We start from the raw sequence: 144,179 nt of genomic DNA on the forward strand, positions 1-144,179 counted from the left end.
ATAGAAACTTAGCTAATTGAGAACATAAGTGCAAATTTATGCTAAAGAGATAAGCTATATATAAAGGGATGGCCAAGATCAAATGGAAAAAAAGTGCTGTTTAGAGGCCTTTGCATAAAATATCCCAATGAAGTCCTAAAGAAGGAAGGGCCACCTATGTCTGAATGCCATGGAGTGAATTAAATGCTTGAAAAATAAGAGAATAATAAAACATAGAAGCACACAAAAATCATATGCTACCAAGCTGTCAGTTGTTACGAATTTTATCCTTTTTAAATTGAGGCTTTTCCATTATAAGGATGCCAAAAAAAATGGTGATGAAGTCATCCTTATTTGTATTCCATCCTTGTGCAATTTGATTCAGGGAAGAGTTTTAATATTTCAGTGAATTATAGATAGAAATTGATACCTTTTCATTTAGAAAGTTGTCTGCTATCTCTGTGGCTGAATATGGACGGGAAATATGTGCCAGTGTAACAGCATTTTTATGATCTCAGCTATAATCCTGATTTAACAGCAATAGCTTAATAGAAATTGCTGATAGCAAGAAAAAGGGTTTCAATGAGACACTAATTATTTTGCCTAGTGGATGTAGCACATTATCTCCCAGATGTAACTCTGATCTGAACAGTCTATCAAACCTTGTATTTAGTTCAGTTTAGAGCTCTTGGAGGTCAAGCCCTGCTCTTCATTGACCTAGAAGTCAAGGACAATGCTGTGGATGAGCCAAACCATTATTAATCATGTCATGTAGTTTAAGAGATTCTGTTGGTGTTGCCTGCTTACCCTAACTATATTTCATAAGCAATCACATAGGATATGCCTTGGGGGAAAGGCAAAAAGAAGGCTGAGGCAGTAAAAGGAAGTATGCAGCTCACTAAGTGAGCCAGAGATTTAAAACCTGTGCAACTCCATCTGCCACAAGACTGTGACCTTATCCAGAGGATTCAGCGTATATGTGAGAAGGGGTGACTTGACTGGTTGGGGTATTTGAACCTCTCTGTAGATAGGTAGGTTGTAGAAGACACCAGGAAAGCAGAGATATAAAAATAACCAAGACTACAGCCAGTCTGGCAGCATAGTTCTGAAAAAATGCCTATGGGAAATATCTTGGTTTGAACTGGGGGAAAAGAAAGGACTTTCTGTGAGCCAGAAAAACTGCTTCCTCCTGAGTGGAGGCAGTGTCCCTGTCTTTTGCATGTCTTGTAGGTGAAAGAGGAGGACACTGAAGTAATTGAATTCTTTATTGATTTCTTCTGCCAACAGAAATGACTGCAACCTCCAAAATTTGGAGAATTGCCAGGAAGGGAAAAAAAATAATTAAAGCTCTAAAAATAGATCTACTTCTCTCAGTTTCTATTAATCTTTTTGTTGGCTGGTGCTATACATTACACATGTAGGAAGGGAGTGAGTTTTCCCTTTTCTTCAGAGTTGTAGTTTTACTAATGTTCTGGGAGGTGCAGCCTCCTTTGGAGAAGCTCTCTTTAAAGATGCACTCTGAGAAAATGACGACTGTGAACTTCCAGACAGTTTTTGAGAGATACTTGCAAGAATATTTGAAAGAAAATGCCATGTGGCTCTGAAACTCCCTATTCTGAAAATGCGGGAGCCTGGAGAGGTTTTCTAGTATAGCAGTACTGTGTTGCCACAGGTGCAACTGAGTAGTCCTAAGGAAGCAGATGCTTAGCAGTGTTTTAAAGAGTTTTGTTCAAAACTGTTTCTGCTGACCTATGCTGATACTATTACCTTCATTTTTTTTTTCTTTATTCCTTTAAGCTGACACAAGAAAGCATTGGCTTCCAAAAAATCTCATTATTTGACACAGAAGGGACTAAATAAGTCAGGTAAAATTTGAGGTGGTACACACACACTCAAGGCATTCTGTTTTGTCAACTAGTTAACACAGACTGTGATCTTTACAGTAAAACAGAACAGAGGCAGAGAGATATGGGCCATATTTACTCTATCTGTAGACAGAAGAAATATGAGCCTGATGTATATGATCAGTCATATGTCGTAAGCTTAAAATTTACAGTTGTAGCTACTCAATCAATCTTTGACATTATTTCCTCGGCAAAAAAACAGATAAAAATTTTCAAGTCTGTCTGAAAATCTGGTAAAACAGCCTCCAGCATCACATGAACTGAAAAGAAGGCACTTCAACAAATTCTGATTTGCTCTGAGTTATTTCCTTAACTTTATCATCTGTATCCAGAAACATTTAGTCTTCTAACAAGAAGTCAAGAAGAAATGGCAGCATGGTTATGATATGAATGCTTCTTTGCATTGCTATATTTCATTTTCAGCTTTATAATTTTTTTTCCTCAACCAAGAAAAAAGCAAATCCCATTTGCAGCTGGTCTTTATTGCTGCCTTAGAAGGAATTAAATATCCAGCTACTTACAGTTCAATAAACCCCTCAAATCCTGCATGAACAAAGTGAATCATAGAATCATAGAATCACAGAATAGTTAGGGTTGGAAAGGACCTTAAGATCATCTAGTTCCAACCCCCCTGCCATGGGCAGGGACACCTCACACTAAACCATGGCACCCAAGGCTTCCTCCAAACTGGCCTTGAACACCGCCAGGGATAGAGTATTCAGAACTTCCCTGGGCAACCCATTCCAGTGCCTCACCACCCTAACAGGAAAGAATTTCTTCCTTATATCCAATCTAAACTTCCCCTGTTTAAGTTTGAACCCGTTGCCCCTTGTTCTGTCACTACAGTGAACAAAGGTTATAATAAGCACATGCTTCTCTCCCCCAGATGCCAGTGAGATGTGAGTCTGTGCTTGAAAGATATGAGCAAAAGTGGGAATATTTACGCTTGTAAAGTTACAGGTTAGAGATACCAGTGTTATTTCTAGAGGATCTGTATAAAATTACTAGTTTGGTTTTGAAAATGGCATAGTTGTATTATGTTACACACATGATAGCCTTATTTCTGAGTAGGAGCTATGAGCACCAGCACAGTGCCATACTGACTCAGCTTTGCATCTATACTTGCAAAGCTGCCTTGTCTTCTCATCATTGCAGCCCCCGCTGCAGTATTCAGTGTAGAAAGACTTTCTGCAAGACTATAAGTTTGCACAGATTTGAATTCAGTAAATATATTCCCTTGCACACTGTAGGATGTTTCTAAGTAAACTATGCTTGTATTAATCAGTGATATTTCTTCTACTTCATGCCCTGATTAGGCTATTTCCAGCCTTGTCAAACTTGGATTGAAGGCCAAGTGGTTACAGTTGAAGCGATGAGTAGCAAACTTATTGGCCATGCAGCAAAGAGGATGTTTCAGGACCTTGGTGTCAAGTTTTGAGAACTATTAAGAGTTACTCCAGGGAAGCATCAGTGCTGGCATGCTCCTAAGAGTAACTGCAGGAGCTTTTGCAGATCACAAGGGAAAAGCTGCTGTAAGCTGTAATACAGCACTAATTGCAAGGAGCAATGACTGTATTGCAGACTGAGCTCCTTTACTTGCCCTTTTGGCTCAAGGGGAGTGAAGACTTTCTACATTGTATCAGTGATTAAGCTCTTAGAATGCCATGGATTTGGAAATGAAGTAGCAAACTGAGAAGAATATGTTGCCTTGGGTTCTTCCTTCTGTCCCTCAGTACTCTGGTATCCACTTCTCCCAAACCACACAAAGCAAGAGCATCTATAGGATGAAAGTAAAGAGCTTGTGCCCTTGATTTTGAACTCAGTATTTTTGTGTTCTTCTGTCAAGAATGAGTTGGATTTCCAGTCTCTTCAGTTGAAGAGATTGTAATGGTTCTGAATGAAGATGTAGTAGGTGCCCAGTATCAGCACAAATTTGTGCAGTGGGTGTCATCCAGAATAGAGATGACCTTGTCTATCGCAGCTCAAAAGGCAATATGGGATTCTAATTTTATGTGATAAAATGTCGTCACAAACATGAAATTCTAAAACCATCACTCAGTGATTATAATTAGCCCATGGCAAAGTGCTCTGAATACTAAAGCAAATAGAACAGGTGAAAATACTCTTAATTAACAAAGGTGGAGGAAGAGTGTGAGACTGACTCATGGCTGTGAAGGCTTCCATTAACCCGGCCCAGACTGAGATAATTATGAGGGCAGCTCCAATTGTGTAAAGGATGTAAAACTGCTAGTGTGGTATTAGGTCTTGTATTTTTCCATCCCTGGGCCTTTTTTTCAGTGCTACCTTCAGGCACAGCATCTGTCAACATAAAACAGTTTCCCAACTGGCTGCTGAAAGCCAGACCTAAATCCAGCAAACCTTTTTAGATATTAACCCTTTCAGTGAGCACGATCTGCACAGCAATTTTTCTGCCTGTATGTCACACAGTCCTGTTCAAGTTCTTCAAAACTATTGCAGGGAAGTCTAGACCATACAGATTGGTAAAAGTACCATCCCAGAATAATAAAAAGTAAGAAACCACGTTTTTCCATATAGTGGCATCTTGTGAACATAATCTCACACTGGGTCTCCAGTCATTGAATTGAAGTTGAAAAACTGCTTAGCCTTGACTGATCTGATGCCTTTAGTGACATGGTTTAGAAATGGACTTTGGAGTCCCCAAGATAAAGGTTGGACATGATGATCTCAAAGGTCTTTTCCAACCTAGCTGATTTTATGATTCTATGATCTGGCACCTAACACATTCAGTACCTTCTTCTCATTGATTCAAGAAAGATAATATTACACCACCACCTTCAGATCCAGACCACAAGAGTACTGACCTGTCCTGTCTTGACAGTCTGTCCTGACTGCACAAAACCAGAGTGCTGCAATGTGTGGGAGTCACAGTTTAATTTAGTTTCAACAGCAATAGAAGAGTTACTACTGATAATCAGATCAACAGGGATTTCTGCCCAAGCCAATCACTCAGGCACTTACTTAGCTTGTCAGAAATGTTTTATTTGCATCCTGTACTCTAAAACTCAGGTGTATTTGTATGAGCTGCAGTCATATCTCTGCAATGCATCTTGGGGAAAAAGTACTTAGTAGTTGTATTCCTTTAAATGAGAAAGGGAGAAACAGCCATCAGTACAACTGCAGCATTCCCAAGTACAATGTACATTGCAGCTATTAATCCATGATTCTATGATTCTATAAGTGAACATGAATGAGACGGACAGAGTAAAATATGCTATTTTTTTTTCCCAGTCTCTAATGCTTCCACATGCTCCCACAATCAGGATCAGTTCACTACAGATGATGGGTTCTTATAGCAGCAACATCAATAATGTTTCTGAAACATTTCAGTCACTGTTAAGAAACTATGCCAAACCTTTTTGTTGCAGGACAAGATACAGGTTTTTGTTGCCTGATGCTATGAGCTCATAGAACTTTCAGATGCTAACAATCACTGTTTTATTTCTTTGCATGCTGCAGTAAAGATGCTATCTTTCACACTATATCTTTCACACTATACACTGATTTCTGAGGTGTGTGGGAAAGAACCAATGGCTCATAACAGATCTTAGGTCCATCAATCAACACACCACCTAAATTCATATGGATCCAATGTTGAGAGTATGATTGCTGTTGTAAAGGAAGCTCTAATTTTTCCATTTGCAACATGCACAGAAAGCTGTGTCAAACTTTTTTACATCCTTCACAATGATGAGGGGAATTTCATGCCACAGGTCTGGACTATCTTTTCTTCATCACAGCAACCTATGAAGTTTCTGGACAAGCTATTCCTTAGAAAACAGTGAAGAAAGCACTTTAATTCTCTAGGGCATCTCTGTTACTTTGGGTCAAATCTGCATCCTCCCTCATGAAAGTGAAACAATCACAGAATAAATACAAATAGAAATGGCAGCACCTGGCTCCAGCCAGGCGAAACTGTTAATTTTTATTTTCAGGCAAAGCCAGAGAGTCTGAGGCAACAGTAGCTCTCTACTTCATTCATTTTGGCTGGTGTGAACATCTAGTCCCAAGAAAGACTGTATAAGTAGCTATGATATAATCAAGGAAAATTCTTTTATGTTTCCCCTTGAAATAAATCTGTCAGAAGAAGAAGGATGGAGAAAATTGTGTACTTTACGCTAAATTAGTTAAATTAAATATGAAGAGGAAATGGCAGAAAAAGAAAGAAACTCTTATGGCAATGCTATAAATTGGTTGGTTAAACATTTATGATATGACAGCCTTAAATCAGACTCAGACACTTGAGGACTAAGGCCTCAGCAGGTAAAGAAGTTTGCTTCATTTGCAACTATACAATTCAGGCTGACTTAGATCAGCTGAGATTTCCAGCTGTACATACAGGAACCATTCTAATAATCTAATTAGTCTGATTTTCAGAAAAGCTTGTGCAATAGATTGACAAGAGGGCACTTGGCACAGGACCAGTGCAGATATGTTGTTATAGCTGAGTGTCTATTGTGTAGGTTGCACTATTCAGTAGTCCTGAATTTCTAGGCATAAAATTGCTAAATTACTTTAATATGACTATTGGTTTGCAACATGAATGAATCAATTTCAATGACAAAAATGTTTCAGCTGAATAATTTCATGCAATTCAGCTGAACGTCCTCAGTATTATTTTACTAGCATCTGAATTTTGCACTTGACGTTACCAGTGTTTGGCAGTGGAGATGTTTTGCAGCTCAAATAATACACAATAGAGTTGTTACTTCACCACATGAGATGTCAACTACCCACTTTCACCAAGAAGGGATCTGCAGCAACAATAAGGAGAGGCAGGTTTTGAGCAGTGCCCTTTTTTTCAGTTCCTTTTGGGGCCATTAGGTGGTAATGAAGATTGATTTAGAAACAGAAAATAAGTGTATATGTGAAAAATAGCCTGACAAAGATGGACAGGCCTACAGCCTGGGTCAGGTGCTCTCTCCAACATGACTGACAAGGCCATGTCCTCTGCTCCTGCACCATCCCCTCCTTTTCATCTGAAACAAAACCAGGTCCATGGGTAAGGACTGAGTGTTAGTCCAGTAGGTTCCCTCTAGACAGGGTACTGAGAACCAGGACTTCAGGATACAGGCAGAAACTTCGAGGCAAAACCAAAAGGTTACCATTTGCATTTTATGGGGACATGTGAATAAATGTGAAATGCACAGTTTAATATGTCTTTCTAAGCTCACTATTTACCCAAGAGCCAGAGGTACTTATTCTGGTAGCTCCATTATCAGGAGCAACAGAAGTGATAGCACAGAGGTAGGGGCAGATCTCATAGCTATGAGGCAGTGCTGAGCACAATGTGGGCAGGCTACCTTCTGCTTCCCAGAGATGGGCAGAGAACACATGAGTAAACCATGTCCCGTGCCTTTCACTGTTAGGGCTTGAACTCACAACTCTGCCACTATGGGAAGAGGTGCTAAGAGCTACCAGGGCTTAGGAGGAGAGGGGAGAAGCCTGAATGTGAAAGCAAGAGAGACCTTGGCAAGAAAGAAGCTGTTGGTATGAACGGTTGGAGAAGAAAGGAACTGGATTATGCCCTGTAGAGACTATTATCTGGTCAGCTCCATCTGGAAAATTTAAACATTTGGTTGCACTTAGCACAGCTTCAGGGCACTTGTAGCTGGTTTATCTTTTGATAGTCTGTGAGGGACCATATGCTAGCACAGGGTTGCCAGTTCCCGACTCTGACCCACTCTTCCCAAGCCCTGAAATGCCTTGTACTTTTCGTGAGGAAGGAGGTGCCAGTCTCTGGTGCTGTCCAAGGTCTCAGCTACATTTGCTCTTGAAAAACTCCCTGTTCATTTCATTTAAAACTAAATGGAAGGGGAAAGGCAGCTGACAAAATGGTCCTGTAATATACATTAATACTGAATATCTTTCTAGTAAAGAAAAGGAAAATTCTAGCATTTAAGAATAACATTTTATTGTAGATTCTAGTCTTTAAAAGACATAACTATTCGATATAGAATTTCAAGATCAGCAAAGATTGTTATACAAATATGGTCATGGTATAATCTTGAAAATTATTAACAGTTTTCAGCAACAAGGGAGTTTTACAAGGGAAGAAAATCAACATTGACCTACTGTGTTTATCTGTAGCATATTAAAGTTGCCTGCACCTGAGAAATCCCAGTAATTAAACACCTAATGCTAAATTAATACAGAAAAAGGTTAAGCAAATTCTGTAGTTTCAAGGGAGCTAAAAAAGCTGATTATGGGCTAAGAAAAATACTCAAACCAAACAACAAAACAAGCATTAGATTGAAATTGGGTGCAAATGGACCTTCGTCTTCCCTACAGTACTTGATTAATTCAGTCTTTTTTGTACTGACTCAACTGCACTGTTTGCAGTGCTCCAAGCCACTCAGCTGTCAGGCTGGATCCCTAATGACCCAACTTAACCCCCAACAAACAAAGTGAACAGTCAAACTGATTGTTGCCCATCACTCCAAAATTATTTCTCAACATTTTCATTGCAGTTGCAATGACCAGAGATACCTCAGAAGCATTAGTCTGACACCACTTTAGACATGTGCTCTCAGGCATATGAACCAGTTATCTTAGACTGTTCTCCAGCTGTGGTAGCTGCCATAAGATGTATTCAAGGGCCCTCATCCTACAGTAGCTGTCTGAGCTAGATGAATTGCAATACCTATTTCTCTTGTTCGACTATAGCCTAGGAAGGGAAATCTTTGATATGTGATTTTTACATGTCCCTCTCTATCTGGTCATGTGCTCCAATAAAGTATTGGCTACAGACATTTAAGAAGACATTTAATGAAAAGTCACTTTTTCATTAAACTCTCTTAAATGCTTATGGTGCCTATGTCTCCATCCAGCTTATGTTTTAGGGCAATGTTTTTTAAAAAAACACTTTTCTAGTAAGAAGCAGGGATCAATTGCACTGAATCTCTTTAAGGATGCTGAGGGAATACCTAAGACTCTGTATCCTTTTCAGATTAAAATATCTGCTTACCCCAGTCCTCAGACTGGCAAAGTTTTATAGGCATATTTTTATATACATCTTGATGGCTCCAGTGAAGACAATGGGATTATTCAGTGCTTATGGCTTGTTAGTTGCTTTTGTTTTTGCAGGATCTGGGACTTGATGTTGTTTTCCTACATATTCTGTTCCTCACCAGATGTAGCAGAAGGATATGTATAACGGAATTCTTCACTTCTGCCCCATTCATGCCACCATTGACATTTAATTTAGTAAAGAAGCAATAGCTGATGCCATGGCAAGTTTTATACTAGGCACAAAGCCATCTTTCAATTTTTATTTTTGTTCTTTTTTTTTGTAATTGGCAAAGCTGAATTCAACTTCAAGCAATCCCTCTCTTCTCCATTATAAGGGCATATCCAGCACTTCTCCAGAGTATCACTTGAAAGAACTAATGAATTACATTAAATGAAATGTTCTTTTTTATTTTTTTCTCTTGAGGAAATGAGCTTTAACATCATCAAATCCTGTATGCTAATTCTGAGTCAAATATCTTGGTATTTTTTTCCAGGAAAAGTGCTCAGCAAAACTTTACTCTTGCCTGAGTGTTGTACGATTGTAACAAATCACTAAAATGTCCCTGAGATGTCTCACATCAGGGAAATTAAAACCCTGAAAAATATATGTTCTTGGCACGGTCTTTATATATATTGTGAAATTGCTACTGTAATTGCGGGATTTAGTATGTTATGGGGAAAAGACATTTTCTTTTAAGGCCTTTTTTTTCTGTAAATCGCAAATTTAAGTCGAAGCACAGAGAGATAAGTGCATCCTTATTTAGTTCACTACTTATATGCATGCTTAAATTTCAAGATGCCCCGGTCCGTGAGATTTAAGAATTCGATTAAACTACATCACTTACTTGAGTGCTTTGCCAGATTAAGATCTTCAGAAGTGGAATACTAGTATGAATATAGGCTGCATTGGTGTTTAAAGTTATAACTTTGCTGGTAAACCAAGCAATGACAGGAGTTGTGCTGAGGCCTTGAATGATGCTGACATGGGCTGTCTGTCCATAATATTAAATATTCCTGTAGTCTAAAAGATGGGGAGCTGCAAAAAGCTGTTTGGTGAGAATGGTCCCTGGATCATGCCAGCACTGCTTTTCTGGACCAAAGCTATGCCAAGAACATCCTTAGGTATTTAATAGTTTAGAATATTAAATTCCAGTACCTTTGTAGTTACAAAACCTGGAATAACCTATAAGACCAACTGCCTTGATTGCACCCTAAGTTCTGTGCTTCAACTGACTTTATCATGCCCAGGACTTAGATTGGGATTCATGGTGCTGTTCGGTAACGGTTTGTTTTTATACATGTGGCTCTCTGAGGTAGTGAGAAGAGAACAAATTCTTGTTCAGGGCTGGATACTGTCACTGTTTAGGCTTTCACAGCTACCTAAGCCCTCTCTGAAGTTCTTGCACAGGTACAATAATGCCAGCTAAGCTGGCACCTTGGTCACTCATTTCTTTCACACCTCATGGTGGAAAGTTGATCTGGTCACAGAACTGAATTTTGCAACTACCTTTTCTTTTTCTGCAGAGACAAAATCACACATTTCACAAGTTTTACATAGTTAGAATTTGGGTCTACACATTGGGAATTAGGGCCTGTGGTCTGAATAGGTACATACTACTGGTACTGCTGTGCCAGATGCTGCAACATTTCCTTTGACATACTTTTGAAACCAACGGAGTTTCCTTTAAGCCAAAGTCTGTTTTTTGCAGAGAAAATGTTTTTGTAGCTCAGAGATCATTTTCAGTGTGATAAGTGTAAAAAATATTCAGTCCTCATTGATGGCAGGAAATAAGATCGAAGAAGTGTCATGACAGAATTGCAAGAGAAATAGAAGAAAAATTCTTTGGATCAATATCTATTTAGTTGACTGAACATAAGAAAGAACTTCTTTACTGTAAGGGCTGCTGAGCATTGAAATTAGTTGTCCAGGGAGGCTGTAGAGCCTCCTTCCCTGGAGATATTCAAGAGCCAAATGGACACAATCCTGAGTTATGTGTTCTATGTGACTGTGCTTGAGCAGGGAGGTTGGAATAGGTGACCTCTGGTAGTCCTTTCCAAATTCAAGCATTCTGTCATTTTATAATTTTGTGATTCTGTGACATGCCTATATAAATTCCCATGTAAAAAGTCTCCATCCATGACTAAATCTAAAATATTTCTTGTCCAATTCTCAAGTACTTATTGAAAGAAAAATTATACTTTTTGTCCTTTACAGAGGAATTGAGTGCAATATCCAACATGCAGCTGGGAAACTGAGAAGCAGGCTTACAGCAGAGGGCTGCCACACTACCTTACTGTTGGGATATGTCCCTTCTCCAGCAAAAGCTGTGTTAACCTGTTAATGATTTTCATACATAATCAGGGTAGGCTCTGATGTGTGCTCCAGAGAACTCTGCAGCTGATATTGCCAAAATAGTGGTCTTGCCAATTATGCGGAGTCCATTATCAATCTGTTTTAGAAATACTGCCTGGAGTATCCATCAGGGTGCTGTAGAGGTGCTGAAGTAAAGTAAAGCAGGACACTGCTGAGGCACCAATAATTTTTCTCTAGTTAAGCTTGTATCAGCATTTCTACTAAAATACTTGTTTCCATTCAGCCTGGAAAATGTGTTCAGAACAGAAACTTGGCACAAAATGTTCCAAGCAGGAGCAATATTTTCTTTTTGAGGAAATGCTCATTTATTTTTGTTTCTGAGACAGAAATGGAGCTAAAGTCTAGGCATTTCTGTGATAAAAGCATGCAGAAGGAAGCAAAGCCTACAGTAAAAAAGAACCAGGAAGAGCAGAAGTTTATGAGATAAAAAATGTAGAAAAATGGAAATTTAGGGTTAAATATTTTTTAAGTTTTCTTACAGACAATTTTCTCCCTGAAGAAAGTTTTTAGCTATTTAGGTGCTGCTATAAATTAGTTAAGTCTGTACCAGAGTCTGCACTTTGATGCATCCAAGCATCTTCCATTTATGTCAACAGGGTTATGCTCTCAGAGTCTTAAAAAATAAATAGGAAAATTTTGAAGAGGTTGAGAGCACACACAGAAGATTAAAATACAAAATAAGTTGAGCTGCAAAGGAAAGATAGCCTTGGGGAGCAGGAAAGAGAAACTTAATTTTCTTTAATGAGGAAGCAAGAAGAAAATGAGAATAGTGTTGTGGGTATATTGGTATGTCAGAGAGGAAACAAGCAAGGAAAGATGAAATTCCAAACTGCTTCACATTTGTTTGTTTTTAGGAGGATGTTGATTGTCTGTCTGGGAAAGAAGGCCATATCCCCATGTTTGGCCTGAAACCCACAGTATACCTCAACCTTGTGGCGAAGCAATGACGTTTCATGCTATGAGTAGGAGGAGCATCTGAGTTTCACATTGGATCCTTGTTTTTAAACCATGAAGGAGGTAGAAAGAGTTTGGGTAAAGAAGGCCTTGAGGATTAAAAGGAAAAATTTCCAGAAAACTTCCTTCTACCTGAATGATGTTTTGGAAGAAGCGGTTGCACCTCTCCAGTGTTTGTCAGGTGAGGTGATGTATGGGGCTCTGTAATGACAAATGAGGATGTTTCAAAGAACACCTCTAAAAAAAGCCCCTAAATTCTTCCTGGTCAGAAGTGTATGCTTGTGAGCTGCTGTGATAATAAATTCCAGATTACTCCTGGGGAAATTATGAATTATGGCACTCAGTTCCTGATAGGTACTTCTGCATATCTCCAGGAGGCTGTGATGTTGCTGCTTATAAGGCAGAGAGCGAACAACAGGGACATGCACCACCTATGCTTGCAGCATAGTGTGCGCTTTTCAGTTCTCATTCACAGCTTTTTCAGGTGAAGAAGCAGCTCTGAATCTCCTCCCCTTCTCCCCAGGGGTGTGTGAAACCCAAGATGGGGTCCTTACGTTGCCATAAATGGAAAACAGGTCATGGAGAGGCCCATGCTGAAGTGAAACAATCTGCACACACTTGGTCTGTGAATGTGTACAGACTGAATTGTACAAGACTACAGTGAGAAGAAGCTTTTTAGGTAATGGATGAGACTCTTCCCGTATTCAGTGTCCTCCCTGTTCAGATGCCTTCTTGTTTGGGTAAGATGGTATGGAGGAATAATCAAAGTTTTGTCTGTTTATAATTTGGTTACACTACCTCCCAAAAAACATGTTTTGCTTGGTGTCCGCTTCACCTTAATTTTCTGAGATAGTCTTAACATATTTTCTATTTAAAACCTGTTGGAGGATATGCTCCCTCTTTGTGAAATATCCCTTCTCCCAAGCACTACCACATGTCACTTGTTCACAAACTACCTAAATTTGCTTCCTTTCGGTGTTTCCTAGGATATCACATGAGAGCTTGAGGTACTCAAAACCTAGTGTTGCAATGAAAAAGAACTTATTAAAGTTTATAATTACAGAGAAATTAATCAAAGAGACTTAGCATGGTACTTGCATAAAGACAATAAGCCAAGCTCTTATCACAGTGAAATATGGAGTAACTCCATTGGAATAAATCTTAATTATGCGAGAGTCACTACTCAGTGTGACTTAATTAAGAATAGAGCAGTGAAAGCCTTTTGGGAAAAAACAACACTGATTACACAACTATTTTACCGCATATTTCCTCCTTCTCCCCTGGTTCTGTTTCTCCCCACTGGAGAAAATTTCAAAACTAGAATTGTTGAAGTGAACCCAAATCAATACTAGCATGTGGCAGGTCACATCCTAAAAAGGATTTTTTGTTTTTTAAGTAAACAATTGAGAACAATAACCCTGAAAATAATGTCTTTAAATTGTACATGCAAGGTGCCATGCATCCATACTTATCTTGGCCATAAAAAGCATTTTGCTTTCTTAAGCAATAAGTTTACGAAACATCAAGTACTGGACTGCAGAGGTGAAGACTTAACTCTAATGAAAAAGAAGAAGGAATAGATTAACAAAAGTTAAAACAGACTACATGAGAAAGTGTAAAGAAAAAAATACAGAAATATACGTTCACTACAGCCTCCTGAATGCAGCATGCAACAATGGCTATAAACAGATATAATGTTCAACAGTCATATCAACAATGTAAGAAAGAGGTTCGTCACGATTTCACTTCTTACTAAACAGAAAACATGCAAAGCCAGATATATTGTGGCAATAAATCTGTTGACTTCAACAGAGTTATCTCAACAATGAATTCAAACCAATATACTTTGAGGGAATGAAACCAAAACAGGTAGGAAATGCACACAGGGTTCTTAGCAGATTATGTAGACCATATATAAAACCAGACTTTAAAGGAATATGTTCAATACCCCAAGGACTTATGGTAACTGGGAAAAAAAGGATATAATGAAGACCCAGTGTGCAGCATGTAACAGAGTGTCAAATTGATTTACATGGGCTATGTCCTCTCTGTACCAGTGCTTATGTAGCTGCAGCTGAACTGAAAAGGTGATGCAGAAAAGGGTAGAATTCACTGAAAAAAACTGAAAGCAAAATAAGAAAAAAAAAAAAAGAATGAAAAATACAAACTCCCCATCCCCAAATGATTCCAGTATGAACTGAATTATAGAAGAAAATGTTCTTTTTTGTAGCTTCATATCGAAGTTTTCCTTGTTCCAAAAAGACTGATGTATCTGCAGGAGTAACAGCTGCAATAACTTTTCTTGGTGAATCCAGAGAACGGTTCATAAATAAAGTAATAAAGTGACATCCATAGAATATCTGGTTTGTTTTCTGCTCCACTCCAGCATTGACATAGAAATAAAAAACTTCTGTTCCCAGGGTGTAATCTATATATCTTGTGTCTGGTATACACAAGTGTTATTGCTCATGCATTACATTGATATTGAGAGAGAAGCTGGTTTGACATCTCATCAAACTCTAACTCATTTATGTAAGCCCACCTTCAGTATTGACATCTTCCGACTTAGCTCATCATCTTCTGCTAGGCAATTTTTGAAAAATAGAAACTTCGTAAGTCAAACATAAAATCTGAGCTGAGTTACTCCTGGGATTTATCCCTAAAATAGATGATTAGGAGGCCAGTTTCTATTTTTATTTTTCATTTTTTTTTTCTCTTTCACTTGATATTTGGTTGTTTTAAGTGGGTTTAATTTCACCAAATCTGGTTGAGTCTGCATTGCTGATGTCTCTGTCTCAACTTCTCATGCTGAGCTTCCTTTATCACCGATGGACAGAAAAATATATATTTTTTAAAGTGCAATTCATTCATGCTTAATGAACAGCTGTAAGATGGGTCAGAAGTGTCTGTCCTTCTCCTTTGGTCGTAAAGGAAGGTCAGGTATAAATGTCTACGTTTGCAGTGTGCAAAGTTAGATGAGATGAATCCTGGCTTTGATGGCTTTAGAAGATGCTACTTTTTTCAGTACAATGCATGACAGAGATCCCTGGGATACATCTGCGTAGTACAAGAGAAGACCAGCAACTTCATCTGTGACACATCCAGAAATAATACCCAAGGGGCACAGTGGTCTAGCAACCCATGTTTTGTATGGGCAGTGGAGGAAGTGTAAGAAGATATACAGAAAGCTTGACATTCAGAACCATCTGTTCTAAAAATGATGTATATTGCACAATGTCTTTAAGATGCAGATCAAGGTTGGCAAGTACCTCCCAACTAGAGATGCATCTCAGCCATAACCCAACGTGAAAACATTCCCTGCTCCTAAACCTTACTAAACCCTTAAGATCTCAGTTTTTCAGCTTGCCCTTGAATATCTTGGGTCAAACCAGTAGCCTTGATCTAGCTAGACCTGAAGTTTTGATCTGGATTCAAACTTTGCAACATTGCTTATCTAGAAAGTTTGTCTTTCTCCAAGATGTTGCACACAAAAGGTTCCTTGAAGAATCAAGACCTTTGACCACTCTTAAAACACAGAGGTCATTTTTGCAAATGGTAATGGTCAAGTACAGAAAGCGTAGAGAAGAGGGAAACTGCATTTCTTCGAAAGAGAAGCAGCTAATAAATATTAGAACTGGCATTCAAATGGCTTTTTGTGCTGCATCTGAATTTTTTCTGGCTCTCCCTAACCATGAAACAGCAGGAAGAGACGAGATGTCACATAGCAAAGAATCAGCTTCTTGTAGAGGGATTTTTAGTAAAACACATGTACACACCCTCATCAGCAAGCTCTGCAGGTTTGAGACTGAGTTAACCAGCCACAATAGACAAGTATACACATTTTGGAAAGCAGAAAGCTTCCAGACATCTTTTAAAAGTACCAACAAATAATACAGAGTAGACATAAACACTCCATATAGTGATATCTTTACATAGTGTCCTCATGGATACTATATGTTCAGGAAGACCTTGCTCATGTAGGTGATGATATACCATATTCCAGAGAGTAGAATGCAAGCCCTTTTAAAATGCTGAAAGGAGAGATGGACATGGCAAGCTCCAGTGCAGAACTGAGCAAAGAGCAGACAGAAATCACTAGATCTATTTTCATCTCTTCTCTTGGGCTTTTAAGCTGTATAGTTTACAAAGCAAAGAAAGTCATTCATAGTTCTTTACAGTATGATTTCTAGTGTCACATAGTGACTGCGGATTTACTGCACTCTCCTGTGAAATTTCAAATGCCATAACAAAGCTTTATGTTGCAGGTAATCAACACTCAAACACTTAGGAATAATAATAACAAAGACATTTCACCCTCCCCTTCCCACAGGGGACCAATCTGTCCTTTTACAACCAGGAGGTGATTCATCCCCATGCAAACCTGAACAAGGTCTTTTTGTGTGTGCCAGGTGTTTGACTGATGTTTTGCTTAAAGAAGGGGAAAATCCCACTTTCTGCAGCATATTGCAAGTACCAGCAAACATATATCTTCGTCCACTGGACCAAACATATAATGATAATACTGTACAGGTGCTCCAGAGCTGACTCAGCTTTTACATAATCACATTATTCCTGTGATATGCAATCTATCATTACATTTAAAGTGCCTGCTTGATTAATATTCAGTATTTAATGTCAACACTGAGAAATTAGAATTCACAAGTGTTACACTGCAGGAACTGCAAATACTGCTGCAGTAGTGATGGCCTTCTTTAGTTTTGTGAGATCTGTTATTTCAAGGGGAATTTCACAATTTGAAATTACCAAAAATGTAAGCATGGTGTTAACCACCAGCTGTAACATTGTGGGATAAAAGTCATGTGTTACATTTAAAGAAACTAAACTTTAAATTTCCAAATGGCTATGATTGTTTCTTCTCTTATATAAACAGTACTTCTATACCTAAACTCTGTAACCTTGCCATCCATATTCACAATAACACTCTAATTGTGGTGTTACAGGTATACATGGTATACTATAATTGGGAAGTACTTTGGCTTAGATTGCTTTAAACATCTACTTCCCAAGTGCATAGGTTTCATCTTAACCAGCTTCTCAAGAAAATAAGAAAAATATAGCATGGCATTTTTTTTTATCTTTCTTGGACTTGTTCCCTTTTCTCATTTGAAATGTTTTTGGACAATTTTTATCAAACAAATCTGCCTCTTTCTCTACTTTTTACTTAATTGTAACTCCTTTTTTTTTCTTTTTTTTTTTTTACCTTTACTTCATTATGACAGATCGAGCAATATCCATTAGAACTACAGTTTGAGATTCAGGAACATTTAATGGCTAACAGACTCTTCCCTGGTGAAGGATGAGGATCCAAAGGAAACATTTGAGATCAATTTTACTTTCATTATTTTTGTTAAAAAAAGTTTGCACCTTGATGTGTCATGAATACCCCTTCTTGATCTTCCTTTGCCTTGTCAGACCTGGCCAGCACAAGCAGCTGAGATCTTTGCTCTATTTTCCCTGCATCTCTGTGCAATGCTTTTTTAAAAAGAGAATATATTACTATTTTTACTAAGCCTTTCAAACCGCTGTAACATGATCAGGATTCTCCTGAATCTCTATGCATTCGATCTCTTCTCGTTCCTTCCTTTTGGCTCGTTTCTTTTTCTTGTGGTGCTTTTTGGAAGGTGGGAAAAAGGTTAGAAAGACGGGCAAAATAACAAAACAGTGCAGAAGTGTGCAACTGCCGGCAAGCAGCAAGCATTTGAACAGTGTGAAGGTCAAGTTTGAAGGCACAAAGAGAAGGGGGACCAACCCAATAAGGAAAGAAGAAACGTTCTGCAAAATGGCTGTCCCATGCTCTTGGAGGGAGTTCTTTATACACTGAGTTCGGGTGTGCTCAGTAGCTAGTACAAATGTATAAAGCAGGGGTGCACAGTGATCTATGGCAAAATTCAAAGTGTAGATAAGGCACAATATAGAAATGCAATCCATGTCTACATTCCATAAAGTCATCAAGCCAAGGACACCCAGCTCTATTGAGGTGACACTGAGAATTAACCAGAAATTTCCCAGAGGATGGATAACCAGGAAAAAAGTCAGTATTAACATCAGCAGGATGCCAAAACCAGAAATCAGGACAGGCATAGTTACTGACAAACCGTAATGGTCCATGAAAACAAAAGTAGGATTGAACACAATGAACTTGATGCTCTGTATAAGAGAGAGAGGTCTCAGCTTCTCTAACAGTTCTATTGCCTCCCTCTGTGTGTTTTCACTAGTCCTGGCCACAAGGTACAAACGAGAAGCAATTATATTGTTCTCATCTCCAGCTTTGGAGAAAATAATGTCATTTTTGAAGTGCTGAAATTCTGGCTTTTTTAAAAAGGAGCTCTGGAGAATGCTGATAAAGTCACTTTTATTGGTTGCACTGATGTTACCCACACGAAGGTACTGGTAATACTGCTCAATCCAGGACACTGTATTGAACCCCTGGCTTATTGTTTTTAGGTCTTCTTGCACAGTGCCATTCCAGTACTCAAGAGGTTCATAAATGTAAAAACCTATCACTGGGCTGTAGTTGCTGAAATACTTCTGTTGTATGAGGGCATAGGAGACGCTTGGAGACTCACTGGCAAGAAGGTTGATAATGTTGGCTCCATCATTAATCTGTAAGCACCCCATAAAGGAGAAAGAGGCATAGATGAGATAAAGTATCACCACAAATGGTTTGACATATATGTTGGTAATCCACTCATTGTAATGCTCTCGGAGGAAATGCTGGATAAAGTGATGCTGGTAAGGGTCAGTCTCATGGTGAGAAGTATGCTGATGGCCATCGTTCATCATGGTCTGGAACCACACAGGTTTTCTGTCCAGGTATTCTGCTGAAGGGATTTTGCAGCAGAAGATGCTGTGATAACGGTTCTGCTCCAACTGGCCAGCAAAGACCAGGCAGGAGCCAAAGAAGGAGAAGATATAGAAGTAGTTCAACAGGATGGAGACACACATGTTCTGGCAAAAGACTTTTACAGCTTCGATGTTGGTGAAAGGACTTGCACCCATGCCAAAGGCTATGAAATACAAGGAGCTTGTCATTGTGTAGGAGACCATGACATCTGAGTAGGCATCTGCTACTCTGTCCTTGAATGGCAGATTCTCTCTGGTTCGACGCCATCCTGAGAGAAGTTCAAACACTCCTTTGGTTCCATGACCTGGAATGAGAAAACAAAGTACGTACATGTACCATATATAAAGGGGTACCATCATCCAGATTCGGGAAGGTTTTTTGTCTTCCAGGAGTCAAAAAATTTTGTCAGCTAAATTTTGTTATGATTTTGAAACTAGTTAAACAAATGAAAAATTATGAGGTGTCTGTCTAAAACTAGATACCAGAATTCATGTGCAGCTGCTTAAATTAATAGCTGATATTCTGAGACTCTCCATGCTCAGAAATAAAATTGTGAAATAGCCTTTAAAAGACAGTCATTGATTTTAATGGACATTGAATTAGTTTTCATATTCACTGCATATATAGGACATAAAAGAACATGAAGTTTAGTGCAAGTCTGAGGCTCATTCATGAAATTTCTTGTGGTATTCTACTACATCTTTCAAAATATTCAGTTTCATACACTTACAAATGCAAGTAACAACAATTTATTCCAGGGAGTATAAATTGAAGGCATTATCTGAGAAATGAGCTGGTGTGACCAAGAAAGGGACATCTTCGTTCTTCATGCTAGACAAAGGAAAAGATACACTGCCATTAAGTACAAATAACCAGAATAATTTATATGATGGTTCTCTACCTATTGAGTGAAATTGGAACTCCTCAGTGATAGTACACTAGTTTCCATACTCTGTAAAGTTTGACATGCTGATAGTAAGGATGGAGAGTACAATACTGGCTAAATCATTGGTCTACACTATTGTCTAGAAAACATATAGTTTTTTTTTTTTCATTATTTTGTCTTCATCTGTCTCTCTTAGGTATTTAGAGCTCATTTGGATGAGAAGGAATTCCCTTAGCTCACATGAGAGGACATTCTGAAAAGAGTCAGATGTGGTCAGTGCTCCATGACAAGTTCTTTGTGTTCCAAACTGAAAATTATTTTAGGGGTATGATTTTTTAATAAATTAAAGCTTACTACAGACTTACTTTCATTTTACTCGTCATAATCACAGCCCTACAGGTATTAAACTTTGGGACAGAATGATAAAGTTGAAACTAATCTTACTAGAAAATGTTTAATTAGTAAAGGCTATTCATGTATACATTTTAATACAACTTGTATGTTGAATATATATATATACACAACCATATTCTTTTATTTCCTAGCAGAGAATTTCAATTTGGGGGAAAATACAAAAACTGACATTAAAAAACACAGCCAAAAGGGTTTGGCTTTCAACTGAAACTCCTGATCAAAAATGAAAACCATATATTTGGGCTTTGCTGAGAAAGTGGGAAGATCTCTATGATTCTATCATTCTCTGCACTTTGGGTCAAGCCCTGACAAAATTCTGGACAATATAAGGAAACACAGTACTGAGAAAATAAAGAAGTAGAAGCAGACTGCAGATGCCTCCTCCTCTGCATGCCTTCATTCTCTGCAGTACAAGAAGTGTATGCAACACAGCATGCACAAAGGTAATTTTCTTGTAACAACCAGAAATATGACAACAGGAGATTTGCAAATAATGAAGTGTATAAGAGTGAACAAGAAGATTATTGAGCTTGTCTTTTGATTTTAATTCTTTGGATTCCTTCAGCTGCTTATTTTGCCCAAAGGAGACTCCTGACAGTCATTCTGGACAGGGAAAATTACAGCATAAACTGTCAAGTTCTGTGAATGTTACCTGTTTTACTGCAAATCAGCATCCCCAGTGAAAGGTAAGCATACAGTATTACAGAAGTCTTGCAGTTAGCAAAAAGCCTGATGTCTTCTGTATCAGCATCTTGGTTCAGGAGGGACCTTGAGCTCCCTGGTAAATTTAGGGTCAGTCTCTTCAAATTCTCAAGGCATGACTGTCTTGCACACTGTCACTTTCACACCATCAAGCAGAAAGGATTAGTTCCTTGGCCTGAATGAAGCTGCAGAATCCAGTGATTTGAATGCAGTTTTGCATTATGCTTAAAACAAGTGTGCAAGTATCCTGCAGGGTGCAGACAAGGCTGAGTGGTCACCACTTCCAGTGCCCGTGTCCTCTCATAATTTTATATAATGGGATAAGAATTATAGAATCAATTAGGTTGGCAAGGACCTTTAAGATCATCAAGTCCAACTCCCAAGTCCACCACAAAATCATATCCTAACACCACATATACACATCTTTTCTATACCTCCAGGGATGGTGACTCAACCACTTTGCTGGGCAAAGGGTTCCAGCACTTGACAACCCTTTTGGTGAAGAAATGTTTCCTAATATCCAATCCAAATGTCCTCAGCCAAATGTTCACCAGCTAGGTGTGTGTTCCTTGGCTAAGATGCATGTGCTAATTGGCCACCTGGATGTTACCAATAAAATACAAAATAGTGGAGTTCTGCCTTCTACCTCCTAGGTACTAGGAAGTAGATCCTAGATTAACACTAAGAGGTACTAACCCAAGATTTTTTCTACTTTGTAGACATGAATTTTCACAAAGCTTCCAAGATTGTAGTAGTGTCTGAGATATCTATCCCCATTCCAAATGTCACTGAAATGGGTCCATTATCTGCAGGCTGTTGTTGTAAATGTATAGTAAGGATAACTGTGGGAGTCTCTTGTTAGAGATCAAAGCTAAAAATGTTTGGCAAACTCAAATAAAAAATAAGAGATTCTGAAAATGCTAAAATAATGTGGATCATTGTAATGTTTATAGATTGCAAATTTATGAAAATAAGTCCTTTTAAAGAAATGGTTTAAGTTACACTGGACTGGCACTTTCCAAAGAATCCATAGGTGAAGCAATGCTCTACCAACTTTATTAATTTACAGTAATATTGACTTTTCTCTTCTTATTCCACAGTCTCACTTATCTGCCCACCTGTAAGATTATATTCATAGCTCCATCTTTGGCATGTTTTTATTGTTATTAATTTATAAGTTTTAATGTATCACATTCTCAGTGATGAATAGTAGGTGCAACTAATTCTATAGTAGGTATGTAATGATTAATAGAAAGAGATTTCATTGTGAAGATTATTTGTATGCAAAGACTAACCAAGAGTATACACTAATATGGATACATGAGCTTTTGTTAATACTGAAAATTAAAATACTGTAATTGAACTCTAGATTTTTTTTCTAATAGAACACGTTCTTAAAGAAACAAAATTTTGATATTTGTAACTTCTTTGTGGATAAAAATCAGCACTGATGTTTTTATGATTGTTATTATTACACAGATTTAAAATTTTCACTTGTCTCTCTTTTACAGATAACTTCAGCTTTATTACACAAATACAGGAATTAGGAAATACAGAGCAGGAATTCTCTTGCTGCCACAAGAGGAAATGTTTGCCTGACTGCTTTTCCCACATCATCACTCCAATACCAAGTGTTCCAGACAGCCTTTGTTGTTCTCCCCAAATAAACACCTCTATTCCTTTTTCCCAACAAGGATACAAATCCATTTTTTTCTGAACATTTTCTGACATTTCTGGTGATTCAGACACCACAGACACTCTGTAAAATTCTATTCCTTCAGCTTCATCACTAATGTCACTGACAACATTGAAAGTAGAGTTAAATTCACTGAGCATTCTAGGAAGGTTCACGGGGTCTTTGGCTCTGGGTCAAAACTGCCAAATTTCCCTGGTACTAACATGACATGAATGAAGTACAGCAATTTTTATTTGCCAGACAGGCAATGGCCTATGACTACTTAAGAAGAAAGGAGACAACAAAAATTTTTTTTCTAGTACTTGTGAGGTTACAAGAGCAAGTAAGGGAGGCTGCAGAGAAGGTAGAAATATATAATGCTTTTTCTGCCTCATATTTCAAAACAAAAAGGTAATTATGAGCAGATAGTTAAAATAAGTTTGAAGAGGATAGGGACAGAAACGAGAAGAGTGGAAAAGCAGATTAAAGACCACTTAATACAGTTAAAAATAAAAATTGGAAAAATTAGGATGAATGCCTTGGGGAATAAAAGCAGCAGAGAACAGCCTGTTTGCATACAAGTATCTTAAGGGTGGGTGTCAAGAGAATGGGGTCAGATATCTTTCAGTGGTGGCCAACAACAGGATAAGGGGCAATGGACACAGACTGAAAGTTCCATCTGAATATGAGGAAGAACTTCTTTATTTTGAGGGTTGCAGACCACTGGAACAGGCTGCCCAAAGAGGCTGTGGAGTCTTCCGCCCTGGAGATTTTCAAAATCCACCTGGACTTGTTCCTCTGTAACCAGCTCTATGTGAACCTGCTTCAGCAGGGAGGTTGGACTAGATGGTCCCTTCCAATCTCAACCATTTTGTGAACCATAATGTGATTTCTGCTAGCTTGTGGCCACTCTGCAGGCCTGAACCCGTCAGTGGCATTCAGCTCCCAAGTTTTGGTTCATTCCCATTACAACATGAATCTTATTAAAAAAGTAACTGCATCATGGGGCGCTTCTGTTAAACACACAGACTATTACCAATGCTTTCATGTGTGCTCCAAGTGATGGCATTTATTTCTTCTTGCATGAGCACTTCAAAAGGCCTTTTAAATAATTCTGGGAATTGCTGCTAAGACCAAAACATAAAAGAGTTAGTCTTGTTATGGGCATTTCAGTGCAGCCTGGCAAATAGCAACCCTGTGAGTGTTTGAGGTTGAAAAGCAGTGAGAGAGTGGCAAACATTTGATTCTGTCTGGTGTTTGCTGCATAATGCCATTTCAGGAGAGCTCAGTATCAGCCAGACCCTACTCCCATGAAATACTGGCAACTTCTCAAGCGCAGCTATAGCTGTGAAAATACCTCTTTCTTTTCACCTGTTGGAAAGGGAGCTGAGACTTTTAGCCTGGGGGCCTGACTTTTAGACTGCTAAAATTGCATAAGAATAATCATATCATCCATCTGCACACTGTTTTCCTAAATCTTCCCACTGCAGAAGGAAGTCTATACAGAAGCCTGTAGAAGAAGAAAATGATGTAGCGATGTAGCAGCCATAGAAGAGTCCCACTGTGACTTCTAAGATCCTAAAGAGCTGCGACCTGTAACTTACATTAATGCCAGGCTGTTGGAAACACAGATGAAAAGCAATGGTTCACTTGCTCTTTTGGTCTCCTTTCTTTTACATGCTCTCTTCAGGCAATCAGGTCCACAGTCCTTGACAGCCCCCTCTCTTTACTCTTTCCCATCCACCTCAAAATATTTTTTTTCCCAGGCAAAATAAAATGCCTAGACATGAGCAAGCAACTAGGGAACTGGGCTAAACTGCACGGTGATCATTTACTTACATGACACATCCTTTTGGCAGATCCTCAATCTTCCCTCAGTTTGTTTCTCATTTTTCAGACTCCAAGGCAAACACTGTTATCCCTGTTTGCACAGAGACCAGTTTAATGGGAACTTGATCTTGATTTGAATTAAGAATAATTAGTGCTAATATGAATTGGGTATCTCTGATTTTGTATCTTAGCCAATTTTGGATCTTTCATATTGACAAGGCCTTTCCAGAGCTTCACCAGAAGCATCCCTGGGTAGAAGCCCGGGGTTTAAGCACTGGAGAAAAGCCGAAGACCCGGTGGTCTAGATGCAAACATGTTTCTGACTGAAACCTACTGACACCACTTGAATACACGTTGTATTCAAGGCTTGTTTGCTGCAGTTTATTTCAAGGTCAGATTTTACAGTTTTTAATGCCTAGAAGCTCCTTTTCTTGTTAGAAGGAACTGAAATATTAAATAGCAACACCCCTCACCCTATGCATTGAAACAGAGCTGAACACAGAGAACATTTCAATGGATGTCATTACTCATCAGGCTGCAAACCTCATTATGAGAGATTTATGTTTGAGCTCACATACACTGCTTGCAAATTGTATATAAAGTTGGAATCCTGCTTAGTTTTCTGCTGTGCTTAGCAATGAATTAAAATGCTTTTCACTGTTTCTCATCTAAGCTTTTTAATGAATATTGTAAACAAGAACTGCACATATGGAAATTACTATTCATTGATGGGAGTTTAAGTGACATATAGAAGACAAAGAATTAATTTAGATCAAGCTGTTAATGAACTGATTATATATTCATTGATGCAAAAAGCATAGGATGAACTTGTGACACTGATCAGAATGCTTTGTTTTTAACCTGGATTCGATAATCCAGTAACATCCAAAGGAAAATCAGATGGATAAGGTACTAGTGAGTCCCAAAGAAACAAAAATGCTTTTATCAAGTGTGGATTCTGTCATTCAGAAAAAAAATAATCTATACTTGAATTATTACACAAACAATGAGTTTAGTCATTTGCTCCTTTCTAGCAGAGAGAAACCAACTGTGGATTCTTCACAGAAAACCAATAAAACAGTTAATATTTGGAGAAGAAAATAGAAGTGGAGAAACGAATAAAATGTGTGAAAGTATGTGTGTCTGAAAAATGACTGGTGCATTTGTAAACTTGAGCAAATGAAGAGAGCACAAGAGTGTTTGAAGAGAGTGGGACAACTTTTGGAATTACCCATGAGGGAAGTGCGTAACATTTTTAGTGGTGGGACCTAGTTATGAAAGCGTAAAGCTTTTATCTTTTGGTGATAAGACACAATTGTCTGCATAATCTGGATGCTAGAGTGTAACAAGTAATAAGCAGGAAAAATTTCACCCTTCACTTTGCCAGTGAATCTAGTCATCTGGCCGACCCAACCTTGAGGGCATCTATCTCCCTTTGAAAGGGATATAGTCTGTCTGATATTCCCCAAACATCTCCAAAGCCTAATGAGGCACCATTCTTCCCCAGTGGCTGAAGACCTGGTCCTGTGATTAGCTTGGTTCACAGGGTTTGCACAACTGCTGCATCTTGGCGGAAGCAGCCCATTTTCATTTGGTACCCTAGGGCCAGGTTCTAGCTGAGAAAAGCAGGACTAATTTCTATCTTGATAATTAATGCAGGTCAAATCCTTTCCTTCTTTAATATTTTCTATTTGTAAATTACTCCAGCTGGTGAACACTAAGGTGCAGAGCATAACACGTGTGCTCTTCATGCAGCCACTGAGGTTTCCATCTAATCTACATATCTTGATGTAAAACCACACTTTTTCAGCAATGAAGAGACAGCTCTAGACCAAAGAGAATGGACCCATCTGCTGACACTGATATTTTTAACAGTGGTGTTAATGCAGGACTTGCTGACATCTGTTTACTTTGGAACAGGGGTGGCGAGGCAGAGCAGGAGGCAACGTTAGCTTTTTGCTTCCATTAGCTGGGAGTGAAGGAAATAAGGGGGACTTATTCAGCAATTTGATAAATATGTATTAAATCTCCCTTTCCTTCCCCAAAAGCCCAGGTTCTGCATTGCACAGGGATGTGGAGGAAGGCTGCTCTGCTGCCCTTGCCAAGCCCAGGAAGGAGGTGTTCTGTGCACTGCAGCGCTGGGCTGCCTGTGCCCTGCTGCAGCACTGCAACTCCGGTTCAGGTCATCCCACCAGTGGGACTACTTGAGCTGGGAAGTCTGCTTTTAGCTGCTGCCAAGCAGCTGATGCAGCAATGTGACTGCTGCCTTATGTCGAGATACACAAGCTGTGCTGCTCACTCAGTAATCCTGGGGGGGTGCAACATCCCTCTCCCATATTCCCAGTTTATCCCTAAAATCTAGCCTGGAGATTCCATGTTGCAGATCCAAGATGTGTAGGTTACATTTCTTCCATTTATCAAACAGCAGTGCCAGGAAATATTGTAGATGAAGATATTAATTCAGCCAAGCTGCCAAGTGGTTATAATGGTCCTCAGCATGCCTTTGCATGGGCAAAAGGCTATGCTTGGATCTAAGAGTTTCCGCTCATTAAAGAGTGAAAAGCAATATGAACCAAAGAAAGAAGAAATGGCTTCTTGAAAAGACTGAAATAAACCCCTATTTCTTTTGTTTCTTTATGCAGCTCTATTAAAAAATTACTACTGAAGCATATTGATGCTGTGCCAGCTGCTCACAGCTAGACTCGAATGACAGTTGTTCAAAGACCTGTAACACTAATATGGACCATTCAGGAGGTTAAGAGGACTTTCATGAATTCATGAAGGAAAATTGCATGGAAAGGGTCATTAAAGTCAGAAGCAACAGATCTGGATGTGAGAGGCAGAAAGCCAAGCAGTAGATGGAGCAAAGGGGAATGTTTTGAAAAAGGATGACTTTACAGTGCAGTTAACCCATTGAAAGCCTCACTTTTAAAGCATGTGACATTGGCTACTACTAGAGATAAGATACTGAAATAGATAAACTCTTTGGCCTGAGTCAGTCTGAATGATTTTACGTCCTTCTGTATTATTGAGGATGACTGCATTAAAATCCATATACACATGAAGAATGAATTAAAACTGTGCAAGTCTTCCTGCCCTTAACTCTGGTACTTGTGGTTTTGACTTTACTAATTTTATTCTTATTGTTATAACATTCAGAAACTTGTCTTTAAACTGATACAAACACTTTCCTCATTCACTGTATGGTCTCAGGTCCTATTTACCCTTATCATTTGTACACAGCACTGATTGCAGATTGATTAATTATATTGCCAGGGGTCCATATGGCAGTGCCTGCATTCATTCCTACATCCTCCATGTACATTTGTGAATATCATGACCTCTGTGACACTATTATGGGCATTACACCAATTTGTTACCAGGGAAATTGAGGCAAAAAGAAATCTAGTTTTAAAATATTATTGGGATCCATCAGTGTACACCTGTCATTGACCAGACCTTGCTGTTCTCATGTAACCCAGGACTTTTATTGTAATATATACTTAAAGCCTGATATCATCCAATATATGCATATGTCATACTCTGGGGATTCATACCTTGGGTGTTAGACCAAGACACAGAAGTAAACTGTGCAAGCTAATAGGCATCTGTTAAAACATTTTGCTTCCCAGTTCTGAAGATAGCATAACTGCTGCATTTTCCACAAGCCCTAGACTCCTTCCCTTGTTGCTTTTCAACCTTTCCAAGAGGCAGGACTGTCACCAGAAAAGGCTTCCTTCCCTGCATATCTCCGATTCTCCCTCTAAATCACTGACCAGGGGACCCCCTGTAGAGCTGGAGTTAGGCCAACAAGCCCTTTCCCAGTTTTGTGGTGCATGTCGTCATCTAAAAAATGCTTCTCATAAAACCTAGTGAAATGGTAGTACATAAAGGACAAGATGAGCTTTCTTTTCATGGCAAAACTCCCACAGACATCTAATAGACCCAGTGCTGGCATTAGAAATATAACTGGGCTTGTGCAGGCCTTAAAAAATCCTTTCCCAGTCAGCAGCATTTAGCAGCTCATTAATGTATCTGAAACCTGACCTTCAGTAGTCTGTCCCAAGAGGGTATAATTAAGCTTTTCACTTAATTATTACACTGGCTAAATTCATCATAGACTTAATATATAAGGAACATTTTGTGGTTTTTCTTGGGGGTGTGTTTTTGGCTCAGGAGCAGTGAGCCAGCTGGCTGACCACCCTTTTCCCATTATTATTTTGAACACCCACAATTTCAGATGTAAATAATTTTGAACATTAAATTGGTTTGCATGTGTATTTTCCTAATACCTCAAGGAGGGCTGGAGTGGTAGCCCTTTCTCTCATGAACCTTTTGTTGTGCAAAGGTCCATGCAGAATTCATTTGCGATTCCTAATCTGCATCCATTCTAATGAATTAAATATTTCTAGTGCCAATTTTCTGTCACAGAGACCAGCTGGTGTAATCTAAGAATCACCATGGCATTTTACATTTTTAGCCTCTACAATAAAATATCCATACCCAAAGACTAATTTGCACCTGGGAATTATTTGGGAAAGTGCCATGAATGCAGCAAAATCATGATAACATATCACTAGTGCCAGCTTTAGGATCAAACCCTGTCTATTCTGAGCACATCACTCCCACCTCACTTTCTTGTGTGCATTCACTAATTTCTCTGACCATTAGAAACAAGAGAGTTTTTAATTGTAATAGGAATTGAGATGATCTCTGACTCTTTTCCTCTGATATGCTGATTCAGGTATCCTTCATCTCTAAAAAGTCTAACAGGAGTTAGAGGCTCTTCTAAGGAGCCCAGTGCTGTGAAAGAAAAAGGAGGAACAAGGAAGCTGCTAAATCAAACTCATTCAAGCTCTCTGTTTCTAGTGATTTTCATACACTTTCAAATGTGGCATTGTCAGTCATTGCAGTAGGTGTAAGGCAGAGGTAACCTGAACCCAGACTACACCACATTTAATTGCTTGGTAGATGTAACTGAGAGAAATCTGGAAAGTGGCATCCTGTTAGGAGCACGGTGAACAGAGCGGGTAGAGGCAGTTTGCGCGGCAGTTCGCGCAGGCAGGGGAGTGGGATGGTGAGCACTCGCCCATGTATGACCGGGCGTCTGGGAGCTCTGCTCTGGCTGCGCAGCGGTGGCAGCATAGGCACCCAGACAGAGCCGATGAGAGGGGAGGCTGCAGTGCAGAGCTCGGGGTGCAGAGAGGAGAGTGCCTGCACTGGTCTGGTGAGGGAATGGTGCACAATGGGCAGGGCTGCACTCGGTGCTCCCTGGTGGAGGTCCTCCTGCAGCAGGGGCTGAGCTGCGGGATGCTGTTAATGGGCTGCGAGATGTCAGGGAAGCTGAGAGGAAGCAGGAATGCTTGCTCCTGGCCCAAACTGTGCAGGGGCCTCGAGCTTCCCCTCTAGCTCATGAAGGAAAGAAGGAGGCCGTTAACCTGGGAAGCTGGGAATTAGTGACAAAAACAAACAAACAAACAAAACAAACAAACAAACAAAACAAAACAAGCAAACAAAAAAAAAAAAAAAGGAGGAAAAAGACAATCAAAAGCAAGGGGTTTCCCTCTAAATCTGTTGTCCCCACGCAGAACCGCTTTGCTGTCCTGCAGGGGGCTAATGAGGAAGCGCACTCGAGCCAGAAACAGCCGGCTGATGCTCTGCTAAAGAAGATCTCTACTGGTGCTGCCAGGAAACAGCGGCGGGTCGTAGTAGTAGGGGACTCTACAATGAAAGGGACAGAAGCACTCGTCTGTCGGCCTGACCCCATCTCAAGAGAGGCGTGTGGCCTACCGGGGGCACGGATCAGGGATGTGGCAGACAGGCTGCCTGCTCTAGTAAGTCCCACGGACTATTACCCATTTCTGATGATCCATCCCTGGCGGTGTTCAAGACCAGGTTGGACGAGGCCTTAGGTGATATGGTTTAGTGTGAGGTGTCCCTGCCCATGGCAGGGGGTTTGGAACTAGATGATCTTAAGGTCCTTTCCAACCCTAACTATTCTATTCTATTCTAGTCTGTAACTGAAAGACGGTTTTGCTTGCTCAGCTCAGAACAAAGTTCTAATTTACACCAGAAGCAAGGTGCTGACTGTTCTCAATGAATCACTGATCTCACAGCATGTTTCTTTTTATTACTTTTATGTCAGCAAAGCTTTGTAAGTAGCACTTCACAATGTGCTCTCAGTCCATTGAATTTACGCAGAAAGGCAAATAACAGTAAATGTAAAATGAACAAACTATATCTGTATAAATCACAGCAATTTAAATCTGGGACAAAATGCAAAGATATATTTTGTTTGAGAAAGCAATTTTAAGATTGTTTGCCTCCTCCAGCAGCCTATGTATCAGTTTATTTAGATGATTTCTTCTGAGAATGTTGCTCATTCATCCAAACTATGACATCGTAAATTACTATTTCCATTCAGTTTTAAAGAACTAAAAGTGATTTTAGCTACTGTTATAAGTTATCATTACAAGACTGAGATAGAAACTTGTACAGTTTCAGCCTATATCTCTCGAGCTTATAAATGATTGTTATAATGGTGTTTTCATTCATAAGGCTCCAACTGCACTGTAAAAACTTAAAAGATTGCTAAATACAAACCAGATTATTAGGACAAAGTTAAAAATTTAACAGCAAGGAGTAGTAAAATGAATTTTCTTACAACATTATCTGCGGCCTGCAAGATGTACCCTGTGTCTTCCAAAGTGTGTTTTTCAAGAGAAGCAGTATGTTATTGAAACAGATGTTTACCCATAAAAAAATGACTACATAACCTGCATTTTGGAACCCTTTTTTAGATATAATCTTATTCTTACCTAGGCAATGTTTAAAAATATTTAATATCTTTTCATTTTAAATGGGAAGATGAAAGGTTCATGCAGCTGCCCTCTCATTATACACAGAGATCTGCTGCTCTAACACCAGATTTCTGCAAGCCTCTGTTGTTTTCTCAGGGTTTACAGTGGCATCCAGGATTCCTCTAACAGCTCCAGGAGTATGCAAGAATCCTGAACCTCAGGTGAGCAAACTGAATTTTCCTGCAGTTGTAGTCTGCAAAGAAAGCACCCAAATTCTGACACGTGGCTACCAAGAGAGCAGAAAACAGCCACAATATTACTTTTTTTTCCTCTCTTCACCTTTGTCACTCTTAGAAATTTAAAGCCAATTTTATGGTGAGTTCTGCTGAAAACTTTCAACCTACTCTCATCTTACTTTCTGCAGAGTGAACAAACACAACTTTCACAGTGTCCTCACAGGAGAAATGCTAAGGATTTCTGAGCTAAGGATTCCAGAGCTGAATGCAGCATTCCAGGCAAAGTCTCACCAGAATGGAGTAGATGGGCAGAGTCACCTCTCTCAACCTGCTGGTCACGCTTCTTTGGATGCAGCCCAGGATGCTTGGCTTTCTGGGCTGTGAGTGCACACTGCTAGCTCGTGTTCAGCTTTTCATCCACCAGTACCTCCAAATCCTTCTCTACAAAGTTGCTCCCAATACCTTAAGCCCCTCAATCTGTATTGATACCAGGGATTTCTCAAACCCACGTGCAGGACTTTGAACTTGGCCTTATTGAACCTAATGAGGTTCACATGGGCCCACTTCTCAACCTTGTCCAGGTCCTTCTGGATGGTATGCCACCCCTCAGGCATGGTCTCTTGCCATCTTTTCCTGTTTTCTTACACTTGGGGATCAAGAATTTATGTGCTCTATGGAAAGCATCCTTAAACACCTACTAACTCTGTTCTGTTCTCTTGTCCCTGAGGGCAGTTTCCCATGGGGTGTTATTGACTAACTCCTTAAGCAGCTGGAATTTTGCCTTCTGAAAATTCAGGATCTTGACTTTACTCTTCACCTGATCCATAGGGCCCTCACTAGCACCCCATCCTGCAGCTTGTCATGTTCAGGTCTGATATCATTCCCCCTCCCCTTCAAGTACACGATGACTTTGCATGTCTGTCTGGAAATCTACAGGTGTCTGTCTCCTTCCATTTACTTAGAGGAAGATTGAGAAGACAGAGCTTCTCTTGTAGCCAACTCAATTATGTCAGGTGGGATGGGTCCAGGTTTGTGTAAATGAAGTCCAAAATTATCTCTTAGGAGCTGGTTCATTTCGTGAGGTACTGGAACTAAGGAGATGGCTGGAAAAGCTGGATAACCACAATATAAAGTGATCAGGCAGATTGTCGCATTTGGCTGTTATGTGTTGGGGTTGTTTCCACTGAGTATTCTGAGACCTCATAAAAATATGTGCTGATATGAACTGAGTTATTACTGTTTGGAGATCTGCCTTCTCCATTCCACAATAGTTGGAAGAGATGCCTTTGCATAGTAAAGAGAGCAATATCTGATTAGCATGGAATAAAACCATGGCATCAGCAGATCATACAAATGTTATGATTGCAAACTGCCAAGAAGCCTGTCATCAATTAATTTTCTTACAAACCATTCTGCAGAAAACTCTTCTTTGCCTTTGGCACTATCAGGATGATGATGGCAGATTTTATTACTTCTGGAACAGCAGAATGGGAGGCGGTGTGTCCAAGCAGACTTGCCAGCACCCCAGATGAAGGCAGGGTGTGCTCATATATCTCCACTCTGTCTGCTTCCTGGGCTTTCAGGTATGAACTAAGTAGAACAAAAACAAAATACTCATTCTTATATTGGTCCCTTTATATCTCTTTTTCTTCTCTTTCTTTCAACATAGGTGGTTGAGAGACCTTTTGGAATTGTTTTTTACAGATTTATTTGTTCAGGTGTAACTTTCTTCTTTTCCAGTGTCTATCCACTGGTAGAAGGGTGCTCAGTGCTCTCTGGCACTTGGTGACTTCTACTGAAGTGATTCTTGCAGCATGGAAGGAAACCCAGTCCCAGCCTTGCTCTAAATGATTACACTTCTTCCATGACCCCCACTTTTGTCTGTAAATGCAAAAAGCTCAGGCTCAGCTTGCATTAAACAGAAGACAAACTTCTGAGGGAAGTCACAAACTTTTTTCCAAAAGAAGTAATGATCATAAATGCCTGGGCTACAGGGGTGAAGAATCTAAACTGAAAAACACACATATAAAAGTTAGTTAAGGCAAGGGTCCTGTTTTGTCTCCTGTTCAAAGTTTGTTAGCTGGGTAAATTGCTCACACAGTAATTTATCCCCCAAGCCCTGTCCCTTGAAGAAGAACCTTGGAGACACATTCTAACCTGCACAGATACAGATTTACTTGAATATCTAGTCAAAGATGCAGTTAATGAAACTAAGTTAGCTGTAAACCTTTTCATTGAGGCTATACTTGGCAATTTTTATCACTGATATTGAAATACCCTATCATGTCCCAATAATCATTTCCATCCATCTCTTACTGTCTTCTAAAGAAAAGGAATTACTTTAGTCTTGTTGGTAAACATTCAGCAACCATGGGAATGTTTTTAGGCTTATTTGAGACTAGATTTGGAAAACTGAGGAATCTTGGTGGGAAATTTCTTCTGTCGTTATTCTTTCAGGACTGAATTGTTGTGATTATATCTCACTCTGTTGTCTTGTACCATCAACATTGGCTTGTTATAAATTTATAGAGTACAAATGTAACCAACTAATGTTTTTGGTGATTTTTTTTTTCTTTTTTTTTTAAACATATATTTCTTTCCTCCCCTGTTCTTACAAGTCAGCTATAAAAGTGCCCTTTAAATGCATAAACCATGTGAGGTGAGACAAAATGAGAGAACAGAGAATTCCTTGTTTGTGTATTATGTTACTCATCTGGGACTGAATCCAGTGATACCTGAATTCAATCACTGATTCAACAGATATTGCCAGGGCAGACTAATGGTGCCTAGACAGGCACTGTCTCACCCCCACTTCTCCTATTGTGTGGTGATGTGGAGACTGTGCTGGACTGTGAACCGAGTGGGCACTGATGTTCTCAGGCATACAAGGGAATTAACCCTGAATCTGGCTCTAAAAAAACGTAGGTGCTTTTTCCATTAGTCTACTAACAGGAAAGGGATACTCTTTATCATTTGTTAAAACAGTCTTTATTCCCTTCTTTTGTTTTTTTCCCAAAGGGTCTAAGAAAGTGCTTTGATTTGGGCTGAATTGAACATTTTATGTCAAATTTATTTTTTTCCAACATTTTGGTAAGAAAATGATAGACAAGTTTTTAAGATTGAGACTCCCCACCTTGAACCTGAGTTTTACAAACCCATAAAGAATTATCCTATAGAAAATCTTCAGGTATTTTGTTAGACTTCAAAGAAACTTTGAAAATACCTTTGAAGAACTTTTAAGAAGACTGTAAGAAGAACCTAGAAATTTCTTTGTCAGAGAACTTTTATATTAATTTTAGATGCTTTAGTATATACAATCCTACTCTAACATGTTACATGCTCAGCTTGTCCACATTCATTTTTCAGTCCATAGTTAAGTAAAACTGGAAACAACCAGCCCATTACTCTCCTACTTCCTATCCCTAGCTCTTTTCTCTGCAAGGCTGTACATGGTATGTCCTGATATTACTTGTTTATTTTTCAAAGGCATCAAGACAAAGATAAGCACCTGAGCTTCCCCTTTAGGAAAAAAAAAAAAGAAGATTAATTGGATCTTAGAAAAGGTGGGATGGGATGAGTTGTCCTCTGGGGACACCTGCCTCACATCACTGACTATTGAAGGAGTCTAGAAACCTAATTTTCAGACTGCTAAATGTAAGTGAGCCAACATCGAGATTTTAGGCACTCATAACATTAGGCAATAAAAAAAAGTATGTAGACCTCTAAACAGGCTGATAGACATCTAAGTAATGTTTTCAGTTATCTCAGAGGTTTTCTTTTAAAATCCTGCTATGTATGAATGTGCAGACACATTAACATTTATCATTTTTCCATTAGACACTTCTGAAATATGAGCTATACTCAACTTCACGAGTGTCACCCTAGCAATTTTCCTGAGAACTATTTTAAACTAAAAAATAGCTGAAAAAATATGGACAATCTATATGCAGAGAAAGATGAGTACACCAAGCTTATTAAGTATTCATACATCTTTCTATCTGCTAAAATCTTTACTGGAAGCAAACTGAGCCGGCAGTGTGCGCTCCCAGCGCAGAAAGCTAACCATATCCTGGGCTGCATCAAAAGGAGAGTGACCAGCAGGTCCTGACCCTCCACTCTGCTCCGTGAGACCTCACTTGGAGTATTGTGTACAGTTCTGGTGTCCTCAACATAAAAAAGACATGGAACTGTTGGAGCAAGTCCAGAGGAGGGCCACGAGGATGATCAGGTGTCCAGGGTTCAGCAGTAGCAGTCAATTTTTCTCCTTCTTAGTAGCTGGTGCAGTGCAGTGTTTTGACTTTTGGCCTGGGAACAGAGCTGATAACACCAATGTTTTAGTCTGACCAAGGACTTTGTGAGCCTCATGCTCTGCCAGGGAGGAGGGGAAGCTGGGAGGAAGCAGAGACAGGACACCTGACCCAAGCTAGCCAAAGAGGTATTCCATACCATAGCATGTCATGCCCACGATGTAACAGAGTTACCCAAAAGGGCTAGTGGATTGCGGGGTAGGGTAGGTATCGGTCAGTGTTTGGATGGGCTGTGAGGGGCGAGTTGTCGGTTGGTGGGTGGTGAGGTGTTGCATTCTCTTCCCTTGTTATTTCCTTTATCATTATTATTATTGGTGGTAGCAGTAGTGACTTGTGTTATACCTTAGTTACTAAACTGTTCTTATCTCAACCTATGGGAGTTGCATTTTTTTTGTTTCTTCTCTCCATCCCTCCAGGAGTAGGGGGAGGGCAAGAAGAGGGGGAGTGAGCGAATGAGTTACCTGACTGGGTTTAAACTACGACATCAGGGGACTGGAGCACCTCCTGTATGAAGATAGGCTGAGAAAGTTGGGGCTGGTCAGCCTGGAGAAGAGAAGCCTGCGTGGAGACCTCATAGCAGCCTTCCAGTATCTGAAGGGGGCCTATAGGGATGCTGGGGATGGACTATTCCTTAGGGACTGTAGTGCTAGGACAAGGGGTAATGGGTTAAATCTTAAACAGAGGAAATTTAGTTTGGATATAAGGAAGAAGTTCTTTACTGTAAGGGTGGTCAGGCACTGGAATGGGTTCCCAGGGAAGTTCTGAATGATTCATCCCTGACTTGGGTTACATGGTTTAGTGTGAGGTGTCCCTGCCCATGGCAGGGGGGGAGTTGGAACTAGATGATCTTAAGGTCCTTTCCAACCCTAACTATTCTATGATTCTATAATTCAGTGCAGGTTTCTTGTGATGAAATATGAATAGGAGTCCATTCTAAAAAGTTTACTGGTTGGGAGGGGGGGAAATTTGAACACTATAGACATTTACCTTATAACACCTGTAGCAGAAAAGCATTAAGTAAAGCCTTGGACTTTTAAAAATTCTAGTCAATAATTTTCATATTAAATCCTAAGGACTTTGAATCTTCATAAGTCATTTTACTGAAAACTTTTTGCTCTAAAATGGCTTTTGAATTTAGTTGTTTCCGTAAATCAAGAGCATGATCCATATTTCTTTTACATCACTGTAGTTTAATGATCATGGCATTCTAATTACCAGTGTAAGTAGTGGGGAAATCAGGCTGATAGCATCAATGCGGCATGTGATTAACTGAGAAATATTGACCATGGTAGAGGCAGATGTAGAGCTGTGATTCAAAATGGGGAAATCCCTCAAGGATGTGAGTAATTTCTTATGGTGGCAATACTTCCATCACAAATTCTGGTACATATGCCTTATAGAATTCTTGCCAAGGTACGGCAATTACTGCAGAGTGTCGGTTAACAATGTAACATTTTCCTAGCAAATGTATCACACATTAAACAGAGACATTTGCCACATGCAAGAGATAAAAAGCACATGGAAGCTAATGATCTAACATCCATTATTTTAGGGAAAATGAAAATAAATAGAAGTATCGCTAAAATAAATTGCTTTATATCTTCTTACATTATACTTTTTGCTTCAACTTCATCAGGGAAAGATAGCAGATTTGTTAGATGTGACCTGTTCTTGACAAATACATGTTAGCTGTCTTTTATCACTGTCTCATCCTGTGTTAACTGCTCAACTATCTTCTTCTCTATCTTTTTGACTTTCCCAGTTAGGTTTCCTTTTCTGTAAGTTTCTGGATCCTTATTTAAAGATAAGTATTATGTTTCCCTACTCCCACCTTCTGGGGCTTGCACTGGCTTCTACAATTTCTAATGGAATGATTACTAAAGTTTACAAGATTATTTCAGAAAGTTTCTTGAACTTTCAGAAAATAAATTTCATCAGGTTTCGCTGGCTTGGACACATTTATCTTTCCTGACAACATACAGTTACCCCAAATCGCTAGGGACTCCATTCAGATGCCTAAACGTAGGTGTTAGGGTTTGAGTATTCAAGATACCCAAACACGATTGACTGGATTCGTAGTCTTAGAAAATTGAAATGGGTCCTGAAAGTGGAATTTATTTGTTGATTCAGACACCCACTGCAAGAGGAAGGATTAAGGTACAGGTTCAGGAACATAAATATCAGTGTAGGCATTCACCTGGGAGGTAAGTATTAATGATCTCATAGTCAATGGAAGCACTTTCAAAAGTCAGTGAAATCTATAAGAATATTCAGCACATCCTGAAGTGGACCAATATAATTGATCAACTGGAAAGCTATCTTTACGATGTCTGTTTACTAGTGATGAAATCCAGTAGTGGAAAAGTAGATATCCACTGACATTTTAGACACTTCTGAGCACCTAACACCCACACAAAGGGAGGGAGAATGACACAGGGTCTCTTCACATCTTAGTGGGTTTCTACCTGTGGTTTAAGAAAAGCATTCATTTCCCATAGGTCTCTAAAGAAATGTCCCTTAACATGATTCTACTGCTGCCAGCTGTAGACAGAGTTGTTTGAACAATGGAATCAGCTTCTGTTGCACAAGATAAACAACTATTATTCCTAAGTAAAATGATTTATTTTTATTTTTCAAATATTGTTTTTACTATAATATTATTCCTTCATGAAAGTTAATATTTTGTACTAATCCTATTGTACTGCTTATTTAAAATTAGGGTGATGTTAGGAAAAGCCTGGTGATAACTATCCAGGTGTTGTCTGTTGTTCCCCAAGAGCCCAAGCTAGCTTTTAATCACATTTGCACTCTTCTTGAAAGTCTGTGTTTTCAGATTCATCTAGATATTCTGTTAGGGTTATGGCTGATGAAGTTCATATTCCACCTATTCCTACTGAGATCAAGTGTGAGTTGTTAGGACATACCCTCTGTTAGACTAAAGCACTCACTTCTCATTTACCGATGTGTAATATTGCAGAACTCTGGATTTATCCTTTTCTTGACTTAAAACATAAGCTATAAACTTAACTCTATGTTGCTGTGATTGCTTCATGTCACTATATAAAGTGATCAGAAATAAACCATGTATTCAATTTCTATTCTTTTGGTCAGCTTAGACTTCAGTTATTTTCCAGCTATCACTTTAATGACCATTTCCAATGGATTGTAAGTCCTATATTCATACATACTTTGATTACCCAGCAAATATTCCCCTTTATCAGCACCAGCTGTCACCCATTCTCACTATATTATCACCTTGTTTTGAAGCTTCCAAATTTCTCTTTATATTTTATGCAAAATGGAGACAAGACAATTTCGAGCTGGATCCAGCATGCACCGAAATAATTTTTTGCCACTGTCTCTACTGAAGTGTGCTACAGGTTATTGAAGCCCAACTTCTTAAAGCTGTTTTCAGTTGATACCTCTATATCAGAATGTTAAACAACACTCTGAAATGGGCACTGAAAATCTGTTTGCTACATTTATGATTGTCAGAGTGGTCCCTGGCACAATTTTGGTCTGCACCAAGTAGCATTCTCATAAGGAGTTCGCAGCAGTTTAGGGTGTAATGTAGGTGAGAAACCATTCCGAATAGGAAATTTCAAGATGGCCACACTCCTCTGAGAGATTTGAAACATGTGAATGTTGTCAGATAATGCCAACTGGCTCTCAGGGAAAAAAAAAATAACAGTAGCACAGTCTTAGTAAGTGGTATGGATACAGCTATTGCTTCCAGTGGTTATTAAATGCATAAATACTTAGGAGAATGGGAATCCAAGCTATAAATAAGTATTTTTTTTTTCTTCCTTACTACATACAGATTCTACTTAAAATCAAATAGACAAACCATCTGGAGTGGGGTTCATCTGAACACAAGTAAAACTGAGCTAGCTGTTTAGACGCTCCTTTTAGTCCATGAAAGAGGAATGTTATTAGGGGTAAATTCATTTCTGTCTGAGAGGACTTCTAAAGCAGAACGGCCTTTTTTAGCCCATTGATTACAAAGGGAACCAGCTCAGGCAGCTATATTGTGCATAGCTCATCTTTTTCTTCTGGCTTCTGTGAGTTTCAGGATTTCTAAATGCATTTTAATTGGATTTTTACAAAGCTTTTAATGCTCAACAAGTTAGTTGGTAACCTAATAGTGAAACAAGAGACCTAAATTAAATAAAAAAGCTCAAGATTAGTCTGTTGTCTTTATGGGTTTCTGGGATAATAATTGTTTTATTCTGTGTAATTGATTTTAGTCTTAACTAGATAAAAAATAGTTACCTTATTTCTTTCGTCTGTCTAGTTTTGCACTTTGCTTAGGAATAATGATCAATGCACAATTTATCTGCCCTCCTTCAGGATTTTCCATATAACTTTTTAGTGGTGCAATGATTTTATGATTCAGAGTCTGCCTAACAATTCTAAGGCCCTTCCAAATTATCCTTTTCTGTAAATGGAGACCAAAGAGCTATAATATCCTAATAAACTTCTCCTTGGAGTAGGAAATCGATCATGTATTAATACACTCTCACTCTCAAGTCACTCCTTTCCTTTTCAGCCCTTAAATATTTCTCCCCTATTAGTCAACTGAGACTCCCAAACTGTCTCAATTCAATTGCTTGTTCAGACTGTCAGAATAAATAGTTAACACAGTTCAGTAATTCTGTGATTTTCTCCCTTTAAGTGATTGGTAGAGGTTTTTTATGAATAAAAAAGCCTCTGATCTTTCGTAAACGCACAGGTACTTAACCTTCACGTTATCAATGGCTGATATCTAAATATTTTTGAGGTTCTGTGTTTTTGTCATATCAATTATCTTTCCTGAGTTGAGTGTCATTTTCTCTATGACTTGACGGCCTAGAGAAGTTGTTTCTTTTATTTTTGTGTTTTGATTGCATGTTCCTGAATGGACAAACAGGAAACAGCTTTGCAAGCTTAGACATAACTCCTTGGCAAAATTTAAAAAACAAGTGAACTCTTCTGCAAAGAACATCCTGCAATGGACAAACTTGACCATTATTCTTTAAAACAGAGACAGGTAGATGCAAACCTCATCTAATACCTGAATTTGCTTTCTCTGGTTCATTTCTCCCATTTTCTCATCTCCTTTTCCTCCATTCTTGGCCATGATCCTTTTTCAGTGTCAAGAAATGATCTTTGTGATTGCTCTCATACAGCTATCATGGTCTGGCAATTAAATTCTAAGTAACCCCTGTTTGGCTATCAAGAATCTTTCAAAGAAAGAAAAGCCTTCCTCCTGGAAGATCCCATTTGGAGTATGAGCTTCCTTATCAGGTTTGTCATGACAGACTTGACTGCTATAATCTCCATGTGCAAATTTAATACTTACAAAGAGGAAAATATATAAGATGAATATATGACAATGACTAGAGAAAGCTCTAAGAATAGCAGTAAAGTACATAAGAAGTTAATAACTGTTGTTATCAAGTAGAAAATAAAGGTAAGTGTGTTTGATTTATCTTGTCATGCATTGGTTTGTGCCATATTAAACAAGTGTGGAGGCAAGAACTAGATCTTTTGCTTCCAGGAAACTGGATTGATCTAAAGGTTCACTGGTTTATAGGCACTCTCTGAATATGTTTGGAAATAATTCTCAACAGCACTAGCAGGTACCAAGTTTCATCAGTGATGTTTCTTTAGTTTATCCACCTATAGGTAGTGTTCCCCACCATTACATGTTTTTCTCTACCATTACAGCTCAGGGAAAATTAATATATTTGGCTTATCTTTTTCCTCAAAAGCTAAGAAAAAATGTCTTCCTCAGCTTTTTTTCCCCTTGGGTCTTGCCCTCTAGCTTTTATAATTAAGTTTTTTTACTGCAATACTTTCTTAGAAAAAATAGACTAAGGATAAGCTGTCAGTGCGAGAAGTTCTTAGTGCAATATGACAATCTCTTAGGGTGACTTTTTAAAAAGGTATTGTATACATTGTTATAAAACCATCATCTGTATTAACTAAGATGGCTGGAAGTTAAGTTTTTCAAACGATATTCATCAAGATTTTTCTGTGAGGTCAGCAAACTTTGACAGAGTCTTGCACACATCAAGACCAAGAAGAGTAAATATAAATGAAAAAGTTTAATACAGAAAACTCAGGCTTTGCTCGCTTTGTAACTGGGGGAAAGAAGGGGTTAAATGTTATTTTTCTCCTTCCTATCTTTCCAATGGTCAGGTGGAGATACGAAGAATCACCATTTTTTACATCTGCAAGCATTTATCTTGATCCAAATCTGTAGTTTAGCTTGGAGACAAATTTACAACATCTTACAGTTGTTATGTGCTTTAATATAAGTTCAAATCACAAAAAAAGTCACAAATTTACTAGAGGGTTTGTAGTTTGAGAGAAGGAAAGGTGACAAAGGATGTCCTACCAATACTGTCATACAGCCATATGTACTGTATGGATTGTGTCACGAGGCAGACAAAGCTTTGCAGCCTCTCTCGTGTTTTTCCCTTTTCCCACTCTAATGGATCAGATTGACAACATTTTTTAAAAAGACCAGATGAGGAAGCCCCGAGGCATTTCTCCTTCAGATAGAATACCAGCAAAATATATTGCAAGCTTTAATACAAAGGGGTTTGGAAATCACACTTTTTAGATTTAAAAAGCTTTTTATATCTCTGTGTGTTTCTCTTGCAAAAAAGATCTGTATTGAGCAAGAAAGTGTAAACTCAAAACTAAAGCAGGATACTACTCAATTCATTTTTCTTTCTGATGAGGTTATATTCTTGGACAGTGAAGTGTCCTAAATTCAGAAAGAACTCAAATCACCATGAAATACCATTTTTAACAATGGACCATTAAGTTTGAAAAGCCATTTGGCAGTAAATGTACTTTACTAAAATATTGTCCTGAGACATCTGTTAGGATTAGAAATGAATTAGCATAGGTTCTTTATGACTCAGAGAGTATAATATACACCATTTGAAAGGATTCAGAAGTGGGGGAAGGAGGAAGTCATCTTCTATTACGTTAATCTAAACAAAAACCTAATTGCAAAAGTAGCCAAGAGCATTCAGCTGCAGTATTGTGATAGTGGCACCAGTAATGTTATCTGTTCAGCAATGTGAGAGTGCAGAAAACATGAGGAGCCTGAAGTGTGAGGAAATATCAGCCCACTTTCTTTTCTTATGCAAGGTAGCTAAACAGATGTAGGTGAACACAGTAGATATGTTTCCACAAAATTAACCACATACCCACAGCAAATCCCATTCACACAACATTTCAAGAAGGTGTGCTTATAAAGAACAGTTCAGAATATTAGAGTCAGCAAGAAAAAACAAGCTATTTTCTAAAGAAAGCTCATATTTTGGTTAAGCTTTTTCAAAGGATGTCTTAAATTCTTTACTCTTTCCTGTTTTAGGTAGATCTTTTACCAAGTTTCAGAATCCACCAGATATTTACCAGTCAAAAGTATTGCTTTTTGCCTGAAAAAAGTGTTTGCTGAAATGCAGAGTCAATAATTTTCTTTTGCTTTTGTTAAACAAACATTACCCCAGGAGGAAACTCTATACTTCCAAGGTAACGGGTTAAAAGTTAAACAGGGGAAGTTTAGGTTGGATATAAGGAGGAAATTCTTTCCTGTTAGGGTGGTGAGGCACTGGAATGGGTTGCCCAGGGAATTTGTGAATGCTCCATCCCTGGCGGTGTTCAAGACCAGGCTGGACGAAGCCTTGGGTGATATGGTTTAGTGTGAGGTGTCCCTGCCCATGGCAAGGGGGTTTGAACTTGATGATCTTAAGGTCCTTTCCAACCCTAACTATTCTATGATTCTATGATTCTAAATTCTTTAGCTGAGAATGGTTTCAACATTTTTTTTTTCCTGATCAGCTATGTTTTAGAAAGAAAAAGTGAAAAAACACAAATGCAAATCCCTAAAACTGGCTTGCACAAATGCGATAATTGATGCCACATTGTGACTTCCTCAGCTACTTCCTTGTGGCCTCAGAGAATCCAGAAGTGTCTGGAAATGCAGACACCTTTGCTGCAGTAATGGATCAGTCCATAGTGAAGATAACGTTATGGACAGCAAGGGTAGTTGGGAGTCATCTGCCCAATCTTCGGCCAAGTTAAAAGGAATCTGGTCTAAAATGATCACCTCTGCTCCCCGTTTGGACACTGAAGAGAGAAAGAACACCCTCCAGGTACTTAAGATAGGTACTTCTTTCTACTGAGAAATATTAGGAAGTGATTTGATGATCATAATTATGGTTTATTTATTTTAGAATAATTTCTAAAGACTTAATCATGCTAAACAATGAACAGGACATAATGAGATTTTTTTCTCTCAATTTCTTTATCTTCTTTCCTGTAATGACTAATCTTTTTAAGGAGGTTAGTATTTCAAGAGTCTTTACAAAGACTGATAGGTGAGCAAAATCTGAAATTTTTAAGTATCATAAATCTTGCACTTCAGAGTCTATTGAAAAAATAGGCATTGGGCGTTTTCAAGAGAAAGCTTTGTCAGTGCTTGGATGTGAAACAATAGTGGCTATCTCAATAGTTAATTTTTTTGACTTGTCAAGGTTTGCCAACAGAGCTTTGAAATTCCATGTACATTGCTCGTTATATAGTATGTTTCACCTGCTTTTCTTCACCATCTTTCATGGTGTTGTCCAGGCCTACTAAGAGGTCAAAACATAATGGTGAAGTAGCTGAAGCTCTCTGGAATAAAAATAAGGAACTTCTTCTTAATTTTTTTTTCTGTAGAAAAGTAAGTCAAAACAGCCTTAAACACAGAGCCACAAGCCAAGTTTGCATAACAAACAGTAAGGTTGTTCTAAAACATCACTACCACTTTAAGTTTCACATTCTGGGTGCTTGTGAAGTGTGACATTACCTAAATATACTGCATGTCATAAAATGTGAACATCACTCTATATTCTAGGCTGTAATTCAGAAAAGTATTACATTCAGGAAAATACTTAAGCATGTACTTAAGTGATTGGATTTAAATGCATGTTTAAAGCTAAGCATGAACAGACAGGGAGTTATGTCTGTGCTTAAATACTTTTCTGAATTACCATCTCTATTATACTGTCTTAAACCCAAGCACATCTGCTAAAATTTCTTAAATTACTTTGGATTCACTTCTGTAAAATAGAGCTCCATTGGTTCAGCTTCATTTTATTCAAAGTAAATCTCTAGTCATCTAAGAAATTACACCAAGGATGAGGCTGTCCTGATGGAAATTAGGGAAGGGGTGTTTTTTATTTTCCAACACAAACTTTAGGAAATTCAAATTCGCTGTATTCGAATTCTGTACAGAATGCTTCAAGCATGCCTATAGTGGAAAGCAGTGGTAAAACATTTATAAACAACATACTACAGGAGACCAAAATGATTTTCAATCACATTTAAAATTGTTGGGGTTTGTTTTGTTTTAAAGAGCCTTGAGAATAAAAACATTCAATACATAGGCTGGCTGCTGGGAAAAAGTCTTCTTTTGCTTTTTAAATGTATTGGATTTAGCTTCCTTATGAAATGTTTTTGATGTTCCGTTCTTTTGAGCCCATAGAGATTTTTCAACCTCGTTAAAATGTGCCATCTGTTAGAGACATTCGTTATAAAACTGCAACAACATAACTTATGTGCCTGTTTTATTCTTAGGAGAAACACCAACATCTTGAAGTTTAAAGAAAGTTGCATGCTTTTATAGACTGCCTTTCTTAATTTTTTCTTCACCTATTAGAGAAATATACAAATAAGGGAAGCTCTCACTAATACTGAAAAGTTAAAAAATAATTTCCTTTGTGAGGACAGTTAGGTGATACGATGAATTCTATAGAATCATAGAATTGTTAGGGTTGGAAAGGGCCTTAAGATCATCTAGCTTCAAGTCCCCTGCCATGGGCAGGGACACCTCACACTAAACCATGTCACGCAAGGCTCTGTACAAACTGGCCTTCAACACCAACAGTGACGGAGCATTCACAAGTTCCCTGGGCAACCCATTCCAGTGCCTCACCACCCTAACAGGAAAGAACTTCTTATATCCAATCTCAACTTCCTCTGTTTAAGTTTGAACCCGTTACCGCTTGTCCTAACATTACAGTCCCTAATGAATAGTCCATCCCCAGCATCCTTATAGGCCCCCTTCAGATACTGGAAGGCTGCTATGAGGTCTCCACGCAGCCTTCTCTTCTCCAGGCTGACCAGCCCCAACTTCCTCAGTCTGTCTTCACAGGGGAGGTGCTCCAGTCCCCTGATCACACTTGTGGCCCTCCTCTGGACTTGTTCCAACAGTTCCACGTCCTTTTTATGTTGAGGATACCAGAACTGTGCATAACACTCATGGAAGCAGAGTAGAGGGGGACGATCACCTCCTTCGACCTGCTGGTCACACCCCTTTTGATGCAGCCCAGGATACGGCTGGCTTTCTGGGCTGCAAGCACACACTGAAGCTGGCTCATGCTCATTTTCTCATCAACCGACACCCCCAAGTCCTTCTCCACAAGGCTGATTTGAATCACTTCTCAGGGCTGCTCTATCCCACTTTCCTGTTCAGTAAATGTGAAATGTTTGCTTGGCCCCTTAAAGTATCTGGTATGTCATATTTTTTTTTAATTTAATTTCTATTTTTTAATAAAGGAGATTGTAACTTTACTAATATTGTTTTTTAATTGCATGATAGTTAAAAGCTTGTGCAATTTTGCACTAAGGAAGACATTTTGCAGAAGCATGGCTCTTACAAGGCCACATACGTGTCAAGGTGTATTTTACTCTATTGCATGTATACATTCTTCTATGAGACACAAATAACACCAGATCCACTGCAGGGTGTTAGACAACATAAGCCTGCAGCACTGACACGGGCAGTGGGATTGAGTGCGCCCTCAGCAAGTTTGCCGATGACACCAAGCTGTGTGGTTCGGTTGATACGCTGGAGGGAAGGAATGCCATCCAGAGGGACCTTGACACACTTGTGAGGTGGGCTGATGCCAACCTTATGAAGTTTAACCATGACAAGTGCAAGGTCCTGCACCTGGGTCGGGGCAATCCCAGGCACAGCTACAGGTTGGGCAGAGAAGAGATTCAGAGCAGCCCTGTGGAGAAGGACTTGGGGGTGTTGGTTGATGAGAAAATGAACATGAGCTGGCTTCAATGTGTGCTCACAGCCCAGAAAGCCAACTGTATCCTGGGCTGCATCAAAAGGAGCGTGACCAGCAGGTCAAAGGAGGTGATCCTGCCCCTCTACTCTGCTCTTCTGAGACCTCACTTGGAGTATTGTGTGCAGTTCTGGTGTCCTCAGCATAAAAAGGACATGGAACTGTTGGAACAAGTCCAGAGGAGGGCCACAAGGATGATCAGGGGACTGGAGCACCTTCCGTATGAAGATAGGCTGAGAAAGTTTGGTCTGTTCAGCCTGGAGAAGAGAAGGCTGCGTGGAGACCTCATAGCAGCCTTCCAGTATCTGAAGAGGGCCTATAGGGATGCTGGAGAGGGACTCTTCATTAGGGACTGTAGTGATAGGACAAGGGGTAACGGATTCAAACTTAAACAGGGTAAGTTTAGATTGGATATAAGGAGGAAATTCTTTCCTGTTAGGTTGGTGAGGCACTGGAATGGGTTGCCCAAGGAAGTTGTGAATGCTCCGTCACTGTTGGTGTTGAAGGCCAGTTTGTACAGAGCCTTGGGTGACATGGTTTAGTGTGACGTGTCCCTGCCCGGGGCAGGGGGCTTGGAACTATATGATCTTAAGGTCCTTTCCAACCCTCACTATTCTATGATTCTATGATTCCTTCTGTCTGACCAAAAGCAGCAGTCTTGGAGAATAACAAGATTTCAGCCTACATTTTCAGCTATTACCACTTATTCTGGGGAACCATCTTGAGAAAATCTTTTGAACTTTTCCCAAGGGTCATGAATCTAGGGCTCACACCCAATTCAATGGGGTTAAGTAACAGCAGAAGGAGGATCAGAGAACGTTGTCCTTCATTCTTTTCTCTCTTCATTCTGTTGGTTGCAAAAATATAAGAATTTCTGTTGTCAGTCCTGAAAGGGAGGTCACATCAGAAAATCACAATGGTATCTTTTTTAATTCTGTCTTACAAAGAATTTTACTTGAAAAATGCCAGTATCAACTGCTTTTCCTCATGGAGGAAGGGTTGACAGACTGAGAGAGCTAGGTTTGTTCAACCTGGAGAATAGGATCAGGGAGGCCTACTAGCAGTCTTCCAACACCTAAACAAGCCTACAAGAAATCTGGAGAGGTACTTTTTGTAAGGGCATATATTAACAGGACAAGGAGGAATGGCTTTAAGCAGGCAGAGGGGAGATTTAGATTAGACAAGAGGAAAAAGTCTTTTCTGTGAGGCTGCTGTGGCACAGGCACAGGGTGCCCAGAGAAGCTGTGGCTGCCCCATCTCTGGCAGTGTTCAAGGCCAGGCTGGATGGAGCTTTGAGCAACCTGGTCTAGTGGAAGGTGTCCCTGCCCATGGCAGGGGACTGGAACTGGATGAGCTTTAAGCTCCCCTCTAACAAACCATTCTGTGATTCTGTGATTCTATCTCAGCCCAGAGTAATACAGCAATAAACCCTTCTTAAAAACCCAAGACCTCAGCAAACCTGAAATAATCCTCTCCCACCTCTTGGTAGCAGAGCATGCACCATTACTGTCAGGAGAACTTCAACCTTCATTTGCCAAGGCTGTTAAATTCACTTTGTTTAAACAGCTCAGAAAGCATATTCCTACTTTGTCAGACCTCAGATTCAGCTGCATAAAAATCTGCAAGGCTTTCACAAATGAAACAAGACACTTTAATTCTACCCTTAGAAATACAAACACATATACTTACTTCTATTTTAAGATCGTTTTCCAGTCTCATTGGATAGAATAAGTAAATGCCAGCCTGATTAGGGAATTTAAAATTTTGACATCCAGTTGTGCTAAGTGTGCTAAGTTTATGACAATTAGAGAGGAATCACACTATTTTGCTTTCAAGCAGAACTTAAGCTCACAGATGCCTGAACTATTATTCCCAAAGGTGACTTTTACAGTGATTTTAAGATGTCAGTGAAAGATGTTCTTACAAAAAAAAAAAAATAGTATAAAGGAGAGGAAAGGATTTAGAGGATGATTTTCTGTTCCTTTTTGTTCTCATAAATTTGTTTAATGAAAGTAAGTTTCACAAGTCACCAACTGATTCCTTATAAATTCTGGAACAAACAGGGTTTTACTACCTGTTTTTTCTGTGTAATTTTCCAGCATATTAGTTAGAAAATGTAGCCCATCAATATTTGGTTATCATGCCATCATTCAAATACAGACACAGTACTGTTATATGTGCTTGTGTCTGTGAGCCTGTGCTGTGTGAAGCAATGGGCAATGCTGGTGCATTGCTCAGGAATGAAAATAATGGTCAGAGAAAAATTCTTGGGTAAAACAGCAGAGCTGAATTCATCGTAAGCTTCATTGGACTGAGACTGACTTATGCTAGTTCTACCACACATTTTTGTGCTATTTTGAACTGGAACTTTTAGCCTAATCAAACTGAAAATTTTCATATGTTTTCTCAAGAGGACCAGAATTTAAAATAGGAAGTAGGGAATGGAAACACTGCTGCAGAATTCCGGGTCTCCGTGTTGTATTATATTTTTTATGCTATGATAATAGAAGTAAGGTTAATACTGAAATCTGTTGGGTTGCATTTTCCTTTTTGTCATGATCTAACCCTACTTAATTGTCTTTCTGGCAATTAGGAAATTCGGATCAAAATCTCAAAAGTGCCCACAGGTGATTATAGGACTAAGCTCAGGGAGATATTTAGAAAACAGAGGAATTTGTTGATTACCCTTAGAATGGAGCTGAGACTTTTTCATTACCAGATGGCATTTGCTCTCCCTTGCACAATGCAAGGGAAACTGAAGCTGCCAGGATATTTTCAGTGAAAGCCAGTAGTTTTTAAGGCCTGTATTTGGAAGACTTTCTCTCTTATGAATTATGTGCCATCAGGTTTACATAGAACGACATGAGAGGATTATCTCATGAGCATGAGAGCTACCCAGATCTCACATTATTCTCAGAGAAGTTGCAGGTGAACAATGGCCTTGTCCACATCAGGTCATTTAGTCCACACCCTGCCAGAACTAAAAATCAGAAAAGACACCAAGTAAAAGTATTGAGGAAGGATCTATCCATCCAAACAGGAAAGCATGATATGGATGTTATCACAAGCACTTTGTATCTGTCTCTTTCTCCCCACTGACTGTAAAAGCAAGTCTGCATGAGCAGTAGTAGTCAGACACATACTTGGTGCACTACAACAGCTTTTCATGAAGATTTTTTCATCATTCTCCTGTCCTCTGGTGTCATCCAAAATGCCTCAGTTCAGCACAGCCTTTAAGTATGTGATGGACATATTCTTCTTCAGTATCATTCTACTTTTGTCATATTTAACATCAGTATTATGTACTTTCATAATCAGACATTTCCTCCGATTATGGCTAGCTTGGTGCAAATGCTAATTGACGTTAATAGTATTCCTACTGGCTTCCATTGGTATTAAACTGTAGTTTTTTATTTTTGAAAACCCTTTTAGGCAGGTATTATCTTTCAATGGTGTATATGTTCAATGTCCAACAAGCTAGAAATTTCATTGTCTTAGCAAATTTTCATTCCATAACTCCACATCAGCAACAGATCAAATAAATTACACCCCTCCCCTTGTCCCCCAGCTTTGAATGAACTGTTGTACAATATCAGGCTAAAATTATGACCTTTGCCTGCTCTAAATTCAATACCGTTTTAAATTTAGGAGCACATGGAAATTCATCTACTGCATGTGTGGGATTCATCTCTAATTTTAGAGATCTGGAAGTTATGCATCTAATATAAACTAGTTGTCAGAGTCCACATACAATCAGTGGAGAGAGACAGGCACAGACCACTACGCAGGTAAAATATGTGGGATTGATACCTTTCTAGGATACCTGCTTGTCACCAGCAATTATAAAAAGTCAAGCAACTAATTAGGCCAGAAGCCTAAGCTTTGAATAGCTGAGATGCAAAGATGAACTTTCATGTAGGCATCTACCTCTCTTGGCTGGGTTTAGAGACAGATAGCCACAGCCCTTCTGCCTTGGATAATAAGGACTTCAGATTGTTCTTTGAGCTTCAATATTACATTAGTTGTTGAACTTCATTTTAGACACAATCATAAAAACTCCGAATGTATTAAAAATAACAGTGGATGAAAATCAAACATAATTACATTGATTAAATCAAAATCCCATGTAGTTTGGCTTATTTTATGCCCAATGATGGCTTTAAAAACAGAAAACACAGACTTCACCAATTTTGTTTTATAGCACAAACTTTTTCCTCATAATTCTTGGTGACTCAGGACCCAAATTACCATTTTTCAATATACGACCCAGTGTAATTAGGACAATATATTTGACAATATAATGCCATTGACGGGAATCCAGAACTTGTAATTTATCCCCAGTGATGACAGCCTGCCCTCTTTTCAGTATTAAATGTCTCATATGTAGCTGTAACTTGAAGCAGCAGAGATTAGAAGAGTATGGACTGCTCTTCAGAAAGTTCTTTCCTGCCAAATGCCCTCATTTCTGCAATGGCAGATGTTTGCATTTTAAGACTTTGTTTGTTTGATGAGGTTTTGTATTTAATGGCACTTCTGTACTTGCATAGAGTATGCTTTCAGAAGACCTCAAGGATGAAATGAATCTGTCCTAACATTAGTCATGTATAGTTTTGTGTATGATCTAAATTTGTTGTTCTTGCCTCCCCCTCATGTCAGCAGAGAGAGGAAAAAATCGAAGGGGATTCAAAGGTATTTCCCACTCCAACCACAGGATGAGAAGAAGCTCTCCTTGGAGGGACTTTTTATGTGGCCACCACAAGCTCAGCCTGGAAAACTACCTGGCTTAGAAAAGGTGCTTTGGTTTCAAAAGCTAATGTTAGGGAAGATGCATGTTCATAAAGATCATCTTTACATTGCAAATCAGACCCTCTGCTGCGCAGGGTGTAGGAAGGCCTCAGGGAAAATTGAGTAAGTTGTTTTTGATTTTTTTTTTACTTGAGGCAGAATCTCCTCACAGATATGTGGGGTGTCAAAACATCAAGCACACACTGGCGGGGATATGGGTAGGTTGAAAAAAAGGCGTTCTGATGCAGGGGGACAAAGGAGTGACAGACAAAGAGTGGGAAGAAATACCATGGAGCACAGAAGGTGTGATGGAAAAAGGAAGCAAAAGCAGCAGTAGACCTACTACTTTCTGCTTTGATATTGTTGACCCAGCTGTGGCTGGCAGTTTTCAAGTTTATATCTTGCCTCAGAGCAGTAATGCAGTGGAATAAGCAGGGAAGAAGGTAAGATGTAGGAAGATACAAGCCACTATATCCTCTTCAGTACCTCCACTCTAGGGCATGGAACAATATTATGGAACCTCAAGCAGCTTGCTGATTTGCAAATCTTCTACAGTTACACAACCTTGGCAGTGGAAGAGGAATATTCTTTCCTTCCCCATGTCACAAGCTTGTTTGTTCTGTACCTTGACAAGTTCTCAGTCCAGCAGCAGAAAAACATTCAATGATTTGTTCTGCTGAGTCAGCACAGCCAATTTCATTACCTTATTAAAAATGGATTGATGCAAAACCTTTCCCCAGTGCTCATCCTAGCATCTCTGTGGATGCAAAATATCATGCAAATTAGGTAATTAACTAGGTTTTGCTTCATTTATAGATAAATCAGAGCAAAAAGAGTCTTCCTAAATACTAGCTATGCATTTTTCCAAAAATAGAACATTTAATGTAATTATTTTTATTAGATCTTTTGTATGTGATCACAGCGTAAATAGTGAATTACAGTTGCATGTTTATTGTTGTTAAAGAATCCCCCTAGCCTTTTATATCATTTGGCTCAAAATAGACAGCAGCGTTTCTACTGTAGTTCCTTAATTATCAGGCTCACATGTTAATTCAAAAGTCAGATTCCTACTTTCAGAGCGTTCTTAGTTATAATGGAGTATGTCAGGAAGACCAAAAGTTAAAGGTAAAATTATATTAAAATAAGTATATGAGCATAGAATCCATATACAGTATACTAATCTGTATGTTTAAATATTCTATTTAAAACCAATGAGGGAGAGTGAATTGCAGCTTTTAAGCGTAGACCCTTCCATGGGGCTGATAAGCCAGCTAAAGGAATACCCATTGATATTTTTTAAGATACCTGACTTAGGTTTCCTATCAGAACTGCCAGTATAGTATCTGATCACTTCAAAAGTTGTTAGTAATACATTCATAGTTGTACACTTCATCATACAAAACTGCTTGTAGAGGGTAATAGCATTACACTGTAATTTTCAAGATGCTTCTGTAAAATTATAATTTAGGCTAAAATGCTTTTCTTACCACTTCTGTGCCACAAATTGTGTTTTTTAATCATGAAATAGAGAAAAGCATCAATAACTCCATCATGTAGATGAACTGTCAGTTATGAGAAAATGGACATGAAAAGTATCTCAAACTTAACTGCAGTTTAGCTATGTTATTGTCTCATCATAACTACAGTGTAATTGTAGGAGCTGTTCCTGAGAGCATATAACTTGTGCTTTTTCTTCTGTCAGAGTAGAAATTTGTTTTTATAGAAAGATATTAAAAATATTTTAACTAACACAAAGTAGAAACTTAAGTCATGAAAACATTAGAATAGAGAAAAGAATCGGGATCTGTGTTTGTTTCTTTCGGGGTGTTTTTTTTTTCCTTTTCTTTTTCTTTCTTTTTCTTCTCTCCTGAGCCTAATCTTGAATCTCTTCATCCATTCAGGGACACCCAATCTTGAATCTCTTCATCCATTCAAGGACACACTTCAGTCTAAATTGTTTATCTCCATACTTTATACATATTAGATAGATATTCCATTTTTGTACAAGTATTACTGGTGGAAGACCATAAACATGCTTATGGTTTCTTGTTCTGTTCAAGGCTCGGTTCTTAGATCAAAAAAATAATGATTTTCCAGGTTTTAATCTTCTTATCTTCTTAATAAAATGTGTTTAAAGAAGAAAATCTGGCTTTGATCCATATTTAAGTAGTAACTTTAGTAACTTTAATACTTCTTCTTGCTTAAATACATCACAATGCTGGAGGATGAAATAAGATAAAGCCTTATTGACAGCCTTGCAATGATGGCTAGTGTTTGCGCATCCCAGATGGGCTGGCAGCCACTAAGCCAAAAAATGAGACTTTCTTCATAAATCACTACACAATGCAGGAACAGCTGTGCAAGATTGCCTGCTGATGTTCTCTGGGGAGGTAGTGCCTTCTCTGATGTGAAAGCATACGACAACTGAACTGGGTATTAAGGTAAAAGACACCAAATCAATAGTACTTTGATAACCATAGTTAGTTACATAATTAGTACTTTGGTAACCATGAAAGAATGTACCCGAGTCTCATCCCATTTGTGACTCTGGATGCACTTATTTTTGAGACACATAAAAAGTTCTCTTACAAAGGCTCAGGTCTCATATCTCACCTTTAGCATAATCATTCCTATAAATGCTCATTTTTAGCTGTGAAATGCCATATGAAAAATTTCTGGTAAGATTTTTATATGATTTTCCTACTCACATATATAACTATATATTTTTTTCAGTGCAAGTCTGCAAGTCTTTTCAGGATGTGTCTGACCTTACAAACCAGCCAAGGTTAATTATGCTGTGACTTCAGCTAGATATCTGAACAGAAGGATCCTATATGAGCTATTAAAATTATTTGCCATTGCTGTTGCTACTTCTCCAGTGAAGCTGACACCTGCAACTATTCTGCTGGCACTATGGCTGATACTTTGTTCTTTACTTTTTCACTGAGCAAAAGAGTTTTCCTCTTTTCTGCTTTATCTGTCAGTGTCTAGTATGCCTGAGGTATTTCCAACAAGACTCTGAATTTCCCTATGTCATTATGGCTTTCCTAAGAGGATATGGTTATTCTTCCTTACATGTAGTGATTTGGGTGGACATGGCTGGGTGCAGACCAGCAGATGAACAAGCTGCTTCCATTCTTCAACCTCTTTTTCCTTAAATGCTAGTCTACACTAAAATGGAGGTCCTAGAGGGTGTAGCATATATCATTTCAGCAGCTGTCTCAACCCTATTGGTAAAGGTTTGGCAGTAGCTCATGGCCAAACATGAAACAAATACCTATAATCCGGTGGTGCAATGCACTTCCACCTTTTCTGCAATATCCTCCTTACCCAAGTAATTCATGGCCTCATTCCAACCAAGTTCAGTTAGATCTATCACAAATCATAGAATCATAGAATAGTTAGGGTTGGAAAGGACCTTAAGATCATCTAGTTCCAACTCCCCTGCCATGGGCAGGGACACCTCACACTAATTCATGTCACCCAAGGCTCTGTCTAACCTGGCCTTCAACACCAACAGAGATGGAGCATTCACAAGTTCCCTGGGCAACCCATTCCAGTGCCTCACCACTTTCACAGTAAAGAACTTCTTCCCTGTATCCAATCTAAACTTCCCCTGTTTAAGTTTTAACCCATTACCCCTTGTCCTATCACTACAGTCCCTAAGGAATAGTCCATCCCCAGCATCCCTATAGGCCCCCTTCAGATGCTGGAAGGCTGCTATGAGGTCTCCACGCAGCCTTCTCTTCTCCAGGCTGAACAGCCCCAACTTTCTCAGCCTGTCTTCATATGGGAGGTGCTCCAGTCCCCTGATCATCCTTGTGGCCCTCCTCTGGACTTGTTCCAACAGTTCCATGTCCTTTTTATGCTGAGGACACCAGAACTGTACTCAATACTCCAAGTGAGGTCTCAGAAGAGCAGAGTAGAGGGGCAGGGTCACCTCCTTCAACCTGCTGGTCCCGTTCCTTTTGATGCAGCCCAGGATACGGTTGGCTTTCTGGACTGCAAGCACACACTGAAGCCGGTTCATGTTCATTTTCTCATTGACCAACACCCCCAAGTCCTTCTCCACAGGGCTGCTCTGAATCTCTTCTCTGCCTAACCTGTAGCAGTGCCTGGGATTGCTTTGTAGTGAGATAAGCTATTTTAATCAGAAGTATCAAATTAGGAAGTAGTTTGAGTGGCTTGTTCTCTGTCTTTATGTAGTGATGGCAAACCCTGGACATCTTTCCAAGCAGACATTTAGCTTTCTTCATGGAAACTGCCACTTGTGTTTTACATAAGCTTGGGCGGCAATGTCCAAAGTCAGATCATGAAAGGAAGACAAAAGGGCCATGTTAAATTTCTGAAGCCAGGTCTTTCTGTAACACTGGTCAAATCTTTCCGTTTTCCTTTCTCTCAGTTTCTGGAGTGAGTTTATGTTTCAGGGCCCTCAGGGCCTGGAATGGATCTCACACAACAGGGCCATGCTGCAATCACAGAAATAATAAAAACGGAAGCCAAAAGCACATCTGTTGCAAGCTATCCTAGAAAAATTAAATTCTGAGACAGTTCCATTGACTTTGATAGACTCATCCTGTAAATTCAGCCATGACAATGAGAAGCCAGGGAGAAAAGGGCATGATTTCTGCCATTTCCACACTGATTTACTGAGAAGAGTTTTGGGAAGAGGGAAAATTGACACATGGTGAAGCAGAAAAACCCCTTCTGTGATACACCACATACACATTTTTGTCTCACTACAAAGCCAACCATATTTGTTGTTTGGGTTTTGTTTGGTTTTTTTTTGTTGTTTTTTTTTGTTTTTTTTGTTTGGTTGGGTTTTTCTGGGGGGTAGTTGTTTAGGGATTTTAGCAGAAAAATACAAACACGTCTTAGTCAAGCATTCAAAACAATCTGGTACAAGGAGCTCTTCTGTATTGAGGCTCCTGTTTGTTTGCTCATATCAGGACAAACCAGCAAGTCCTTCTTGATACAGGCATTGCAGGGCTCTTCAGAGCTCCCTCCAGTCAATGAAGGTCTTAACTGTAAGCACTTGATTGCCTCTGATAAAGTAAGATGAGGGTCTGAGAGACAAGTAATACCTAAGAGATGGACTTGGCCAGAAGGAGCATGAACAGACCCCACTTATGCAATTAGCAACACAGCTACTGTGGCCCATGGCAGATTTTCACACACCAAAATCCAAACAGTTAAGTGCGGACGAGTAGTGTGGCCTAGATTATTTTACGAATACATTTTCTGAAGAACAATATGATAATTTCAAAACATATAAGAAAAGGTGCCAGGATGCTGAAAGCCAAGAATCTTCTAGTCAGTCAGGTCCTTCATTGCTCCTTACTATGGTCCCATTCCCAGCCTCCACAGGAATCTGGGTTTTCCTATATCCTGAAAGCTGATGTGGGGAGACGCTACAAACCAACACCTGGCTGAGTAAGCAGCACATATTCCATGGTTGTTGGGATGGGGCTGGAAACAAATTCCCCTTCTAGCCTTACTTGCTGCTTTGATCCTCTGTCACTGCCTGCAGATAAGCTGAGGCTTTAGCTGTCACTTGGAAGTTTATTGTGTCTAACTATTAAAAGAAGAGTTAGCAAATATGAAGAGTCAACAAGGAGACTGTGGATTATGGTTCAACAGTGTCACCTCATCCGAGGATTATTTGCGCCTGCAGCATGCAGCTGGCACAGAGGGATTTACAAGGATGCTGCCTCTAAGAAGAAGAGGTAGTGGGAAAACACTGTTATCCTGAATTATTTAGGAATCAAAGAAGAGATTTGCAAAGTGGTTAGAAGAGGTTCATGGTCACATGTCATACTCTTGATGCAAATGGGAATCAAATGCTGTAACTGGAAACAGAAACAAGAAACACCACAGTTTGATGCTGAAGAGTCAAAGGCGTATAAGGTTGTGGAAAGAAAGGATGAAGAAAGAACACTTAATGAACTACATGGACCACAGGAAGCCTGGAGTATAGGAGGCAAATACAGACTGGAAGAAATATGCATTCTTAGATGAATCTGTGAAAACAGGGAAATGATAATGGCAGTGTCTCCAGGAGATGGCCAGCAGCAAGTAAAACTGCCATAACAGGGACAAAAAGGAAAAAAAACCTCCAGACCGAAAACCTGCTTTATTTCCATTTCCCTAACAAATTTCTCCCTTTTGCTGTAATTCTAAGCATAGATTGCATAAAGCAGCAGTTTCCGATTTCCAGAAAGTGCTAGGTTCCCAAAAGGTTTGGATATTGCCTTCATGTATTGTACTGGAAATTCAGTATCCAGCACTGATCTGAGGAATGCAAACTCCCAAAAGAAAGTCATAAACAGATAGCTGTTCTGAGAGAAAACTTTAAGTAGCCTATTTTTGCTGTGTTACTCTGTGAGACACTATGTACGATCTTTGCACTGTTGTGAAATCCAGATTGTGATTATCACGGAACCAGACAGTGTGTTAAGAAGCAAGTGCTACAACTTGGACCAGGAAGAGCTTGAATTTCATAAAGCCAAAATACTCTGCCTTCCCATCTACCATGCCAGTGTGAAGGGAATGATGGTTGTGACCAGCTTTATTGAATTGCTGCCAATTTGTATTGGAAAGACTTAAAAAGGAATGAAGACATGAAGAACTAATCGTGATGTAGTACATCATGTAGAGTACAGCAATTGATAACCACTGTAACTAGCTTTCTTGTACAGGCAAACGAAAGATAAGTATTAAAGAGGAATACCATTTACAAAGTACCAGATAAGGGAAATAAGTGAAATTAATCTTTGTGCTGAGAGGCAACACATAGTTTAATAGATACATGAGTATTTCACTGGCTCTCTACTGGGACTCCACACTAGCCACAGGGTTTATGGAAGAGCAATGTTATTAAGACTAATGTGTAGCTGGAAGTAATAAGAAAAAAAACTAATAGAAGAGATGCAGTTATGGTTTGCTTAGAGAAAAACCTTGTGAGGCAATATTTCACACAGTGCTAGTATTATATGAGTACAAGCAAAGTGTGATCCAGAGCCAGTGAACCATAGGAACAATAATAGCTTTCCAGTATATTTTACATGTGTTGGAGTAACAAGGAAAAAGACATGAAGGTCTAGAAGAGTTTGCCAGGTGAGTCACAGCTGCCCTGAAGGGTGTAAAAGCTAGAAATGTTCTAGAACAATTGTAACAAAAGACCAAAACATTTGTATGTATTAGGTGGGTCAGTGAAGCTTGGGCATTTATTAAAATGTACTAGAGAAGAAAGTTTTTGGAAGTGATTTTGGATTTTTGATTTGTTGGTTGCAATATGACAGTCTAATAAAATACTTAATAGTATAATAATAGTATAATAGAATATAATAGTATAATATAGTATAATAATAATATAATAGTAGTATAATAACACAATCCTTTTTATTATAGATGTCTTGCAAAATTAAAGGTATGCAACATAAAGATGTAAGCATAAGATTATTCTGAGTAATATTTGTAGGAATCTGGTGAATAAAGACAATTATCTGATGTTCCCTAAAGGTGGGCATAAAATAGGAATAGTGTGATAAAGTTGAGAAGGTGGAAATTCAGGGTGAGCAAAAGCAAAACTGATTTGTCACCCAGACAGAAGACAAAATTTGTGTTCTTCTGTGACAGAAACTTCGGAGGTTTTAAAATTAGGAAAAACTATTGTGATTATTTGTCAAAACATTGTAACCTATCATTTCGGCATCAAAATCAGTTTTTTGAGGTATAGCCTGTATGCTAAGAAATGCAGTCTTAGTCTGAAAGATCTGAGTCATACAAAGTCCATTAAGACCTGAAAAATTGTCCCAGTGGTTAACTGCTTTCAGTGTAAAAAATGGCACTTTTATTCTGGTATGAATTGATTTAACTGCATTTTCCAAACGTTAGGTCTTGTTACTTCATCTCCACCTGTCCTATACAACTGCCTGCTGTTAAAACCAACAGGAACACCATATTCCTCCCAGCAAAGGACTCCCGTTTTGTGGTGTATCTTAAAATATACCCTTGGAAGGGCTCAACAGTGCCAAACAGATACTGTATACATGATAGGCATCTGCATGTTATCAAGTGAATCCCGCTCAAAATGCCAATTAACATCTTTCTGAAGTGCTTCACCTAACTGATGTCACCTTCCAATTTTTTTCTCTAGCACACGTTTGCTAGAGAAAAGGAATTTCATCTTCCCCTATTAACAGCAACAGCACACTAGGAATTCACATTCGATGCATCATCCACTGTGATCTCGTTTTTCTTTTGGGGGATGTAATTGCTCATCTTGCAAACATGAATACATTCTTTGTTTCTAGATGCATAATCTAGCACTTAACTGTGATAAAGCACATGCTGACAAAATGAGCCTTCCTGACGATGTGCTTGGGCGGCATTTTCATTATTTTTATCTGCCAAGCCTTGCATTATCTGAGAATTTTACTGCTATTGGTTTGTTTTTCACTCCAGAACATGGGGAAAGGTGTTGAATGGCTTAGAATATTTTTTTTTTTTTCATGATTATTGATGTCTTCCCAGAAGGAAGAGTGCACGTTTACAAATTAATATTCTGTTACTGCATTTAATATGAGGTACAGTGATTTAATGTAGAACAAATACAAGAATCTGTCAAAGTGTTGTTCAGGTGTAAATCAAATTATCATTATCTGAATGTACTACACCAGCATGATTTATTTTCTTGTATAAACTTGAAGAATAATTTAAAAAAAATCATTTTTTTTTTAGTAAGGCCTATTTCCATGATATCATGGAAATAACTATAGCACCATGTAAAAAAAATAATTTCATGGAATTATATTTACTATTTTTCCCAGATAAATATTTGATGTAGGGTGTTAAACATCTGTTGCTATCATATTTAACACTCAGATTTTCAAAGATAAAGTCATTTGAACTTTTTACTTAAACCTTTGATCTACTAAAATTTGTTCTTTTCTTTCTTGCATGTTTAGAATTTAAAATGTAAAAGGAACTCCTGGATATTTTCCTTTATTTCCTCATACCGTGACTTTTTACTTCCCTTTTCTATTTCTCTTTTTACCCAAGGAAAAATAAAATGAGTTTTAAGAGTGGAAAATAAAGAACTTGAAAATCATGAAAACTAGAAACAGTTATCACTTCTTTTTCTCAGGAAATAAAAAGCTTCCTACATGTGGACCAAACCCCATATATTTGACAATTTCTTTTCAAAGGCATTTATGAGAAATATCTAATTTTGCTGACTTTTGGTGAAACCTGAACTGAAACTTGAACTGGAAACTTGAAGGTCTGGGGAAGGGCAACAAAGCTGGTGAAAGGGCTGGAAGGAATGTCCTATGATGAGTGGTAAGGACTTTAGTATTTTCTAGTTTGAGGGAAAGGAGGAGGAGGGTCAACCTCACTGCTCTCTACAGCTTCCTGAGAAGGGAAGTGGGGTGGAAGCTGCTGACCTCTTTCGCTTGGGATCCTGAGAAAGAGCACATGAATGGTTCAAAGCTGCACCGAGGGAGTTTTAGGCTGGACATTAGGAAACATTTTTTTGCTGAGAGATTGGTCTGGCACTGGAACAGGCTTCCTAGATGCTCCAAGCCTGAAAGTTCTGTTCTTTCCAAGGTATCTGCTACCAGACATAGTCAGAGGTAGGCTATTCAGTTATATGAAACCTTGGCCTGATCTGGTCTTTGTCTTAATGATGTAAGAAATCACCCTAAAGTTTAGAACAGGTGCCCAAATTTTAGGAGGTTAAAGTTAGCTGAAATGATACTCATCTACTGAGCTTCAGATTTCAGATATCCTGAGACGAAGATTTTGCAGTCACAAGAATTTGTATTCAGTGACCTAAACCTTCCTTTCAATTTCACATATTACTCAATATACCAAACTGAGTAGAAGGCTAATAGGCTGAAATGTATCATCCTGAAACATATCATCTTTGTTTTGTCATGTAAAGTTAAACCTATACTCTCTATAAGAAAACAAAAGTCATTCTTAACTTTGTCTCAGACTTGTTGATAAGGGACTTCCTACGTGACCTGTGTACTCCGTTTGCCTTTTTAAGGTATCAGTGGATCAGTGATCTGGTTACACGCACTGTTAAGTGAAAAGTCATGAAACAATCTGATCTGAAGGAAAAAAAAACACTCTTCATTTTTCAAAAATTTCTGTGATATTTTCACTTTCACTTACTAATGTCAGGTCAAACAATCCCTTTTAAAAATTAAAAACCTTGCAATGTTTTGAGTAAAAGACATTAAAAGTCAGTGTATCACTGACTAATGAAAATAAAGATATCTTTTCAAATAAACATTTTAGATAAAACAAGAAGTTTCATAATGAAGGCATCATTTGATATTTTGCAATACAGTGTCAGGTCCTAGGGAAGTGGTATGGAAACAAGCAAAGGTCTCCTGGAGCACTGGCAGTATTCTTGCAGTTTAAAAGCTGACAAAGAACCTTTTCCAGCTTTTGAACAAAAATGCCTATTGGATCAGGTTTAATGATTTCGTTGCTGTGAAAACTGAACCATGAGTTCAGTTTACCACATATGCAATTCACTTTTTCTTTTATTCTGTACGTAAGAAAAATGAATTGTCATTTTTGCATCCTTTTGCCCAATGTTCTGTGTTTGCATATGCATTTGTTTTTGTCTGCCTGTCCACCAATTACTTTTATACCTCCTGACCAAGAATGGTGGTTTAGTAGAAAAGATTTCAATCATAGTAAATTTCTACACTTTTTAAATAAAGAGTATGTAGAGAGATTCTATTACTTTATCCTCAGAGAAAGAGTAAGTATATTAGAAGTCAAAATCCACATAATAGACATCTTTTGAGACTTGCTTCGTTAACTGCGTTGCTCAGAGCCTGACTTCAAATAACCTAAGAAATAGGTAGAACATCTGTATCTGTGATTAGCAAATCCTTCTCTCTCTCAATATCCTACCAGGGTTATTCATTTAAAAGCAGGCTAACGGCATGATAAAGTTCTTACTGTTTCTTAACACTGACAGGAGAGATGCTGAAAGCCCACATAAGGGATTACAACAGGCCCTGAGCAGTGCTTCTGTTGAAAGCCAATGACTAGGTGAGTCCAGCAGCTCTCACTCCTAAAAGTAGTACCTTGAAGTTGACTGAAATGTGATGGGAGGGATATTTATACTGGATTTTTTTGCCTAACATAGTCTTCTCTCATACAGCTCCAACATTGCATTTTCTGGTAATGCTTTCAGTGGTGTAGTTAGCATCTCTCCTATGGGGTCATCTTCTCTTTCAGCTACTCCCATGAGAAGATTATCCATTAGAAAGGTTTTGGCCTTGCTCTTTATGCATTTCCTTTTGCTGTGGTATCTACTCAAAGTGCAAACAGGATTTTTTGTTCCCCGGGCTCCCAGTCTAGTTTCAGAAAGTTTAAATTGCCTTAACCAAAAACTTTGTGCTAAACTGTTTTAAGTTCCTCTAGAAGGAAGAAAGGTTTAATTACTCTTCCCTCAGTATGCAGACCATCTCTTTGCGTTCAGCTTCTGCAACTCCGTGTACTTGCTGGAGGACAATAATTTCTCAACAGTAATAGTAAAAATATCAGATAGATAGAAACTTAAAGAAACACAGAAAACTGCACCTGCTAGGGTCTCACCAGATGTGCAGTAATCTGCCACTTGCCCCTTTAAGCAGAGGGAACAAGGCAAGTCCTCCCTCTAGAGGATTATACCTTCAGTGCCTGAATTTATGTAAAGTTTGCAAAATTACGTAGTACTGATTGGTTTCATGGCCATGCTAGCAAAACAGTTTTCTTTATATGCAGGAGAGCAACAGCAATGGAGTTGATAACACCAGGAAAAGCTACAGCATTTAAAATTTCTCTGGCAAATTTGTATTTGAATATGCATTGAGATGCATGAGTTGGGCAGATCATGCATCATGCATATGTCATATGTCATGCATATGTCATATACGGCTGTAAAGAAATGTTTCCTCCTTGGGCCTTAAGAATATAGAGTATGAGCAAAAAATTCCCTACTGCTGAAATGCCACAGATTACTGCAGGAAAAGGCAATGGCAAAATTCCAAGACAGCTACATATTCTCAGACAATGCAGAATAATTTTAGAGACTGCAGAGCCACCTAATGTGGTCATTGCATTCACCAGTGAAATACAGCCGTGTCTGGTTAAAATACAGCTTTTGCTTAAAAGAGCACCACCTGCACACTGCTTTGAGCCAGGCAGTGCTCACCAATACTGTATTTAACCTGCACAGCAAGGGAAATATGAAGAAGGTAGAAAGGCAATCACCCACACTGAAATTTAGCCAAGATAATGAGGACAGTATGCCCACTCTTGCAGAACAAAAATTAAAGAGCATCTTTAGTGAGCCAAAGCTGCAAAGGCCTGAGGTTTTAATCTCATTCAGTTGGTGGTACCACTTCCAGCCCTATGTCTATATCTATTGCTGCTGCAGCTCTCACTACTACTTCAGGCATTGAAAATAGCATGTCCTTCATCTTGCAGACAGGTGTGAATGAAAAGTGACTTGCTTTGCCACATCCAGCAGGACTAACACATGGAAACTCACAGCTGGAATACCTGAGTATGCCTTTGAATGCCAGTAACACAGGTCTATGCCAAGGACATGGAAGATACTTCTTGAATAATGTAGGCTGCTGCTGTTGTTTGTGACCACTCATGGAGCAGTGAGCCCTGAGCCAGTGTAGCTTCAGCATGCTGTATGCTACTGCCGGCAGTTACCCCAGCAAAGAGGAGAAGCTACTTCACAGGAAAGAAATGGAGTGAAAAAAAGGATTGGCTATGGAAGGATAAAACTGAATTATTAAAACCTCAACTGGCTAGTGGTTGCACAAAGGAGGACATATAAATGATAGAATATCAAGGAAAGTTTTTTAGTTGATTTTGTATTAGCAATAGACCCTTTAAGCCTTTGATTCTATGCAAAGTTTTTGATGCTGCAGACAAATATAGAAGATAAATATTGATGTAGAACATTTGGCAAATGGTCTATTGAGTTCAGTATCCTTTACCTAACTCTTCTGGGGAAAATTATCAGACTCAAAGAGGGCACCTATGGGAAAATTTCTTGACAAGTGAAATTTCTTTGTACCCATTTTTGAACTGGGCTTTTGAACACAGTCATTAATTTTTATACTTCTTTCTTACCATAATGTTTTAGCATTGCAGTATTATTTAAAATAATGAAGATGTTTAGCTAGCTGTGTAAAAATCCAACCTTTTCTAAATCAGGCTGAATTTTGAGCCACGATCTTATCTCACAGCAGTGAGTCCCAGGGGTCATTTGCTCCCAAGGTATATTCTAGGAGAAAGGAAATGAATTTTCTGCTTTTAATTTTTGCTGAAAAAAAAAGAGGCACAACTTTGAATTTCCCTACAGAGGAACACTGTACATAAGGCAAGCAAGCAGCAGAGCATAGGATGATTCACTCTACGCTTCCTCAGGTAGCACAGCCCGACTTTCTTGCTCATCAGAAAAGAAAGGACAATTGAAGATTGCATTTTCCCACCACACACCAAAAAGCACAGGACACATGCTTGGACTACTCCACATCTATTATTTCCTGCAGATCCACAGTGCTCCATCAAAGACCAGAAGCCACCATAAATCTTCCTGTATGGATGGAGCACACAAGAAAGTGCGAACTACAGTGAAATATCTGGGGAAAGAAAAGATCTGATAGAAAATTATATCCAAGCTGAAGTAAGCACAGCCCTACATAAAAAAAAAATATCCTAAAAGTATTTGCAGTACATAGATACTGTGAAAAATTACACTCCACTCTCAGGCCAGACAGACTCAGAAGTTATAGGCATAAGCTGCAGCAGTGAAAATATTAATAAATACCTTTATAAATGTATGTCTGTTTAAGCACTGGAACAAGCTGTCAAGGTAGGTTATGGAATTGCTAGCAATGGTGCTATTCAAGGCTGGATTTGTCATTGCCCTATTAGGGATGATGTACATGGAGCTACATCATTTCTGCCATGATGTAGCTCCTTTCCAGCTGAAATAAGCCAAATGTAAATGTAACACATATTAAGTACAAGGAATGAAACTCCTGCTAAAAAAGACCAACACATAGAAGAAGTGCATCCAATAAAGATCCTGAAATAACACAGTCATAGGAATGAACGTTGCCATGAAAGGGTAGAAAAATGAAAGCAAGAGGTGCTCAGACAAATGTGTGAAGCATCAGAAGAGGAACCATCCTTTGCTATCTGAACAGAATTTGTATGCTGATTGAGTACTAAATACACATTTTTAAGTGCAAAAGAAAACCATTCCTTTTAGCCTTTGACTTTTTAGCTCAAAACACGCTCTCTTCCCTTATCAAACCACTTTTTTCAAAGGATTGTAGAAACGGTTGCAGCAAATTTGAGCAGGTCAAATGACAGTTATCAGTCTGTTAGCTGCAGACAGAGAGCTAAGGAAGCTGTTTTAATAAGAATATAAACAGTAAGAAGCTTTTAAATATAAGGCTTCACATTTGACAAATGGGTTGAGTTCCCACTAGAGTCAGAAGGAGGAGTTTAAATGACTGTCTTCAAACAACAAACCCAGTCAATGTCTTCTGTATTTGCACTGTCATTATGGAGGATCTGGTACTGAGATGGTCCAAGGATAAATGCTTCAAACTGATCTGAGCCTCAGAATCACTGACCAGCAGACTTGCAGATCCACCTCCTGGGGTTGAACAACTGCCATAAGGCATAATGATATTTGAGTGGATAAGAGACCTTCTGGTAAGTCTCTCCAGGAAAAGAAGAGCTAGAAATAAATCTGTATGGGATTCAAGTCAGGTTATACACATATATGTATATATATCTGTGAGAGCTTACATATATATAACCTTTGGTGTTGAGGTGTTAAGCAGTCACTCCAGTTTTGTTAAAGATGGAAGGGACCTTACAGAGATTAACATAGCTCATCCCAGATATGTGCAAAGTGATGATTCAAATGACTTTATATCTCTCTATTGACTTCAAAGGAAATTGAGGTTCTGTCACTTCAGTTAAGGGAGGACCATTTGGGATACCTGAAACTGGGTGCTACAAACTCTGTTATTAGGACTGGCCATGTTTCTTCTTGCATCCCTGGGCATGCAAAGGCCCAAAGGACACAGGCAGAAATATCCTCATCTCCTCTGTTTTTGAGGAGGGCAGCCTCAGTCCTGCTGCTTCTTGCCTCTCCCTAATCATAACAGATACCGTGAGATAGCTGCAGGGCCAGACTGCAGGGTGTAAGGGTATTAGATTATCCCTGAAGACTCTGGTGTTTTACACAAAATGCAGGAAAGACTGTTCTAGGAATGTTAGGCTTTCCTATAGAAATTTAAAAAACCCAGCCCTCTGCAGCTGGCAATAGACTTGCTAGGGTTACCAGATTATAGGGAAATCAACTTTACAAGCATGGAGAATATCTAAACCAATTCATATTCATATCTCTCCACCCAAACAGGTAATTTTAAACATTTTGTATATCTCCTGCTTCCCCATGGTTTTTTTTGTTGTTCCCATTTCCCATCGTAACAGTCAAGAACGGACATTTTCTAATTATGGACAAGGCATTTCCAAGACCTTAATGATCTGCTGCATGGTAGGGACAAGAACTGCTGTAACCCCTAAAATGACAAAACCGCTGTATTTGTCAATATGGTGGGAATTTATGTCAGTAGGTCTTTATGCGCCAAAGGGTCATCCGCTTCTCATACAGATAGAGGATAATCATATGACATGAGATTCATACGGGATTTCCTTTACTGCTGCATCAAAAGGACAAAACCAAAGTCAGAGTCACTCCTGAAATATTTCTAAGTTGCTGTTGCAATCAGACAATCCATTGCTTGAAGCAAAGGTGAGAAATACTGTGATACTTCATGTACAGGTAAACTAGCGATAACATGCACTTGAGCACTCACATTTGCCTTCTGCGGTTTGAAAAAAAGTTTCCTTATCTGCACAAGGACTTTTTTTCTGGAATTTCCCACAACTCTACCACTAATGTTAATACTGCCACATCTTAAATTTACTTAAAGGTGATCACCAGCCATTATTTTAACAACTGCGATTGGAAAGAGATTAGATGGCTTCTGTTTGAAATGTTAATAGCTTCCTGGAGTCTTGAATGCTTTTACTTTGCTTCCTTCTTCCATTTGAATACCTCAGGGGAAGGAATAACTGGGAACTTTAACACAAAAGTCTGCACTTAAATGTCTTCCATCCATCTTGCACTCTTACATCAGGCATGAAGTTACTCCTGGAAACAGGTAGCCTGTTTCTTCCTAAATATTTTGTATCTCTTTACTACTCAGGTAGTAATGGTATTGTTACTGGTAGTAGTAATAACAACAGTACAATATGTTGTAGAGCATCCGTTGATCTTAATGCTCTCTTAAGACTGAAAGACAAACAGCTGCTCTCATGAAGGTCTTCGTGGTCTGGACTTACAGAGGGCAGGAAATATATCTCATATCCACTGTCAAGCCAGCCTTCTAAGAAACACATACACATTATAATACAAAAAGCATAATTACACTCTAATTACACTGTGTTTACATTTTTAACACAAGATTTCCACTAATCTATATAATGAGGTACATCATGGACTGGCCAAAAATAATTACAGTGGAAAATGACATAAATAATGCACCTGTATTTAAAAATACACAGTCAGATCCTCAGCTGAGTTAAATCATTATCTCTCTGATGATATCAGTCTGGCTCCTGTGCATTAAAAAGCAAATCATGGGAGCAATAATACCTCAATTATGTAGTTAACCTTCTGGTTATATTAATTAATGATGATTAGGCATGGGAAACCATAATTATGTCACGTACATAACATCCCTTTGAAACTGCATTGTGAATCCAAACACAAAAGGCAGATGTGAACATCTAGCCATTTCTGATATCTAAGACAAATCTGAAACTCAGTTATTTGACCCTCTATCTCTTGCCTGAAACACATCAGTGGTGATAGCTCTGCTGGTGTCAAACTTGTAGAAAAGGCTGCAAATTATATTTGACCCAGAAAAGAAATGTAAGGTAGAACTGTCCCATATTCTGATATATGGTGGCTACTAAAATCTAACTTAAAAAACCCCCAAACTATATGTCTAGGTTCAATTCAGTTCTTAAAGGAGGAAGCCCTGAAACTAAAGAAGAACACCTTTTCCCTAACTGACCACATTTATTCATTTGTATGGGGTATGAACTGCTAAAAAATAACTCATCTTGTTCCTGTTTACAGCAGATCCTGGCAGCCAGAGATTTATTTGCACAGGACCTTCCTGAAGAGTTGCTCCTCACTGACTCCAAAAATGCAGTGGTAGATACTGTGCTGGGGAAACTGGATTTCCTGAGGAAGGTGTCTGAGAAGACTGTGGTAGTGGGAAGAGGAAGTCAGAACAAGCAGGATTTTCTACTACTGTCCTCATGCCTAACTGAAGTTTTACCCCTTCAGGATAAAGAAGAGAAAAGCCAATCTGAGCTAACACCTAGTATATCAGAGATATACTTTATCCCAGCAAATCATTCCCTCACAGCAGGACTACAGTAAATACTTAATGTGTAGGTCATTCAGTCCAAATTCATAAAAAAAAAAAGTATTTTCACTTTTATATAGGCTTTTATCACCTACTGAAACCCACAGAATCTCTGCACTTCGAGAGGAATTATGGACCTAAACATTTGTACAATTCGGGGTTATTCCTGTCATTCAGATGGCAGCATCCTGCTATCACTGCAAAAAAAAAGACAAGTGCAGGAGAGCATCACAGAATTTCAAATCAATCCTTTGAAAAGTGAATGTCAGAGAAAACTGTATATTTTTGACCAAACAAATATACTTTAAATGGACAGTTTGCAAATGTCAGGTTGAAGTGTTCCAAAGCTAGGATCTTCCAGAATTAATGTTGCCTGTGTATTCTGCATACATTGAACTTGTAAGCACTTTGTAGCTGTTATTGCCTGGTTTTCCTTTTATTTTTTATTTTTGTCTAAGTAACTCGACTTTGAAAGGCTGACTTGCAAATCTGGCATTTGCAATTCTGGTTAACCCCACTTTGTACACTTTTAAATTTATATTCATTCAATCATTATTTGATGTGTTGTTTGCTTTCTGCTGTGCTAGCAACAAGGTGCACTGGTACAACATGGTCCAGAGTTATGTATTGACCCACAGAATTACCAGTTGTGGGATCTTCATTGGATCTATGCTAAGGTGTCAGATCAGTTCACAGTAAACCAGGTTAAATAGAAATCCCTGCCCTGCAGGGAGCCCAGGTCTATGACACCCTGGGTATATCACAGGCAGAGCAAGATCTCATTAAGTGGCACAGTCATTTAAGGGACTAAAGACACATGGAACTTTGCAGGATGTAACCCAGTATGACTTTGTCAAGACATACTTCCTGGCTTTTAGTTCACCAAACTCTAAAACTGTTGCCTAATATTTACCAGCAGCAACTCCCAGGCATTGCAATCTGTTCTCTAATGATAGCTGGTGACCAATTCAGTATGGGATTCCTGACTGAAATTTCTGTAGAAGAGTTATCTAAATGTTTTCTTTTCCAATATATCATTCAATATAATGTTACAGAAAAGATCCTTGCAAATAACTCACTTCAAGAGAGGATTTTTTTTTTTTCCTCTTCTTTTCTTTTGGTCTTGGCAGTGGCTGTGAGAGGAATGACAGCGCAAAACACAATAGAAAGTTATAAATATTACTTTTCCTCGGACAGCAAACAAACTCCTAGATTACCACCATCCTAGATGGGAAACTGAGCTACCCTGCTTTCAGAAACTCCCAACCTTGTTTCATCCTGGGCTGTAGGGTATGAATAATTTGAGTGCGATATTGCTGCCATTTCATTTGATGCTCCTGGCCTGTATGGATTGCATAGCGTTCCCTTGGTTAGTGACATGGATGCATTATCAAGGGACAGACAAAATAGGAGGCAGGATGCATATATGACAGGAATTTTCTTGAGAGTAAGAGAAAGAATATATAGGGTTTTGGGAGGATGAGATTTTTAAGAAAAATATAAGACCCTTTTTCAACCATTGACTTTAACCTGTGGCTTTGCATTTTCAGTTCTCTCACTGTAAGCACAGGATTTGGGCTTGAGTACTAGAAGCATGAATGGAATTTAAGAAATTAACTGTAAAGATGCAGAGTTCTGTTCACAGGTAAGATTTTCTGCCATCAAAAAGCCAGCATGAAGGGGTTTGGGTCTTTGGGTTGCCACTGCTAAGATTTTGCATAGTCATTGCTTGGGTTCAGACTCGTGATACTGTGAAACTCTAATAAGCTTGGATGTGATTGCACTGAAAGCACTGCCTCAGCAAGCTGGTTTGGGCACATTTTCTTCTTCCTTTCCAATGGACATTCCCAGCAAACTCATTAACCACACAGATGCACTAAAGGTGCTTGGAACAGAAACAGGAACAGAAAGAGCAAACTCAATTCTTCTGCTAAAAAAAGCTGAAGTTTATGTTTGTTCTTCAGCTGCACCTTTCCCTGCCCTGCTACAACACATACAAAATCTCAGCAGCTGATCTGGGACTTCACAGACCAAGGAATTATGTGCTACATATACTGACAGCCCCCTTTGCTTACAGCCTGACAAACACTACAACAGTAATCTCCTCTACGAGATAAAGTCCATCAATCTTATTCTTATACCAATCCATTCCCCTCTGGCCCTCAGACACAGATGGAAGAGAAGCCCTCCTCAGAAGAGTGCTAAAATCTTCCCTTCTTTGGCAACCTCCTCTTTTAACTTACTCTTTCAGCTGGCCTCCCATCAAAGTCAGGTCAACATGTACCATTTTCTATGCTGAGCGGACTACTTTTCAATAACAATTTCTCCTTCAATTTGTAAAAGACATCAATAAAATTGCCCCTCTCTCATATTGGCTGAGATTCCAGCAACATCATTTGCTCTTTACTGTTGCTACTGCTTTGCTTTGTTTCCTTTTCCCTTTTTTCCTTTTTTTTTTTTTGTGTTTTTTTCTTTTTGGCAAGGCACAGAAGAATTTAACAGGATGAAAATTACTTAGAATTTCACTCAAGGTAGAATCTGCACTTTATAACCCAGGATGTAATTTATAATCCTGTCATTAAACTCTGTTAATCCTATTATTATGAAGATAAATAATTACCCATAGCGAAGAAAGGGATTCCCAACAGAGTAGAATTATATTTTCCATCAGTAATGAAAAATATCCCTGCCGCAGTGACACTGGAAATACAGATAGTGAGTACTCCCAAGAGTCCCAGGAAAGGTTTGCTACGCAGGCAGTCCTTCATGGAGCTCGATAGGGTAGCAGTCAGGAGAATCAGCATCAGGCTCACCAAAATCTTGTCCCTGGCCAAGAGACTTGTCTGGTGGAAGTCCTTCCAGAGGCTGAAGGATGCTAGTGAGTAGAGCTGCAGATCTTGGTGATCTAGCTGCATCTTGTGCATCAGTTTACAGAATTCACTCTCCCACTTCTCCCCAATGAGGTCCTGGGTGACAGAGCCATACGTTTGGAGGTAGTAAGTGATTTGGATGGCTCTGGCTGATTTAACTCTCTGGTCCTTGCTGTTTGGCACTTCCATGACCCCTCCGAGCTGGTGGCCAATAAAACTGCTCCTTCCATCCTGAGAAAGTGAAAAAGATGAGCATGTGGTTATCCTGCTTGAGATATGATACAGCGATATCTTTTGACTGTACCTTCTTTTCACAGACATGCCAAGAGCTCCACTCAAAGGCCACTGCAGTCAGCAGGAGTTGTGCCCTTCACTTCAGTGGGCTTTGGGACACATCCCTGTTCCCTGCCACAGCTCTGTTCCCTACTCATTATAGAGTCATTTGCAATTCTGTGCTGCAGTTCAGGGACTGCTCAGACACACACTGCGGTCCCAGATGTTCAGAGACTGGAATGCAGCATGCAAGCTCCTCACCTGCAGGAGAGGAGCACTTTTCCACCTTTTAACTCTGACAGAGAACAACAAATCTCAGTTACTGAAGTATGAAATGTTTGAAATGAAGATCAATTTCTGGAAGATTTGTGATTTCCTGACACTTTGGAGATGCTTTTAAGAAGTTGGAAATATACAGAAAATGAGGCCCGGTTCCTCAGTATACAGATGTAAATTTAGACAGATCCAAAACCTTTAATTTCTATTCTAGCTCTATAATAATGCAATGAAAATCAGACTTTTTGACGTGTTTATTTGAGATTTCATGGATTTATGTCAGTGGCACAGAGTAAAGAATCCAACTTATATCTCAATTAAGCCAGGATTTGTTTTTTATATTTCAAGAATATAAATCTTGCTCTGGTCTCACTTATTTCAGTGTGTGCTAGAGCATAAATGACTCTGCTACAACCAGGACTTATCAGATGCAGGCAGGATCAGCTCCATCTATTTACATGAGCAGACTACTTTTTTTTTAGAGTTCTGATATGATTTAGATGCTGCTTTTTCTTTTTGTAAGAAAGGTTTAGTAAGAAAAGTCCTGTAAGGAGGGTCCTTGCTTTTAATCCACTGGTTATTCTAGTTCTCTAAGAGAACCGTGATGTGCCCTTCCAAGACAGGGGAAGCTTGGTGGATTAGAAGATCAAGCCCAGCTGCAAACTAAGGAAGAAAACTCGGTAGATCTGATAAGAATGTCCTAGCACAAGTAATCTCTTTGATCAAAAAAGTTTAAACCCATTGATTAAATATTTGTTGCACACCAAGTAACAACATTTTGTCCTTTTCTTCCCTGTAAATTGCTTTATAAGTTTGCAGATTTCTTTCCTCTTCTATTTAATAAAACCATAAAATTCTCAAGCCAGTTAATGTACAAAACATACTGCATCCTCAAGTTCACATGAGATCACACTCTTTGCCTAGACGTGCTGTGGGAATGAGCTGACTGACAGCTTGAATTTGGGAGATGCTCTGCCCTACACACACACACAGAAGCAGTCATCTGTAAAAGTCCAGAAGTATTTGGGGGAGACACTTATAACATCTATTATATTCAACATTAACCATTTCTAGAAATACCTATGCTGCATGCAGGCCATTATCTGAAAATGCCAGACCTATTCATTGCAATGATTCCCATCCTAAGGAAAAATCAGTGAAGCAAGGTAGCAGGCTTTATGAAACATAGATGTCTTCAGGCATGTCTGCTCATAGAGCAAATAAACATCAGAAATTGAGAGAGAGTGCTGAAAATGTTTTGTATACTCACTTTGTCTTGCCTCTGTATGTAAAGGAGGCAATCCTCACACTGAAAAGTTTCTGTCTATGCCTGCTTTCATGGCAGGTGCTCACTGTTTTCAGCCCAGGGAATGTGACAAAGTGCTTTTCAGAAGTTCATTTTTTCCCTATTCCCAGTTGTTATTTCCCACTGAAATAATAGTTTCTGGCAAGGTATCCTGGCATGAGCTGACATGAAAGGTGATTTGCAGTCTAATGCCAGCTTCTCAAATCACCTGAAGCCTCATTGCAAATGTCATATAAGCAGAGACAGGTAGCACAGAGGTGCTGTTTGGACTCCAAAAATTCCTTGTGTCTGGTATTTCAGCTTAGAATCCTGTTTGATTCATTATTTCTATTTTTTTTTCTTTTTCCTAAGGAGAGGTCACACCTCACACTCACATACTCACAAAAGGTACATTTCCAGGCTGGTAATTAAGGTTTGAGCAATGCAGTCGCTGCTCACACAGCACAGTTAAAAATCCCTTTTGGCACTGCTTTGAAATTTTAGGGAGAAATGTCATATTTCCTCAGTATAGATGCAGTGTTGACATTCAAATGTTTTCAACCACTGCAGGATACTTTAGCAGCACAGCTCCAAACTCTGACAATGGACTGTAATTCAGGTTTCATTGATTCACTACGGAGCACACACAGCAAGGTTATGGGAAACTTTGCGATGACCATCTGCCTTCCTCTGCAAAAGGTGCACTGAATGACGGCAACATTTCAAAAAAGGCACCAGAGCAGGCACAAATAAATCACGTTCTGCTGTAGCTCCCATGAAACAGAAGATAACAGCTATTTGTTACACTGATGTGCAATAGGACACCCAGCTCATATGTCAGCAAAATAGAGAGCAAGCTTTCAGATGGAATTTGAGGAAATCACAGACGCTGAATTGCTTTGAGGTCATTTTGTCCATCCTTTTCTTCCCAAAGTCAGACTGCTTCCTATCTATTCAAAGGTTTGGCCTTTGCTACTTCTATAGCACACAAACACAAACCTGGCACCATGTATTTGGGAAAATGAGGCTCTTTTCTAATACATCTTATATGCTGTCTTTGCCATATACTTTAAGAAAGATAAAGATGCTAGGCAGGGCTGTCACTGCAATGGTTACAATCTTAGCAAGGAAGACAGAAAAAAGATGGGGAAAAATATTGCTTTTCATCCCATTTTACAGCTGGAGACCAAAGTGTGGAAAAATGAAGACCCAGAGCTGCAAACATAATTTCCAGCATCTCCTAAGGGCACCTAACCCAGCGACATAACTACCTCTTGGTGTCTTATGGGCACTTTAGGGAAGTTATCCACCATCCTAAGTTCTCTGTTGTACTCCAGGACCACACTGGTGAAAGGAGATGTGAATGGCTAAGCTCCTGGGCTAACCCTGAGGTTTGGGAATGAGGCCACAGTGACATGTATAAATAAGACCTGAAGACCAGGAAGGTTTTGAACAAGATCCCTCATTCTGCTTAATTTCTCAACTAAAAAAAGCATGTGCTGATACTTAGCACATCTTTCCTGGTATATGCCTGCATGATGTTACTTTCAATTTCATAACAATTTCATGTTTCAGACTACAGATCCCTTATGTATTTTACTTATATATGTTGTTACTCTCTGATCCAATACACAAAAAAGCAAAGTAAAAAAATAGAGTAACAATAATAGTTATTGGTTGTACACCATTTTAAACGCATGTACCTCTGGAGAGTCAACAACACAAGACAATAACTGTCTTTAGCAAGGGCACTAGTATGGCTGGAGCCTGAGTTTCAATTCCCAGGCTGTATGTATGTGTTTTTCTTTTCCTTTTTTTTTTTTTTAATATCTAATGAAAACTTCACAGTGTCTGTTCTCCCAGGAGACGAAAAGGGTCATCGTCCATTCTGATGGCAGCTAATTCTCTCCGGATCTGAGCATCTTTAAAAATGGCATGAAATATAGATCACTTGCTGGGCCATCTGATATTCAATCTGAACAGGTGCCAAGCAAAAATCTTTGCTTTGGTAGAAAACATTAAAATGTTTTTTGTGTGCTCCCTTCTCTTTTCCTATATGCCCTAAGGCCATTTGGTATATTTAGATTTGGAAAGGAGGAGGATGAGATCTAAGACTCTCAGAGGAATGAGAGATGTGGGGACAGCATCATCCTTCTTTTTCCTTTGTCACTGTGTTTATGCAGACCTGGCCTTCCATGTCATTGAAAATCCAAACTCCTTGTCCGTTTAACAGTAAATATCACTAATGGTGAACGGATGGATGCAGAATAAAGGTGTACCGTATTTCAGGCTACAATCTCTTCAGGATGTTTGGACTCTCCATATCCTAGAAAGATGTGTAAATGACATGGGGGTGTTTGGTTTGCTCCATAGCAGGTAATCTCAGGTTAAACAAAACCAGCTGCTCCTAATGAGCTAAATATCTTTTGCTGGTGTTAATGTAGGCATAGATCCTCTCTGAATGCAGCCCAGAGGGGTACTAGCAATGCTCCTTTACTACTAAATTACCTGGGACCTTTTTATTTCCTTTATAATTTCAATGGGGCTGTTTCACCCCCAGCTCCCATCCCAGGGCTTCTCTGTGGTCACTGCTCAACTGTCACACCAGCCCTGGGCAAGATGCCTTCTCCTCCCTGCTTTGAATGGCACCAGCCTCCACTGACTTCCCTCTCATGGCAAAAACAGAGGGGTTGAGGTATTTTTCAGCTTGTGTGGCTCCTGCCTTCCCAGCACCCTGCTCAGGAGAGGTTATAGCTGGTGAAGGGTTTAAAAGTAATTTCAGATTCTTGGCAAGGAGGAGAGGAGCCCTTGTATCCTATGGCCAGATCACTCTCATTCAAGTACATTTGCAGATCCTTTGTGAGCAAGTTTATCTCTATTTTTATTTTTCTGAACTGCTACCTCTTATCAACTGGAGTGATGGATCACTATCAAGCTGCATTATAGAAATGTGAGGATAAACCATTCAATCCTGGTTAAACTCTATTTTATCTCAAAAACGTTAAAGTGTTCAACAGAGGGCAACCAAGAATATCTGTCAAAATAGGTTGTGTGATAAAGATCCTAATGAGATCAATGCATTTGTTTCTCCCTGCAATAAGGACATTCCTACTGTATCAAATGTAGGTCGTAGAAAGTATTACACTAAAATCTACAGAGGTTAGGGTGTAGTCAGTTGTTTTAGTTCACCTCAAGTGTTCAAGGTAAAACAAAACCCCCCAAAAATAGAAATCCCCTTTCCTTTAAGGTTTAATACATTGGATTGCACCTGCCCCCCTTCAGACTCATGGTAAAACTTTGAAGGGACGTTATTTTCTCCCCAACTGAACCAATTTCTCTGTGCCTGTCCCTCATATGTCCCTCATATGTGCCCCTCCCTCATCCATGGAGACCTTATACCAGTGGATCCCTATTACACAGCCACCAATTACCAAAAATTCCTGAAGCATCTCTTTCAAATGGTCACACATGACACCATAGCAGTTTTCCGGCCCTCCGAGATGCATAGATGCTCCTGCATGCGCATTGGACTGTTTGCTGCGCTTGTCCCTGTGCAGCTATTCTGTATGGGTCAGCAATGGATAATCTGGCACAAATGAGCCCCAGTGAGACAGCAATGGTCATGTGGGCTGTTCACTCAGCAAAAATAAAATGTATGAACGTGGTCGTGAGAAGCTACCCAGGAAACAATCCTCTAGGTCTGTGCTGCAATAAAGAGCAATTCAGTTATTTCCAGCTATCCGGAAATGATGAGGTTCAGCTCACCAGCTAATCAAGAAGATTTCTTTTATAGTCAGCAGAAAGAGTCAGGCACATCTAAAGGATGATCTGTCATATACTAAGGTACAGGTCAAAACCAGACTTGCCCTCTCCATTTACAGCAGAGGTATAAAATCACTTAAGACTCGATCCTAGCTTTTATCAGGCTAAGAAATTAGGAGCTATTAACCCACCTTCAATGCCAAATGCAAACAAAACTAGCTGATCTGTCACTGTCATTCCTGGCTCTCATTGGCCTCTTCGCAGGCATGTCCTGCAGGTTAGAAATATTCACACCTTGAGCTCCTTTCCGAGGGAAATAAAAGATCCCTAGTGTGATGTGCACCTAGAACACCCAAAAGGCAACCAGAACCATCTGGCAGCTCTTTCTGATGAGTCTGCGTGCGTGCTCCTTTCCCTTATTTCCTTGGTTTTCTGGTGTTTGATCTGGTAATTTGAAAAGAGACCAGAACAAAAGAAAAGTATTTCAAGGGACATATAATCTATGAATAATAACAGGGATTAAGAGAAATGTTCTTAACACAGATCTTTTCCTTCCAAGTAAATAAAATTATGGAGGAATTCATAAGAGTGCAATAGCAAAGTGTGATTTCTATTAGAGAGCTCTTCACTGTGAAGGAGCTGAGCACGCTGTCTTTTTGAGTGTTCCTCCCTGCTCTGTTCCTTCATTATTAACTCCTCAGGTTTTCATAAAATCACAGAATGGTTTGGGTTGGAAGGGACCTTTAAAGGTCATCTAGATGATCCCCTCCCTGCAATGAGCAGAGACATCTTCAACTAGGACAGGTTGCTCAAACCCCTGTTCAACCTGGCCTTGAACACTTCAAGGGATGGGGATTCTACCACCTTTCTGGGCTACCTTTCTGGGATAGATTTACTGCCCAGTACACTCCCAGCCCAGCTTTGTTGCCAGCTGTCCTAAATGACACCTGTGCACTCAAGGACACAGAGGTATCCTTGAAGCTGCAGAGTAATACCTGTGTTAGCTGTGGTTAAACACTTCCCCTGGGTGGGGAAGGCTATTGCTGGAAGATAGGGGGGGTTACAGAGAGCATAAAGGGAGGTACAGTTGGGGCACAGCTGGCTCTTCTCTCCCTTCCATCAGGAGCAAGGTCGCAGGCACAGCAGTAAAATAGCTTTGGCACTGACAGTTCAGGCAGGTGAATTGGTGGCTGCACCCTGCCCTGTGGGATGGGTCTCAGAAAGCAGTTTGCTTTGATGGTTTACTGAGGAGGAGGGGAAGGTGGGTGGCTCAATACAACTTGCTGCTGGTGACACAAGCTCCCCAGGAGATTTGTGTCAGCAGGACCTTTCAAGTTGTAGGTAAGCCTGGGTGTATAAATCTGCCAGGTTAGGTTTTAAAATACTGCTGTCCTCTTGTTTCTTGCAGGCACAGAGCTACAGCTCCCTCCCCACTGTACATTGTCCTTAGAGGCTGTGTTCTGCCCTGTCCAGGATCAAGAGCCCTCGAGGCAGCCACCTTGGGCTCAGCGTTCTGCTTTTCACAGCCTGTCCCTGCCAGTAGACATTCCCTGGTATTACAGAGCAAAATTTCAGTCTGCATTTAGCCCCTAAATCCTTTGGGATGAAGGACAACAGTGAAAATTGTCACTGAAGACCAGAACAGTTTTCTCTGTCCATCCATGAATGGGCTCCTGTCCAAGGGATGTCTGTGGCCAAACTAAGCAAAAGGGAAGTGTGCTTTGTGGGGGGATTTGTGCAGCAAGAAAGTAGTCAGTGGTGCAAAAGAAGTGAAGTCTGTTGTAACTGTAAAATAAAAATGGGGTTATCGGATGCAGTGCCCTGAAGAGACTGACAGTGTGGAAAGGAGGGAGAGAGGAGGGAGAAAATACAGGATGAGAGGCCACGAAGCAGCAGTTCTCATTGCACCCTGACCACCGAGAAAGAGGGCAGGAGAAGGCAGGTGGAAGCAAAGTTGCTTTGACATCCTGCTGCAAAGAGCAGACCTGTGTCTCCCATGCCCTGTGCCGCCTTACCGGTGGCAGCAGATGACCACAGCCCTGCTCAGGAGTTGCTGCACTGCAGTCCCTGCTTCAGCGGTCACTGCCTTCCCACCTCCCTGCAGGACCCCAGGCCATACAGTAGCACTGGGCAGAGCTGCAGTAACTCAACCCTAAAGTGACCTTCCCCTCAACACCCCAACAGAAGAACAGGAAATTTCAAGCATTTTCACCCCAGAATTGTCAATTCAGGCTGGGTAACGTGTTATTTCATCCTGCTGGTACCTGCCTACTCCTGGGCATCTGGTTTTTAATCCCTGCATGCTGTAGTGTGCTGCCCTACCCCTGTGTGTAGGGAACCATGCAGCACAGGAGGGTTCAAACCCCATCCCCAGCTCTGGTTCAAAACCCATCCCTGGTGCCCTGTAACAGGTCAAGATGTTACAGCAGTGAGGGAAAAGGGAGAGGGTTGCATGAATAACTCCAGATCTGTCTCTTACCTAGAAAGGAGCAGGAAACTGACTTATGGGTCAGTGGCTTCCTCTTGCCGTGCAGAAGACCATGCCCTGATTATGGGAAATTTTTGAAAGGGGCCATGTTCCCTCACTTGCACTACATGCAAGGCCAGCTCCAGATCGCGGTGCATTGATTCAGCTAACCAGGAGCTTTGCACAGAGGTGTGGGAATTTCCTCAAAAACATTTTTTCTGCCCCAGGACCTGCACACTTCACATCACCAAGCAGCACAGGATTCATATTTTTCATATATTCAAATCCTGCATTAAACAGGCTTTAACAAGGAAGTGACACATACATAGCTTTTAGAAGGGGAAATCCAGGCTCCTGCATTGCATGGTACAGTTATGGCTCTCCACCTGTGCAAACTGGGACAACATCATAGCCTCTGCCAGGTGCTAAGCCATGAAGAATACCCAAGTTCAATTAAAATACAGCTGTGCTTATCTCTGTGGTCTTGTGTACAGCTGCTGATCATCCCAAATGATTTTGTTTGTGCCAAGAAGAAATGCAGAAAGATATCACTAAGGAGACAGCAATGCCTCAAGGAGATGCACCAATATTTGGGTATATAACACCAACACTTGGATATATAAAGTTAAACACTCACACTCACGTATGCCGGCATGTGTATGCAGAACACATTTACCATCTCTCATTTTTTGTAAGCTCTAGGAATCTATAGCATAAACACTTTCTATTAATGAATACTCCATATTAATTCTGATTTCATCCACAGCTCAAACTCAGTGTTAAAAATGTTCAAAGGAAAGGAATAAAATTACAAAGAGCGTCAAAAGACAAGAAATGCTTTTTGAGTGCAGGCCAGTGGCCCATTTAACCCAATTTTCAGTCTCTGTGCAATTCTAAACCACAACATAATAACACAGTGTCTTCTGTGACATGACTGGAAGATGCCTTTGAGAGACTCATTGTGGATTTTCCAGCTCTTCAATAAATAAAAAAAGTAAACTGAGCTGCAGGGAAGGGGGAGAAAGAATGCAAGTGTTCATTTTTTAACAAAGAAAGCCTTCTCAGAAATGCAGGGATTAGAATAAAATCAACAAAAAGCAAGAAATATTAATGAATTAAAGCTATCTTGCTCCCCCGTGAAAACCAAGGAAGTTTTGTTATCTCAAGAGGGTCACAGCTTTCTCCAAATGTGAGTAAACAGAACAATATTACACCCAAATGCTTTCTGTCTCTTGTGAGGCATCCAATCCTAAAGGCTTTTTTTGAAGACCATGAAGTTATAGGATAAACAAAAAACTAATTCTTAAAGTAAAGTAAAAAAAACAACAGACAGCAAGAAGACTTCCCTTCTCTTCTTCTTTCCATATCAAAAAAATACATAAATAAATAAACAAACATAAATAAGTAAAGGCAGAAAAGCAGAAAATTGTTTGCAAAACTTCACCACACACTTCTTATGCCCAAGCTGAAGGGTTTTTGGAATGAGAAGGGGATCCAATAATCATCCTTAAAAGGAAATTCTAAAAAGGGGCTGCAGGTTTTCACTGGAAGATCTGTAGGCCTTCTTGCTTTGTCTGCATCCCACTGTGTACCTCTTCTAATTGTTTTCTCTACACTGCTTGAAGTCTAATACACACAAGAATTAGAAAGAAAGCCTGGCAGGAAGAAAAAGGAGTTGGATTTGTCTGGTTTTATTACTCCATCGAAAGGAAATGTTAAAAAATAATAAGCAGAGAATAAGAAGTGAGGAGTAAAGTAGATCCACAAGAATCATTTAAGCTCTTACAATCTGAAGTTTCAATAATGACACAGGAAAGGGTGCTTTTTTCTTTTTAAATTATATTTTATGTTGGCAAACATCTCTTTAATTTTCTGCCTCTGCTCTTCCTGGTTTCTCTGGGGACCAGCAGCCAAAGTACTAAAATGCTGCAATAATGTTTTATCAAAGGCAAGTAGAAAAGAAATAATGGAGAATCAGACAAGGAGCCAGGCACAATGTGGCAAAATTTAGGGGCTAGCGTGGGTTTGGAGGTTTACTTCCAGCTAAGCAGTTTGCAGGTTAACTAAGTTCAGCCTTCAGATGCAAGGCACTGCAGTGCTCTTGCCAAAGTCCTATCAGGAGCTTCCACTCTCATGGTGCTCAATGAGATAAAGCAAGTCAGTGCACAAAACCAATACAGTTAAGGACACTTAACACTCCCAGCTGAATATTCCTCCTTTTAAAGAGATAATTAGTCAGTTCTTCATCTTCCTTTTTTTTTAATCTCAAATTTGGCATTGTGAATCAATTTCTCTACCCTAAAGCATCACCCTCTTCCCTCCAACACACACTGTTTTTTAATGAGTTTGGCCCTTTTTTAGCTGGAAAGAGCCAAAAAAATGTCTAGCTTCAGATGTTTTTTTCTTTTTTTTTCTTTTTCTTTAATAATGTTGAATGAGAATTTGGAAAGGGGGAGTGGGAATGAGGCCTTTAAGTAGGCCTGTACTTATACATTAAAACATAACAGAAGCTGGGGTTCTGGATCTGCATATGAAATAGCTGAATCCTACCCAAGTTACTTTTGAATTCTGCATGTTCAAAGAGATTTTTCACCCCCATATATGAACACCAGTGGGTAGATTTTATATTTGTAAATTCTATCTCAAGATCACCTTGTAACATGCGATCTTCATGATGAAATTTTACGTTCTTAGTCGCCCACAGAGATGAAGGTGCTGTCATGTGTGATTCTCTAACATGCTTTCTTTAATTCTTATTTCAGTCAAAAAAAATAAAGCTCATGGTATCATCTCCACTTTGGGCTTCTCGTTGCCTCCCGTCACTGGAGAGCTCTCCCACTGGAAGTTTGATAACACTACAAAGGCCAGCTTTGCTTCTGTAACCATACTCTGCGGGAGAGGGTGCCTCATGCTGTCTCTGCACAGACCATGTTTGCAATGGTAAACAAATGTTAAACAGTGTACAACAACCTTAAAATTTTGTATCAGCCTAAAATCTTCATCTAGGGATTATAGGAATTGCTACCAACTGCTACTGATCAAGCTCCACATGCTGGAGACAATTCATCTTGATGCAGCCTTTGTGCTGCGGAAGCCTGGGAGGATCCACACAAGGTAGAGCAGATACTGAGGTCTCAGTCCACACCATAATCACTGGTCACCAGTAAAGTTCTGGCATGACCCAGGACAATGCTGTGCAAAGTGCTGTGCAAACACACAGTTGAAGAAAGCTGCCCATGCTCCAAAGATCTTCCCATCTGTCACTAGAGCTTCTTTAGTCACTGTATTTCACAGTGTGAACTGGTGATGCTGCCAAAAGAGAGGTCTCTTCCTTCTCCTTCTTGAGCCTACACCTCCTCCCTGCCAAACTTGGGAGCAGCAGTTCCTGTGGCATGTGGTGAAATGGATCGGAAAATAATCCAGGTTTATGCAAACTCAATGGAAAGGAAAAAAGAAAAATGAAAAAGATTTAATCCCCTCCTTGCTGCCAGCTGGCAGAGGGTTCCTTTGATTCCTGTGCTCCAACCCCAAAGTCCAGCAGTGGTGTCAGCTACGTAACACCTGAATAGCTTCATCCTCAAGGTGGCTGTATTTCATGGCTCAGTATTTGTTCTGTTCTGGGAGTACACGGTAGCTATTAACTTCAAGCAGAATTTCTGACTTGGATGTGCATTTTCAGCCAGAAGAAGACACAAACCATGAAAAGTCAGAATTTAGGCCCTAAGGTCCTGAGTCAGCATGCTTAACCAAACCTGCAAGGTTAGATATGGAAGGACTTCCAGGCTGCTTACTCAAGGAAAAGAAAAAAAATGGGCACTTCCTGAGGGTGATTTTGATCAGTGAATCTCATTCTTACTGTTTTCAGTTCTCCTAAATCCTACAATGTCCCAAACCCTAATTTAAGTGCCTTCATTAAATCCTTAAGGTTAAGTTATATGTGTTTCTAGATTTATATATTAATGTAGTGCTATTGTTATGAATGAGTTCAAGATATCAAGATGGATATTTAGCTACTGTGTATAAACACTTCTGGAGAAATGTAGCGTATTAATTGTAAATAATAGTAATAGCAATACCAACCACTTTTTCAGCTTATCCGAGACTTTTCCCTGCGAGACATCAAAACTTTTTTTTCCCAAATAGGTGTTTTACAGTTACTTTAATGTAGTACATGTTTTTTAAAGTCCCCTGGAGTGTGAAGTGACTTTTCAATTTCTATTAGTATAAACTATTTGGAAAGGGTTTGGTTCTGGCAGAAAATGAAGGCTTGGACTTTTAATTTTGACACAAAAGTGCTGCGGATGGTGGGAACTCATGGTATCTAGCCACCTTTGGCTTTTGAACAAATAAATACTTAGGGAAAAACTCTGATAAAGTAAGCCAAAGAGTAATCAGATGGTAAAACATTTCCAAATGATAAAACCACTGTGTTTTTTTTTTCTGAGCGCTCTGCAAAAACTCAGTCTCATTGCTGCAATAAACTGCCAATATCTGGCAATCTATTTTGCAGGAGGATGGCATTTAATTCCGGTTCCTTCAGTGGAAGGTAATTCCTTATTCAGATGAAGGTATTTCAGTTCTTTTGCAACAATCTAATAATAATTCGTAAAAATTCAGAGATTCAGCATGAGACAAAGCTGCAAAGGACTTGGGAAGAAGCCTTGATTTTCCCCATTATTCAGAAATTTTCCCCAATTATTCAGAAAAGTTTTTTCTCCTGTCAGTTCAAATGCAGATTATTCCCTAGGTCATTTAGGAATGGTTCACATGACATAAGTATTTTCTATAAATATTTCCATACTTAGCATATTGCCATGTGTACGGAAATTTCACGGAACTATTTTTTTGTTTTTTTTTTTTAGCATGTGATTTGAAATAAATGTATGGCGGGACTAATTTTACCTTATTTTAACCTAATCTGAAAGGTAAATGCATAATATGAACATTCTTTCTCTGGTCCATGATGTCTCTGAAGGGTGAGTTCACCCCCTTCTAATGTATTTGTTTAGGAAAAGTGAAATGCATTGCTTCTGGAGGTTCACCCTGCTCTCCTTTCATTGCACATCTGGCCCAGTTTTGATGAGGTGCTGAATATATGAGGGCCCAAATTGGAAAAAATCTACCCCATCTTTTGGATGAGTGTTCTCATTTTGAATTTCTGCATGAGCATCCACAACTGCTACATCATAGATCCCCAGTGGGCAGGGCCACAGACTGACTCTGAAGACCAGACTAGGAAACATCCACTGCAGCAAATACCCCACTGCTGTAGATGTTTGTCAAGAAGAGGAGGAAAAATGGCCTGACTCCACAATCCATTTTGCAAACATCACCAGGCTGTTCCTAGAGACTTGGTCTGCAATCACACTCAAGTTTGACTGAAAATAGTAGAAATGATCCAGCTGAATATTTTGTAACTATCCTGCTCCACTGAGTTTAAGACTGCCTGCTACGGGAATTTTTCCCTGGCATAACCGGAATATAATTAGTGAATGACAATACTCAATAGGGATAAAATGGAGTTGATCTGTGAAATTAGGGGTCTGAAGATATTAGAATTTGAAGTGCTGGGGAACAACCAGATGAGGCACAACATGGCAAAACAACTTCAAGGCTGACCCATTCAAAATCCATACAGCACAAAGCTCCAGAAGCTGACTGATTTAATTCTAGAAAGATAACAGAAGGACCAAGCCAAAACTATTGTCTATTAAGGCTTCACTATTTATCACATCATTTACAGCCTCCAAAGCACCGTTCAAACTCAACATATGGAGCTGTCCTTGACCTGCAGAACTTGATCTGCAAGAAGGTGAAGGAGGAAGGACAACACCAAGTACTGAAATGTCCATACTTGCAAAGCAGTGTCAGAGTCAGAAGAATAACTAAGTGCCCTTTCTGTGGGAGTTGCAAAATCTCAACTTTAACATCAACTTTTCTTTGACTTTGGTCATATCATTTAAGAGCTGCATCTTTAATTTGACATTCACAAAACTCAGCTAACAGGAGCCTGTCTCAAAGGATGACACTAGACTGCCCTTTGAGGACCAGAATGTAAACAAAACTCTTCAGAAAATGGTTTTATTTTCTGTTCAGGTTTCTAACTGCTCAGGTTCTGTGTAAATTCTCTGACTCAGCTGCTGCTGACATGTCCTCCTTGTTTAATATTATCTGTGAATTTCATTCCTGTGCAATTCAATTCTACTTCCCGATAATTAATAGAGATGTTAGATGAGACCAGACCTAACACAAATTCTCCAGATACCCTGCAAGATACCTTCCATAAACTTGTTACATTATCATTTATCATGGTTCTTCGTTTACAATCTTTCAGCCAGTTTCCAGCCTACATGACTGATTGCCAATCCAAGCCAATCTGAATAAATTTTTTCTATTAGGATTTCCTCATAATCCTGCATAGGCCAAGGAATGGGTTTAGACTGACCTTATAAACCTTTTATGTCTTTGACCTCTTGATGTTACACGGAAGAGGCATGCGATTGCTCATAAAACTCCAATAGCTCTCTGACTGAGTTTCTCCAGCAGCACGACAGCGCTCCTTCAAGAGGGGAAAATCAATGTAGGGAAAAGAAGGATCTGAGGCAGAGCAGAACATGAATTCTTGAATAATCTTGAATATATGTGGTCCTGCACCAAAATCGCCATCCCACACCCCAGTCTGCTCCTTCACAGAATAGCATCTGAGATGTTGTCCTTTCTGTCCATTGTATCTTCATTGAAGAAGCTATAGGAAAACCCAGTTCAAATGGTTTAAGAGTGCAGTAGACTTTCTTTGAGTTTCATTCTGGGCTATTCTCTGTCCTGGTTACCTTTTATTTAGCTGTCTAAAGGAAGTGATAAATGTCCTATTCTGTCTTATTTTCCTTGTCATTTTTGCTGCTTCAAAGAGTAATTGGGTTTTCCACAAGAGAAGTATCAGAATCATTCCTAAAGGAGCTTTCTTCTGATCTGTTAAGTAGTGACATTACCTGTCATATCATAACCTGTTTTAAACTTTCCTTTTGAGGTGAATATTCTGATGAAAAGACCACTGAACATAAGCAATCACAGTATTTAGCAATTATATAAAATAAATTTCCTTTCAATGATGTCCTCCTCTTTCTCTCATCTCCAGAATCTTATACTCAAGGCAAGAAGGTTGTAAAAGGTTTAAGGATACAAGCTTTATTCCTCTGGAGGAAAAAACCCCAACCTTTTCTTTGAATTCTTCTAAAGAAAAAATCAAATGCTTTATGAGAACAGGGGAACTTTTAAGCTTGTCAAGCTTAGGAAATGTACATTAGGGTGTATACCTAAGGCCTAATACTTGTGCTAATTTGAAGCCTGGGGAAAAAAAAGGACTGGAGAGACATTTGTAAATATTCAGAAATGCCCATGTTTCTTTGCTGCTGTGCCAACTTTCTATGTAATTTAAAATGATAACTCTGTCATGCATCCGCTGGGTGACCAATGTTTTTTATGTGTGGATGGAAAATCTATTACAGACAGGAAAGTTAATGTTACTTAACAAAAACAAAAACAAAAAAACCACAACAAAAAACCAAATGCTGGTAGAATGCTTATTACCATACTCTCTCTGCTGAAGAGGTTTGTCATCTGATTCCAAAAGTCTATGTGGTGCAATTTACTTTGAAGGATGCTTTGTATTTATTTGTGAATAAAAACTCATTCAGTAGGACAGGAGTCAAGAACCTCCTTTCTCGTTACCTCAAACTAGTCTATGATTCTATGATTCTAACATGAGCAAACTGTAGCGTGGATTTTCAGGAGGAAAATACATATGAATATTTCTACATTGCATCTGCTCAGTACTGAATTTGTTAATGTATTTTTTTTAATGAATCAAAATCTATTCTAAGAAACCATCCTGGAAAATAGTTAGGAAAAGAGTGATATATATTTCAGTCATAGGTCCTATCATACTAGAGATAGCATTGCATAATGAAGTACTGCTAACAGCAACTTTCTTCTTAATGAATTGCAAATTGGTCTGCAAACTAAACCTGCCTGGAAAACTTGAAGAGAGGATCAGCTGGAAAAGAGGATCCTGACGAAATCCATGCGCAGGTCCTGAAGGAGCTGGCAAATGAAGTTGCTAAGCCACTGTCCATCATATTCGAAAAATCCTGGCAGTCAGGTGAAGTTCCCGATGACTGGAAAAAGGGAAATATAACCCCTATTTTCAAGAAGGGGAAAATGGATGACCCAGGGAATTACAGACCAGTCAGTCTCACCTCTGTGCCTGGCAAAATCTTGGAGCAGATTCTCCTGGAAGGCATGCTAAGGTACATGAAAATCAACAAGGTGCTTGGTGACACCCAGCATGGCTTCACTAAGGGGAAATCCTGCCTGACCAATTTGGTGGCCTTCTATGATGGGGCTACAGAACTGATGGACAGGGGCAGAGCAGTTGATGTCATCTACCTGGACTTGTGCAAAGCATTTGACACTGTCCCACATGACATCCTCTAAATTGAAGAGACATCAATTTGATGGATGGACCACTCAGTGGATAAAGAACTGGCTGGATGGCCACACGCAAAGTGTTGTGGTCAATGGCTCAGTGTCCAGCTGGAGACCAGTAACGAGTGGTGTCCCTCAGGGATCGGTGTTGGGACCGGTCTTGTTTAACATCTTCATCACTGACACGGACAGTGGGATTGAGTGCACCCTCAGCAAGTTTGCCAGTGACACCAAGCTGTGTGGTTCAGTCGATACCCTGGAGGGAAGGAATGCCATCCAGAGGGACCTTGACACACTTGTGAGGTGGGCTGATGCCAACCTCATGAAGTTGAACCATGCCAAGTGCAAGGTCCTACACCTGGGTCAGAGCAACCCCAGGCACAGCTACAGGTTGGGCAGAGAAGAGATTCAGAGCAGCCCTGTGGAGAAGGACTTGGGGGTGTTGGTTGATGAGAAAATGAACATGAGCCGCTTCAGTGTGTGCTCCCAGCCCAGAAAGCCAACCGTATCCTGGGCTGCATCAAAAGGAACGTGACCAGCAGGTCAAAGGAGGTGATCCTGCCCCTCTACTCTGCTCTTGTGAGACCTCACTTGGAGTATTGTGTGCAGTTCTGGTGTCCTCAACATAAAAAGGACATGGAACTGTTGCAATAAGTCCAGAGAAGGGCCACGAGGATGATCAGGGGACTGGAACACCTCCCGTATGAAGACAGGTTGAGAAAGTTGGGTCTGTTCAGCCTGGAGAAGAGAAGGCTGCGTAGAGACCTCCTAGCAGCCTTCCAATATCTGAAGGGGGCTAATAGGGATGCTGGGGATGGACTCTTCATTAGGGACTGTAGTGACAGGACAAGGGGTAATGAGTTAAAACTTAAACAGGGGAAGTTTAGATTGGATATAAGGAAGAAATTCTTTCCTGTTAGGGTGGCAAGGCACTGGAGTGGGTTGCCCAGGGAACTTGTGAATGCTCCACCCCTGTCAGTGTTCGAGGCCAGGTTGGACAGAGCCTTGGGTTACATGATTTAGTGTGAGGTGTCCCTGCCCATGGCAGGGGGGTTGGAAACTCATGATCTTAAGGTCCTTTCCAACTATTCTATTATTCCATGATTCTATGATTCTATGATTTGGTCCATCAACACTTGCCCATTTTCTGCAAAGAAAAATGGCATTAACAAGAGACAGAACACCCTGTTGGGGAATACATTTATTTTCACAGCATCTGGGCTGTGTCCTCAGCCATGCAGGATCCTGCCAGGCAGAGCTGATGAGGTGACTTCATTTCTATGTGATTTTCAGAGTGATGTCTCCTTCTCCAACATTTGAACATGGGAAAACATTTCCTTTTCAAGTAACGTTTGTTTTTCTCCTTTATTATTTAATCTAAAATATAATGTAAGAGCAAAATATTTTTCAAATAATTTTGAAATAATACTTTAAAAGAAATATTATTTCAAATAAATTAAAAATTCAAAACATTCAAATAAAAAAAAAAAGAAAAGAATAATTTTGTTAGGGATATGCCATAATGAAACTGCCCTCTTTTTTCCTCCAAGACAAAATTAAGGGCAAAGTAGACATTGCTTCACAGATGCTTTTGATTTCAAGAGTACTGTAACTTCTGATAGAAAAAGATTCAGATGAAATTTGTGGGCTGGCACTACATGCAGCATAGGTAAGCGCATGACTTAGCACAGGCAATATGTGATTTAGCACAGAAGCAGCAAAATGCTCCATGGCCACTTTGGACTCGTAGCACCCATAAAGGGTGAAACACTCGACACGTGAAAAAATACTCCATGTGTGCGGTAAGAATAACACCTCCCCATCAAACTGACAACACTTGTATAATGCTGGTGGAAACAACTATGCAAGGTGTAAGAAAAGCAAAACCCTGTCTTACACAAGGGCAAATTTTCTGTCATGCTTATGTACCTAACTTGGGCACACTTAGGTGTCCAATGAACCAGTCCTGTAGGTGCTGTTTATGTTCCCTATATGCTGTGGGAGGATACACATTAGGTGTTCAGGACCCCCTGTGGAGATACTCAGTGCCACCTCCCAGGTCTCCCACCAACTGCACAAGGAAATTAGTTGTGGTAGACTGGCCCATTATGAGCTTGATCTTTAATCCCAACTGCGTGCCCTATGTAGGTGACCTGCAATAAACCTAAATTCTCTTCAGTGTGCTTTGCTTTCAAAAGCATGGGACATGTAGGTAGGACTGTTCTTTGCCTTCTCAGACAAGCAGGTTTTAGGCCTTGTGCAATTGGTATTTTTTAAAGAAGAATTATTCTGGCAGACATTAAAACATTTGCCATCATACATATCCAGGAAACACTATACACCTCTGGTGCTGGCTGACGTTTTCCATCTTAGTTATAGGTCATTATCAGACCCAAACTTTTCTGCATTATCCAGGTAGTGACATGCTGGTTCCACAACTCATGACCCCTCCTGCAGCTCCCTGGCTGTGGTCGCAGCAAGAGTAGGTTGGAGGAGGGCATGTTGGGTGTCAAAACATAAAACCAGGGAGAAAAACTGATCGGGTAGACTCACGGCTGTGGGAGGGCTGCTCAATGTCTCGCCGAGCTGCTGGTGGGAATGCAGAGCTAGCATTGTGCAAGGATTACCCACCACTGTGTGAGCAGGGTTAACGACTAAAAAATTCTTCAGCAGAATTTCTGTGCCTTAAGAGAGCTGCCCACCAGCGAACTATTCCCAGTTTGCCTTTGATCTGTAATTCTTTTTAGCTGGAAATCCTCCCTCTCTGTCACCAGATCACACTTGATGGTGTCTTCAAAGATCTCCAAGCGCTTTACCCAAAGCTCCTGTTCCCAAATGTCCAAAACAGTGTAAAAGTGAGGCAATTCACACCCAGTGAATCTCTGGCAAAGATATGTGTCACTGCAGGTGATCATTTCTGCAATGATCAGATGCCCTGTCACTCCTCAGTCCCTTTGTAGGATGCTTCACAGCCCCACTACCAAGAACTTCCTTTACTATCTATTCTTTGCATGGGAATCTTGCACATTAGTAGATAGGAAAACAGAGAACAGGGCTAATACAGGGAGCAACAGAGGTATGAGATTTTACAGCTTTCCTTTTCTGCCTCACATTGTCTTTCCTTCTCTTTTCCATCATACCCAGCACCTGCTTTCCTACATTACTGAAGACTTTGTTTCATCTGTATTTAAAGCTGCTTTTCGACTCAAGTCTCAGCCATGCACAGCATGTCTCACTGTTTGAACTAGAGTATGCAAGGTCTGGGGGCTGCAGAAGTTAAAAGCTTTCTCTGGAAATGCAAGATCATGATTTTGCCAACTCAATTCACCCTTCTTGGAAAACCGATCAACAGGTTTTTTCACCATGAATTCTGTAATAACTGTGCAGAGCTCTTCATAGGGATATTTTATGTTTTAATGGCTTAAAAGATTTAATGCAGGTTTTATTCTTAGCTTACTATTTTCAAACGGCACAACCTCACCTACATCATTGTTTAAGAAAGATGTGTACGTAATATGCATACTGCATATATGTGAAGGACATTACATAATTTTTGACATATTTATTAATCCAATTTTGTCCTTACAAAGTTCCTCCCACTTCTACCACAGAATATATATTTTATCAGTTAATGTTGGTTAAAGGTCTCCTCTCCTTTTCTCTTCTCTCTTCTTCTCTCCTCTCTTCTGCATAAAAACATCTTTCTCTGGCTGAGATTATGGCACATCTTTTCTAAGGCTCATCATTCTCTTGCCTTGCTAGCATGCAGTATCTGAATTTGTTTTAATTTTTGTTACATATAGAAAGATTACCCAGCAATTTTAAATCCAGAGGGAGAAGTTCAGAGCCCTCCAACAGCTCACACAGCCACTACAGTGAGGGGCTCCAAAGGCAGTTTGAAAAGGCATAAGTATGGCTGAGATTAGAAGATGCTCACACAGAAGCACTGCCACACATTAACTGAATTTTTAGTAAAGGAAATAAGGTCTTTTTTTTTTGTTTTGTTTTTCCCTGGCCACAGAAGTAGCTATTGTAGGAAAATTGCAAAGTGCTACTGAACTTCCTGCCTTTGGCAAGTGGTTGACATCTATCCCAGATCCACAGCGATGAGGAGTCGTTACTAACTGAAGGGGCTAGCAACTGCTTCTTGCTTTTCTCTCTGTCCAACCAAACTTGCATTAGTTTCTTTATTTTTACATCATGGCAAGGTATTCAGAAGGCCTGGCACAGCAAAAAAGGCCATGTCCCGTGGCAAGTGCTGATGAAACTAAAAAGTGGAATAGCTGGGAGGGAAAGGCATGGAGTGGCTGACCAAGGTCATCTGGGTGATTAGTGGAGAATGTTTTCTTTGAAGTCTTTTACATGGCCACTGCTCTCGACTGCTACACGGGAAGGAATGAGCCCACATACAAGGAAGTCGATGTCTACAGCCTGGTAGTGTGAAGGTGGAATTTACCACAGAGACTAATGAGGAAATATAAGTTCATAACTGAAGAACAGCAATGCAACAAGAGCACCTTAAAACCCACCCTTGCTCTGATGAGTTTCTGCTGCCTTTCTGCTGTTTGTTTTTGTTGGGATAGCTAGTCCTGGTACAGATTAATCTGTTCTTGTGTCCCTGGTACAGTCAGGCCTCATAGTCTAGCCTTCCTTTTAAGCAAGAGGGTCATCTTAACACTTGGTCTCTTAGAGATAAGAAAAAGATCTTTCCTAATGTATACTAAGCAAAGGAAAGAGTGGAGAATTTTTCTTAAAAATGCAAAGAGACATTTCACTTCTTGCCCACGTGGAGCAGGCAGGCTGCCTGATCATGTCCTCAAGAGCTGACAGCTGCAGGGAGGGACATCTAGCAAGGTCACAGCTAACTTGCCACAGACACCAGCTCCACCAGCCCCTCCAGACCCTTTCTGGTCCTGCAGGACAGCACAAAAACATAGCTGCAAGAACAAGAGGGTCTTTTTTTTTTTTTTTTTTCCCAAATAAGTTGTCTGACCTGTGAGCCAGAAGAAGCTATTTGCCTTCAGATATTTTCCACTTGCTTTCATGCTGCTGAGCAGCTACTCCAAGCTCAGCCTGCCCAAGTCTGTCTTGATCTGAAAAGCTGAGATGAAAACTATCTGCAGCTTCCAGCCTTCCTCTTCTGATCTTCTCCTGGCTCGTGTTTTATTATTTTGCTTTTATTTAGCATCTTTTTCTTGCCACAGAGCATTTCACAGGGTCCTGAGCCACAGGTCTGGATTGGGACATGTGGTACCACAAAAGGGTACAGAGCCATATTGCCTTCAAGGAAAAATCTGGTCCTTGAAGCTAGAGTAATCTTATACTTGAACCAACTTTACTGAAGGAATGATCAGTTTGCAGATAATTCTGTTACTCAGATGCCTACCGCGATATAGGTGGACTCTCTTTTTATATCCTCCCTGTTCCATAGGGGTGGCCCAATCCTCACAGTCATCTAAGGAGGGATTAATCTTAGAGCAGTGGGAAAGAATCTCCATGAAAGAAAAGGGAGCAAGACTCATTTAAAAGTATAGCTGTTAGTGTAAGAAAAACTAAGTATCTGGCCAGTAGCACATCTGTAACTACAGGTTTCAAAATGCTAAGTGAATGCAAGTAAGTTTTCTGCTTAAGAAAGAATTTAATATCCAGCTGATGTGTTTATCACAAATGTGGTAATAGACATGTCTGTTTTATTGGCTGCTGTTTAGACAAGCATTCATAAATGACTGAGAATAAATTGAAGACAGTATTACAAAAACTAATCTACCTACAAAGTCTTCCTTTAACCAGGAGTTGTCATATTTGTTCTGATCTCAGAAAGATAAGTTGTAAGTTATTATCCTTTCTCAGACAAACTAAGCAAATAAACACGAAACAGTGAAGAGGTAAAATACCAGAAAAAAATATTTGCATGCTTTTTTTTTTTCCCTCTGGGCAAGGGCTGGGTTCAGAAAGCATTTTCAATCTTTGTCGTGATTTTTTTTTAAATTTTTTCCTGACAAGGACAGGAAATTTGCTGGGGTTATTGGCAAATCAGGGTCAAAACCCCATTTCCTTCCTCAGATGGTACACAAGAAGTAATCCCCATGTAATCGATAATTCTGTCTATATGAATAAATAACATGTGCCTCAGACCATATTCCAGACCTGGGGACAGGGTACAACTTCTTCAAGCAGATGCACACTGTTTTTCCCAGAACGGAGTAGATACACTCTGCAGTGGATTCTTCCCCATGCTATCTCCCAGGTCATGCCCAGGCACAGTCCTGGAAGACTTAATTGACAAAAATGATGCTGGAATTTTAAAAACTTGCAGTTTCACAGTTTGGTGACTGATGGTCGGTGCTTAATGTAGACTTGCCCAGACTGCATGGTTAGGGCACAATCCAGACCCCAAGCATATGAATACTGTTTCTGTGGCCCAGGCTGAGGAAAGCATGAGCAATCCTGCTCCAGAACCTACCTCAAAAGTCTTCATCAAAATTTCATACATCCAGCTTTGTTTTCCTTCTCCGCCACGGTCTATCTGCATGACCTTGGGCAAGTCACTCTTCTGGCTGGGCTGCAGACTGCAGCATAGCATAGCAGTAACTGTGAAAAGGCTAGACAGAGTACCCAAAGCAGTGGGAGAGGTATTTTCCTACAGCCTGGTTCACCTGGCCTTCCAGAAGAGTAAAGTAACCTACAGTGACTCCTTTGTTGCCAGAGTGGATTTTAAACTCATCTCAGGCATCTGAAACTACACTGCAGTCTGCACTCTGGATGTAACTGCCATCTCTCTGCTCCTCTGGTGAGTGGAGAGACCAAGACTTCCTGACTTACAGAGGGGCAGTGAAGACAGATGTATTCAAGTCTATAAGCTCCTGCAACACTACAGTAAGTAATGATTAAACAATCATTACCCTTCACAGCCAGATTTTCTTAGGAAAAGCCAAGTAGTTTCATTAGATTTTGCAGCCCAATATCAGCTGTTTCAAAACCAGAGCAGTTTTCTGAAACCTGCTCATACAGCTCCCATGAAGTTCCCATGAAAGATCTAGGAAGAGCTCATCCATAGCCAGCCACACCTGAGAGAATCCATGTAATTTGGCTTCCAGCAGGAGATTAGAAGAGGGACAAAGTGAAAGTTCCTCACAAAGCCTGAGGGAAAGAAAAAGCTACAAGATGTTTTTGCAGCTTCCATGTGGAGCAGGAGAGGGGTTGGAACAGCTCAGCATTGTCATTGTGATTCCCAAACCAATACAGGTTGACACTTGACCCATGTCAGATACAAACTAAGCACCTCTGGGACACCTTCACAGTTTGTAAACCCACCATAGTGTTCTTAGAAGAATTTTATCCAATCTGAGGCCATAATTAAAAGAATATGGCAAAGCAAAATCTACCACTATTAACCATCCAACTTGTCCTTTGAGAAAGTGAGGCAATCTAGAAGACCTTGGTGGGTCCTTATAGTGCAGGAACATTCAGCTGAGGAAGCTCCCAATGACGTGGACTGGTAAACGGTCCACGTTGAATAAGGGAAGGCAGATTTGGCCCTCTTGTTTTCATACGCATAACGTTTAACCACAAACACTTCTTCATGTCACAACTCAAGTAAAACGAAATCCTCATAGCTACAGCCACAGAAGTTGTTGCCCTTTGCTGAACATCCAGAGACTGCTCTAGCCCAGTGCCTGCAACACCCAAGATATTTTTTCTTAAAGACATCTACATACCCCAAAGGAAGCAACACAGGCCTGAGTTTCTACAGCCTTTGCTCAGAGGTGCAGAGAGAGGTAGGTCAGTAAATAGCCTGGGAGCCTGGATTAAACTCATTTTGGCCATGGCTTGAAGGACAGCAAGAAACATTTATGCACAGCTTCCTAATTCTTGGTAGTTGACCTAGTGAGTCTATACAAGTGAGTCCAGTAAATTATCCCCAGCAGCTGGAGCCAAGAAGACCAAAGGAGGTGAGTATCTGAGGACACACCACAGCTTAAGACCAGCCTAGGTTCAGGACTGACCCTGGTCCCATAGAAAAGTCCTTACCATGCCAGAAAAGAAAAACTGTGTTCAAGTATGTTTCTCAGTAACACCAGGGACTCTCCCTAGCTGCAGAAATGGCTCATAATTGTTAATTTTTTTCTAAAGTGCACTCACAGATTTTGATGGCTTTACCTCCCTTCACTAAGAAGTGGGTGGAAAGCTGCCTGCTCTGTCCAGCTTCAAACGTAGATACTTAAGTGCATTTATTCCTTCATCCAGAAGATGATACATAACTACATGGGGAACTGAAGGTGCCAGACTGGTATTCAGCAGTGCTCAGTCAGATATCAATGCTTTGTTAAAACCTTTCTCTGTGTGAATTATTATTTATTCCAATAAATCATGAATCTAGAGCACATTATTTTTTCATTTGCTTTTATATTTAAAAAAGGAGGAGTTGTATGCATGCTCCTAGTAAGAACTCCCACATTACAAGTGATCCTATCCTAGTTTTGTGAAGCTCAGTCAGTGTGTCTCTACACAAGAAAATTAATCTGGATTGAGAGAGTAGAATGACTATTTCTGCAAAAAGCTGCTTTATAATGTTAGTCTAGGTTATCAGTGTTGTCCACTGAATTGGCTTAATCTTGACTTTAAAAATAAGCAAAATGTAAAGAAAACACTTTAATTCTTCAATAGCAGGACTGTCTTCAGATTGAGTTAAAAGATAAAATGTGTGCAGGTATATTTAACTCAGAATAACTCGTGTTTCTGAGCACTCCTTGCACTGGGGACTTTTCTGCAGGAGCAAGGACACCTTTTCGTTTCCACACACTCAAACAGTCACAACTCTGCACAAAGCAACTACTGTAACATCTAGAGCAACGGGACCAAATCCCAGCTGTCCCACCTGGCCCTTTTACTGAATTAAACAGACCAGTAAAACTGATCTATGTCTCTGATTTGGCTTTTCGAGCAGGGACTGGCTTTACTTTTTTTTCTTGGTATATGAAGAGTAATTATAAAATAAAACTTTAGGATCTGGCCACTTCTTGTAAGAGCACTACCTCCCTCATCCCTGAGGAGCTCTTGGGGAAAAAAGGACAGGAGACCCCAGAGAGCCCCTCTGCTCCAAGAAGGACCGTATCCTCTTTCCTGCGACCTGAGCTATGAACTAATAGTGTGCTAAGGAGTCTGTTACACTGTTAAATAAATCCTGCCTCTTGTGCATGGCATTCTGTAATTCATCGAAACTTCTTTTAGCAGCCACATGCAAACTTTGCACCTTATTTGCTCATAGCAGGTTAGTCCTGGTGATCTGGATAGCTCCACATGAAAAGGGAAGCAGATGGGTGCTTGTGTCCCAGAGAAATATTCCTGAGATCATTTGTGCCAAATTATTTATTCTTTTAATTGTAAGGACTGAAAGTTATTTCACCTTTTACCTTGTTTCGCCTTCACTGGAATCCTCTAGCTAATGGGCTCCATCCCAAAACTTCAGACCATCCATCAGTGGCAGAGTTAATTATTATCACACTGAGAGAAAAAATTCCTCCTCCCTTCTGCTTCCTTGCATGCAGGTAAGGAAAAAGAAGGCAGGACACCTGAAACCGCTTCTGGCTCAAGCCTCCTGCTGCTCCTACGGCCCTCGCAGAGTCAGGGAGATAGAGGAGCTAACTGTGCATTTGAGGAAAGCCACATTAAAGAGAAATTATCCCAACATGACAGTGGGGCTGGAAAAGGTGGTATCAACCCCCCAGTTCTCACACACACACAGACCTCCTCTCCCCTTTTCCCGATGTATTAACCCTTAAAGGCATTGCAAGCTCTCACGGTTCCGAGGCTGTTCTCCACTCCCTGCTTTTCCTGGATGGTTAGCGTACAGTCCCCCCTCCCTCCCTTCTCGGACAGAACAATAGCAAGGCACCGGTTTCAGCTGCTTCCCGAGGAAAGCCCAGATCACACACATTTAGAGATAGAGAGATAGATATGATTATATTTCTCTTTGCTGTTTAGGACAAGAAATGAAGTGCTGCCTCTTTAATTGGCAAAAGCATGCAGTAAGAGCATACCTTTAATTTAGTGTTGGGATAGCTCACTTGCACCCTGGCTGTTGTCTTATTGGAGAGGGCAGCCTGCCTCAGATCCTCTAGCACTGAAATAATATCATCCAGCACGCATTTCTTATCCTGATTTCTCAACACACACAGATGGGAAAAAGTATAATTATAGCCTTTGTAGTTCACCTTCATTTCCAGCACGGCTCGGTGGATCTGCAGGATCACATCAGCCTGGTGCAAAATATTGCCTCCGGGTTTGGAGAGGAGAATCACCCTGCCATACCTCCCCGGGGTGTGCAAGTCCGAATAGAGCTGGCTTTTGGATTGATCGAGGGAGAAAAGGCTGCTGGCTAAGCTCCTCTCGATCTTGGCCAGGCTGTGGCTGGGGGCTACCAGGCTCTCCAGGTCAGTGTCAGGCTGGAAGCGGTTGAGCAGGCTGAAGCCGAAGATGATGGTCAGGACTGCGGGCACAGTGAGGAAAAACACCGGATGCCTGCTCACGAATAAGCCCAGCTTGTAGAAAAACGACTGGAGCCCTCTGTGTATCACCTGCCGCAGCATCCTCCACCAGATCCAGCCTGCAGATGCTCCTGGCCGTCTTAGAAAGCACATGTGACATGTGTAGCTCCTTACCCCTTCCTGTCAGTTCCCCTTTCTCTCTCCCTCTCTCTCTACTACTCCTTTAAAAGACTGCAGCAAGTTGCAGCAAGACAGCCAAATATTGATCAATGGGGTGTGTGTGTGCGGGTGTGTGTGTGTGTGAGGGAGCTGGAAGGGACCGGGCAGAGGAGGGAGGAGGGTGTGGGGGAACCTTGTCTTTTTTTTCCTCTTTCTCTTTTTTTTTTTCTCCCCCTCTCTCCTCCCTCCCCCCCAGCCAACTAGCATCGTCCCCCTCCCCGCCCGGGTGCCCCCCTTTCTCCGGCTAGGCTCGGGCGTTGCACCCGGAGCGCTGCCGGCTCTGCAGTGCCCGCTCCTCGCCCGCCGCCGCTCCGCGCAGCCCCGCGCCCGGCTCCGCTTCTCGGGGCGGTGCGGCTATAGCCGGCAGCGCACCCCCCTCCTCCCCATCCCCCCCCGCAAAGCACCTCTGCTCGCTTTCCTCCCTCCGCACACACACACACACACATACGCACGGCATTTGCCAGGGCGGGAGGATGATGCTGCATTTTAACGCCCTCCAAGACCCCGTCCCGAGCCCCTCCCTCCCCCGGCCGCAGCACCGTGGCCGCCCCGGGTGCTCCTGCTTCCCGCCGGCTGCCGGGGAGGGACGGAGCGATAGAGGGAGAGCTTCGCCCGGAGACTTCGCCAAACGCTCTCCCAAAGCGGCAGCATCCACGGCCGCCGCGCCCCGGTCCCACGGCTGCTGCATCCCCACGCCGCGCCCAGCCCCTGCCCCTGTGGCTCCTGAGTTCCCCCAGGCAAAGCTCCCAGCCCGAGCTGCCACCTTTCCCTTTCCCCCATTTGCAGCCCGAGGTCGCAAAGGGGGAGCTGTCTCCCTGCTCCTGCCAGTAACTCCGGGAGAGACTTGGGTCAAGGGGAGGGAAGGGGAGTGAGCTGTTCCCTTCTGCCCGGCACCACTCTCCTTCCGCCAGCCGCTCCCTGAGCAGTGACCCAAGAGGGGCAGGACGGGGTTCCTGACACCCTTCAGCTGAAAAAGGTTTTCCAAGCAAAGACACCAGCAGACCATTACATAAGTGGAGAAAAATTCTGCAGCTCCCCGGACCAAAGGCGAGCAGCAGACAAATGCATGTATTTGCAGTAGGAGAGCTGCCCGCCAACTCTCCAGGCAGCAAGCTATGCCCCTCCAAGAGCTTCAGCCAGGACTGCTTGGGACAGCAAATCCAGCCCTAGCAGACCTGACAGCCCCTTGCAGACAAGGCAGGAAAAAAGGGCAGCCTTGCTTGGTAGGAGCTTTATACTTAACCCATAAGCTTAAATTGCAAACTTGTAGTTATAAAACAAAACCCCAAGAATGCAGATCTCTGCTCGGTGTCTCCCCTTCCACCAAATTCTTGCTGTATTTTAGTTAATTTTGTCAAGCAGAAATTGGTTTATTTTTGGGATGGGACCAAGGACGCTGTTCAAAGCCTGAGACAGTGAGGTTCTTCCGTAATAAACCCTTACTGAAACAGAAGGAGGGAGAGTGGGAACGGGAACTCGAGACTGTCAGCAGACTGCCTGATCCAGGACTAAGGCTAACAGCTGGCTATGCTCAGCTTGAAGTAATTATCAGTGTTTCGGAGAAAACCAGCATATTCAGACACTGCTACCACACACACTTCTCTGTGGATGAACAGGATATGCAAAGCAGGAGCCCATCTTTGAGGGCTTTGGAGGGTTCATGTTAGGTCTCAGAAACAGTGATTCAGACTGGGAGCCTGAGGTCCTGCAGAAGCTTGGAAACATTAAATTCTTCTACGGGATGCAACAGAGAGACTGGGAGTATTAGACTGGAAACTTACCTAATTGAATAAGTGGCTAAGATTCACAACTACCTTGGTAAAACTAGCTTAAAGTTTAGATATTTCACTGGGTGCTGCAAGCACATCATGCCTTTCAAATTCAGGCCGCTTTTATTTAGTGGCCTAGATACTGGTGAACTGGAGGGCTTGGAAATGTGGCCTGGAATTCTTACAGGCAACAAGAAGGAGCAGCTGAAAATGGGAAATACTGTAGAAACAACCTTGTTAGCCTCTTATTTGCTTATCCTAAAACATTGCCCATGATGGAAATCTGCCTCAACAACCCCAGGAAATGCTAGGCTCCATTGGTACAAATTACGGCTCTTTGTCTATTTTATGACACACTTACGCTCAAGGTTGAGTGCTCCCAGTGAATAAAGTCTAAATGCAAAGGCTTTATTGAGCCTTTGTGCTTACACATGAGACCTTGAGCAGAAAGTCAGAACTTCTACACATGCAGGCTTGTAATAGCCTTTGACAGAGTATGTCGCCATATCTAAGCCACAGGTGCTATTGGCAGAGATACCTTAGCAGTATGGGCTTCAACAGAGGCGGTAGAATTTCTTCCTGGAGCCTTTTGATCCTTGATACTTACTGCTTTTATGGTTTATATGGAGTTGGTACTTAGTCTGGCAAAGAGAAAACCTTAATCATTTCTCGTTATTACTGTGGCCTTGCCCTGTAGGCCCTCTACAGACCTGGTCATTGCTCAGGAGATTTGCCAGACTTTCCTGTTGACCACTGGAAGAGATCAGGAGCACCGTAAAAGCAATCTGGACCACCTTAGGAGGAGCAGACCCCTCTGGTGCCTAAATAACATATGGCAAAGGATGTTTTTCTGCAGCTCCTCCCAGTCCTGGATAACTTTATTCTGACAGGACACTGCAGTGGAGCATTCAGAAACAGCATTGCTGAAGCACAGACCATGCAAAAAAAAGGGCAGAGAAATATGTGCAGTGAAAGGTGTAACTGAGCACACACTGGTTCCTTCCTAAGCAGGAAAATAAAGCAATATTGCCAAAGGGCACTGGGAGTTGGCCTTGCCTGTCCCTGGCAGTACACAACAACAAAGTGTAATCCGGTATTAGTGCTGGTAAAACTGGCTTAATTTTTAGATATTTGAATGGGTGCTGCAAGCACACCATGCCTTTCAAATTCAGGCTTTTTTTATATAGTGGCCTAGATACTGCTGATCTGGAGGTGCTTGCAAATGTTGCCCCGCAGGTAACGTGGATGATAAAGTGACTAATGCACTGTGTTGGTCATCTCAAATGGCAAAATACATGGAAGATCTAAAAAGTCAATTTGAAGCACATCTCAGAAACAAGCAGGGCATCAGCACCTTTGAGAGCAGTGTTGGGATATGCTGATATTTATATCCTCCCTGGTGTCATCCAATGAATCCTTTTTAAAGGGGAATAACTGACATGTCGGGGATGCTACTGGGGGAAGTGAATGATGATTCACAGAGTCTGGAGCCCAGAGAAGTAACAAACCACAGACATTCAAAAGACTTGGAAACATTTGAAACAAGATTCAGCTTGGAAAACACGTGATTGTATCTGGGGTAAATAATTGGAGTTGCCTGCTCCCAGGGAGGAGACAACTTTGGGAACAAATGAATCAGCACAAAAAAAAAAGGGTTTACGGCAGAAAGCAAGGTAAAGCTGGTGTTGGAAAAAAACCCCACCCAACATTGCATAGCAGAAAGTCAAAGCAATACAAATTTACTTGTAGAGATATCCTAAAGCAGGGAGGGAACAGTCCCTCTGTATGACTCTGATGTGGCTGCACTGAGGGGACTGTGTTCATCTCGGTGGGTTACTGAGATGTAGTAAACTTGTTAATAGTTTAAATAAGAATTATTAATAGGCTCAAGGGGTTGACATAGGTGCACTGATTAGGTACTGCTGAAGGTAAAATTTTGTGTCCGAGAGCTAGATTGCCAAATGCTGATTCACAATCAAGTAGAGCTACAAGCAGTCCTATTGACATAGTGATTTTAAGTTGTTATGATTTAATAGCAGTTTGGATATAGTGAAAATTAACTGTACAAAAAGACAGTGAAACAGTGAAAAATGAAGGAATAATTAGAATAGCCCCAGAAGCTGTGTAAAGAGCTAATAAGAGTAAATAGAACAGAATTCAGACCAACTAGGAGTTCATGTTCCTACGCTTATGTGATTTTCTACCTCAAACTGGGAAAGAAAAGCTCTGGTGTATTGAGTTCAGCTTTAGAAATGAGGTTTTAAGAGAAAATCCCTGAGCAATTCTCATTTAATACTGAACTTCCTTGAACTGCAGGGAAGTTCACAGGAGCCAGGCAGGGAGGACAGGAGTGGGAAGGGGGTCACACTGGGGGTCTTGGCATAATAAATAAAGAATTTCAAAGAGACTGTGCACAAACTGACTGTTTTATTCTACATTTGGCAGATTGCTTTGTCTGTCCTATAACAAACAAGTTCTTTTAGTTTTGAAAAGCAAAACCAGTCAATTCGGAAATCAAGCTTTTGAGAATAAGTTTTAAATACTTTTTTTTTCTGATTAATTTTACAAATATTTTTGAATTTCATTTTTTCACCAAAAACTTGAAGCTTTCTTGGAAATTTATTATAAAGAAATAAACAAGTTTTTCTCCTCTTTCTGTTTGTTTTTTTGTTTGCAAAAATATGCTTGTCATTTTCTAAGCAACTGTGGCTAATTCACACTGTTACATGATAAAAGCCTCTGGTGTTAGCAAGGAGCTGTGAGATCTGTGACAAGGAAGAGCATCATCAAATGCAAAATACTAATGTATTATATTTCTTGAGAGGACTGAAAAATCAAAATGCTGAAAGAAGACAGCTTGCAAGGATAGCTTTGAGCAGCAGGCAGTTAAGTAACATGTTTCCTGTGGGTGGGAAGGTTAAGTCCTGATTTTATTTTCTTTTGTGGGAGAGAAAATATTGATTCAGCTGGAGAAAATGGAAATCGACTGAGGAAGCTACCTCAGATGAGTGAAAAAATCAAACAAATGCACACCTACATGTGTTTCTCCTTACCACTTCTGCAAAAATTAAGCCACATCTCTTCAGATCTTGTTATTGTGCTTCCTACTATCATAAAAGACTAACAATGAATATTCATTTCTTCCATCACCATATGTCTTTATTTTCATGTCCCTTCCTGTTTGGAAAAGTACTTTGAAAACAAAGGTGTCTGCTATAACCCATCTCTGGATGGAGATCTGTGGAACTGTAAATTATACCTGCTACCCACGTCCTCCTGTAGGGCTTTATGCAGAGACCCTATCTATCCTGTGGGCTTTCAAGCTGACTGGGGAAGATACTGCAATGTATTTTTAATGCTACAGATCTAAGGGAAGCTGGAAAAGAGATTCCTAAGCACAGGAACCCCAGTAAGAAAATAGATGGCATTAATTCTTGTCTGACAACATATTGGATTCTTGCCTTACATTATTTCACCTCCTCATTGAGAATGGAGGTTACTGTTGTATATTATCACACCCAAATCAGAGGGTGGTTTGATACAGCAGTGTTTCTATTTTCAAAGGTGGGCTTAGAGTGGAGAGGCAATGCTATGGGTCTTGTAGAAGAGACCACCTTCCTAAAACATCCTCCTAAGAGGCTTCCTGCTTCTCCTTTATTGCAAGCTACCTCTGCAGTTTTTGTCAGCCTTAGCCTGCCTTTTTGGAGGTAGCCTGAGATGGCCTTTGCTGCGAGTTCTGTGAGGACAGGGCAGAATGCAGTAAGAGAAGCTGCTACAGAAACTTATGAGAAGGAGCAAAGTCAGTCAACTTGAGGATGTTATTTCTTTAGACTGACATGAAGTCAAGAAGATATACAATAAAACTCGTGGTGGTTGGGTTGACTATTTAATGACACAAAGGTGGTTTCAGCAAGAGGTAAAAAGGAGCATGAAAGCTAATGAACTTATTACCTAAGAAAACAGTCTCAAGATAAAGTATTTTATTATTTCTAAAAGCTACACTTAAGATAACTGTAGCAGGGAAGCAGAGAACATGTTTTACGAAGAACAAATCTACATGGTCATGAGTCCATGAAAAATGACTGTCTGGCTTCTTTCTTACTGCCTTTAAAGACTAATGCAAATATTAAAAAAAAAAAAAAAGAAGCCAAAACCAAACCCACTCAAAACCCTAAAAAAAACCCACCACCACCACCAAAAAAAAATAACCCCCACCAAAAAAAAATAACTCCAAACACAACCCATCTAACAAACAAAAAACCCAAACACAAATACCAGAACAAAAACAAAACCCAAAGAAACAAACCAAAACCAGTGGGGCAGTGACTGCAGGAGTGTGAAGCATTTGAATGTTGCCTGCAGGAAATCTGGTCCCGTTCCTGCCTCTGCCGCATTGTTCCTATGAGATGGTACTCAAATGGCTTAGACCCAGCAGAGCTGCAAGTCCCCTGTCAACTTGGGATCACCAGGTCCGTTTTGGTGATCTGCTGAACATTTTCAGTTTGAGCTGTGGATATGACTGTCCTAGTAAACTAAACAGTGCCAGGGACCATTTTCTAGCCCTGGGGCCAGCTGGCACAGCCTGACTGTGTCTATAGCTTTAAAGTATCTCAGTCTCCAGAACAGGGTAAATGCATCCAAACCGACAGCTCACAACTGTCCCTAGCTCGTGCTGGATCTTGGCCCACACTCAGGAATGTGCTGGGAAAGTGTGGGTTGTTTTGAGTCAAAATCATTCCAGGCACCATTCTAAAAATTGAAGAATATAGATGATTGCATTCCAGTGCTCAGGAATGTTCCCTGGCATCATTCAGTCTACTGACAGAGGTAATTATAGGGTGGGATTTGCCTAATCAAACGTAGATGCCTACATCTGAGACAGTTGTCTGGGTCTACCCCAGAGAGTGGATAGTCAATGTAGAGAAACACTTGGACATAATTTCTGTCATCATAAGAGATCTACTTATCATTAAGTGGGTGTCTAATAATGGTCACATGAATTACACCATAAAAGCTGTATAACACTGATTATAAGAGAAAAATGGAAAGACTAGGTCACTACATTATGAAAAACATAGACCAATACAGACAACACAGGGTAATTATACTCCATATGTAGATATTTGTAGACAGCACTAGAAGCAAAACTGGGCAAAAAATCTGTGGCAGAATAAAGATTCAATCTTAAACTTGCAAACCTGAATGATCTTTTCCTATATTTTATCAAACTTCTGTCTTCCTACATTCCCTCAGGTTTTATCTTGTGGTTGCTTTCACAAAATGTGACTAACTCTGTGCATATCTGAATATATGGGGCCTGATTCTGTTTGCAGGTCCCTTGACAGCAATGTAAGGGCAATCGTAACAATTTGTGTTTATACATTTCCTTCCACCTGATAGCCTCAGAATGCTTTACAAATATTGATTGATTATGTTTCACATTACTCCTGTGGGATGGCTATAAACTAGAAAAATAGAAGAGTGGATTATGAATGACTGGAACTGAGAGATAGTCAAAGAGAAATGTATAGCATTAGAAAAAGGAAGGACCATTATTTCTCATAAACTCAGGAATTCAGGGATCTTGTTCCCATTTGCATCAGCTGAAAATTCAATTTTCATGCCTTAAATTCCTGACAAAGCATGAATTTAATTTCAGATGTACCATGGTCTTAATGAAGACTCTGGATGCTTTTCACTTTTGACACAGTCTTTGCACTGTATGGTGAAATAACATATGATTCTCATATGTGGCATCGGGTTTTTGTTGCACTGGACTAGTTTAATGAACTTAATAGCAAAAGAGGCTGTTTAGCCAATACCTGTGAGTGAACAATACAAATTCCCCTGTCAGAAGAGACTATAGATTTATATAGTCCAAGTGGCTTAACAGGGAATGTGATCCAGTTTATCTATCTGACTCAGTGTCAAGTTCTTCCCAAAAGAAGAGCTCAAATTCCTGACAGTAGAGGTAGGCAGGATGCTCTGAAGGCCTCCAAGGAGAGATCTTTCCTGCCTAAATTTAATCACCTAAATTAGATAAAATGGATCTTCCTTTCAAAGACTCCAGGATATCTGTCATCACTGCTTTCCTAAGACCTTCGGTACTTACTGTAGGATTGCTCTGATAGGAGCCAAAAATGCAGATGCCGCTTAGAAAGTCAACCCAGGCAGACTGGATCCATCCTAAGGAAAAGATGTATTAGAAAAACCACATGCAAGTGCTGGGGTGACAGCAAAAGTTTAAAAGCATGTCCTTCACCAAGAACTCACCTCCCCACACTGGTTGCTAGCTTGCTCTTGGCACAGGTTGCAGTCCCTTTCCTGACTCATGGTCAGGAAAACCACGGTGAGCAATTCACGTGGTAAGCCCTGAGAATCCTCCTCTCCAGTCCTTATCATTGGCTACATAACCTTGTCTGGGATCAACTCGCTGAGTGATATGTATTTTTGTGCACTGTTCCTCCATCCACTGCATTATTTAACATGCTGACAGCCTTCGTATTATCTGCAAATATTACCAACAGTTATTGCAAACTGCCATCCAGAAATATGGGATAGCAACAGACCTAGCAAGTTTATGCAGAGCCCTACAAGAAGCATCCACTCTCCATCATGATTTCCCATTGACAAACCCTTTTGCAGTTTTTTTGAACTCCCCTGTTCTTAATCTCCATGACATGTGCCTTATTGATATTACGTGGAGCTAATTTTTTAATCAAAATATTACACAGCAAAAAGTCAAGCACCATACAAAAGTCTAAATAGATTGCATCTTTGTTGTTACCTTAATTAGCCAGGGTTGGAAAATCATGAAATATTTAATGTGCATTTATTTTGAGAGACATATTTTCTATAAAATTTTAATGAATAATATTAATTAATTTTATTCCCTATTACTTGTTTATTCTTTATCAATTCTTTATTAATTAATTTCTTTTTTCCTCTATTGCTTCTGTTTTGATGTTGCACTGGCTTTCTCAGGAGATCTCATCCCTCATTTGTTATTACTGACACACATCAGCACCTTTGGAACATCCCCTGGATTCTGTTCTTTAGGAAAATGCTCTTCTAGAAACTTTCAGGCATGAAAGTTGTCTCAGCCTGCAAATTTTCCTATGGTTTCAGTACTTTGCCTCTCTAGTTCTTTTGTGATTGTGTTGAATAGCTGTGTCAAAACCCGGACAGTCATTTCAGACAACTTCTGTGGAAGATGAGGAAGGAATACAGAGGAAAGGAGAGAGGTAGCAAATGCAGAAAAAAAAACCCACTCCACTCTGATAAGCCTGTTAGTTTTGAAATGTGAGAATTAATACAGAGAACTAGAACAGTGAGAAGATTCATAGGCAATTATTACCTGACACAAACTGCACCTATCCATGGAAAATTTAACGCTGTCACTTCAGCCCCAGACCACCCTGCTACACATCCAGTGATGCAAGAATCTGGTGCTGTTCTTGACCAGGAGACAGGAAATCTCTGATGGTTTAGATCATCCTATGAGGGAATGAACACTGCTGTACATCAAACACATTGTTTTCTTAGACTGGTTAATGTTGCTCCTTCAGCAAGATAGTTACTTTAATAAGCTAATAAACTGCTTTTCTCTCTTACTTAGAATCATAGAATCATAGAATAATAGAATAGGTGGAAAGGACCTTAAGATCACTTAGTTGCAACCCCCCCACACCATGGGCAGGGATACCCAACACTAAACCATGTTGCCCAAGGCTCTGTCCAACCTGGTCTTGAACACTGCCAGGGATGGAACATTCACAACTTCCCTGGACAACCCATTCCAATGCCTCACCACCCTTACAGGAAAGAATTTCTTCCTTATATCCAATCTAAACTTCCCATGTTGGGGAAAGAAAAGCATCCCTATAGGCCCCCTACAGATACTGGAAGGCTGCTATGAGGTCTCCACGCAGCCTTCTCTTCTCCAGGCTGAACAGCCCCAACTTCCTCAGCCTGTCTTCATATGGGAGGTGCTCCAGTCCCCTGATCATCCTCGTGGCCCTTCTCTGGACTTGTTCCAACAGTTCCATGTCCTTTTTATGTTGAGGACACCAGAACTGCACACAATACTCCAGGTGAGTTCTCAGGAGAACAGAGTAGAGGGGCAGGATCACCTCCTTCGACCTGCTGGTCACGCTTCTTTTGATGCAGCCCAGGATACGGTTGGCTTTCTGGGCTGCGAGCGCACACTGAAGCCGGCTCATGTTCATTTTCTCATTGACCAACACCCCCGAGTCCTTCTCTGCAGAGCTGCTCTGAATCTCTTCTCTGCCCAACCTGTAGCTGTGCCTGGGATTGCCCCGACCCAGGTGTAGGACCTTGCACTTGGCATGGTTAAACTTCATAAGGCTGGCATCAGCCCACCTTAAAAGCATGTTAAGGTCCCTCTGGATGGCATTCCTTCCCTCCAGTGTATCAACCAAACCACACAGCTTGGTGTCATCACAAGTACCTCCCGTATGAAGCAGACTGAGAAAGTTGGGGATGTTCAGCCTGGAGAAGAGAAGGCTGCATGGAGACCTCATAGCAGCCTTCCAGTATCTGAAGGGGGGCTATGGGGATGCTGGGGAGTGGCTCTTCATTAGGGACTGTAGTGACAGGACAAGGGGTAACGGGTTAAAACTTAAACAGGGGAAGTTTAGATTGGATATAAGGAAGAAATTCTTTCCTGTTAGCATGGTGAGGCACTGGAATGGGTTGCCCAGGGAAGTTGTGAATGCTCCATCCCTGGCAGTGTTCAAGATCAGGTTAGACGAAGCCTTGGGTGAGATGGTTTAGTGTGAGGTGTCCCTGCCCATGGTGGGGGATTGGAACTGGATGACCTAAACGTCCTTTCCAGCCCTAACTACTCTATGATTCTATGAATGCCATGACAAAATCAAGAACTTTGCATATTAGGACCAACTTACAGAATCTGATATGGCACTGAAAATATCACACTCCTTCGCTTTCTCAAGTATTTGTGGGATTCTACCCTAATCCTAAACCTTCCCTCTCCAAATTTCTCAATTCCTCATGCTTTACCTATTTTCTTTCCTCTTGAGACAGGAAGAAGAAAAACATTTGTTGCAGTATGCATGTGCAAATGCAAGGAACAACGGGGACATGATCGTCTTTTTCAAACGTACAGAAAACAGATATAAAAGGAAGAATTACTGTGTTTTGTATGGCCTTGGTAACTACGATAATGCGTAAAAAACTTCAGCAATCAAGTGGTTGGATATTGCACCAAAACCTTGTAACACAATGGAACAGATAAGTACTAGGGCTGAATGCCTAGAGAAGTGGTCCAGTCTCTAGCAGTGGAACATTTTATGAGTCTGTTAATAGTTTCCTAGCAGTCCTTGTCTAGAACTCCCTCCTAATGGAGAAGTGTGTGTACAAATTCATCATCAGATCATATTTCTCCAATCTCGCCCTCCTCAGGGATAAAAGAAATGGGAACGTGAATGGTACCTTTACATTTTTTTTTCCCTAAAACAAGAAGAGAAAGAAAAAAGGAACATTTGCAATATATATATATGTTCTTATGTTCATCTTTTACAAGGGCATGTAGTGATAAGACAAGGGGGAATGGCTTCAAACTGAAAGAGTGTAGATTTAGAATAGATATTAGAAATAAGTTCTTCCCTAATAGGGAAGTGAGGCACTGGCACAGGTTGCCCAGAGAAGCTGTGGCTGCCCCATCCCTGGCAGTGTTCAAGGTTAGGTTGGAGATGGGGCTAGGAGCAACGTGTTCTAGTGGAAGGTGTCCCTGCCCATGGCAGAGAGACTGGGAGTAGATGATATTTAAATTCTTTTCCAGCCAAAACCTTTTTATGATTCCATGATTCTACAGTCTTCAGTGATTGGCAGAATATTGGATATTCTCTATCTAATGTATAAGAAAATTCACAAAATAACCCAGAATAACCTTATTTAGGGCCTTCACTTTTTAATTTCTTTTTTGCTGAAAAAGTGTGATGACAAAATTCTTATTTTCTAAAGACGTATTCAACTTCCCTTCCTCCCTACATACTAAGTTCCAAAAAGCTTTCACAAGGATCCGAGAACTGAAGTACAGAAACCAATGTTTTAAAAAATCATTTTTATTAGTTAAATAAAATTATCTTAAATGTTCTAGATTCATAAGCAGCATTGGAGAACTTTTAACATTTCGGTTGTTTTGCAGCTAGTGTGAATTTAAACTATAATTTGTACCAATGAATTAAATATACTGCTTCTACCATAGCATTACAATAGCAGATCTCATCCTTCCAGACAGGAACAAACATTTTTCCCACTTCTTTGATTCTCAGTTGATTTCTTCACTTTGAGCATGCGAGTATGTAAACAAGTTGACTGTATCGGTGGTATAAACAGAAAATACTCTGCATGAAACAGAGCTTAGTCTCACTAGCATTAATTTAGCTCTTTAACAGATTCCTCTTCCTGCTACTTTCTCAGCTGTTTTTACAGGTTAAATTGTTTCACATTTTTATAACTTTAGTAAGAACCCTGAAGTGCTTGAAATTCTTTCAATTTAAATGATTTATGTAAATTGCAGTATCCATATATCTCAGTTCTAGCTTTTATTAAGTAGATTAAGGGAAGTGTCAGAATTTAAAATTTAATATTAAGGACACTTATTACTGAAGTAAAAACATAATTGAAAACCCCAGAATTTCATCTGTTATAATTGATTTTTAGCATTTTATTATGCATCCATTTGTCCTGTGATTTCAGTTTAAGCAGTGTATTTTCTATTACAAAATTGAAATAATATGCAATAAGAAGTCACATGGGGTGAGTTACAACTCACTAAACATTAGATGTTTTAAAATTAAGTGCCTAGTCTCATCTAGTTAAGTAGGTCCCTTAATTATCATCAAAAAGTCATCTTTACCAGGACATTCATCTTAGACCCATCTTAGAAGTTTCTGTTAGATGGGGATGAAATAGCCTTTGGACATGACTGTCTGTCTCCAGGGACTATTGATAGCTCTTTGATGTTTAGCTCAGACCAGATACCTAACCTTCAGACGACTGAAGTCAGGTAAGATGAGCGTACTCTTAGCGACTACAAGGGTCACTTGCATTGAGCTACCATCCTTCATCCGGATGATCTACCAAAGACATTACTCTTTGCAATGCTGCTGAAAAACCTGGTCAGAAAGGGCACAGAAATTTCCCTCGGGGCAGAAATTGTGGAATGTTTTAGTAAGTCTGTCCCCCTTCTGTATCACTGTTAATTAACGTGGCTCTGTGGACAGATGCAATTATAATTCACAACAAACACTAAGGATTGCATCTACCATGAGATAATCCTGAAATAGACTTATTGCAACAGTCTGGCACTCGCCCTTGGTGCCCAGATCAATCTTCCCCAGGAGGTGCAATTTTTTCATGTTGACCATTGGGTGTTTAGGTATTCCTAAGCAGTATGTGAGTTAATGTCCAGGATGCTGTCCAGGGAATATTAGGGCTCATCTCCAGATGAACACTCCTCTGTGGGTTTCTATCTTGGGTGCTTTTCTTCCACTCATAAAAATGTTAATGCCATGCCATTCCCGCAAGAAAAGTTGGATCAGCAAAGGAGGAGAAAGGGACCAGAAGGAAGTCTGAATGTTAATACTGTGCCCTTGGCATTCTCTGCATAGGAAAGCTGCCAAGAGTTTACTTTGTCCTGCTGCTTTTTCTGAAAGCCTTATGACTTCACTTAGTTGGTGAATGGAAAGCTGCACACAAAATAAATAATGTTTGTGATACCAAATGTTGCCACAGCATCCTACTCACATGGTAGTCTTTACTTCTCATTTTTTTTTTCCCCAGAAACAAGATAAACTTTACCAGTACATTCCATAGAACACATACGTATTGTCAAATAATTATTACAATGTTAATAATAATAGCAACGGCAGCAGCAACAAAAGATGAGTTAATGGTGCAAAATGCTTGTCTGAAGAAACATATGTCATGATAAAGGATGACATTTATATTTATCTAATGTCCATATTAGCAATGTGGATGTAAATGAAGATACCCATTATCTCCTAGAAGCCTGTAACCATTGTACCTGCACAGATATATACCTGTTTGACTCTGCCCACAGCCCACATCTAAAGACCCTTTTAATGCTCATCTCTGCCAAGATGGTACAGATGCCAGTAATGTAATGCAGGGACAAATGTTTTCTCTTTATTCCTTCTATGTGTCCCCCTCTCCACTGAAGTGATTTAACAATGAGAACTTTATGGTCAGCAGGTAAATACCTACTGGAAGAGATAGAGGGATTTCTGCTCATCTGAAGCCTGTGTGTCAATGATTCAGAGCAATACAGTTCCTCAATAAAGACATAGGTTGATGTGAGATAATGTGCTACTGGAGTTTTCAGTATGAACGAGCTTGTGATTGGCCTATGTGATAGGTCATTCCTTGCTATTCTTTATTAATTTAGTATAATGGAAATAAAGAAAGAGGAAGGTCTGACAAGATAATAAGCTTGAGATGCTTTGAAAATAAACGTCTACCTCTTTCTTGACATTTACTATCTATGAACTGTATGGCTGCTTTTTGGCAGGTTTATTATGTCAGGAGACCATTATCCTGTCACAGAACCATTTTGCACTACATTATCTCTTAGGTAAATTTTGGTATTGAATTTACTTCTGGACATACAGCGTCCAGCCTTACATTGCTGAAGGCTCAAAGCAAGGTAGGCAGGTCCTTGAACACACAGATGATGGGACTGCACTAAGCTTCATGGGATGGACCAGCTCATGTACCTGGTAAAGAAGTCCTGTCTATCTGATAGACAGGAGGCCTATTTCCTTCCTCGTACTAGAGCAGGCTTGCTACATACACAAAGAGCATGGGACAAACTATCGTCACAGAATCACAACCTCTCAGTTGATGCTAATCATTATTTTAGTGTACTTGGAAACAAAGTAAGAGAATAACCTGGTAATACCATACATCTTATGGGGCATTATCATCTTCAGCATGTGCCTAGTAATGAAATTTTAAAGTAGAATGTAAACAAAACCCAGTGTTAATTTGCTTCCATTTACTTCTGCATGAAGATAAAAGGTTTTAAGACTGGCCAGATACTGTTACTGACAAAAATCCAAAGCAACATGAAAATTATGTTCGTTCTGTCATAATGTTTTGTCCTGTTTGCAGTGCCAAACAACAGAAAAAAAAAATATCTTTTGAATGCACTTATTAAATTGTGGATCCAGTGAAAAGCCACGCTTTATAATCTGCTAACACCTCAAGAAGTATGTGCTTCCTGGAAGAAACTACAGAGACAGCTTCTCAATATCTCAAAGCTCTTTTAGGGGTACTGATAACTCCTCTATCCAGAGACCTATAAGAACCATCCTTCTTGTTAGCCTAACTAATGGTTTCTCATATGGTAATAAAAAGAAAGCCATGAAAAGCAGCAAGCATAGCCTTTTGCAGCCAGTTAATATAATTTGCAGACTTAGTTCCCTGGATAAACAGCTATCAAAATCTTCCAATGCTGAAAATCTGTAGCAGCATTTTGACCATCTAGTTCAATTTTACCTATAAAATGCATTATAGCTTTTATAGAGTAACGCCTTACCCCTTCATAACCTGACATCTAGCTTTGCAAGGCTGTTCCTTCTCTCGTTTAACCACTTTTATTTATGCTTTACCTGTAGCATAAGTTTTCTTCTTCTGTTACTCTTCATAATCCAAGCATAGAGGCTTCCTGTGAGCCTTCACCTGGAGAACAGAAGCCCTCCCTTTGGCATTTTGATGTTCATTGGATGCAAAACCAGTATTTTAATTTTATTAAGAAGGTTTAAATTCCTACTGAGACTGATTTTCTAGCATATGATATGCGACTATGGTAAGGAGGCTATAGATATTAATTTGGCAGCTTTACAGTCTCTTTCTTCTAGAGTTCCATGGTATTTCCAATTTGCAAAGATGACAATCTTGCCGTGCTGGCCTCTATCTTTTCTAATTTGAAATACTTCAGGTTTTGTTTGACCACCTCCAAATTGTTTTTCTGTTGCTGCAGGGGGGAAAGCTTGACACTAAGGGCTTTGTGGTAGTGCCTAGCTCTGACAAATATGCACAGTTCTTGGTGGATATCAGATAACACATCAGATAACAGACATAAAATCTGTCCTGTTTTTCAGTGACAAGATAAACACCTCATTTCCATTTTTTCGTTATCTCCAGTTGTAAGTGCATAAGCTTTCTACACCATATATCTGTCATTTCCTACATTTGGGATAGGAAGAGCTTGTGAATGTTAGACTCATGGAATTGTCTTTTAAAAAATAGATATTACTTATAAAAATATTCTGTAGTGTCCTATCTTTAGTAACATTCCTATTTTTAGTACAGTATTCCTTCTATTTTCAGCCGTCTTCTCTTCTGAAGCACACAAAGAAGTCATTCTTAGATAGGAGTCAGATATCAAAGAAAGTCCCATGCCAAGGGAAGAGAATGATCCAAAATTTATTTCCATGAAGAAGATATAATGATACATGACCACGGTGCTCAAGGCTTGTATACACATTTGTGTGTATTTCATCCACAGAAATCTCAGGCATTTTATTAATTTTCAATGCCAGTGGTTTTCTGTCATTATTAGTTAATTAATTAATTAATTAATGTATTTATTTTTTATTTTATTTTTTCCAGCTAGAAATTTTACCACAGGCAATTAACCCGTCACCATCCTCTGTCTGCCAAGAAGCTACTGGATCAAGTAGCACATCTGTAACAATTAGGAATCAATTTGACTGACATGTTAAGCTGCCACAAACATTTGCAAGAGCCCTCTTATTGCAAGATTTTTTTATTTTGCACAGCAATTCAGAGGTCTCATCCCAATTGGTTTTTCTGGACTCCCTCTGTTGTCAGTAGAGAGTCAAACAGCCCATGGGGGAGCATGTCTTATTTTGTCTCAAAATCAACACGCTAAATTTCCCTCCAGAGGTACCATTTTTCTCTCCATGACTGGAAACAGCATCATGACACTGAGTATAGCAAAAGTCAAATCACTTCGCAGGTTGCTTGACAATATTGACTAGGTTTCCCATGAATATAATGGCAATTTAAACACATGAATCCACCTACATGTGGGTGCCAACATGTAGATGTTGAAGCTGAAGCTGAATTACAGCCTCTATGACAAGCTCAGTGAAGAGGCCTGATAATTAAGGAGCAAAGGTTAGGTAAGACTAATCCTGTTTTGTACAGCAAACCTGTATTGATATTTGGTCTTTTTGAGGCTGCTGAACATTATGCAGTCCCTCATCATTTAATTTATTGTTCTTAGTCCAAAATAACAGATTGTCTGCAATTATTTCCATCAGCCAAAATCCTCCAAGATCAGGAATTTTATAACAAATATGTTTGCCTCATTGAAAGAGCTTGGAGTTTTGCCAAGGATTTCAATAGAATTGGGTTTTCACTTCTAAAATTTTTGGTAGTTTTGAATATGCTGAGGAAATTGTTGTATGTTTGCTTTGGGTTTTTGTGATTTCTTTTCCTTTTCCTTTTTTCCTTAGTAAACACCTAACTACAAAAGAGGATTCTGAAAACTTCACTCTTGCTTTCTTAAGTCAGACCTGTCAAAAAACCTTTGGCTGTTATCCAACGCTGAAACATATTCTCTCTTATTCCTCCTTAACTTTCCAGTGACATTAAGGATTATGTGCATTAAAAAAGTGCCTAATACATAATGTAAAACACAGCTGGTGGAGCAGGGTGTGGAAGAAAGCAATTCAGCATTAGGCTACTAATCTCTGCTTTCTTCTAAAGTTTTTGGCATGACAGATGCATTGACACCATGTCTCACAGATTGATATATGTCAAAAAACATCAGATGCAAAAAATTATGTATTTTAGCTAAAAATATAAACCATATGTTCTCATACCTTAGTGGTGAGCATAACTGTAACAAATCAATCACATGAATTTGTCTTGTAATGGCAGTGAAGAGCAGAAAGATGTAAGAAAGAAAACTGAGGGAAGAGAACATCACTGCTTTAAATAATTATTGGAGAAAGTCTCAAAAAGTATGAAATGCATTTTTTCCTTTCATCTAAAAAAAAAGCTTAATAAACTACTATTAAAATGAACAGTTTAACCTGAAAGACATCCAGAAATTAAAAGAAAAGCAGATTTCTGCAGCTGTTACCAAAGCTGGTCAATATTTTTGACTGGGAACAATTTTTTCTTCGGAATATGTGGCTTTGTTAAAATTAACATATAATCAAATTAAATCAGTGTTGATACAGACTGTCATAGGAACCATTTCAGTGAAGAAACTAATTCTTTGCTGAAAACTGCATTCTCTTGAAGAACTTAGATGGCTTCTAAATTGCTGAGGAAAAGATGAGTTTCCTTTACAGGAGGATGGACTGAAAGATAGTCAAGCCTATAGTTTCCTTCCTAAGAAGGAGCCTTCCTAGGAAGGAAGGAATTTATAGAGCCTATGAACACTGCAACGGCAACTGCAGAATAGTACTGATGACAAAGGTGGCTGAGTATACATACTCTGCACACCTCTCAGATTAAAGTTAATGTGAGTTTCTCAAGTATATTAGTTTATAGCTTCAATCACATTGAAAGGCCCTTCTGAAACACTAAGGAAAACATAGCTTGCACATATTTAATCTTCGTGATTGGTATCCTACCTTCTGCATGCCAAGGTTTGATTTTAATGGCCAGAATTAATACAATTACTGCTTCACAGAATAAAGTACGCTCACAGGAGATACCTTCATCACAGATACAGGCTGAGTCTGTGGGTGACAGACATGGGTTATTGCAAGAGCAAGAAGCAAGATATGTGGGGGAGGTGAAGATTTCTTGCAGGTATTCACTGAGCTTGGAGCAAGACCTTTAGTCAAGTAACAACAATTTCCCTTTTCTTTTCTGGAGGTCAGTCTTTGCATGTATTTGTACATAGCATTTGTGGAGTCTGCGACCAAATAGCAAATGTGAGGTTCCATCCTGAGGGAAATACTGAGATTTACAGATTTGGAAACTATTTTCCCAAATGTTTTCATCCTAAACTAACAGAAAAAATTTAAACAAATTTTCTTGTAAGGCTGATAACTTTTTCAACCTGGAATTGTTATTTCATTGAGAAATGAAGCGACAATTTTTGCTTTTTTCTTTTCATTTCTGTTTGCATAACAAGGCCCCACATTTCACTGCACCTCTGTCTTCTCAGTTGTTTATAAATTTTCTTTTAATGCTATTAACAGTTCCTTATACTGGCAGGGATGAGGGAAAGCTTGAATCCAGTGTGAGTGTATTTTAAAGGTTTATTTCTTCCAGCAGAAACTCAGTCTCATATAGAGCCACCTTTATGTGTTCTCATGATAAAATATTAAGGAATAATGGTAATATATGTATGCTAATGCATTCAAATGAAGTTAATATTAAATCTTATCTTAATGAAGGATAAGCAATGGCAGACTTTCTGAGCATCTTGAGACCATATGTTGATCCTGATGGGATGTGCCTGCATAAGGAACTTCAACAACAGAGGTTTTGTGCTTCCAACAGAGCCAAGTATCCTATCTGTTTTTGAACAATGGTAATAGCATGGGGCTGTCCCTCCAGAGCCTTTCAAAGGATGAGAATTGAATGACTAAGGTTGAAATGTTTGCTCTTATTTTGTTGCTAAGGGTCAATACTGATGGAAGACAATGTGCTGTAGCAACTTATGCGGGCAGACCTGAGCTCATTCCATGTCCACACTTTAAGCTGACAGAAGCCGCACAGTCTCGATCAGCAAGAAACCAACTCTGATGCTATATGAAGAAAAAAAATATCACAATTCAAAGTCAGTGTCATGCTGACATCATTAATAGCTTCTAGCCATTGCAGATTGTGGGTTGAACGAACCCGTACCAGCCTGCAAAAGGCCATGAAATCAGCTACAAAGCAAGCAGATTGCAAGTAGATTAATCTCCAATTCAATGTATTTAAAGTAAAGCTCCTAGGAACTCCAGTGATATTTGGATTAATCCCTAAAGAGTATATTACTTTTCTAATGATGGCTACTGATAATATTTCAGATGAGCAACTGACAACCTAATATTTGGAAAATCATAGACTATTTAAGGTAGTTGAGCCCTGACATTAAGATGTGAGTTCAACTCTGATACAAAAAGTCTCCGTAAGCTCGACAAATCCAGACATCATCTTTCAATTGTGTTCTGACTGCTTTCCCCTGAAGCATTGATCTCTTTTGGACTGGTGATTTGAACACTGTCTTGTGCTTCAGAAATATGCCTGAAACCCAAACTTTACTGGTAGAACTTAATCCAAAGAAAAATAAAGTCATTAGGAAAGTTTGGATTGTGCCCTTTGGACTGAGCAAAGGAGTCAACTAATAATGTTGCTCTAACTTTTTGAATATCTTTTATTCATCTGCTTTGGAAAAATGTTGGAATAATCAAATTTTGTGACAGAAATATTACTTGGAAAAAAAGAGCTTGGGGAAATAGAAAATATTTGCAAAACCAAATTCACAAGTGTGTAAACATGCAAATTCACTTAAATTTTTCTCAGATACCATACAGAGGATCCATCCACCTAAAGAGTATAAGAAGTCCACTCTGTATAACACTGGCATAATTCCTATCCAAGACAAAAAAGCGTAGGGTCACATTCAGTTTTGCAAAGCCAAAGTTGTACCAAAAACCCATTCAGTTATTAACAGTGATCAGTATAATGCATCACACAGAAAAAGCTAATAATATAAAATGTTGCCCTACCATTGATTTGTTTGACCGAGCACTGCAAATGGGGGAGAAACCAATGAAAAATGTAACAATGCATATAATCACTTTCTGTGAAATTAAGAAACAGGCACGGAGATTAAGCCTGTCTGAGGAGCAGCCAACCTGTGAAGAAAATGAGAGCTTTGTGAATACAAAAATTCAGAGCATAGCCTTGAGTTATGATCCAGAAAAACAAAGGATATTTACTGAAGCTCCCAGAAGTGAGCTCACCAAACTTGCTCTATTTATTATGAGGCCCTTGTTGTGGTTTTGGCCTTGAGCAAGTGGCTGCATGGCACTTAGTCGCCAGAGGGAGTTAAACCACAACAGCCTTTCTCATTGAGGAGACACAAAGGACTTTCTACCAACAGCCCTTTGAAACCACACTGAATGGTCTCATCCTATGTTTCTCCCCACTAGACATCTTAAAATGTCCTCCCATGCCTCTTCAATCACTCCATGTCTTTGGAACCTCATAAAGTGTCCTAAAGTCTTCCCAGTCTTTAACCTCAGACCTCACAAACCCTTACTGGCCAATTCCAGCCCACTCTGCCATCCCTGGGACCACCTAATGACTGTCAAGATGCCCAGAGCCAACCAGGCATTAGCTTGCACTAATCAAAAAAAGCATTGTAACTGCTTCATCCACCCACTTTTTTGTGTGTCCTGAAACTGGCTTCATTTCACCCTGAGGCAAGCAATGAAAGTTGATTTTGTTCTATCAAAAGTGAGGACTGGAGGGTGCTGCAGGACTGAGGACTGGATGACAAAGCAAAAGAGACAATAAAAAGACAGAGAGAAGGAAAAATATTGTTGCAGTCACCTTAACAAAGTGAAGACAATTCTGGAATAATACAGGAGATACACAAAAAAAAACATGAACCTGCTCACAGGGAATTAATTACTGAAATATGTGAAGCAATAACTGTGTGAATGAATTCACCAGTAGAATTAATTACACAATGAAGAGACTATTATAGCAAGCAAATCCAGCAATCAGCAAATAAGAAGAGTCTAGGCAAAGAATGGGGGCTTACAAGAAAGTACTTTTAGTTCAATTACTGCTTTATGACTATCTAAGCTATATTTTCAGTGTAGATGGACTTGACACGAAACTTCAGGGGTTTTTGCCTTTTCATTTCCTTCAGATCATTTCATAAGACCAGAAAATATGGGAACTTAATATATGGGGGGGAGAAGCTGCTTCAGTTTGAAAACAAACACTTGTTTCAAATAAACGTCAATATTTGTAGCTAAAAATTGCTCTCCAAATAGTATGCAGACTTTCAAACAGCTCTGGAGCCTTTGTTCAAAGCATTTAAAATTCACGGAAAACTGTCACCCAGTTCTTCTAAAGGTACAAATACGTGATGCTGAGGGAAGGCCATGAATTATTGGTAATGGACCATAGAATAGGAAAACAATCATAGAATAGTTTGGCTTAGAAGGGTTCTTAAAGATCCAAGGGATCTTAAAGATCCCAACCCCCAACCCCCCCACCACAATGCTCAGATTTGGCTGCTTCAGTGCACCAAGGCTGCCTCTAGATCTTTCTTATCCTTCCCATTCAGAAACCTCTCCCATTGAATAACCTACCCACCACATGGAAGTACTTACTGCCTTGAAGAGATTTGAACTTAGATCTGTTCTACGTCATCTATGCAATCCCTAATGATATCAGTGGAGTAGAAACAGTGGTAATTGGAAACAGAATGTAGACAATTATCTGCAATTTCAGTCCAAAATGTGAATAATGGAAAAACCCCACCTCTGAGTTTGTCTTCACTGCAGGGTACTTTTTCAAATTCTATTTGAAATTTATTTTACTGACTTAAGGGAAGAAAAAATGCCTATTGGAAGCATGCATCTGGTACATGGATACCAGCTGAGAAACTGTAACTGCTTCCCTGAAAAAAGATTACTAGCCAGTGAATAAAATCATCAATATTTAATCTCTTGCATTCTACCTGGTACATAGGTCTAATTGGGAAGAAACATTCAAGCTTTTGAATGTGACCTTGTATGTTAATTAGGTTACTCCCCCAGCAGTAGAATCTCATTATTTATCCCAGCTATTTAAAGAGAACACTCTGCATAATGTGGAACATCCAGGTGTGTAACAGAATGCAGCTGCCTGAGGGGTCGCTGGGAAAAATATAGGCATAGCAATACTGCTCCGTGTACAAGCAGTAGTCAGAGAATCTCAAAAAGGATCATTTCTCTGTTATCTGGAGGTAAATTCAATCCCAAAATGCAGAGAACTGCTGCATGCAGCAGTACATGCCATACAGCCCATCCAAATTATACCTGAACAGAGCAGCTGCCCCTTCTGGAGCAGAGCATATGGGAAGTATGCAGGTAAGTCAATAGAAAAGCTGGCAAAGACACTTTTAACTAGGTACATAGGAAGACATTATTTACTACTATCTATGACTAATATATATGCTAACACCATATAGTCTTTCTTGCATAGATATGTCTATGATCATATACATAGCTATGTTATAGATATAATTACATAATAAATTAAATTAAATTAAATTAACTACACATTTAAAATATAATTTGTATATATATAATATAGCTATATTAGCTATACTTATATAGAGATAATTTAGGTGCTATGCCATAGCTGGGCCTACCGCTTTAATTGCTGATATTTACATGTATTTCCTTCACTTCACAAAGGAGGAGCTTTGGTAGGTTTTATATGCAGCACATTGGCCATGATAAGCACCAGGGAGTGTTACTACTGATTTAAACTCAGGGGTGTGATATACTGTGCAATCAAACATTGTCTCTGCATGTTAAATCTGATCTCTCAGGTAAGATGACTCAGAACAGATAACTTTGCATGCAAGGAAAATTACTGTTGATGGGTCAGTCCTTTTTAGCATCTTCTCTTCTCTCTGAGAATTGTGACAAACCTAGATCCTCCTCTAGGAACATTTCTTGTGTGAACCAAAGCTGGGAACCTAACTGCTCAAAACCTAACAGTTGTGACAATTTTGTTCATAGGTAAGAAGCGACACTGTGAAATCTATTGGTAGAAGGGAAGCATCTGCTAAAATCTTACCAAGTCCAAGTCATAGCAGTTTTTTTTCTGGAAAAGACTGGTTGTGTTTGATGGAACAAGCTCTGAATGGGTGCAAACATCCTCCCAGAAGCCAGCTGAGAACAGCCCAGCATCCAACTTGTCATTGACTTACAGCTGGGATGGTTCCAGTTTAGTCAGGCATAAGAAATTGCTCTCATGCATCACCACAGGACACTCAGATAAGACTGCTTTAAAACCCTTCTCCTGTTTTATTAACTACATGAGTTAATATTAAAAGTAGCTTGTGGGAGAGTAAAACTCAGGCCAAGATTCAGAACAATATCCACTTCCTTTTGCTTGAGAATCCATGCCCTCCTCCCAGCGTTTGGCAACTCAGAATTTAATTAACAAAAAGTCTTGAAAAATTATTATGTACATTCACCCCATTCCCATGATTCTCGCTTCAAATAAATGCCACTAAGTAAGCCATTGTAAGCCTGAACAATAAGGCTGAATGCAGATGCAGTGGTGTTGTACAGGGTATTGGGAATGGGAAAGGTAACTCAACAGAGGAGTTTCTTCCTATCATAAGACTGGTATCCTACACCATGCCAGGATGTGCAGTTTGGAAATACACCAAAGGAAACATTATTATTATAAATTTATCCATATCTATCACTTCCTAACTCAAGTTATGTACTTCAAAGTGGAGCTGCATGGTGTTTTTAGCTCTACTTCAATCGCTGCTTAGATTTTCTATGTGGAGAGTATGGTTCATCCAGTCTGACTTCAGCTGTCACATGATGGATATATGGTCTGTAATGCTGCTGGTCACTGGGGAGAGATGGGCACCTCCTGAAATGGGTTAATTCCATCCAAAGGCAGGTACCAAAACAAGTTTGATAAATCCATTCCCAAAAGTAAGCTGACAGCAGTGGAAATTGAGATAATCACCTTAGACTATCTGACTAACTGCTGGACAGCAGAAGTTTAGTAAAATGAATCATATTCTGAAAGCATATACTCTGGGCTCTGGGTGACACGTCATCCCCTTATTCTAGTAACAAAGCACTAAACAAGGAAACTGAAACTAAGCAAACCAAAAACCATTGGTAGTTGGCTATACTTAGTAAGAACTTCTTCCTTTGAAGTGAGTTTTATTGTCTTCCTGAAGGTTTGGTTTGGTTCAGGTATCAGTTCTGGTCATCTGCTGGGTTCACCCCTGATGGGTTGGTATCACATTCATCCTCAAGTTCTGCACATGTAAATTCAGAAATAAGCTCCTTAAGGCTGATTTTCCACCTTTTCAGTCTGAGAGGATGGACTTCTGAAGTGATGTAAGGATTTATTTTCAAGCTCAATCCCAGTTCACGAACATCTGCAAGTACATGGGAAATATGAAGTGAATGAAGGCATGTTTCTAAAATACAGCCTCCAGGTTATTCAGACTGGCCTGTATCCACCCTTAGGAGCTATTTCTCTAGCTCATCTGATAGGGTCATGTGCTTTCAGTTTTGGTGACCCCCACTTATATGAAATTTCTGTGTCAGCAGTAAGATTTTATTAGATAAAAATCATGTGGGCAGTTTCCTTGTTATTTCCTTCTTTTTTTTGGGGGGGGGGGGGGGGGAGCAGGAATCATCTCCCCAAATTTTATATGTCTAACATGCATTATTTTAGTCTGATCAGCTAGATGCAAACATGTTCAAGGCATGTCCAGAGATCTTTTCATTCTCTGTGTCTCAAGAGTCACTGTGAGTCAGTGCATTTTAACAGCCTAGACATCTCAAACAGTATTCCAGTCTAGATTCACATCTAACTGCAGGTGTCTACAAGAATGTGTACATATGATTCAGGAACTCAACACAGATACAACAGGCTTTAATATCTTTAGAGATGCATTAGAGCCTCTGAAACACCCACCTGGCCCTTGCAGACAAGGCAGGGATCCTGTGGGACACTAGTGCCTTCCTGCGCCTCCCTCCTAGAGGGGTCCAAAGGTCCTCATTCAGTTGTCCCTGACTGATCAGTTCTGGCACAGGATCACAATAACACAACCTGGAAGAGCAGTGAGACTGCAGATGTTTTCTATCAGGACAACTCTATTTTACTGACTACTGAATTATAGATAATACAACTGGTTACTAGGTTGCAACTGAAACTAAAATCACAAAAATTTACATTTACTAGAGCAACCTGTGCAGGTTCTCATTAAGAGTAAGTTATGTTCTTCAAGCTACGCACTTGCAATTCAGCAAATAACGATGAATATTGCACTGACAGCCACCATTACTTATTCATTTATGTAAAATTCATGTAAACATGTTCAAGTAGATTATTATTCTGTGAAAACCACTATTAGAAGGCATTAGTTTCATTTTGTAGAGTAACCAAGTAGGAATAAAATAAATGATCAGTTCGGTAAATATGAGGGGTAAACACTGATACATTTAAATTGTGTGCTTGGAGCCTTATAGGGAAGGATGACTCCAGATATTTTCAGACTTAACTTTATTTGAAGGTCATTATCTTCAATAAAGTTGGGGATGGTTCTCAAAAGATTACTCTGATATTTGGCTAGAATTGAGTTGGTTGTTTCAAAACTTTTTTTTTTTTAAATTCTTCACTTTTAGAAATGTTTTGAGTAATTTGGTATAAATACACAAGCTATCTTTAATCTTTAATATATATATATATTGCTGCAGTTCCTACAGCTACTCTACAAATATAAAAGGAAAAGTGATTGTTTCTTCAAAACTCCTTAAGCATGTAATTTCTTGCAGGTGAGCAAATAAGGTAGTCTTAAAGAAACTGGTGATGTTACAAGCTGTAATTTGCAGCACCCACCTAATCAGAGTGTTCTCAAGTTTTTATAGACATCACAGAAATGAAGAGAGTCAAAACATTTTAAGAAGAAAGAAGGCAAAACCTTGCAAATCATTGCAGATGATGTTATTAGGTTATTTTAAGTGATAGGACAAGAGAAAATGGCCGCAAGTTTGCCAGAGGAGGTTTGGATTAGATATTAGGATGTCTTCACTGTTGGTGGTGGTTTTCCTATGGCAGATTTCCTGTGAAAGATCTCTAAAGCCTTCTGAGAAACAGGAAACTACCACATTCATTTTAGGCTAAAGGTCTGGGGAGAAAAAACTTCACTCTGGGGTTTTGGCTTTAGATTTATCCATTACAGAACTTCTCCACTTTCACACACACAAATAGAGCAGCAGAGGAAACAGTCCTCAGATGGTGATGATTTTATAGGATTTTAAGGGTCAGCTAGTCATTAGTTGTAGCCCTTTTATTTAAATGACCCATTTCAGGGAGCACAAGAAAAATCCTACCTTAGCCTGCTCAGAAAGCAGCCATCTACTGCAAGGCTTGGATTCACTGCTGTTAAGTTCCAGCATTCACTAAATATGATGAATATCAGGAAAAAAAGATAAATGTGCTTTTGGCTATGTCTGTTATATAAAAGGAAAGAATATGAAGCAATTTCGATAGCCAGCAAAGGGAGAAAAAAAGGAAAACACTAACTTAGAATATTTTATTCATTTACCCCTATCAGCTGCTGTAAATTCTGACAAAACACAGAGCCCGTCTTTCCTCTCTATCTAATCACAGAAGAGACAGTCTCTATCTTTCATGTAATATAATAGAACACACTGCAACTATGAGACAATAAAAGAAGATACCATAATGGCTCCTCTTTTAAGAGCCCACATTTTCGTTGTTGTCAGACACTAGTCATATAGGAGTAAATTGAATACAGCTGAAGGTAATACATAATTCTGAAAAATCACCTAGCAGGCAACACAAAGGAACACTGGCTTTAGGAGATATTGAAGAATCATCACTGTATTAGTCCAACAGCTCCAAACCCCTCTAATTCAACATAAAGCTTTAGTCAAGAACCTTCTTTAGATTAATCCCCAGAACTTTTCTGGGCTTTCCTTTAGGTGATATTTATCAATGCAGTATTGTTTGCCATTTCGAAATAATCTGATATCAGCGTTACTGTTTATATAAGGAATTGAACAGCTAATTGAACACCCATTACAGTCAACAACTGCAGACCAGACACAGTATCTTAGGGCATCCCAGATAACACCAGACACTTATGACAACTGATTTGCGTTCGACTGATGCTATGCATTGCCTAACCCATGTCTCATGTAAGACGGCAACCCAGAGCACCTTTGCTCTTGGCTTACTGTCCCTTACAGAGCTTTTGACCTTGATTGTTTTGAGGGTATTTTTTCCACTCAGATTTGCTTAGCAACATCAGGTGGCTCTTTCAACTATTATATGAAATAGCAACTTGCAGAACACTCAGAACAGCAGGTAAGGGAGGATGGATCCTGCACTTAATGGTTCATCCTTCCAGATAACTGTGTCAGCACTTTGTGGAAGTGAGTTTTCAATTTTTGCTTAAAATATGGATCCAGTAACTCTGCCAACTTACATTTATCTTTGCCATGGAGCTTGTCAGCCACAGCAGGCAAGGACAAAATTCAACAGCTACTTCTCTGGTGTTTCAGCTGTGGATCCCTTTATTTTAACACAAAACTGCTGTTTATTTCAGCAAATGGCAACAAAGTAATAGTAGCAGTGTTTCACTGAGGGGAGTAGTCTTCCATATTTTCCCCTCAGTGATCTCTGTTTTCCTAAGTTAAGCATTGAAAGGGATTTCTTATTAATGTCCCCGCAGAAAGTCCCTGTAAGGCTTTATCTAGAATACTGTCCTAGCTGTGCATCACGATGGAAGAGAAATTACAAACGTCCACAAGAAAGATTAGAGGAAGAGGGTGTCCCTGTTAACAAAGTAGAGGATTTTGGTCTATTCAGTATAATAAATCAAACTGTGGAAAAAGCGGGATGAGAATCCATTGAGGCAAAAAATAAATGTGGAGAGTGAGAATTAAAAATAAAGTTGATTATGTCACCTAAATGGTACCCACAATTTTAAGGTCAGCTGTGGAAAATGTAAACATCAGAGATATGAGGAGCTGTGATTTTTTCCTTTAGGCAATGCTTCATTGTTGTGCCCTGGGTGCATTACAGCTTAGGCTGCATTCCCTGTCAGAAGTTACTACGTGGACATGTTTTACAGAGTTCCAGTGTCACGGATTTCATACAGACACTCTGTGTCAAGGTCAAACTGTGCCAAAGTTTTCAAGGTCTTATGCGAGTTGAATTCTACTTCTGACAGCATAGAGGCCAATATCAATGGTACAAATTGCATGTTGTATGATCTGATGTAAACTGTATAGCCTTACTTAGGAAGGATAAGAGGAACATACTGGTATAAGGATGAAGACAAGACATAGGATGCATCTCACCTAACAAATTGTATTGCTGTAGGAGCTAGCAGTCTTTATACTTAAAGAGAAACAGGCATTTAAGATTTGATTCACCTGATCAATTTTAAACACTAATATTAGGATAAGAAACAGCAAGCTAGACCACTATTCAGTGTCACTGAAATCTTTCTTGGGAAGTTTTGAAGGAAATAAGATACAGCATGTTTCTTCATGGAATAGGAAGTGGGAAGTTGCAAGATTTTGCTTTAGGCACATGTATATTGATTAAGAAAACCTGGCTGACATTTAGTCAAGATGATCTCTCTCTATATATATATTTGGAGAAAATTTCTGAAAGATACGAGGTAGCTAGTAAATTTTGCTTTCACTGAGAAATAGTTAGGGGTTTTATATAAACATGGGCTCGTTTCAAGGTTGGTGGGTACAAGTAATTATATTTTATGGAGATAACAGATTAAACTCGCAACACCCATATCCAGTCAGCTGCAGTATAAGAGCTAATAATAACTGTCCTTGGGAAGATTCAAAGTAGCATCCAGGAAAAGCAGAAAAGGCCAGCAATGGCATTCCTGAAATAGCCAAGAAAAATTAATTTCTATGTATAAACAAACAAAAAGAAAGAATATCTTTGTACACCAGAAAGAGACAAAGTGTAAGTCCAATTAAAAATAAAAATCCTATATAGGTCACCTTAGAAAGGAACAGCTCACAGTCATCTGTACAATATAAAATGCAGTAAGGGGGAAAAAAGTTTGAAATATAAACTACAAATGAAAACTGCCAAGTTAGAAAAGGAGAAATAATTGCTTTGCATGAGCTTCCAGGCTTTAATGTCCAAAGAGGGGAGTGTAATGGTAGCAGAAATTGATAAGATAATCTTATCAATTCACAGATCACTTGAATATGTTTGAAGATGAAAATTCAAAGTGATAGAGAAGTTTCTTGCATAACATTTACACAAAGAAATAAATTATATTGACAATACTTTGCTGAAGACAGAGCTTAGTTAGAGACAAACAAAACAAGAAAGCACAGTTTTTTGATGGATTACTTTTTTCTTAACAGAAACTTCCTAAATCTAATCAGAAATTAGTGCTGGCTGCTGTCTGTCACAGTTGAGGAACTTAACATTAAGAAATTCATGGATTTTCCTCTTGATAAAAAAAATATAAATATCAAAATTTATTTAGCTGTTACATGCCAAGGAGACTCTTTTGCTTGAAGAAAAACTATCCTTAAATCCAATCAGGTTTGCTGATAACTTGATGCCTCCAAGTCATCATACTTTGGTGACTTTATGCACTGGATATAAAAATGGGTATGGAATTGGTATATGGGGACTAAATGAAAGTGTTTATGTCTTGTATAAGCAAAGCTACAGAGGACTTTAAGCCTCTTCTGCCAGAATCACTTTAATGACAGAGAAATCAGATCTTGTATAGCAAAAGCAGAATGTAAGCCTACACGTGGATGCAATTTCTAAAATGTTTGTCTTGCCTTCCCAAGAGTGATTAAGAGAAAGACAGAGGCATTTCTTCACGCTTCTTGGTCTGTGCTGGGAACTCTGCTGCATATCATCTGTCTGCCTACTGATCCCATAAATACACTGCACAGTACTTGCTGACAAAGGCAGGAAATCCTCAAGAAACCAGGAAGAGATTCTCCCAGCTGTCTTTAGAAGTTTACTGTGCAGGTATCTGCATCTGTGCTACCAGCACTCTCTTAATTACTGTCTTAAGTAGTGGGGAGAAATAAGTTCTTTTAAGAAATTAGTCATGTATTGTCTGTTTTAGGATAAAATGTATTTCAGCTCACAAGCATCTAATCCTTTCTGAGTTGTTATAAAGGGAATCTAGAAAGGTGTGTCACATATAAAAATCATCATTAATGTCAACTATATTTGCCTTAATGCCCCAGCAGGGGCCTGACCTCCAGATTGCACAGATTACCTTGTCAGGTGCAAAAAGTCACGTTCTCCCCTGTCATGCTCAAAGGCAAATTAAAAGACACCACTTCCTTAACAGCCTGACATCTACAAGCTTCTAGCATGGAAGGCAGAGGAAGACTTTGGTGTTGGCTGATATTCTACATCTGGGGCAGTGTAGCACATAGAGAGGATGCTCAAGAGCTAAAGATGCCTGTGAGTCTAAAAAACATCACAGTTTGTAGCCAGTATCACCTCAGGATGTGAAATTAGCACGTCACTCCATGCTGACAACTTGTTTGCTCTTTGAATTAACAGTCAGATGTGTTTCAGGGCTCTAACATGGTGGTCTACCAGTAATTAAGATTAAGGCACATTCTTTGTTGACAATTCACTGATGAATTATCTTGTCTTTGCACTCACTCTGAATTCAGAGTTTGCTTCATTCCTTGGCTGAGACAGAATCCTTGTTATGATTTATTGCAATCCTTATTATGATTAATAGAGCTCTACATTGTTCATCTCCTGGGCAATGAATGCAGGTTGCCTATTCAGCCCAAGGAGAACCACGTGTTCTTACATTCAAATCAACCAGCCTGGTTGCAGACTTCCACATAAGGTAAGACTAGTTTTGTGCTTTTGTTCTGTGTTCTTCAAATGCTCATAACTATATATCACAGGAAAACTTCTGTCAATTTTCTAAAGCATCTGTGATGTATCAAGCCTATAATTTAAACATTATTCCTTTACTATACTTCAGGATTTCAGTAGCATAAGATTCAAACAATGATATGAAAACTGCTTGATAAAATGTCAATGAAAAGCTATTACTTATAAAGAAATAAAGAGGATAAGAAAATGTGGGAAGTAAGAATATTAAAATATATGTAATGGATCAGAGTTTGTCCCACACTGATCGGAAAGCTAGCTCGCATGAGATGCACTTTTTTACTATTTTTAGAATACCAATGCCTTCAGTTATTTACTTTAACAAATTAAAATAATTTACTACAAAGAACACCTGATCATTGTACAGTCAGATGATTATATACTAGGTGATATAACAGTAAGAGAAGGTTTCTGTGCTGCACTGATCTTGTGGTCAAGCTGAAATTCCTGCTTCCAGATCCCCTGAAACACTTTGCAAAGAAGTTTCTGAACTCAGGTAAATTATCTAAGATTTCTTCCAGTGCACTGACCACCTGCTTGTATAAACTTGAAAATTAGAATGTAAACTGCCAACTAATTATTCTTGTAAATACTGATTTTATAAACGCCATATGACTGTTCATGCCTACTAGTACTGCAATATATCCTATCTAAATACAGGTAATGCACATTGATGTTTCTAATGTTTCTTGACTGTCTTGATTTCTAGCTCTTGTCTGGAAGTCATTATATACATACTATATATGTACACTGTATACAGCCCCAAAAGCACTAACCTCCTTGATGCTATAGTAAGTATGAATAACAAATATTTGCTTATGCAAACATGTAGCTGCCCTGTAAGGGGTAGTTGACACCAGCAATTGCTAATTCCTGAGGTATACCTCTCAGTTGGATCTGTGTGGTCAGCAAATGATGTGACTAGCATCACTCACATCTTCAGACTCACAAGCTGTTTTCTACCCTGAGCTGAAAAATGGTTCTTAATTGACTTGAGAGAGATGTGGACTGAGAAGACTGAGTGGCTATTCTTTATAAAAGTTGTTTCACATGGCACTCACATAGATTCATGACTGCTCTAATGATCAGTTGTCATTTCTCAGGTAGCGTAGTTAGCAGAGATCTTCAAGGTCACTGACTGCTTAAACCATTCCCAGATCCATAAAAGAGCTCCTGATCTCACACTGAAATCTTCCTTTCAGAGTGGGTATAGGTGTAATGATGTGACCTCAGGACCCTGCAGTAAGATAGCATGGATGGCTGTAATGCTGTGGTGGCATGGTCTCTGCAGCCCTGCATTCCAATGCCATCAGTGTTTCTTTCAACAGTTATTGAGTCTGCCAAGAGGAAGAAAACCTAATTACAGTGGAGTCCTTCGAATGGGGTTACGATTCACATTTCTTGATGTGAATTCTTTTTATCTGCACTGCTGTCATCTGTAGAATGCAATATCTAAGTTTAAAAGGGCTAGGCTGAGGTGTATTGTGTTCCTGTTTATTTAGCTCTTTCATCATATCAGCTTTTCATGTTCTTCTTACAGTTTTAGTAAGGGTCTGAAGGGTGCCTGCAAAGATGTTGGAAAGGGACTCTTCATCAGGGACTCTACTGATAGGACAAGGGGTAATGGATTTAAACTTAAACAGGGGAAGTTCAAGTTAGCTATAAGGAAGAAGTTCTTTACTGTGAGGGTGGTGAGGCACTGGATCAGGTTGCCCAGAGAAGCTGTGGCTGCCCCATCCCGGACATTGTTCAAGGCCAGGTTGGACAGAGCCTTGGGTGACATGGTCTAGGGTGAGGCATCCCTGCCCACAGCAGGAGGATTGGAACTGGATGGTCTTAAGGTCCTTTCCAACCCTAAGCATTCTGTGATTCTCTGATCCTTTTATTGTACTTAAAATGAATGCCAAAGTATAATGAAAAAGAGTTTTATTTTAAGACTTCAGTGGAAGCAGAATAGACCTGCAAAGGATGCAGAGAGATCCACATGATCAGAATATTTGTGTCTTTTGAGAGACAGGATCAAATACTCAGAGCACGACAGAAACCTCAAGAAATGGAAGGAACAGTGGGAAAGCCAAGGGAAAATAGTAAAGGTCAGTATAGTTTAACTGAAGAATGAAAAAAGCTTGTTCTCAGACTCTCAATTTGAATACTGTCTTGGTTTCAACTGGGATGGAGTTAATTTTTTTCTTATTAGCTGGTGCAGTGCTGTGTTTTGGCTTTAGTCTGAGAACAATGCTGATAAGACTCTGATGTTTTAGTTATTGCTTAGCAGCACTTATCCTGATCAAGGACTTTTCAGTCTATCATGCTCTGCCAGTAGGAATGGCATGGGAAGCCATGAGGCAGCAGAGACAGGATACCTGATCCAAATTAGCCAAAGGGGTATTCTATACCACAGCACATCATGCCCAGTATAGACACTGGAGCTGCATGGTACTTAGCTGCCAGATGGAGTTAAACCATGACAGATGCTTAGGGATCTTTAAAACTAATAATCCCACCTGGATTTCACTAGGCATTGAGATGCCTATCAATGCTAAATACTTCAGACATGAATTGAGGATGTCCAGACCCATTCCACAGGGTAAATGGTGGGATGCACAACATCAGTCACCTCCATCATAGATGGAGTGGAAATACTCAAGGTCAAACAAGGAAATTAATAAAAAGAACTGGCAATGGGAGCATTGCTCCTGGGGAATCTTTTGTAGAAGTAGTTGGCAGATACAGCTGGAGTTATTGAAAACCATGTTTCTTAATGTCTCACCCAAGAACATTTTGGGAGTGGTGCTGGAAGTTTGCAAGAGTAGTTCTGGAAAGTTTTGGGCTTCTGGTAAGATGGGGACATGCACTCCTGTGAATGAGGCTAGTCATTATGACTGTATATGTTTGCTGGTTAAAGCTAAAGAAATGGGATTCTTTTACTTAGTGTTGAAAAGGGATAAGAAGAAACCCAAGATTCAGCAGGTCAACTTGCACAAGCCTGAAGTGAACACAAGGACCTGCTCACCTCACACACACAAATCACCTGAATGCAATGAATTTTGTAGCCAACATACCAAATGCTATGAAAGAGTGTGCAGCTTCAAACTCAGCACCCCAAAGAGCAATGACCTCTTGTTTCTCTGAAACACAGCCCAGGCCTTTTCCTAAAGGTGTTGGTTCAGGTCTTTATGACCTTTGTAGAATTGTCCCTTTAGCTCTTTAAGAAGTCCCCATATCAGCAAAAGCCCTCAAAAAAATTTATATTGATGGAGGAAAACAGAAAACTTTTTGTTCCAAATATCCAGCTTGGAGTGTTAGTTTGGTTTGGCCATGCTGTCCAAAGTATAATAGATAACACATTTTATGGAACAAATCTTCACCTGAAGAGTTCAGTGATATAAACAAATCTTTTCCTGGCTCTGCTGTGTTTGACTTAGGCTCAATTCTAATCTCATTTACAGAAGTCTGACTATGACTTGCTGAATGGAAATCGACTGCATTTTCCTAGTGTGAAAATGCGACCAGGCCCCACAGGAACAATTATGAATAAAAATGATAGTATAAAATAAGGGTTTAGATTTAAAGGAATCCCACAGACAGAGTCACAATGACCTTTTCCTATGAGAGAAAAAAGGGCACATTTTGTAATACAGGAAAGAAAGAAATGTTTAGCAAACTACTTTGCTTGGTCTTAACAAAGACTTAAACTGCATAACACAGCTGAGAGATGGGAATTATATGCTTCCACAGACTTCTTTATTTTTTTTTATTACTTTCATGCCACAGTGAGAGATTATGACAAAACATTAAAATGAATTAAAATGTTTTCACTAATAGATTTTCCTCTTCCCTTCCCTTCCTGCTTCCACTGATGCCATCATCTTCCACATCATTGATCAACCATACAACCTGGCCATTAGTAGTGACTCTACTATCCTTCCATCTCATGCTACCTAGTTTTTGATATTTCCCACCCTAACAGATTATTTTCCAGAAATATATGAAGAATTTACACTGATTTTTTTTTTTCACCAGCTTGACAATGGACTGCTGATTAAAGCCATTTTCCCCATAAAATGTTTCTTTTGGAGATAACTATTCAAAGTAGTGTTGAAAAACTGAATGCCCTGAAACTAATTTGTTTTTATAGTGCTTCATATAAAAAAAATGGGTCAGTCACCTCACATGCTGCTTCCTGAGCTCACCACCATGGCTGGCTTTACAATTCCTTTGAGGCATAACACCTGCAAGTGGGAACATCATGATACCTCGTAGGGATGAAGTCTAACCAAAAGCTCTACCTACAAACAAGAGGATTATATCACTCAACCTATTACTCTTCTGAGGAAGCAAATCACCATTCCTCAAACAGAAGATTTAACTTGGAGGCAAACATTTGGTTGTATTAGAACTTGTGTTAAAACTTAAATTTTGTATGGGAAATGTAGGACATTGTAGTGTTCTCCATCAAAATCCCCAAACAAACCTCCAAACCTTAATAATCTTTTAATTTCATCCATCCCCAAAGAGCTCAGTACTAGCTCCCATGTTTTGTACGCTGCTGCAGCCTTCTGTTAGTCTGCTCACACACCTCTTAGCCTCTTCAGAGCATGATTGCTGTCATTTCTCTGCCCATTTTTCTGAGTAGATCTTTCACCAAGTACCCATTCAGTCTTCTCTTACTGCATCAAACCAGTGCTCAGTTTCTTACCTACCCTCCACATCTCAACTCTTTCCAACTGTTTACTGATTTATCCTGTCATGATGACTTGATAGTGGTCTTTCCAAGCTAGTTGCCAAATTCAGCTGCTAATTTTTCCACTCTTGACATGCCTCTGTACTTTCTTCTGTTCTTTTTTCCTTTTCTTTGGTTGTGAGAATGATACATTTTATCTCTGTTCCTTCTGTAAGATCATAATTGCCATAATTCATTAACAATTCAATCAAAGTCCCTTTATTTGTTTCTTATGCTCTTTGAATCTTGTTGATGTTACAGGATACTACTGTTCTTTCACCACTGACACAAAGCAAGCACAGTTCTTGCTGTTCCTGACTGAACTATCAATAAACAGACTAGTTTGGGTTCTGTATTTAATCTAGCTACACCAGCACGGTGTACTGGTCTAGGGATCCCTCAGCCTCTAGTTTTTCATCCTGCTGAGTGCTCTGTGAGACTGCATCACACAGTCATCGACTTTCATGTCTGTTTTGGAGCACTTCATGAGCTATGATCAGCTCTGGTCTTAATTAATTTGTGCCTAAGTTTTTAAAGCTGTGAAAGTACTCACTGAAATGAATGGGTTCATACAGAAGTACCCAAAGTTATTTGCAGACTCATCCAAGGGATTTTTTTTCCCCAAATGCTCGGTGAGGTTTGAATCAAAATCACAGGGAGGTAGAGGAAACCAGGTCATCAGAACTGTCAAAACCAACGTGTTAAGTGAAAATTTAAAATCTAAATCTTCCAGCTTCCTCACTCTTTTTAAATTTGTCCAGTAATGAGCCCCAAATATAGAAGATGATACCTGATCAGTGAAGAGGCACTGTCCATAGCAGTTCATATTATCAGATGTTTCAATCTATATTTACTATTAAAGATGAACATATACTTTTGTGTTTTCAATGACACTGGATGTCAAATGAAGTAATGTGACTGGCATTGGATCGTACCATAAGTGCCTACATTTGAGTAGACAACTCTTGTCTCTCGGTGAAGAGAAATGTGGCCTTTTTCATGGGATTGTCCTAAAATGGAAGACTAAAAGAGGTCAGTGACATTGCACCTGAAAAGCGTCTGGTTTTAAATGTAAATGCATAGACACTGAAAGGGTATTGCATGTCTAAAATGAATTACTCCAAAGCCAAGGGTAATATTAACTATACCCTAAAATATATGTTCTCTCGACTGTTGGAACTGCAATTTCCTCAAAAATCCAACCATTATGTGTTTAGGAAATATCTACAAGGTGTTTAATGGCTGAGCCAATGCCTCATTGGTTTTTGGCTAAATAGTCTTTTCTACAATGACTTGAAAAGTGTCTATAAACAGAATTTTATTGCATAAATCCTGCTGGTTTTGTATGGATATTAGCTGCATGCTTTGCAGATGAAGAGAATTATGTGCTACAGGAGCTAACCATTATCATTTATCTTCTCTGACTTTCTGAGTCTTGGGAAAATGGTGGCAGTCCCACTGATTTAGCTAGTGTTTCAACAAGCTGCATATTATCTGTGAGGAGCTGGTCTGGGAGGAGGGAAGAGTTGAGGCACAGGCAGACACCCAGTAACTCACCACCATCTTAGCCTTTTAAAAATAACATCTACAGCCAATCAAGGACTTCAGGATGGTGCAGATGCAGTTTAATAGTGTTTAGGTGGAGGCAGGTAAGTAAGTTAAAAATTCTCATCCAAAAAATAACCCCTGCCAGCACCAAGGGAGATGCTTGTGAGGCTTTGCTCTGCATTTCTTTGTAGAGAAAACCTGAAGTTTTCTTTAAGTTAACATTCATTCTTTCCAGTTACAGATACAACTTCCACACCCAGCAGACAGCTCCAGGTATGCAATCTCAGCTACCTATTGTCCTGCTTCAAACTTCTAAAAACTATAACAATCTGGAAGTTCAAACATGTTTCTCCACACAGTATGGTGTAACGATTATCTCTAGGCACCTCCCCACTCATACAGATGGTTAGTCTAGATCATCCATTGGTTCCCTTGGGGACAGATGTAAGTCTTTGAACAAAACATGTCTAAATTCATACCTCTCTTCCTCCTTCATTCTCGGTGACATTTTTTTGATATGCTGTAGCTTTGGAAAAACATCCCTGCTTCCCTGCAGTTTACAATGACTCCAGCTGGAGTATTAATAGCAGAGTTGAGTGAATAGTAAGAAATTAGTCTCTTATTCTTTTTATCCAAAACTGAAGCATCCATCAGAGGGAGGCAGCTTCCACAAAGCTGAGCCTTATTTAAATTCACATCCTACTTTGAAATGAGCTGTATAGCTTAATTGCATTTGATCAGTCAGTGGAATTTCCATTTTCTAATTAAGTATTTATAACCCTTATAACATAGACTCCTTTGGAGATAAAAAAAAAAAACCAACAAACCAAATCAAACCAAAAACTAAAAAAAACCCAAACAAAACCAAAACACTTCTTTTAAGGTATGGTATGGAAGAGTAATAATCTAAAGAGGTGAAAAAGACAAATAAGATTAATGAATTTTAGAAAATATTTTTATAATGCTTTGGTTTGGCTTTGATTTTGAAATTGTGCTTAGGCTAAATTGAGCTAACGCGTAATTTGTCAGCTGTACAAAAAAAATAACAGTAATTGTTCATTTGCTCCTGCCACCCTAATAGAAGAAAAATGAAAAACAAATGTGCCAAAGCCTAGCTGGGTTTCTGGCTTGTTTGAGTGTCTTTGCTGAAGGCTCTGGAGGGGCAGACCTGGACTTTCACCATGCAGAAATGGCCCTTTAAGTGGTGAAACCTTTCCACCATCTGTCCGTGCCAGAAGCACCACCGGGGAAGAAGGGGCCACAGTTTGGCACTGAGACATCCCATGAGACAAGGAGTTGATGCTCTGTGGGACTTGAGTTATTTTATGCTTAAGTGGTTCTTAAAGAATTCTCCAAGTGTTCCCAGGAGAGGAATGAGGGACAAAAAGAAGACCTTGTCCTCTTGATATGAAGCAGGCAGGTTTGGCTGACTTTCATCAAGCTGCATGAGATGCTCACTTGGTAAGCCAAGCAAGTGACACATTTGAGGCAGCACAGATAAAGTGCAACTGCAATCTCCACTGCTGTTTTGTAGTCTATAAAATAGCTTTCTGCATGTGGCAGTTGGCAAACTCTTAGGAGCCCGGAAGGACTCTTGCTGCTGGCACATACATTTTAATGGCTGAATACACAGAAGGCCATCAGGGATCACTGATAACAATATCATTAAATGTGGAAGCATCACACTGTGCATTACAGGTCATGGATATCTATTAGCCACAGTGAACTGACAATTGTAATTGCTGAAGTTGGACATTGTAGCTATATCTGCATTAATAAATTTAACAGTGCCAAGGTCCGAGCACCACCTCAGTGGTTGATGCTATCACATGCCCCAGGACCCACCAACATCAAGGGGGCTCGTAGGTGAGTATGCTTAATTGGAGAGATGCACACACATCCCCCACAGTGCTAAAAACTCAGTAGGCAGGAAGAATAAAAGGGTTCTCCAAGCAAAGCAACCTCAAAAGAAGTCAGGATCCCAGGGTTTCAGAGAAGAAATTCTAACTGAAATAAAAAAGGATAGTGCATGTTACCCAGAAGAAGGAATTCCTTGATTTATTCAGATTTATTTGGGACTGAACCATTCCCTGGCTAAGGAAGAGCTGCACAGGCTTTGGCATTATTTCTTCAAGAATTAAAAGATGTTCTCCTGCTACTCTTTGCACGTAGCAAGAAAGCAAGGAAGAGAATAACTATACAATTACATTTTTCTGTCCACTGTTCTTTTTCCTACTCATTCCTCCTCCTTCCTTTAGCCATCACCTGCATAGCAGCAATCAGCTAACATATATGGAACAAGGTCAGTCCCATACCAGACTGAAAGCTGTAAGCAAGAAGAGGTCTTTCAAGGAGAACTGCAGCTGCTTTCATTTGACCTTCCCTCATTAAGCCTTTAGTGCATGCCATGGGATGCCCTGAAATGGGTACGGGTTGAGATATTTACAATTGCTTTTCGGTTCCATAGCTGATGATTTTTTATTATTTTGAAGAGCCAAGACAAAAAATAATAAAACTCCTAAGAGCTGCTAAGATTAGCTACATTGTTTAGATAAATAGATCAGATAATAAAATGGCATAAAAGAGAAAGCCTATTTTAGGAACATGCCCCCTGTTACACTCAACTTATATACAGGATTTGGAGTCTTGTAGCAAACCCTCTCATCCAACATTTCTGTTTAAGAATTCCTGTTAGCTTCTGTCATCTTTCATCAGATTCCATTCAGATTCAAATTCCTTGTGCTGGATTTTAACTTGAAGGCCAAGGCTTTCTTAAAGGAGCAAAACAGGTTGAAAAAAATCCTGAGAATTAAGATTCTGACTACAGTTTGCCTACATGTTCTGGCAAGGAATTTTGAGCTCTGAACTGTATTTGTTGAAAACAGAAGTTCCAAGTGTGACATGTCTTACAGCTTTTATTCAGCAGAATATTGAGTAGTATTGTACAGACTTTAAAAGTTATGATCTTTTTACACTTTTTCTTTTTTGTTGGTATACTTAAAGGACTATCAGATGCAGAGACTTAGGTGACACAGCTTTACACTGACCTCATTTTTTTTAAAGCATCTCAAAGTTACGTCTCTCTAAAATTATGCACTAATGTATTCAGGAATTTAAAGCAGCAAATTTTTCCAATGACCTTGATCTAATGCCATGTGTAATGCACATGTGTGCTGTTTTCAATCGTGAGCCTATAGGGGGTTTAAATTACTCTAAAGATTTAAGGCAGGCTGAACTATGTATGAGGCTCTGAGAATTTAAACAAAACCAATTGCAAGGTTTTAAGTAGTTTTAGTATTATCTTTGCCTGGCTGAGCTTTAAGCTAAGAGAATCCAATTTATTTTTTTTTTAAGAATCCTTTTTTAAAGGATAAAAAATCTTTAGCTCACTAGCTAAGAGCAATATATTTGTGAGATAAGAAGGTTAGATAGAGGTAGGGATAGCTGCTTAAAATTGTCATGGGCCTGATGGCTTTGGATCAGTGAATTTAGCTGATGATGAAGCATCAGGTTTAACTGTACTGTTGAAGTAAGTAAAATTTTCAAATTGAGGAGCCAAATTCTGCTTCAGTTTGAGAGTTACAAAGTCTCCTGCCCATATCGCTTTCAGTGTCAGCAGTTCCAACCCATTTTCTTTCCACCTTATCCCTATGTGTTTTCCTGCCTCTTGCTCTGGTGGCAAAAGGCCTGAAGGTGTTTCTAAATCAATCACAATGTCCCTCCAGCCTTTTCTGGGAGACACATTTTGAGACACCCCAAAGCATTTCTCCAGCACTCAACCTGCATGGATGGAGATGGTATTTGTAGTAATATCTTTAACTAGCTAAAGTAATATTTTTGCCAGCATGACTATCTAGTGACCATTGACACCTCTGAACTTGTGTATAATTGTTGAAACATGCCAGAAGGATGAGAGGAATCACAAAGAAGGATGAGAGGAATCACAAAGACAGAGAAGCCTGCTGAAGTCCCAAGTCATGTACACCAAAATCCCTGTTCAGATACAGCAAGGCACAGGCACATGGGAACAAGAGAAAGGTTGACCCCTTTCACTCCACATAGATGTTGGATTGGGGCACACAGATAGAACCACCTTGTTCTGCATGGTCCTGCCAACCATGTTAGATCATCTCTGTGAGATGACAAAGTATTTTTTAAAGAGGTATTGCGGGTACAAACACCTAATGATTAAAAAAAACAAAATCCTAATGATCCATGCAATAAATCCATCTTTGCATTTCTTGATTAAATTCAGCAAATATTGACACTGCGCACACATCCAAACATATTTCAAAACCCAAACATTAGCTAAGCATAAATTTATGTGTATTCTTGAAACAAAAGTGCACAGGACAGTGAATGGAAAAGAACTGGATTAAAAGCTGGTGGCCCTTACTGATGAATGAGCTGATATAAGCAATTTGCGTTGATACTAATTCATGGCATTGTGCAGTTAAGGAAACAAAGAACAAGTGCAAAAAAAAACCCCAGTTAATTTAATTGCTTGAAGTGGGAATCTAGCTTTTCCCCAGACTACAGGGTGATAACAGAAAACAAGTTCTCTGTCACCAAGTATGAACATGTTGCCTTGACACAAAATCCTCAATAATTCACTTTGCATTTCCCTGGCCACATTTCTTTTTTCCTCTCAAAGTATATAAAAATCCCTTTCCAACTTTTTGTTGTTTTGCTTCTAATTTCACTCTGTCTTTCTGCCTTTTCTGGTCCAAGGGTATCTTGTATATTCCATTAAAGAATCATTTTAAACCATAATTTCTTGCTCTGACACAGGATGATGAACTATAAACTAACTGTCCTTGTGTCCACTTAGCCTCTTTCCTAAGGGTGGCCCATATCAGAGATCTGACATCATGATAAAAGTGTACTTTATCCTGTATGTACTAGAGAAAAAAATTAAGAAAGCAGTAGCAGTGTTTTCCTAAGATTTTGCTAAGTTTTGCCACTAGCTACTCAGCTTTCTAATGACCACTTGACTTTCCTGTTAGAACAAAAGCACTGTTTTGGATCCACATTATTCTAAAAAAAAATATGCAATTCATGTGTTATTTCATCTGCAAATAATTTAACCCCTTCTAAAAGTTAATGTTTAAATTTAACAAATTAAGGTGCTGTTGCAGAAAATTGAGCTATATAAATGTGGTATGATCACTGGAAAAAAAAGTGTAAGAATGGCCTTTCTGAAGGACAAAAAATACAATCTGAGAGCATCAGACTGGTCAATGAGGCTTTCAGCATTTACAGCAATATCAGAACCCTGCTCACAGAATTGTTTAGGTTTTTCTACACTTTCCATCAGTCAGTGCCTCTGCAATCAGGGCTTCAGGGCAGGCGTGGGAAGGGGAGACAGCAGAAAGGCTGCTCAGCAGCAGTGGCTTTATTAGCAGTTTAATGCTATGTTCAGTTGCAGTCACAGAGATTTCTCTGGGAATGTTTCTGGGTTATGCAGGCATGCACATATATGAGCCTACACACACAGAGGAGAGAAACGGCAACACCCAGGTTGTGTTTCAGAGCCTGGCTGTTGTGCTGATAATATTTGGTATATGTTACTGTGCTGGTTCTGAGGAAGCAGCAAGGAAGTAAGTTGTTTCTTGGTCTTTTTCTCGCTGTTGAACATTGAACAAACTGCAAAATCAGGGAGAAAAGGAAAATAAGACTGTGCTTTTCCTTAGGAGTAACTGAATGTGCTCTGGGGACGGTGCTGAGCAGGATGGGAGGGAGGAGGCGGGGAGAGCCTGCAGCAGGGCAGGCACTGAAGAGGGTAAAGTTAATTGCTCTTCCTCCACCCCTACGACTGTGGGGTGTGCAGTTTAAAGAGGTAAATCCATATCTAATCCTTCAGTGACACTGTGCCTTTTCCCAGTGATTAACAGAGTCATAACAAAATGGATTCTGCTTCCGCTTGTTTGCAGCTTGCCTTCACTCTTGTGTAAAGAGCAAGTGCATTAAGAATAACTTCTCGTTCTGCAAGTTTCTGTGAGTTTCTTTATAACGCAACAGGCTCCATCCAAAAAGCAGGTTCTCAGACATGCATACACTTAGGGTAAATGAATTACCATCTTCACCCCCTGGTCCAGCGTTTCTCACCCAACATTTCTCAGCAGCTAAGATTTATCCTGTTGTTTGTCTTGGTATGTAGCTGTTTACTTATATTTCTTTTACTTTTATGATACTGATGCATCCTGATACTGGAATGGTCACCATGTTTTTCAAAGTAAATACCTTCCTATTCATCAATACCATAATTCTGTTCCCATCACATTTGATGGGGAAGGAATTTGCTTTTCCAAAACTGTATTGCACATACAGTTTGGCTTACCTGTCCTTATTCCATTTTGTCAGCTGGTGGTGCCAGGAGGAAGATGTGGTTTTGCTGCCAAGTGACAGGATTGTGATGCTCAGGGAGGTCTATTTAATGTCAGGAATCTGGGCTGGAAGCTCATTGTTGCAATTAGCCATATTTCTCTGGAGGGTGACTGACAGGAGGGTCCTGCTGGGCAAACCGGAGGCAGCCAGCCTTTCCGCATGCCAGGCATCGAAAAGTCTTTGCTGGACCTGGTGGGAAGATCTTGAAGGAAGTCAGGCAGGGGAATGTTAAATTTTTGCTCTAACTGGGAGGATTTGGAAGCAGAAGAAATTGCACAGGATTTTTCTGGCAGGGGTGATTTGCATAGTGCTGTTTGGCAGATCTACCACTGTTGCTAGCTGTTGCTGGCAGGTTGGGGGTATACAACCGAGGCAGTGAGGGGAACATCGGGGTGATTCTGCTGCTGCCAGTGGTGTGGGTCCCCTGACTAGCTTAGCTGCAAGG

General features: G+C 39.7%; 1 protein-coding gene across 2 annotated transcripts; it reads right to left on the reverse strand.

Moving 5' to 3' along the window:
- Nucleotides 1-17,482: 17,482 nt before the first annotated feature.
- On the reverse strand, nt 17,483-99,669 carry PTCHD4 (patched domain containing 4). 2 transcript variants are annotated; one of them, XM_057427713.1, is made up of 3 exons: nt 99,077-99,669; nt 72,066-72,546; nt 17,483-19,430 (listed from the first exon to the last, which is right to left on the reverse strand). In XM_057427713.1, exons 1-3 carry the CDS (start codon nt 99,500-99,502, stop codon nt 17,797-17,799), a joined length of 2,541 nt encoding a protein of 846 aa, XP_057283696.1. In that variant the 5' UTR covers nt 99,503-99,669; the 3' UTR covers nt 17,483-17,796. The 2 variants fall into 2 exon arrangements, with proteins under 2 accessions (XP_057283696.1, XP_057283695.1); XM_057427712.1 differs by having other exon boundaries at nt 98,903-99,669.
- Between the last annotated feature and the right edge of the window lie 44,510 nt (nt 99,670-144,179).

This window comes from Pezoporus wallicus, unplaced genomic scaffold, assembly GCF_028554395.1.
Source record: "Pezoporus wallicus isolate ANWC-B61680 ecotype Strahan unplaced genomic scaffold, APGP_CSIRO_Pwel_v1 contig_6464, whole genome shotgun sequence".
In the NCBI taxonomy this organism is placed as follows: domain Eukaryota; kingdom Metazoa; phylum Chordata; class Aves; order Psittaciformes; family Psittacidae; genus Pezoporus; species Pezoporus wallicus.

Excerpts from the sequence above, each read along its gene's own strand:
- PTCHD4 (XM_057427712.1), bottom strand. The coding sequence starts at position 99,502 with ATGTGCTTTCTAAGACGGCCAGGAGCATCTGCAGGCTGGATCTGGTGG. Across the intron at positions 72,547-98,902 it reads ATCCCAACACTAAATTAAAG|GATGGAAGGAGCAGTTTTAT; the intron begins GTATGCTCTTAC and ends TCACTTTCTCAG. Across the intron at positions 19,431-72,065 it reads AATCCCTTTCTTCGCTATGG|GTCATGGAACCAAAGGAGTG; the intron begins GTAATTATTTAT and ends TTCTCATTCCAG.